At 35.8% G+C, this 144179-nt stretch overlaps 1 protein-coding gene across 1 annotated transcript; it reads right to left on the bottom strand.

Moving 5' to 3' along the window:
• Nucleotides 1–23362: 23362 nt before the first annotated feature.
• On the bottom strand, nt 23363–24289 carry LOC145687269 (zinc finger MYM-type protein 1-like). Its single transcript, XM_081760743.1, has one exon. The coding sequence runs from the start codon at nt 24287–24289 to the stop codon at nt 23363–23365; it is 927 nt and encodes a 308-aa protein (XP_081616869.1).
• Nucleotides 24290–144179: the final 119890 nt, after the last annotated feature.

Below are 144179 nucleotides of genomic sequence, written 5' to 3'. Positions count from 1 at the left end.
TGATGCGTATGAAGTTAGACTGTAGTTTCGTATCGAATGGTATGAAAATGAACGTAATTATTTGAATACGTAGCATACAGAGAAACGTTAAAGGTTTGTTTTGCTGCTAAGGTGAGTTGTTGGAGAACATGCTGTCTATGGAAGGGGTGAATGTTTTTTGTAAGGAATTCCAACAATTTGCCTACTGTCACGGGATCATCAACATGCTGATCTGTGTTTGTTGAGGTTGACTGTGTGCGTAAGGGAGCCACTAATTCAGAATGTGCCTGGTCAGGAAGAGATTTACTTTTACATTTGTAGCTATAAGAAGGATGCTGATCTTTGCAGGTAGAACACTGAGGAGGGAGCTGCATATTCGGACAGAGACGTGTTTGGTGTGGACCGGAGCAATAGCCACAGACAGCAGGGTTTGTACATTGGGCCGTTGAATGGCTGTTGTACGCCTGACATTTCTCACACCTGAGTGGCATAGGTGCAGGTGACCGGGAAGGTTCCACGCGGTGTCTGCGTTTATAGATGTATGCACCTTGGGTAAGAAGGCGGTCAATAGTTTCCTGTGATGGTGTAAGGACACGCACCATGTAGGTGGCCCCGCTGTTGTTACGAATGCGGATGATTTTGTGAATCGTGTGCCCTTCGGATTGTAATTCATCCGTAATTTCCTCATCTGAATAGCTAGGATCGACTCCTCGAATAACAACAGATAACATGGGGGGTCGCTTCGGAGGAGGAGGTTGTTTACGACGGGAAGATGTGAGGTTGGTGAGGATTGATTGTTTACCGAATATTTCAAAGGATGCTTTGTTGCGAACAGTAGTTGCGAAATTTGGATCGGGAGACTTGAAGATATAGCCATTGCGTGTTTTGACTACTTCGTGAAGTGGGAGGCTAGGTAGATATTTTCGTAATTGCAAGATGATGAGTTTTTCGTTGGAGAACTTAGAATCATAGTGTTGGAGTAGGAAAGAGTGCAGAGATGGAGTAGCGTTTCATGAAATGATTTTGTCAGATGATTTGCGTACTGCTGAAGTGCCTTCGGCTTCCATATCTGAAGATTCAGAGGCGGAAATAAAGTTGTGTTTCTTAGCTGGTGGTGAGTGTTTTACCTTGGCAGCGAAACTCGTACGACTCTGAGGTGATCGAGACCTCGTCCGAGTTGAAGTGCCAGAAGCTGCGGAAGCAGTAGAGCATTCAGAGTTTTGGCGATGTCTCTCTTTGCGGTCTTTCCGCTTCTCTACCTTCGCAGAGTGGCCAGCTGGACCAGGGACCACTGGCGGTAAAAAATCGTGACGACATTCTAAGGATTGTCCAGAAACTAAGCCAGGGTCCGCCATCAGAAAAGCCGATCAAGGGGCACAAAGCCGTGCTAGCTAGTAATGCGATGATGTGATGCTATGAGATGAAAAATGTAAGGTGAGACGACCCGTTTGGATAGCCGTCAAGGTTGAGTAGTTTCAGGTGCCGAACTCGTAGCACTCGACGCCCTTGGCTTGATTAGTCTGACGTAGAGTGCTCGAAAGTAAGGCAAGAGAAAAAACCCGGGATGAGGAGCAGGAAGGTAGCAAAAAACAGCCGTTCTGACGTGTGGTACGTCACAGCAGATAGATCCGAGAACTGCATTTTTTTTAATTTTTTTTAGCAAGAGTTTCATTCCCATCCAATGGATGGGCGGGCCGTAGAAGGCAACACCTTCTCTGTGGCCAGAGATTTTTCAACCTTTTGATTTATAGGACATGGAGAATGATTTCAGGCTATATAATAATGTGGATTGAAGTAGGGAACCAATAGCAAAATCAAGTTGACGTGAATGCGTCAGAGTTGGCTATTGTGTTAAAATGTTTCTTGAGCACATGTACGGAGGTTATGGGCAATATATATGTGGGTTTTCGTGGTAGATACGGCGGTCAGGATTATACTGATCTATGGCTTCGGTACTTTCGTATATTGCTAAGAGATGATCCAGTGGTGGGTAGGCATAGCGTGGTACAGCAGGAACTTGGTCTAAGAGCTCATGGACGATGGGATGTGCCAATTGGATTCGTGTCGCTATGTAGCGTTGGCGTAGATGGTGGAGGTGTAGCAAAATGGTTGGAAATTGCGCACGACGATATATTTCAGCAGTGGGAGTATCGAAAGCGAGAGAGTAGGCCAGACGTAAGGCATGTCTTTCGAGAACTTTCAGACGCTCATAGTAAGTTGGTGCTGCTGATAACCGAGAACTGCAAAGACATCACCTTCAAAGTATATAACAAGTAACTAATGATTGTTGGTGAGAATTTTAGTTTTGTAGTTTATTATTTGAAACGAGCAAAGCTTTAGGTAGTATCCTTGACATATTTACCAAATAACAAATAACGCAACATATTCTACTGTAATCGGTCGCGAAAATAATTTTGTAAACCTATGAACTGTCTGACAGTAGTTACATCAGTACAATGCTGCCACCTGTTGATATTGTATCCTAGCTCAGTGGACGTTATGGAGTTTTTACAATCATTCAGCTCTTGTTCGTCAAAAAGTCTCTATAACACCGTCTGGAGGAAAAACGACACCTACCAAAAATGGAGGTTACTTTCTGTTGATGAGAATGAGAGTAAAAAAATGAAAGTAAAAGTATACACTTGCACGGTATTATGGACGTATTATACACACATGCAGTAGCCGTGCAAACACCCATGTGCACACAACGGCTTAAGCACCGGTAATTTAAATGTGCTTCATCCACGCAAATGCACATGTGCACATCCACTGCTCAAGCATGGGTTATGCACATGCGCTGCATCCACGTAAAAGCACATGTGTACATAACAGCTACAGCACGGGTTATATAAATGTGTGCTCCATCCACGCAAATGTACATGCGTACATAACGGCTTAGGCACGGGTTATATAAGTATGTGCTTCATCCATGCAAATGCACATGTGCACATAACGGCTTAAGTACGAGTTCCGTACGTGCGATGCATCCACGCAAATGCACATGTGTACATAACAGCTACAGTACGGGTTATATAAATGTGTGCTTCATCCATGCAAATGCACATGTGCACATAGCGGCTTTAAGCACGGGTTCTGTACTTGTGCTTCATCCACGCAAATGCACATGTGTATGTAACGGCTTAGGCACGGGTTATGTAAATGTGTACTTTATCCATGCAAATGCACATGTGCACATGCACGATTTAATCACTGGTTATGAACGTGTGCATAACCCACGTAAATGCACATGTGCACATACACGGGTTATGTATGTGTGCTTCATCCACGCAAATTCACGTGTACAGCTTATGCACGGGTTATGCATGTGTTCATCATCCACACAAATGCACATGTGCAAATGTACGGCTTATGCATGGATAGTGCACATGTGTCGTACACGTACGAGTTGTCTGTGGTGAAAAATAAAAGTTCAAAAATTTTAATATTGCGAATATTAAAATATTGCACTCGAAAATAAAACTATTCCAATTATTATCTGTATTAAAATACTAGATTTACGCGTAAATGTTTGTCCCCACAGAAAAGTTTATATGTTTGTCTCCAGTCCTTTCGACAATGAGACATGGAACCTACAAGCGCTAGAAACGTGCCGTTTTCATTGGTCGATTCCAAATTTTGTATAAATTGTCCAGTTCTAATTAATATTTAAAAAAATGTGGCCATTAGTTCTTTATTAAATTTTTAGGGGTACACTGGAAGTACTGATTTTTTTTTTAAAGTAAAGTTTCATATCATACGAGTTATATATTCCAACATCACATAGTTGTATATAGGGGTTGTATACATCTCAGGTGTTTGCTTCATGATAATGGCCAAATGATAAGAAAACGAAGGATAAACATTTCTTCAGTCTAAGATGAATCTTTATTGTTTGGAGATTTTTCTAACGAACTCCGTACATAACTGACATAATTAATTGTGTGTGTAATTTATTTACTTATTACATAATGCATGCAAAAAGAAAGAAAACACTGATCATATATGAATTAGAAATTCCAACCACAAGTCGGCTCAAATACTGCAAACGGTGCGAGATATTGAAAAAAATAGTCGAAAAACTTTCCCCTTTATGATAACCCTTGCCGATATTTACGAAGGTGTTCTTTACTTGTATCTGTAAAGGTACATGTACAGATATGAGGAATGACAAGGAGATTCATGCTCATATGTGAATGATGCGCTGTGTAGAGAGCGCAAGTTCAGCTAGTTGAATATTAATAGTCTGCACTTATTTCTGTTATGTCCTTTATTTGTGGGTGTGCATTAGGGTGGTTCTTAATTTTTGATTTCTGAATTTCTTTGCTCCCAACCCCTAAATTGGTTCCATGTCGGACCAAATTCATCTGTGAAAAAAATGGGCTCAATCGAAGAATATTTAACAGACCCCCAAGCGACCTAAAAATCTGAATGCATTTACAATGTATAGTATATGGCAAAAGTTTGTAATAAACTCTTGTAACTTAAAAATGGCTGAGGGAAAGAAATCATATCTTGAATAGAGGTTGTAGAATACATCCATACCTGATATTGAGTAGTGACCGAGATGAGGCATATCTTTAAGTCCACCATCTTGGATTCGGTCACAAAATTTTAAATAGAAACGACCTCGTATGATATATCATTTTGAGATAGCTTTTGACGACAAACAGACGTCTGCTTTTATTTTCCACTTATCTCTGAAAATGTAATAATTATCAACTATGGAAAATAAAAACTTCGAAGTAATAAAACTTAATATTCTGTGAGTTTATATCTCTGTACGGGCTGCAGATTTATAAGATTATTGAATAGTTTCCCTTATTTGAATTAAACCATAAAGAAAGAAATGCACAGGCCCATCTACTTGGAAAGAAGATGTGAACTTTCAACGTGGGTTGAATATACTGAAAAACATTGTGGTGGTGAATGATGTTGCAGAGAGAGGTGTGAAACTGATACAAGAATACGGGAACATCTTAACAAAGGACGAAAAAGAGAAACAATACATATTGCAGATAGTCAGTGAACACAGAAAAAAGTATCCAGATGCTACAAAAATTGGTTTATGATGCAGTAGAATTTGGCTAGTTATCCACAGCCTTCAGCTTTCTTTTATTCTCATTTTAAACATTCATTATATTATTTATGTAATTTCATTTCATATAAATAATTTCAATTTAGGCTGGTGTGTATTTCGACGGGATGTAATTATATAACAACATATATAATTATTTCCTTGTTACATGTATGTAATAGTTTATTAATATTTCAGTAACCTATAAAGAAAGAAACAATATTGAAAGATAATAAACTATTATTTCAAAGCTAAAAAGACTTAAATGACCAGAGATAAGTTGAAAATATAGGAAGTTTTTTTTTTTATATAATGAAAGGTTACCCAAAAACGATGTCACAAAACATCATTTCCATTTGAAATTTTGGGTCCGAAAACAAAATGGCCGCCATCATGCTATTTCTCAGGGTCATACGTGGATTACTTCCAATCCCTGTATCCAAGATTTGGTCCCTTTCCCTTTAGCCGCTTTAAAGTAAGAAGGGTTTATTCCAGACTTTTTCTATATATTAACATATTGGATATGCATTCAAACTTTAGGTCGCTTGGGGTTCGGTTAAATATTCTCCGATTGAGCCCATTTTTTTCATGGATAAATTCGGTCCGATATGGAACCAATTTAGAGGTTGGGAGCAAAGAATTTCGAAAACAAAATCGCCATGTAATTAAGGACCACCCTAGGTGCATTGATTACAGAAGTTACAGTTACAGTTACATACAGTTACATACAGTTACATGCATTAATTACAGTTACATACAAGCCTACCAACATGAAGTGTTCTGTTGCAACAAATAGATCTCTTGAATAAAACTGAGTTCTCAATATGCTCTTTGGTCTGATGAAGATTTGTTAATTTTAAGCAAATTACTTCCTAAGAGAAAGAGCAATAGGCAAATTTCACTAATACTCATGCACTAAAACATATAATTACTATTATTTAATATTTTAATATAGATACTTATATAAACTTTATGCAAAATCCTGTATGTAAACAAATACATGTTTTCTAGTGCGACAGATTATCTATTACAATCAAAATGAAAGTGACTATGTTTCTAACTTAATAACTCTTGAATCATCAGACCGACCTCGTTAAAATTTTCAACCTAGATGAGGTTCGGGATGGTTTTTATTTCACTTTGAAAATGCGACTTGAGGGAAGGGGAGAGGAAAAAAGACAGATATTACTGTCGAATCGATAGTTTTCGGGGTCGCTGAGATGAACAGTGACACTTCCGGCCGTTTAAATCCAAATTCAGTCCCATTAGTACTTTAGGGGGGAATGGTGACATGTAAATATAATTGAAAATTACAGATATTAATGTCGATTTCATAGTTTTGGGGCTCCATAAGTTCATTGGTGATATTTTTAGTGCTCTTGTGTCCAAAATGAAGCGTGTTCTCCCCGTGCGAAAAACGGGTATTCTGCTAGTCTGTAATAATAACGAACGGAAGTTTCACATACTCAATCCTTTAATATATTTCTCGCTGCTCAAATTTACTCACGCGGTATATATGTGTACATGTAAATAAGATCATCTCTCTTTTTGAGTTATTCGAAAAATATACAAAGAATAAAGAGGGATTTTACCAGAAATCAGAAAAATAACAAGTAGAATTAAATCTTGTTGCCTTAAGTATTTTTCAGTTAGCGAAATACATTGTATATACAATAGGACGTCGATAATCCGAACGTCAAAAATCCGAACGTGGTTCCTAGAAGCTTTTTACATTTTGTCTTAATATAACGCTAGCCATAAACAAACAATAGTGTGTCCGTCGACGTTGTGTGAAGTCAGTGTTTTTACAAAAGTTCATCTATACGTAATTGTTTGACATATTTTTTATTTTTTTTTTTTTATTTTCTCTTAGGGCTATAAGTTTTAAGTGTGACTTACAAGATCAGTGTAATTTAGTATACGAGCAAGTTCTTCAGAAACATTAAATGTAAGTAGCTTTTCGTACGGTATTGTAATTACTGTATGTACTGAATAACCACTGTATCGATAGAAGAACATACCCTACAGTATATGTAAGCCTAAATGGCATTTTCTTGGTCTTTTTCGAAAATCAGAACTACTTGTGGTCCAAATTAGTTCGGATTTTTGACTTCCTACTCTATGCTGCAGACATCTTACAGCAAGTAAGATGACTAGCATCAGGCCAAGAAGTAGTTTTTAAACTATATTTTCCTGTTTTTGCCAATATTTCCGGACAAATGATATTTTCTAATGGATTCAAAATTTCCAGAAATTTTACATAGAACAAGGAAGACATCTATAAAATACATGTTTGATTTAACATATTAACTAAAATGATTCTGGCCCTGTTATTTTAACACTTTCCTGCCATCAAGGGGGAACTTAAAAGATTGATCGAGATAATTTTAATGCGTCTATACTAATCAAGTTAACTAGGATTATAGTTTAGTTTCTTTTGTAGCTATACCTCCATTCTATCACGGTGCTAACTTTGAAGTGTTTGGATGAGTTGTGCACAAAATTTCCCTATTCTAATACAAGAAACATAGGTACTCAATTATCTTAACCCTAAACTAGTAAATACTGGAAATATATTTAATTTTGAAAGCATAATATAATAAAATAATCGAAAATTTCAATTTTATCCTTTTCCGTTTTTTTTTCTTCTTTTTTCAAGTTCAGGGAAACCGTATAAAGCTGTTTTTTTACCCAAAATTTCCGTTTTTCCGCAGGCCTTCACAACACTAGTCTGAACACATAGTGCACCGAACACTCCTAACAATGGGCCTCCGCAGCCGACGACCCATTCACGTGCGAATGTTAACACCACGATATCGGCAATTACGACTGTAATGAATACGTGACCATCACCATTGGACCTTGGTATAGTGGCAGAGCGTTGCATTGTCTGATGAATCCCAATAACTTCTTCATCATGACGATGGTAGGGTGCGAATTCGTCGTATTCCAAGGGAACAGCTCCTTGGCATCTGTACTGCGGGACGGAGACAAGCTGGCTGAGGCATAATTATTATCTGGGAAACATTCACGTGAGCAACCATGTGTCTAGTGGAGCTCGAGCAAGGCACCATGACGGCCGAGGCGTATTGCACACTGCTTGCAGACTACGTACACCCCTTCATGACGACCATCTTTCCCAACGGTAATAGCATTTTTCAACAAGATAATGCACGATGTCACAAGGCCAGGAGTGTGATGGGGGGGGGGATTCGAGGAGCGCCGAAGCGAATTCCAAGTGATGTTCTGGCCCCTACTCGCTGGATCTGAACCCAATCGAACACATCTGGGATGTGATTGAACGTGACGTCAGAGCGCATCATTCCCTCCCCGGAATTTACGGGAATTAGGTGAAGTGTGTGTGCATATGTGGTGTCAACTCTCTCCAGCCACCTACCAAGGATCATTGCTTGCATGCCAAGACGTGTTGCCGTTGTTATCCGTGCCAAAGGTCCACATACTGACAATTAGGTAGGTAGACATATTGGTGTGGCTGATGTGCGCGTATATTTTAACTCTTATATTTTGTCTCGACTCGAATTACGAGACGTCTCGACTCGAATTCGAGTCGAGTCGAGACAGAGACTGTCGAGTCGAGACACGAGTCGAGACAGAAAAATATTTTCGAGTCGAGACGACATTTTTTCGAGACGAGTCGAGACAGGCTTAAATCTCGACTCGACTCGACTCGTGCGCATCCCTATCATTCATCGTACTTTTTTGATCACACCTTATGTATATAGATGAACCCCATGAATTTTGTTAGATGGTTAACAAATGTATTTCATTTGTTTTAGTATATTTATTTACTTATTTATGGAACAAAATCCTAGATACGGCACAATTTGTTACAGGGAAATATTAACAAATATGAAAAAATAGAAATAAAGTATCAACAACAATAACAACAGCAATGTCCACAAAGAATGCAAAAGTAATATTAGGCCCCTATTTGGCCAACACGCGTTTAGTTACATTGTCAAACACCGGGCACCTCTAAAAATATATGTTCACATCAGTTCAGGCCGCTATCCACTTCAAAATGTAGGCGGGGAGGCGGTAGAAGTTACGGGGGCCGATCCAAACATATTATAATTTATCAGCATATTATAGTTGATTTGCAAGCCTACCGTGAAAATTTTAGGGAGCCAGTGAAAATTTAGGGGAGAGCCCCTATTAGTTCCCCCTTGGATACGGGCCTGCATCAGTTGTTAGTTGTTCGGTATTCTGTTAAAAAAAGAGAGAGAGAGACATCTGTATAATTGCCAACCTGGGACAGACAAAATGGAATGGTTGGATCAGTATTCCTCGTTTTGCGGGAAGGGACACGTAAGGATAGTTCTTGAAGTAGAATTTCCGATCTTAAGTTCCCATTAAGGGTTATTCCATGTCAAATCACCTAGAGCATTGTGCTTCAATGTCTCAGATTCTCTTCATTTTTTTCATACATAAATACTAATGAAATTATGCTAAATTACATTTTTTTTTTCGATTTTTGGATGAGAAATAGGCCGGGGAGAAATTTTTGAAAAAAGGGAATTTTGCTTCAATTTCACCTTTTGGCACTCAGCATCATGGAACTAAATAACCATAATTTCCTTATTTTTGAAGTTATTGAGCTCATCCAAGTGTCAAATGAAATCTTAATTTTTTCTCTGTCAGCAGATGTTAAGTAACCTTGCAAAAGGTTAAACTGTCAAACATTAAGGGGCACAGAAAGCAAATTATAGGGTTTTTACAAACTGTGCCGTTGCTCAAAAATTACAACTACGAAACTTTTGAAACTTTTTTGTACATTCATCTTAACAAGCACATGATGTGGTTAAAAACTAAAGAGGGTGTTCTTCTGTATTTTTGTAATTATATTTTTTTATGTACAGAAATAAAGAGTTTTAAGTGTTGTTACAAATTGTGTCATTGCTTGCAAGTTACAACTATGAAACTTTTGAAGCTTTTTAACATAATCATCTTAGCCCATACATGATATGGTTAAAATATAAAAAGGGTGCTTTAGGCATTTTTGTAATTATTATTATTATTATTATTATTATTATTATTATTATTATTATTATTATTATTATTATTATTATTATTATTATTTTATTTATTTATTTATTTATTTATTTATTTATTTATTTATTGCTATTTTACATGTACCGAAATATGCAGTTTTAAATTTTGTTACAAATTGTGTCATTGTGCGTAAATTACAATTGTGAAAGTCTTGAAACCTTTTTTATAGGATTATTTTAGCACATGCATGAAATGGTTAAAGTACAAAAAGGGTGCTCTTGGTATTTTGTAATCATTATCTTTGTACGTGAGAGTGCAATTCATGAATCACATTGGGCCTTCTATATTCTACTGGCCAAAAAATGAAGACTTTTGTTGGATACCTTTTGAAAATATCATCTGGGAAGTTCCTGTTCCATTTCTGACAAACCAATAAGCCCGGACTTACGCAACTGAAAGCGAAGTTAAAAGATAATGTCATATCATCAATGAAAAGAATGGGCTGTGAAATATAGGATACAACATGCTGTATGTAAATCTATGTAATTCTAAGAAGTATTACTGGTATGTATGTTTATTGTTTTCATCTATGTGCATTAGTCTAATGTTTCTTATTTATGTCGATAGGATTTGTAATAATCACCAAAAGGTTCATAGTTGTAACTTACGAGCAATGATACAATTTGTAACAACACTGAAAACTGTATATTTCCGTACATAAAAAATAATAAATACAAAACTACAAAAAACACCCTCTTTATTTTTTAACCATACCATGTACGTGTTAAGATGAATGTACAAAACAAGTTTCAAAAGTTTCATAGTTGTAACTTTTGAGCAATGACACAATTTGTAAAAGAAAAAAAAACTAAAATTTGCTTTTATGGTCATTCATGTTTGACAGTGTAACGTTTTGCAATGTTACTTAGAATTTGCTGAAAGATCAAAAACTAAGCTTTCATTTGACATCTGGATGAGCCCAAGAACCTCAGAAACAAGGAAGTTATGGTAATTTTAGTTCCATGATGCTGAGTGCGAGAAAGTGAAATTGAAGCAAAATTTACATTTTTCAAAATTTTCTCCCTGGCCCATTTCTCGTCCAAGAAATCGGAAAAAAAAAATTAATTTAGCATAATTTCATTGGTATTAATATATAAAAAAATGAAGAGAATCTGAGACATTGAAGCACGGTCATGTTTTAAAATTAAGTGATTTGACATGGAATGACCGTTAACTATCTTATGAAGAAATTTCAGGTCAGAGTTATTTCTGCGTACATCCGGGATCTGAATATTAAGATATCGCAAGAGTTCCTCCTTAGGTAATATTCGAATCACGAGAACACGAAAGCGTACTACATCTAAAGTGCTATCAAGTTGAGTTGAGTTGATTTAGTTTAGTGTCCCTTTCAGCAGCGAGGTTATATGAGACGTGGACCTACTGATTAACGTGGAATCCGAACCACATGAGCTCCCGCCGGGAATCAAACCCGGGTCTCCTATGCTAATAAAGTGCTATCGAGTCTGAGAACGAATAATATTAAGTAACTTGAGAAGATATCAAGTTACGTGCAGCATCAAATATTACTTATAACATCACTTTTATAAAGCGAAAAATCTAACCAGGATACTGTTTTTCGCTTCTCCTGCAAAATGCACATAGCAGGTTTTGAATTGCCGACGACGAAATGGTACTATGCGCGTGTGTACATGATGTATAAGAGGAGGGAAATTTAAGGTAAAATTGAGAATTTCTCGTCCAAAAGTCCTTTTTTTCAACTGTAGCACCCTATGGTACGGCCCTGGCTAAAGGTACCCAAGTATAATATATCTTTGAAACTACTGTGGTTTATACGTAATACATGTGCAAAGTTGCATTGCAATATCTACAATAGTTGTGAGGGGGGAAATATTTCTCAGTTTTGTTTGACGATAACAAATTTCATATAGGGAAAAGTGAGATATAAAATAAAGAGAATCCAAACGGTACTATTTATTTGAGTATCATGACTTATACGCCATTCTCTTCAGAATAAAACATACTTTCAAAGAGATGACATGAGAATGTGTTTGTGTGTGATGTACGAGAAAAGGGAAAATTGGGGTAAAATTGGGAATTTTAAATCCAACAATTCATTTTATTTTTTCTAATGTAGTGCGCCCTGGTGCTGCCCCAACTACATGTACGAAAATACAACATTCCTTGAAGCTAAGAATGCGGTGCCAAGTTTCATTGCAATATCTACAATAATTATGCAAGAAAAGTATTTCTCAATCATGCTCGCGCGTTCACCTCTGGTGCTTTGGGTCCCGGGTTCGATCCCAGCCCCCGCCAAGTGAATTTTGTGATGGACAAACACCATGTGCGTGGGTTTCCTCGGGGTTCTTCCGTTTCCTCCCACTTTCTTCATTCCATCCACAATTTGGGAATTAATTACAAATTTAAATTTTCCGACTAAAACCGTGAATGGGTCATTTGATTCAGATTCACCGATAAAGGAAAGATCATTGGATATGTGTTACTATTTTGTTCCAGGGCAGTGTTCGTGAGTTGAGTTGATTTTGAGTTTTAACGTCCCTTTCAGCAGCGAGGCTATATGAGACGGGACCTACTGATCAACGTGAAATCCGAATCATATGAGCTCCCGCTGGGAATCGAATCCGGGTCTCCCACGCCAAAGGCGCGTACGCTAACCGCTTAGCCACGAATGATCTTGTCAGTGTTCATATTTTATGCATTTTGAAAACTTTATAATCACTTTTTCTCGTTCAATATATTTGACAACCCTGGCGCATCTAGTGTGAATGTGTATGATTCTGAACTTACAGGAAAAAGTTAATTACCTGTTACATGTTTCATATCAGAAAGTGAAAGTGATGCAGTGAGAAGTAAGGTAGAACGGACCTTTGCAAAATTGGCAAAACTAATATATACTTCAAAAATTTCACAAATTTGTAAATATCTTGCCTTCCATTGACAATAATTTTGAGGAGTTCATTTATTATAATTTGCATATCAGGATCAGTGTAGCCATATACGAAGCTATCTTTACTGACATTAGGAAACTTATACCAGACTGGTTTGAACATGCTATATCCATGTACATTGCTATATTTCTTTATTATACTTATGGTGCATTATGTCCTATAGCTACAATGTATATTTAAAACAAATTTGTCTTTCAAAAGTAATTGTGCTCTTTTTAATATTTAATAATTAATAAATGGTCTCAGGGTCCTCACGTCACTAACTATGCACTAAAAATTCACTACACCAGTTGAAGGTTAATGTATTCAATAAACAGTATCAGGAAGATGGAATGAAGGAATAGATTGTAAGAACTGAGTCAATATGCAGAGCGTCCTTTTCTGATCGTATCTAGGAACATGAAGTTTGTGAATGAAGCAATCAATTCGGACTCTAGAAAGCAGAAAGTTATTAAGGAACCGAAGAAAAACCACAGATAACAAGGAAGTCAACCCAAATGGAACCAGGAGGACCAGGAACGTGGCAGATAAGCAAGTATAAGGTTGTATCAAGAGACAAGCTTAGAGATTAAAGATGCAAATATAGTTGGAACAAGAGTGAATTTTGAACAAGTTGAAGAAGATAATAAGAATTTTTAAAAAGTGGAAATTGGGGAGGTTGTTAGAAGGTGAATAGATGCAGATAAGTAGTAAATGTTAGTTTGGAAACTAGTGGTGAGTTCATATTTATCTTCGGGGCAGATATGGGGGGGGGGTGAAAGTAGTACTGCGGAAAAAAATACTGATGGCCCACGTTGAGCACGATCAATAATACGCACCAGTGGCAATTTTAAACCATTTCTGGAGGAATATCCCCAACACCACCCCTGAAATATTCACTATTGTGTGCATGTAACATGTTATGATTATAAGTTATGTATTTTCCAGTTTGTTTTTCTAACGTTATAAAAGTGTCAGTGACAAGAATGGTTGGGTAACAAAAAGTTTAATAGACGCTTTAAAACAGGGCGAAACATGTATATTACTTAAGTAGAAGAAATATACGTAGAACCATCGATATGCTACGAATTTAATTCTTGAGTGCGTAAGTTCTAGCTTCAAACTATGTGTTATTTCTAGAGAAGATGCCTATGCAAATTACAAATATATATCAAAATAATAGAAACACCTGAAGAAAATGAAACGTGTCCACTAAATATGAAGTTGTATCACCGTTAGACAGCAGAATATTTCTGATTCATTGTGGAATGGAGATAATTATGGAATCGAGTAGAAACCATGTCAATAGAATGTCCCGTCCGTAAGAATGGAATGGCTGAAATCAACCTGACTGCGAATATTAAATTTATGCAACTCACAGCGGACTGTGAATTTTGCAGTAGGCTGTTCCAGTGCTGATTGAGTTCCGCAATCAATTTTGCTTTATTATCCTTACGTCCTTGTTGACAATCCTCTTCAATAATTGGTGATCTGCAAACTATAAGTGATTCCATTATTTTGATCCATGCATGTATATACTTAATTCTATATTAATGTATATTTAATCTAACTCTGTCAAATTCTAATAATTATGCTATCTGAGCACGTTTACCACTAAAGAAAAATATAAGTTTCGATACAGAAAAGGATATGTTAAAATATGTACACTCATGTCCAAAATTATTGTCGTATATCTATAACTGTCTTCTTATAAGAATATAATTTGATAATAATTTTGCAGTGTACTTTTAATACTGATACTATGTGTATATTCAGGAAGTGTATATTTGTGGAAAATTCATAAGAAAAGAATTATAAATACGAAAATTAGAATGGGTAAAATAAAATGTTACGAAATGGACAAGAAAATTTTATTTTCATTTTATTGTTCTTATTTACTGCTCTTTTTACATGAAATTTTCCACATACATGTCTTTGCCGATTATACACATACTAACATTATAAGAAACACCGGGCAAATTAGTTATCAAATTATATCCCTAGAACAACATATTTATAGACATGCGACAATAATTTTGGACATGAGTGTACATAAAATAATATATTGTATATTCTACTATGAAAGTATTAATATTATAGCAATTTTAGAAATCTAAAACTGGAATACTTTAAAAAATAATGTGCATATCAACAATATTGCTGAAACATATATTCAATCGATTGGAATACTGGGATATTCAACTCTTAAACTAGCAGTTCTACTCTAGTAGTTACTAAACACAGAAGTAGAACACTGGTTGAAAAAAAGAAAAAAAACTGGCAACTGGAATTTGAATTCTCTGAAACATTTAAAAAGTGATTTTAATAACGTCTGGAAGCAATGAAGAAAGTTGTTTGAGCTCAAATAAAATTAAAAGAATGAATTCAAGATTGTTGCCGGATCGGTAAGCGGAAGTGTATTGTGTTACACATACTGTACGTAATAAAATAGTGAATTGCATAGATGTAAAATGTTATGATCTGATCTGTCTTCTACACTGAATCATTAGGGTTTCAGTCTCTAAAGTATTTGTGCTACTCTTCCTTCACTGTGTTTTCACTCTGAAAAGAATATGACACTTTTATGTATGGGAATATTCAATCTCGACTGCTGGATTCTAAGGAACTGTTCGACCGCGTAGTTTACCTTGCAATACTGCGACTCTGCGAGCGTGACTTGTTCACAGTGAATCTAGACAGGTCTGCCCTTGGACACTGATAACACTCTTGTCTCCTCCTCTTCCTCTTGTTAAATTGTTGAGTATTTAAGAAATCAATACAAAGAAAATAAGACAGTGATTAATGGGCAAATAGAAAACAATACCAATGGAAATAATGAAGAAAATGAGAAACACTGAGCCCACTAAAATAGAAACATAGATCACAAATCAGACAAACGCCTTTGCACAAAAAAGAACAAGTCTTTTTCCTTGCATGGTTATTTCTAACGAGACAAAATAAGATCTTAGTAGGCAATAATTTTAACACACTATTGACCTTTCTTTACATTAGCATCAGGTACATAAACAATAAATTGAGGCAAACGAAGTCTTTATTCTTCGAAATCAAAGAACAAAGACCCCATTGTCATTATATTTGTCTAGGATACGTAGTGACTTCAAGCAACTTAATCATATATTTTACTTACTATCAAAAACTACCTATCTAACCTCGTCACCCAATACAAGCTTTTTTTTCTCTATTTTTTTCTTCATATCGTCGCATGAGAACAAGAGAAACGTACCTCCATTTTCGTAGGTTTGCAGGCGAGAGGACAAAAATATTATTTTCTTAGAAAAATGTATTTTTAATAATATAATTAAGCTACATTACAACAGATGATCGAGAAGGAAAACAGATGACGTTATGTTCCATTCACACCAAGTGGGGCTTTCAAAATTATATCCAGACATGAAGGAAACGGAAACAGCATTTTTGGAGTTGCGTTTCTCTGGTTCTCATACGACGATATGACTTTGTATAAAACTCCAAAAATAGTTTGTGTGTTAGGAACTTTTCCAAATTCTTCAGTTTTCCCAGATTTACACAAGAAATCAGTCTACGTTATCTATCGTTGAATGCACAGAAAAGTGTGCAATAAATATCGGAACTTTCAAACCTAATACTCACAATTTATGGTTATCATTGCCCACACATAAATAGTAAATAATTTTTACAATAGATTTATTCGAGATTGTAAAATTGACCAATTAGACGAAATGGAGGATACTTTTACATGTAACCATCCTCTATATAATAGGCTAAATATGAATTTCTGAAAGAAAAAATATGTGTTTGGAACAAAATAAGATAACTTAGGTTTTATACGTGCTATAAAAGATATGTCCCAAATTTGGTTGAAAATCAACAATGTATGTAGAAATTATGCGGTTATTTCCAAACTACAAGACGAAAAATTATAGCCAAGTAATTCAATAGGCTTATTTTCTCTACCCGACTTACGATAATAAAATAAAATTTATCTGGTAGTATTGACTGCCTTTGGTCGATAAGGGATCAGTTTCATAAGAGACAGATGTTGTACTTCTATTATAAAGTAGGAAAAATATAACTTTAAAATTATATACATTACAAAATTAAAATAATTCAAATTGCAGGTAATAGCGCTCATATAACAAATAACTTTTACCACTGTTCTAACATTCTAGTGTCTTTCCAGTTTTGCTATGAGGGTTTTGCTTCTGATAGAAAAAGAAAACTGATTTTCTAGCTACGTCTTAAACAGCATAATTCTACTTTTGTACTGTGTGAATTTGAAAGTTGTACACTAATTCGGAAATTGGAGATGTTACTAGTTCTTGACTTCTGGTTTTTCTTGAATTGTTGGATTATATATAGACAACAGTTTGCTTAACAGAATGTGTAATTTATTTTTTCTAAATTCAGTACGGAGGAATCATAAATATGAGGCACACAGGGACGGGATTACAGTTATTACGCCTTTCTTTCTAAACTGCTGAATGTGCCAGTATCAAATTTTATATTTGGCTTCTTGATACACAGAACAGAATCCTAGATCCTCTTTCTACTTTGTATTTCTATTTCTGTGGGAACCATCTTAATATTGTCTTCCCATCTGCGTTTAGGTTTTCGTCTTGGTATTTTTCCGATTGGGTTTCCGGAATTTTGAAAGCGTTCATATTTTGTCCAATTCTGGCTACATGATCTACTCGTCTGGACCTTCCAGACATAATGACCCTAACAATGTTTGGTAAGTGGCAATTTATCATTATGAAGTTTCTGCCATTCCCCAGCTCCGTCCCTTTTATTCCCAAATATTCGCCTCAGGATTTTATTTTCAAATACTTGCAGACTGTGTTCTTTCCTCAAGGTAAGGCCATGTTTCTTAATCATTTAGCACACTAGACGTTTTATATATTTTAAGGTGCAAATTCTTCGACATAATTAAGTTAAAACAAAGCAACTTAATAATAATACGAATCATAGGCTGGATAATAATACGAATTCTCTGCTTTCAGTTGATATTTAATGTCTTTATAAATATGATTTTTGTCTATTAATATACCTAGGTAGATCCTAGATATTTGAAAGGGTCAACTTTGTCGAAAATATTACTTGATATTTTAACATATTCTTAATTTGCAGTATTATTGTCACGGCGAATGTCCAATTATATAGTTTTCTCTGCATTTACTTCTAAACCCATGTCCCTGTAGGCGTATAACAAAACCTTTTCATTTATTTCTGTTGTCTTCATATCATTGCTATTAGATCAACATTGTCATCACAGGAAAAACTACCCTGTTCACTTGTACGAATTCAACAAATTGCACTCCAAAGTGAAGAAGGAGTATATGTTATTATTATCATGTTTATTTTAACACATTGGATATATATATATATTAAGCGGCAGTAATTTGAAATCTTGAAGATGTTTAGCTCAATCCGAACACAGCGGAATATTTTTAATTCGAACTTGGATAATTCGAATTATTGGATAATTCGAACCAAAGGTTATTCCCTTGAAAACTGTATTAAAAACGATGGTAAAAAGTCGTGGGTAAATCGAACATTTGAACCTCCTATTTGGATGATTCGAAGTATTTACAGTGGAAAAATTTGCAGTGTTCGACAAATTTCAACTGGATTTATTTATCTGTTATCTTATCCAGAAGCGACCATGGGAAAAAGAAATTTTGTTGATACCACCTCAGCTGGTCTCCCTCCCGTTATAGAGAATCCGGTAGAAGATGGTTGGTATACGCATTTCTCCACCTTGTCAATAACCTGGAAGTGTCCATCCCTTCTGTAGAAATGTCAATGATCTTGAACCCTGTCTTCCACTAGCAAATGACTTGCAAGAACGAGATATGTGTGCAATTCTTTTTAACAACTAAAACAGTGACAAAAAGTAAGAAGCTTCGTTTGTGATCTATTGGCGTGCATTATGCACAATGTCGAATCGCGGCGCCTATTCTAATTCCTTACGAAAATGTGATGCTTTATAGGTAAGGTGCATTGCATGTTAATTAGTTTTTCATATGCAGTACAGTTATTTTGTTCCCTTGATTTTACTTTAAAATGAGAGTTTTGTCTGTTGCATAATTCGAATTGTTTCTTGTCCCCTTGGACTTCGAATTAAAGAGACTCCACTGTATATCATTTATATACACACACTCGATGCAATTGTATGTGAGACAGAGGAAAAATTAGAGTCACAAAACATTGACAACGGTAAAACGCACACTGATTAGCTGGTTTTGGACAAGAATTTAGTTGAAATAAGGGAAGGTAGATCTAGTAAGGTGATGTTGAGTTTATGGAAATTAATCTCTGCGCAAAATATGGAAATCTTATATCGGAGATAACGGTTTTACTTAACGATTTGAATTACATACACTGAATCTTCATTGTTCAAAGACGAAAAGCTCAGATTTTCTTTATTTCGGATTATGCGAAAAGTCATTTAGGGATAAAAATGGAAAATTAATTTTGGGTTGGCGATTAATTTTACCTAACAATTTCCTTGCAAATGGGATAACCTTTTATTTTCAGGGTACAAGAATACGACATAATTTAGCATAATTACTAAAGTTATTTAAAACCTTACTGGAGCAACTCATGTCTAGGAGCCTGACCATTTTGCCTAACGGCATAATGTGGATATACCGATTTCGGATGAGAGAAATTGTGTTAATTAGGACTTGAGTTTCATAAATGTTGAGACTTATGAGAGGCTAAAGATTTTGCTTAATAATTTCCATGAAAGAGTGAATTGAGCCAGAGAAAACGATTACGATAAATTTTAGGAAACCTCATTTCCAATTGAGAGTTAATGATTTTGCTGCTTATATGAAATGAAATGACAGTACAGGGTGTCCGAGAAGTCTTTCCCTGATTTCAATTCAATTTCAATTGTAATCAGGAAAGGACTTCTCGGACACCCTGTATATCGTTCACGAGAAAGCTCTTTAATTAATATTCTGCTTTGAAAAAAGTCAATTTTGTGCATATTACAAATTAGTTTGGTTAGCCACTTCCATGAATAGGGACAATTATATTTTATATGAGAAATCGATTTTATTAGGTCATGATTTAGTGAGTCAGTCATTCAGTTGAGAGTTCTCGAAAATTGATTTCAGTGGACTCTAACGACGTGATAATTCGACTGCGTTTGGACATTAGTAAAAGACAAGAAAAAATTAAGACGACTTACTAATATGGTGGTTTGGAAAACGTGTGTGTGTGTGGTGGTAGTGCGTATGTGTGTATCCTCAAGGGATGAGCTGAGTTTACAACAAGAAAATATGCGACATATACATTAGTTAACGACCATTGCGTGTTTCTGAGTGACGTCATTGTCATAAAAAAAACTTAGCTTTCCATTTTGCCTGATTTTCAGTACATCGCAAGTCCACAAACAACTCAAACTTCAATATGGTTCTGTATTTTTTAATATTACATTTAGCTATGTGCAGCTATTGAAGTTTCAATTACGAATGAAAGAATCGTTGTAATTTACAGTATCTTCCAGACCTATTTCAGCTTTGTTTTATGAGATTTCGTTCTTTCTTTTCAGCAACACACAATTTAAGTAGATGTTACTTAAAGTATTTCAAACACATGTAAAAAGTGAGCCTGAAATGAGTATAATTATACAGGGTGGCCCAAAAGTAGCTATGCAGTACCATACTGATCAGCTCATTGCATTTTATATCATTTATTAATATTATTGTTTAGTTTCTTTATAATTTGTTCTTAAAGCCTATTAATTATACTTTAATCTCGGAACAGTCGAAGCAAATAAACCCACAAGCTAGAATGTTAAACTTGATCAATGCGGGGATTTATACCTACTTTTGGGCCACATGGAAATGTTGCGGTATCTTGGTTCGATTCCTGGAGGATTCACAACAGAAGGAAACATTATTATTTTTTCTTTATTTTGATTTATGTAGTCTGAAGCTCGTAGAGCATTTTGTATTACTTTTCTTTTCTCTGTTATTAAACCCAGCATGTAAGGCAAATGTCCTAGAAGTCCCTCACCTCCTCCTCTTCCGCTTATGCAGTCGATTGACAAACAGACGAGTCGCTGAATCTTGTTTTCCTGTGTCTAGCTTCCGCGATCAGCATTGAGGAAGTTTTTCTCCTGAGGTTTGTATCTTCCGTATTTACATCTAGAATCAGAGATTTCTGAATTCCGCTTTGTCTTCAAGTTTTTGCCGGGTTCGACCCTGATGAGTCTGGGCTTGGAGGACATCGCCTTTGATGAGGTTGACCTGAACAACGAACTTCGGAGTGACGTCGAAATGATGAGTTAGACGTGGGTGGCGTCTAGAGAGACGCCTTGACCAAATATGGAAGACCGTATGACAGGAAGGAGGGACCCGGAAAAAAACAAACCAGTATGTCCTAATTAATCAGTTAGCGTTTCTTAGTGTGTTGTTGTGAAATTCCTGCAGTGAACCACAAATATGTGCCATACAAAGTTATACGTTTCCAATATTATAGAAGCATGTACTTTTATGGCTTAACCAAGTGCACACCAGTCTAGAGTTATTTGATTGTTATAAATGTAAAGAAGTACTGAAAGGAATTTTATTAACAGAATACAGGTATCTATTCGAGAGAAATGTATTATTACATCAAGATTTAATTAATTCTCAGCATATATATACATAAAAAAGGACTCAGTAAAATTTACAAGAAGTTGCAGAATATGAAGTAAAGATTGAAAGGAGAACATTAAAGCAAAGAAATATATTCCTCAGAAATTTACCATAGGAGCATCCAAATACGGGAAGACAACTTATCCAATCAGTAAACCACAGATTCTGAATTCTTCAGAAGGAAATATATTATGCCAATTCTACAATTAATAATGAAATAGGCATTGTAAAGTACTGAGAAGATCACTACAACCATTTGCACGAAAATCTCGTAAAAAATGCACAATACCAGTCAAGTAGCCTGAAATTTTATAAGAAAAATGAATTAAACTTTGTTATAGGTTTGTTAATGAAATATTTATTTGTAAAATATAAACATAATAGTTGGTGCTTTTTTTTTTTAAAAAAAAAAAAAAGATTTTCGTTTTTAACCTGAACAAAATAGCCTTTATGTCTGGATATAGATTGAAAATTGATAATATTCACCTGAATAGTTCTATTAAAACTGAAAGTTTAAAATTTGCTCTCGGTATGTTGAATGATGTGGTCTCTAGCTCTTTGCACGTAAAGATGGACAGACGGACGGACCAACACCCAGGAACTTTTTTTTTTTTTTGCGCAGGTCATGTAACGTGTAAATCCGTTGAAACGTGGATTTCTTTTCACGGTCACAGGACTCTTAAGCCACTATTATTGTCAGTCCAAATTAAAAAAAAAGTTCCAAGAAATATTACAAAATTTATCAATGGAATATGCACAAAAATCACTTGTACCATTTCCCTGAAAATTGTCGTGAAACCTCGCCTCTTCTAGTGTGCTATCTCCTCTGAGTGTTTTCAAGAAATATATTTTTACAGTATATCGTAAGACTGTTAACGAAATATTCGATCATGAAAGATAAGCAAAATTGCGAGGGTCATTTTAGGGAAAGTCGCATTTTTTGTATATATATTTTTAATTGTAATAAACTAACATTATTTATCAGGGTAGGAATACCAATTCGAGAGTCTCAAAAAATTTTAGATTAGAATTTGGTCCCGATACATTAAACTGTATACCATTCAGGACTGATCACATATAACGAATGAACAAACGAACGAATATCCAGAAGTCATTTTTAGATTTGTAGGAACATTGCAATGTGTAAATATGAAATGAAATGAAATGTTTGAGTTTTACGTCCCACGGTTATGCCGCTTAGGCTAAAGGAGACGGTGATGAAGAGTAATGAATGAAATGGTGGAATGAAGAAAGTGGGAGGAAACGGGAGAACCCCGAGAAAACCCACGGTGTTTGTCCACCACAAAGTTCACTTGGCGGGAGCAGGGTTTGAACCCAAGAAATGTGTAAATATGTTACAATCACAAGTTCGGTCTTTTCTCATGATCACAAAACTTTATTCTCTCCTATTCCAGCTCGAATAAGTAATACATGCAGATTCGCTGTGCTGCTTTAGTTGTTGAAATCTTTCATTCAGGAACAGATATTGTGTCTAATGTGCAAAAATAGAAGTTACATTTAAACGCACTGTATGGATCATTAATCGGTTCGTCTTCAGATTCATACAAAAATTGTCGTTTGACTTTTCTAGGTCGGAGTTTTGGTTCATTCTCAAATTGTGGTTGAATGTCGAGCTCTTCAGCAATTACTTTGGCATCAACCAAAATATTCTGGAAACCTTAATCACTTCGCATGTTCTCAAGACGACACTTGGTTTTCTTAAGCAGATCAACTGCTTGCTGAATGTCCACTAATTCTTGTTGGAAAACATGGCTAGCCACATTAACACAAGAAAGAACTTCATACCAAAACACCACAACACAAACGAACTTAAAATTCAGGAGCTTCCTAGCTAGGGAACAAGTCTTATTTTTGCCCATAACGTCTATCTTTGAGTCCTTTGATGCTTCGAAAAGAGCATCGTAAATTTCTCCTAACTGGTAGCGAAACGATTTGACAGCATCAATACAACTCTCCCATCTAGTATCACTAAGAGGTTTCAAAGTGAAATTGGATATATGTTTTTGCAGTTTCCAACGATATGTGGAACTAGAAAAATAATTGTATACTTCTTGCAATAAAGCAAAAAAATTTACAGCCTCACTACAGCACATTGCAGAATCATTCACAACCAAATTCAATGAATGGGAGCTACAAGGGACAAAAAGTGCTCGACTATTTAGATATAATATTCTTTTTTGAACGCCTGAGTGCTTTCCTTTCATATTGGCACCGTTATCATACCCTTGGCCACGCATGTTTGAGAGAGGAATTTTCAGTTTTTCTAATTCTTCCAAAATAGTGGTAGTTAGTCCTTCTCCTGAAGAATCATTTATGTACAAAAATCCCAAAAAATGTTCTTCAATGGATGGTTCCTTACCCAGTTCTACCTTCACGAAACGAACAATTAGTGTCATTTGCTCTGTATGACTTACGTCTGGTGTACAATCTAATATTACGGAATAATATGTCGCTTTCATTAGATCAGTCAAAATTTTATCCTTTATTTTTGACCCAAGGAGTTCAATTATTTCATTTTGAATGTCCTTGCTCAAATAATGTACATGTGTCTCTTTACATGTTATTCGTCGCAAATGCTCAGCCATAGTAACATCAAACTGTGCAATACACTCAACTAGTTTGAGAAAATTGCCGTTGTTTCTTGAGTAAATAGTGTCATTTTGGCCACGAAATGCCAAGTTCTGGGAATTATACACAGCAGTCGTTTGAGCACCTCTTTCCAACGCTCAGTTTCATTGCGAATAATTGCTTGGTTTTCAGCGTCAACTGTTTTACCTGACTGTAATCGGTTTGCAAGTTCAAACCACGATTGGAAAGCCTTCATATGAGTCAAAGATCTATCATGATCTGATAACAGTCCGGACATATGCTTCCAATCCGAAAAACCTTCATGAGAAGAGAGTGACATTATAGTACCACCGAAAAGACGGCAACAGAAACAAAATATTGCATCCTTAGTCACTGAATAAATAAGCCAACTACGAGCAACTTCTTTCCATTGTGCAGACGTCTTTTGTAGTTACTTGTAGTAAATCGCCGACCCTCGCTGTTTACTGGGAACTCTCGTTTGGAAAATAATGTTAAATTTATTTTAAACATTGTCTTCTAACAAAGAATAAGTGACTAAAACTTGAATGGAATTTTTAAAATTGTGTTCATAATTTTTAAAGATGGTAGGCTTGCACCGAAGATGGGTGGGGAGGGGGTGGAGGATATTCAAGCAGCTAGATCATCCGGGGATAAACACAAAACTTAGAATGGCGCATGACCAATAAGCCTCCGATAGATGTGAGATATAAATAAACAAAGAGGGGGAGAGGAAAAGTTTAATAATAATTGAAGTAAATAAATAAATAAATAAATAAATAAATATAGGTTTCGTGCGAATATAAGACGTCCACGTCATGTTCTTTTGTATACATAGGAGAATCTGTCCAGGATTTCTGAAGCCCTACCCAGGATTCTCGGTTTCAGTATTGAAGTGCTGTAATGTGGTTAAATGCCTTGACCCTGATTGGCTCCACAAATGCCTCTTACGAAGTTGAATCAGTAATGAACGACCAGATCAACCGGGATACAAACATGTTTGTGGCTGACTTAACCTAAGAAATATGCAACTTTGAAAACATTTCTTTGAACATTATTCTTAGCAAGTTTGTATTTCTTACTATCTGTATTTTCTTTAAAATATGCACATTATTATACACTAATTAAAACTAAACTCTGTTTTTTAAGCTCCGAAACACCACTGACTGTGTCCTTTTTTTTCTTTCTCTTTAAATGTGGTGGGTTGGTATGTGATAAGTTAGTTGACTTGCATCGTAATGTTTTGGGGCTTTCTGGATTAGAGTTTGGTACTTTATATTATTTGAAAAGCTTTCCGATTTCCTTGCGATGCTCAATATAAAAAGCCTTGGGGGATAGAATCCGCTAACTCTTGCATCAAATGTGAGTCTGCTAGTCATTCAACCACTAAGGCAATAAATATTACATATTATTATTTTTTAAAAAAATGTTATCTCATTCAACCACTAAGGCAATAAATATTACATATTATTATTTTAAAAAAAAAAATGTTATCTCATATGTCTTCCGTCAAAGCAACTTGAACGGAATACAGTGATATTATGCACCTAGACACAAGAAATGAATTCCAAAAATTGAGTAAGTGTGACCCTAAAGATGTTTTTGATTGATTGTTTATATATTTGACATGTTATAATTTAATTGGTGTCTCCGCAGAACGACTGGTTAAGCTCATCGCCTTATAACTAAGGAAGCTCGGGTTCGATTCTCGGTGAGGACACAAGTGGTTCGGATCCCGCCCTTAGAACGTCATCATCATCCCATGGAAAGCAATGCAAAGCCACCATGGTTTCACCTTGCTGAGAGACCTTCGGGGTCAAACACATGCCTCCGGGAAGAACACTAATCACCATCATAAATTAATTACTAATAGCAGGCAAATTATGAGCTTTCTTATATTACAGTACAAAAGCATATACAGTTTGAACCTCAGTATTTTCATTTTTCCAACAGATTAAAAAAAAATAATTACAGTAAAATGTATGTAGCCAAACTATAGTCTGTTAAAAGATTTTTTTTTAAAAAATGTCAGTTAGTGAAAAGTCTCTAATCAGTTCTACTGCTTGCTTATTTGTTACAAAAATAATAATTCGATTTATATCCCGAGTTCAGGTCGAAATCACCCATTCATCTACAACACTCGTCAAATTAAACCAAAGAAAATCAATAATATTGTATATGCTTCATGAAAAGTAAGTGAAACATAGTTAATTTAATCCCACTAGCTAACTAAATATATATATATATATATATATATATATATATATATATATATATATATATATATATATATATATATATAGGCCGTCATGAACATATTGGTACAAGATATTTAGAAACAATTGTCGGTCTGTCGAATTTATAATTTATGCTTGTCGAATTGCAATGTACTCTAATAATAAAAGTAATTATGTTTCACTGCATTTCCTCTTATATTTTATACAATGCTGTAATTGCGTGATATTCAACCAATATGCAATTGTATGTTTATTCAAATAGCAAAATGTTTAACTTACGTCTATTACAATTTCCTGTGGAAATGCTGATCCATCTTCGTTTTGTATATCAATTGTTCCAGATTTCAATTGTTCTTCTTCCTCCTGCGAAATGCTCGTAATCGATCGATCCACCTGTGGAAAGGAAAAGAACTAATACGTTACAAATAAAGTTTCTTTTCTTAAAAGAAAAAAAAAATATTTAATTTGTATTCTAAAGGTGAAGAAAATGAATAAATGATAAAATAACAGCGTATAAATATTGAATCTACATATTCCGTGTTCATTGTGAAAATGTACAGTTAGGAAAACAAGAAATCGGGCGATTCTTACAGAATCTAGGTAAGAATGGCCTCATTTTTTCTTTTGCTAACTGTACATAAAAATTAAATTCTCTCCGTATTCATTAACAACTTTGTGTTGTGAAAATCATCAAGAATCAGCGCATTCAAAAATAGATGCGAATGCATTCAAATTAGCTGCCGAAGCCCGAACATTTTTTTTAAAGTCACGTTAATCGTATTGGATAGAAACATAATCTATATAGTCTTACACTGGTACATGTTACTTATTTACAATATGTTTATGAAATAATGGGTCTATTGCAAAATTTGTGATAGCGAAACTCCACGGGGATTTGTTAGCGGTAACAATCATACATTTTAACTCTTCAGAATTCTAGTTAGTAGACGATACTACTACTACTACTACTACAATACTACTACAATACTACTACTACTACTAATAATAATAGTAATAATAATAATAACTGGCACGGCAGACCAATAGATCCTGGGCCTGCTCCAACGCCATCTGATAGCGAGTGGTAAAAATTCATCCACCTGGGTCAGCCGGTCGTGCCACTACCCGCCAACAGGCGTATTAGGAGCTTTGCAGGCCAAGTGACCGTCATATCTTTATTTATGTGACTCCCCAGTTTTCCTGCGGTTGAAAAGCGGAAAGTCCGGGGATTGAACCCAGGAGCACGTAGACATGAGTCCAACGCTTTAACCTCTAGACTATGGAGGCCCTCTACTTAATTAATAAATGATTGCTTGAAATTCAGCTAAAGTTGGTTAATACACATCTAACGAGTAAAAGTCTTATCGCTTTGGTACATGTATCAAGCATCAGTGTTGGTATAGAATGTAATTATTGCTACTTATATCAATGGGGAAAGAACTTTCTTTGAGCCTGAAGTTCGCCACCTATCTGAGAGGCCGCCACCCTACCCACCCCAGCCTGCTAAGACGCTACGTGTGTAAACACCTCTTCTCTATTAAACGTAATAAAACGAAAATACGTTACGTAATGTAGGCCTACTTACCTGTACTGTGTTGTTATCTTCTGGAATATTTGTTGATTTCTTGCTGGTTTCCTCATTCTCTGGTTCTACGTTTTCATTTCCATTATTGTCTGTTTCAGGAGTACGAAAGAATTTCTTTAATGCTGCTGCCTGTTTCTCATTTTCAGCCACTAACTGTGCTCTTCTTTTTCTGTATACATTTCCAGAAGGCTTCTTTTTTCCGACATGTTGATAAAGAACACATTAACGCAACGATTCTTCTACTAAGAGTCGAAATTCAGGAGACAAAAGAAGAACACGCACACCATGAAGCCTGCACTACATGTACATGACTTCTGATTTATAATTTTCTTTCACGAAACATTTGACAGTACTAACAGGACTAATTTCTTTTTTGGTTGCCGATAACTCAATATTGTTTGTGTGTATTGTTAGAGCGGCCGACATAGCTTTGTCGCAAGGAGTGCAATTGTCGGCACCGCGGCGGTTGTAAGTGTCAGAGCGTGTTATTGTTGCTCAAAACTCCCAACTCTCAAAAATAGCCTTTAGCTTTGTCAGCGGAGATCTTTTATAGACAAATGAGGTGAAGGGATGAAGGGATTTCCCTTATAGGAGATTCAAGAAGAAACCGGGGTTGTTATAAATGAGGCCTATGGCATGAGGTAGTAACCAATGTTGCTACACAATTTATGAAAAAGTTAATTTTTAGTTCACCGTTTACAATAATATAAATTTAGCAAGGATTTTGGCGCCCCCCAAACTCCCCTAAAATTTGGCGCCCCGGGCGGTTGCCCGGCTCGCCCGGCCCTTCCGCCGGTACTGGCAATATGTGCTTTACGCCATATTAGTTCTTAAAAATGTGCTCCTTTTATGATTGGACGCACAGTATCTTGTGTTGGAGGCATGCATGATCCATCGACTTGGTTTTTAGTGAAAAACTACTAGCATAATTCTTTCAGGAGTGTTATCTTCGGGATTCTTAAGTATACAAAGCATCAAAAATGCTTCCGGAACTCGGAACGTTTCTTCATTAAAAGCATCTGTTCTCTGCGACGCCAAGGGGTCAAGTATTGTCTCATCAGCGTCCATAAATGTATTAAAGAAACTTCTTTTCGTTTTGCCATGAAATGATCTGGTTGTATCAGTCCCTAAGAGAAAATTCAATCTGATCATAGCACCAGCTCGTCTGTGACCCAACGCTTAAAATACTATACGAACAGAAATATCACGTGTTTTAACTCCTGAGGCAACAAACCAGGTATCCTGTGGATGTTGAGGAAAGAAATTCGTCGCTAGCACTAGGACATTGGTATCAGAAGAAAATGTTTACAGTTCTGCTCCATTTAAACTTCCGAAGAGTGCATGTAATATGATTTTTTTTTTTTATCAGCCTCTTCTTACGTTGTTACTATTGGTTCAACATAAGTCTGGCTAGTTCACCTCAAGATGAAGGAAACAAATATTCAGTCGCAGTGGTTGATGTAATAGCAGAGGTCCACAAACTGAATGTGGGAAAGGAGACGAGAACAATTTCTGATTTGACAAATCAGTTATATATATATATATATATATATATATATATATATATATATATATATATATATAGGGTGTTTCAAAACAACACCGACAACGTTTGGGAGGTGATTCCTGACACCAAGATAAGACAAAAAGTATAATTAACCTGGGTCAAAAATGCCTCTTTTCTGAGTTACAGGCTGCCAAAAACACGAAAATATGAACTTTAAAGGTCCATACCTCCAAAACTATGGGACTTACCGTAGTCGGGTCAAGACTTCATTTAAAAACTCATATGTGCACTATTCAAAAATGCGTGTTTCAGAATCCTAAGGTACTCAAGCAACAATGTGTATAGAGGGAGTTTCGCTACACGCATATAATTGGAAGTACTCAACAATTACCTCTATAAAAATTGTCCTGAAGTGCCGGAGGATTCTGAAATTTGGATATTTGGATAGGGCACATACTTCTTTCAATGAAAAGTCTTGACTTGACTACGGTAGATCCCACAGTTCTGGAGCTATGGACCTTTAAAGTTCATATTTTCATGTTTTCGGCAGCCTGTAACTCAAAAAGGAAGCATTTGTGCACCCAGGTTGGTCTATATTTTTGTCTTATATATATAGACCATATATATATATATATATATATATATATATATATATATATATATATATATATATATATATAATAGTGAGTTTTCTGTTATTCACGTTATGTTTGGCACATACGTACATATTTCTCTTAAATATGCAATAAGAGATAGAAGACAACAAGATAGTGTTCCTGTCATGTAAAAGATAGAACCCAACATAAACATAAAAAGTATTACTTTGAAAAAACTTCTTCCTCATGATAAAAGCGACAGACTAACGGAGGATTTCAGTATTCCTCTAGTGAAAACCAGTTTGGGTAATGGGAATAATATTGTAGTATCATATCGGAATCAGGCTCTTGCTACAGTAAGAACACAAGAAGAGGCTGATACAAAAGTCATATTCCATGCACTTTTCGCAAGTTTGAATAGAGCAGAAGCTGTAAAGATATTTTCTCCTGATACTGATGTCCTGGTGCTAGCGACGAATTTCTTTCCTGAGCTTCCACAGGATACTTGGTTTGTTGTCTCAAGAGCTAAAACATGTGAGATTTCTGTTCGTACAGTATGTCAAGCGTTAAATCACAAACGAGCTGATGTTTTGATTGAATTGCATTCTCTCTCAGGAGCTGATACCACCGGGTAATTTTATAGTCAACGAAAAAAAGTTTTTTTTAAAATACATTTCTGGAAGCTGATGAGTCAGTACTTGATCCTTTGTATACACTGGGAGCAGATATTTTTAATGAAGAAACGTTCCTAGTTCTTGAACCATTTATACGCTCTGTATACTTAAGAGCCCCGAAGATAACATCCCTGAAAGAACTGTGTTGTCGTCCAGGTTTTCTCTAGGTTCTATCGGTGTTATCTAGGTTTTACCAATATATTTAATGAAAAATAATGTTGAACATATTTTAAAGTTATGAGTGATTCTTATGACCGTGTACTGTGGGTTCCTGTCACCACGGAATGGCACGTCCACAGGTTGAGGATCGAGAACAAGACCTCTACATATAGAGATAGCATCTTAAATATATAGAAAGATTTCTTTCACGAATTACTTAACACGCAGCCAAAAACTAATGTGTGTGGAGAAAGGGAAATACGCACCGCAGAACCGTATATACCAGAACGTAACCGAATAAAATCAGAAATCACTATAAAGAAATCAAAGAAACACAAATCTCCGGGTGCAGACGAAATTCCGACTGAGTTAATTTTAGCTGGAGGAGAAAAATTGTGTATTAAAATACAAAAACTCATTCTCCTTACCCGGAACAAGGAAGATTTGCCACAAGAGTGGAAAGAATTAATCATTGTTCCAGTTCACAAGAAAGGCGACAAAACTGACTGTAATAATTATCAAAGAATTTTTCTTCTGTCACCGCCCTATAAAATCCTCTCAAACATTCTATTAGCATGATTGACCAAATAAATAGATGATTTTTTTGACATCACAGTGTAGATTTAGACGAAATCGATCAACTATCGACTAAATATTTACCATTACAAATACTACAAAAGAAGTGGGAATACTGGGGTATTATATTCCCCGGCACACCGGCACATCAACTATTTATTGACTTAAGAAAGGCTTATGACACTGTTAGGAGAGAAGCATTGTACACCATTCTTACAGAATTTGGAATACCAAAAAAGTTAATTAGATTAATTAAGATATGTTTAAGTGAACCTCAAAGTAAGGTCCGGGTAGGGAATTTTTTGTGCACGAGCTTTCACGTCGAGAACGGCCTGAAACAAGGAGATGCGTTGTCGCTATTATTATTCAACTTTGTTCTGGAGTACGCTATAAGAAAACCAAAGATAGCAACCAGGGCCTAGAGTTGAATGCGGTTCACCATGTTATTGCATATGCTGATGGTGTAAATTTAATAGGGAATGATAGGAGAGAAATAGAAAGAAATACAGAGGTCTTATCAAACGCTTGCAGGGACATGAGTCTAGAAGTAAATGGAGAGAAAACTGAATGCATGGAAGTTCGTCGGGATCGTAATAAGGCAAATTATGGACACGTTGAAATATCGAATAATACCTTTGATAAAGTGGATACATTCAAATATCTAGGATCAATTTTAACAGACGTAAACCATATTCACGAATAAATTAAATGTCGACTAAAAGCAGGGAATTCGTATTATTATTCAGTTCAAAATTTCTTGTCGTCGCAAATTCTGTCGAGGAATTTGAAGCTTAAAAGTATAAAACGATAGTTATGCCTGTTGTTCTGTACGGTTGTGGAACATGGTCGCTTACTCGGAAGGAAGAACATAGATTGAAATTATTTGAGAGCAAGATCCTGAGACCAATATTCGGACCCAAGAGAAACGGGAATGGGGGATGGCGGAAGCTTCATAACGTGGAACTACATAATTTATACGGTTTACAAAACATTATTAGGGTCATCAAGTCTAGGAGGCTCAGGTGGGCAGGTCGTGTAGTCACGATGGAAGGAAGTAGGAATGCTTTCAAAATCTTAACTGGAAGACCAACCGGAAAACGACCATTAGAGAGACCTAGGCGCAGATGGGAGGACAATATTAAGATGGATCTCGGAGAACTAGGAGTACAAAGTGGAGACTGGATCCAGTTGGCTAAGGAAAAAAGTCAGTGGAGTGCTTTTGTGAATGCGGCATTGAACCTCCGGGTTCCATAGGCCATAGAGTTAGTTATTTAGTGTTTCTTATATGGCAAGCTTAACCTCAAGCAGTGGAGATGATGGGAAGTCTGAAAGAAAATATGCAAGTGTTTTATGAAAATCGAATATTTATTACTGAAAGTTACGGAGGAAAGATATTGTCTCATCATGTAACATAAATAAGAAATCTTCGTAGTTTGTGAGAATGTCCTCTCTTACTCCCTTATCCTTGTCCGATTTTATCAGTAGCCAATGAAGCTGATTCGGATTCCCTAATAAAAATATTCACAATGTTTCATCAAAATCGGATATTTTTTTTACATAGTTTCTATTGGAAAATTGTTTTGCATGTATGTCCAAATTTGCAACACACGATTGAAATTTACTGCTTTCACCCCTTGTTGCTGATAAATATTAACCCCAAACAATAAAAGTGTTTCTGCTAGTTGAAGGAAAATATGTATCAAATTTAATTAAAATGGGACACGTTTTGCGGAAATTATCGCGGAACGAAACAATGGACAGACAAACGTATGAATGTCAATTGAATTGCTGATTTGAGAAACGTCATAAGTCAACCATATGACGAAAATGAGTTTACATACATCTTTGATTCTTGGAGGATAGCTGCACCGTTGGGCTGTGATATGTCAGAAGTCATGCTAATAGTTCGTGCAATTACGACCTGCAACACGTATCCCTGAGTTAAGAAACGTCACAAATCATTTACTTACAGCATTATTGATATTATTGACTTACGACGTTTCTCAAATCAGCGATTCAGTTAGGAAGGGTTCCTCGTTCGATCCCAGACTACGTGAGCTTGTGGTGAACAACATCCCACAAGTGAGTTTTCTCGAGATTCTTCTGTCTTCTCCCAAGTTATCATTCCACAGTCACTTTCTAATCAATTTTACTAATCATTCGTCTTTGTTTAACCTCCAGGGCATAAACTTAGGACGAAAAGCTGAAGTGTCATTTCATTTCAAATTCCAGTTAAGTGATATGCTAGAAGCTCGCTTAGCTTGCTTCAATAAAACAAAAATAAATGGCTTGGCACAGGATCGGACCCAATGGCAAGGTTTTTGATGAACACTCACGCTTCTTAAATCAAGCAGTTCGTTAGTTACAGTTAAACAAAGAATAAAGAAGAAAAGGAAAGCATTGAAATATAGTATATTAAACAAGTCAAAAGGCGATGCAGGACGTTCGACCTCCACTTTACTTACCAGACAGGCACCAACTAGCTCTCTGGGCGCTCACGGCTTAAACATAATTCAGATTAAGTCTCCGTTCCTCCTTAGTGACTATATTTCATGAACGACATATCTGGAAAGAAGTCCGAATTCCGTGCTGGATTTGCACATAGTTCTCTTAACTATATTATAATTACAGATTTTTTCTTGATAATTTGCAATTAAGCTCTGATAATATTTTCTATCAATGATAAATAAATAAGTAAAATAAAATTGATTTTATTTTTTAAAGCAAATATGATTTATTTAAAAAAATATATACAAAATAAAACAAATCGTATTAAAAAGGAAAAGAGAAAATATGTTTATATTTCCCCCAAAAATGTTTACTAAAATGTTATATTTATGCGTGAATTAATGTAAAGCATGCGGAGCGCTCTCATTCACAATCAACTTATAAATTTTTGTCACATAAATCAAGTACGCATGTACGAAATTTCGTCGACTTTTGAAATTTACTTCCTGGTGCTTATAATTTTTGTCAGACAATTATTATTATTATTATTATTATTATTATTATTATTATTATTATTATTATTATTATTATTATTATTTGTAGTAGTAGTAGTAGTAGTAGTAGCAGTAGTAGTAGTAGTAGTAATTGATAATTAAGAATGCAATGCTGCATCTGAAATCGCAGAAAGTGTCAAACAAAACGCACACTGACTAACGAGCTGGAAGAAGGAGGCATGAAACATATAAGGCATGCTAAAGGGGGCAGGTAAAGAAGCTTGGGAACCACTAGTCAAGGCGTTGATCAGTCAGTCACTCAGTCAATAAGAACTGCTTTATTTATATAGGAAGATTTAACTATAACACTGTTATTTAATTAGAAAAATGAAATGAAATCTTTCGGCGTAAAATCCGTCGAGTTTTACGTTCGACGCTTATGCCGGCTAGGCTAAAGGAGACGGTGATGATGAGAAATGAATTAAATGGTGGAATTAAGAAAGTGGGAGGAAACGAAAGAAACAAGGAACCACACGCATACGGTGTTTGTCCACCACAAAGTTCATTTGTCAGGGGCTGGGATATAGAATAAATCAGTAACATTTCTTAATAAAATATAGTATTTCATTTGTTTCTTGTTATACGTGTTTCAATGGCAAAATCATAACTTATGTGTAAATTATTAAAAATTTATATTAGGAATAATACAAGCACTAACGTATATGATACCAATTTCTTGTAATAAGGCCTACCTTAAATAAAACCTCGAGTACTGTTTTCAATTACGCTTTGAAGTAAGTCGCCTTTTGTATAAACATAGCACTGGAAAGAAACGTTAAACTGCAATTAGTTAGTCAATTTACAAACCTAACATATTCTCAAATACCGAACAGCAAGTTGCAGAAAAGTAATAGTAAAATAAAAATATACCTAAGTTAGGATTCGCTAATATTATTATTATTCAACGTTTTATTCGCTTGATTTTCGTAATTAAAATCTCACAAATGTATGTTGGACAAATGCATTTTCGCACATACATCATCATTCATTCTGCATAACCACTGAATCAATTCGACTAGGACATTTTCACAGTTCAACTAATGAAAATTGGAATGTTATTAATATATTCATCATTACTCGACACCGGATAGAGTAGTAGGTCAGATTGGGGTTAACTTGATAGCTGCAATGAAAAGAGCCCCTCATGAGCTGTGAAACGAGTGCCAAAATAAAAACTCCAAATAACCAGACCACAAGAATTGATGCTAACAAAGTTCAAGTATTTTTTTTCTTTTTGCTCAAAACTCGATGGTTGTTCAAATTTCGGAGAAATCTAATATTGAAAAACGAAAATTCTTGCATATATTCCCAGCGTTCCTGGAAAGAAACAGAGAAAAAAATGTCACGGCTTATTATCTGTCAAGAGTCCACTGGGAACTTTATGCCCATCGTTCGACAAAATATGTTGGAAATACCGAATGTATTTTTCCACCTTACAAAGTCGAGCATAATGAACGAAATCAAAAGATCTTTGCTGAAGCAGCAAACACGGATCATGAGGATATCTTGCTATTTGATGAGTGAGTCCAATCACAGACAAGACTGGTAAATGCGAGGCGCTTGGAGCTGATAAAACAGTCGTTGAGAATATGGCGACAAGTACGACCAAATTAATGCAACTGTGGGATGTTCCTAGGTTTGTACCGCGGAAGAATTATGATACATGAGGAGTCTCCAGTACTTTCAGAAACTGACAACGAAAGATTTCCGCTTATTCCGAAAGACAGCGAAGTTGACTTTAGTATCAATTTAGGTCTTCCCGATGTAGCGGCTTGTTTCAGTACACTAACTGAAAAGCTCGATATTGAACACGTAACGAGTATATCCATTCGAAAATCTTGTGAAGTTTGCTTTCCAGATTGGTGTCGTGTACTGTGCTTCATGTACGTCGCCTGCTCCTACATTGTTCTCGTTGCGAAAATACCTATTGTTTGAAGGACTTTGTCGCCGAAAGGGACTTAACTAACTATGGTATGCATCTTTGTTATTTTTTTTAAATTAATAGTTTATTGGTATCGGTTCAATAAATTCATAGTTTGTTATCATCATTCAAATGCGAAATAACAGTTCTCTCAAGTTACAGCTTCTTAGCTTATACGTGATCGTTTCCGGGCAGTACGTATTCCATGTTGATTAAAATCAATGAAATTACACGTAGAGATTTGCTCTGCTTAGTGTAGGTGTTATTTTTCCCTTCTCGTAAAATTTGTAATAAAAGTTCTCGCCGTAAAATGAGGCTTACCTGCCTGATTGATGTTTTTATTTCGGCCTCAGTCAAAAGTTCATTCGACTCTAATTATCAAATTAACCCCATTCTGACTTACTTCTTTGTCCAATCTAGGATTAGTGAAATCCTGAGGGCTATTTCTGGCATGCAAAAACATATTGTTTCGCCCAAGTCTAACGAAATAAAAAGATAAACGACACACGTTCAACTCTATGTTCAAAGCTGTTGTTTACACTGTGACGTTTTACTTTCAGACAATTGAGTAGAGGTTATCGCTTATCTGCATCGTTAACACAGAAAACGGAATATCACACTTAATTTACGAAGAGAGCAAACTACATGAAACGTTTAGGGCGTTTAGCGTTTGTAAATCCAAACAATATTTTGGAATATATATTACGAAACTTCCAAACTATGTTATGCATTATTATCGGAAGTCTTATATAACGACTACGTCCGTTCGACAGCCCGTCTGAAAACCGATAGGATATATTGAGAAGGATTCTCATTTTGAATCGATTAAGCTTTCCAAGATACGTTTTATTTCCTCAAATAATACTCCACTCAAACCTGAGATTGATGAAATCAATCGTTTTCGGTTTCAACGTTGATTTCCATAGGACAAAAACGGTAACAGATAGCCAAAAGCAGTTTTGGAACCGATTGAGCCTTTTAAAACATGAAACTTTTTCCAGCCTTAACTCTCAACTGAAGCCGGAACTGGTAGAAATTAACTAGTGCTTCCGGTTTTAATATTGATCAGCAAAGAACAAAACCAGTAATAGCGACAGGTGTTCTTACGCAAGCGACCCAGCGTCTTAAGGAAGAATGACGTCTCCAGACGCAACATCCTACTAAAACCGGAAGCTGTAGGAACTGACTAGTATTTCCGGTTTCAGTGTTGATTTTCATACAGAAAAAAAATTAAAAAATATATCAAGAAGCACTTTACTGGAATCGATTCAGCTCCTCAAGAATAGGTTGTCTCAACTGTTGACCCCCTCCTCAAACCAGAAGCGGTAGAAATGAACTGTATTCAGTTTCAACGTTGATAGAACAATAACAATATTAGATAGCGACAAATAGATTTCTGGAATCGAGTCAGTGTCTCAAATAAAAGCATTTCTACCTGTATTGTTTTACTAATAGCGAAAATCATAAAAATTTACTAGTATTTCCCCTTCAGAATTAATCGGTATAGAGTAAAACCGGCGGGTTACGGTAATCAATTCAGTGCTTCAGGAAAAGATATCCATCTTCAATCGTAACACTCATCTGTAGGTAAGCCAAATTAAATTACATGTCATTCTTGTGCAGGGGACGATTTTAGCAAAAAATGTACCGTTACAGTCCTCTCAAATTTTTATATTGACAACTCGGAGAAAAAAGAATCTTGATAAAGACAGGTAGTATTTTCTCCCCTCATTTGATATTTTCCTCAATAGTCAAGGACGCTACATCGCACGAGTTCAGGCGAAGTTATCCGATCAAGATTAAATTCGGCATAGTGGTAGAACTTGACCTACTATGTAATGTATGAACTATGTTGTGCAGGCTTACAGTTCGGGAATTAGGGATGGTCAAATTTTGCGGCATATTATCAAAAAAAACTTGCACACCGAACTTTCCGATCGGAATAAAACTATACATGATGGTGAAATTTGAATGACTTTATTACGTGTGAAGTAGGCTTTTGGTTTCCAAGATAAGCCGGAAAAATTTTGCATCATTTGTTCGAAAATGATAACCCATATATATATACAAATTATAAAATCAATTTCATACTTAGAATGCTGATACAATTTTTCTTGCAACATAAGTGTGCAAAGTATAATGTTATGTAGGTCACGATTTATGAGAGGTCACATTTTATGCTATACATTCCAAAGAAAGTCATACCCCGAATTCGTCTGATTGAAATCAAACTTGGATTTAAAATATTAAAACAATTTAGATAATTTTAATCAACAAACGATATCTAATAATGAATTCAGCCAAAAAGTTAGTAATGTTATATAATTTGCACAGTTGTCAACATTCCTGTATACGTGGGTTCAGATTTTAATTCACTTTCTCCGTTAGTGACGCCTCCTGGATACATGGATTTACGACTTTGCATTATCTACCATTTCAGTATTCAGGAGAGCTTTCCACCAGACAATATTTACGAGATTACTCGAAACATCGGTCAGACTTCATGTTGCTCAATCTGAAAAGAGGTATTATTACATAAATGAGGCACTCACCTAGCGGCTAGAAGAATCCGAGTACAAGATGAAATCCTTTTATGAGATAAATACACTTTTAATCAATACTGAATCATATTTGACATATTTTACTACTTTCTTCATACAGAGCTTTTAATATAAATTTTCACTACAGCGATTGAAAATTTTTAGTAATTTTTAAAAAATATTGAAGTTTGTCCGCACTGAAAGTTTCACTTTCTATCTTCTTTCTTGAAGTGTCCCCAAGTTAAATCTTCTACTAATCATTCACAAATCATTTAGTGCCACAGTTCTGTTTCCCTTTCTGACGATAGAACGATGATCTTCTTGATAGAACGATGATCGTTCTCACACTTCGTCTGCTTTTAGAGTTGGGCGAGAGGAGGTCTGACAGTGCATCTAGCAACGTGTCTTGAAGCTGAATCTATTGCAATCTAAATAGTACTATTTTGGAAAGAACTAACAAAAAGATACCACGATAGGAAATAATGTTTTATTTCAGAACGGAAATTCCAAGAGCATTAGTTTAAGTTTTAGTTTACACTTATTCATAAGTTTTCTTTTTTCACTTCATTAGTTAAAATCCAAAAGAGAACAGCCAAGAAGCAATAACGAGCCTCAACCAGTGAGGATGGGAGAATTCGATGGTCAACAGAAAATGTCACATAAATTACCTCCAAGAGAACGGTGAATTAGAACCACAGGGTAGGGGACAGACCCTTGGCTTCAGACACTGTGGTTGACTGCTTTTCTTTTCATTTTTAGTCCCTCAAAATATACACAAAAATAAACTTTTAGGATAATTATTTTTAAAAGTTCCTTTACTCCCTTTCTGTAGGCTGTCCTTAGATACCTAAGAAAATTATTTAATGAAGATTTAATGAAGTTTTACAAATTAAAATTGGTGTGAATAAGTTTTGTATATTACGTGTACCCATAATAGTGTGCTGAATAATAATAATACATATAAATCAAGTACAGATATTAATATTCAATTTATTATTTATATAAATGATTAAATATGCATATTAATAGACAAATTAAGCTTGGGGAACGTGTGCCTTTCACAATCCCCCTTTGAAATTCTATAATGTTATGAATATAATATTATAGAATTTCATTATTTCTAAAGTTAAAGTATTATAGATCATGATATAATTAGTTTTTGAAGACCTTATACATTCTTATAATATACAGTCTGTCGTGAGTCTCATATTGAACAGAAATAAATAAAATATTATATTTAATTATGTAAAGAAAGCACTAATATTGGATTATAATAATAGTTACTTTACTGATTATTACAAAATGAAAAGCTGCTTATTGATATATGCAAAACAATTAACGAGCTATAGAAACTAAATATATAAATGAATATGTCAACCATTGAATTGGTTATATCTATATAATTCTTAAATTATTTTACCACTTAATTTACATATATGGAACAATAATACATAGACAATAATAAAAGTTCCTTCTTGCATTTTACTATCCTTCAATTTTCCTTTATTTTTCAGTTTTCTTCTGTTTTCAATTGTACACCTCGTTCATTGTTCTTCTTCAACAGGTATGCATTTCTTTTGATAGTTTCCTGTTCATTATTAGGATTCATTAAAGTATACACATTCGTATCTGTTCTGCTGACTACTTTCCAAGGGCCTCAATATTACAACATTAATTTTTGGACACTCCTGCAAGATCATCTGATTTAGGAAAGACATGGGCCAAAACCAGTTGTCCTTTATTATATTGGATAGTTTTATGATATTTATCTTAATATTCTTTCCTGGCTGCAGCTTTATTTTTTAAATTACGTAGTATTGAGCGTCAGCTGTTCTTTCTACTTTAGGAACGTCGAATAGTTTTGCTACCTCACTTGTCTGATATACTCTCAAGTGGACTTGAAACGGCGTCAGGTTAGTACTTGGATGCTTTGCTAAGTTCAAGCATCGTTCAACTTTACTCAGGTAATTAGACCATGTCTTTTGTGCATTCTGAATGCATTTTCGAAGCAGTCTAACTGTGCTTTTCACTGCCGTTTCCGCCATTTTCTCGTGTCTAAAATAAACAGTACTCATTATATGCTTTAAGCCTAGTGACCCCTTTTATTTTTGCCATCTATTGGAGGTGTATTGTGATCCTCTATCGGTCAGTAGAATTTCTGCTTTGGGGCACAATTTGGGAAATTCCCTTAGTTTCTGGATGGTTATCTCTGTGGTGGCCAGCTTACATGCGTAAAGCCCCACTGATTTCGAAAAGGCATCCAAAAACACTAAGATGTATTATACTTTTCCAGTTCCTAGTACTAAAGGCCCCCAGAAGTCTGCGCAGATGAAGGTGCGTGGTTTCTTTGCTTTTATTGGGTTTAATGGTCCACTTAAATAACATGTAGGAGGACTCGCCTTTTGACAGATATTACAAGATCCACAATACTTTGTTATAGACTGCCGCATCCTCGGCCAGGTATAGCATACTGAAAATTGTGGTAGTAGTTTGCTGGCCGAAAGGTGACCACTCTGGTCGTGATAGAAATTCAACAGTGGTGTTAATACAACTTCAATGATACATATACGCATACCACTACTGCCTCGTTTACATAAACGTCCATTCAGAATTTCATATCTGTGGCTCTTTCCTGAAATTTTCATTGAAGATTCATTGCTCTCAACTTTTCTTTTAAGTGGTCCATAAAAATTATCTGACGTTTGCAGCTCAGGCAACATTGCAATGAGACTCCGTAACTCGCACGGGACTTCATTTAGGATCCCCATCAGAGATTAATTAAGTACCGGTTTAGCGTCTATTTCAAAATTGATATTTTCGTTCGGAGAATAGCGTGAATGAAAATCCGCCATATTAGCGTTGGAGCGAATATGTTCAAATTCGGAATCTAAATTAGCTAACGCAAGGACCCAACGTATTATTCGCTTGTTGGTAAGCCTACATAGTAGAATAAATTTTAGGTCTTGATGGTCTGATCTTATTTTGAAGAGTCTTCCTACTAAATAGTGGTTAAATTTTGGCACGTCCTCTATAATTGCTGCAAATTCTTTTTCAGTGGTAGTATAATTTCTCTGAGGGCCGGTGAGGAATTGAGACGTATTCCCATAATACGTTTATCTCCGTTGTCATGCATTTGATATACGTAACTCGAACATGTCCTATCAGATGCATCCACCTCTAAGGTTATCTCTTTATCCGGAAGTGCCTTCTGTAGAACAATTCCTTCTTGAAAAATAAGTTTTATTTTCCCAAGCGCGGCTTGGTGTTCATATGTCCATTTGTACTTAATACCTTTCATTAACAAATTAAAAAGCGGATACAAAACGTCAGAGTACTTCGTACTAAAACATCTGTAGTATTGTAAGTACCCAATTAGGCTACGCAAGTCTTTAATGTTACGTCGGGTACGGAACTCAATAACTTTCTTCACTTTTCTTTGTCTTTTCAGATACAATGCTGTGAAAGCTCATATCCAAGAATCTTTATTTTAGGCTTTGCAAATTCGCATTTTCTCAATCTGAGTGTTACTCCTCCTTGTTTAATAATGTTAATACCTTGTCAAAATGTATAAGATATTCTGCAATGCTGAGTGATACCACAACGGTGTCGTCTACATACGTATTACAAAAAGGCTTTACTTCGTCTCCAAATATCTGTTCAAGTGCCCTTATGCAGGATGATAAGCTCGTCTTCGTCCCAAATGGCAACTTCATGAAACAATAGGAAATGCCGTCGTGGGCAAAACCTAGATACTTTTGGTCTTTCTCTCTCACCTTTTCGTGAATGAAAAATTCAACCACAAGTTTTGTATAGAAACACTTATTACTCAGTGTTTGCAAAACGTCTAATGATGCTACAGGTTGATCCGTCTCACCACAGGTTACTTGTAACAATTTTCTTCCATCAATACAGAGTTTAATTTTGCCTTAGGTTTTGGGACAACTATGAGCGGGTTGCTGTACTCTGAAAAGCATTTCTTAATGACCCCACACCCCAACCAGCGGTTTTTTATTCTTCACTTGATTTTGGTATTTCATTGGAAATTTATATATTTTTGATTTAATAGGGGTGATGTCAGTTAACTCAATCTTATGTTCGTAATTCACAATAGTTTCTGGCTTTTCATCGAAGATATCTCTGTGTTTTATTAGAAGATACGTTAATTCGGCCTTTTGTGTATCACTTAATTCTTGATAAGTGTTTACATGCTCTTTTATATCTTCAACCGTAGCCTTCGTCTCAACCAGAAGCCAGTCGGACTGTGACAACTCTATTTTCTCTAATTCAGTGGGAGTTGGGAATTTTCTGACGTAAAACCTATGTGCAAGCATGCTTTCCTTTAGCTTATCCCCTAAGTTGCACGAAACCACTTGACTAGAAATAGTATTTAAATCAGGCATATACATTCACTCAAAATGACTCGCTTCTTTCAAGTCGCCACAGTTAAGTAATTCTTTTCTTCGTAAAACTAAATCTTCATTATCTATCTCTAAGTCAGAAAAGTTTATTTCAACATTGTGGCCTCTAAAGAATTAAAAGTCATTTCGAATAGTCCAGTTTCGCGCCAGCTTCTGAAAAGAACTGGGAACCTATGATGAGATCTCTGTTCAATCCACTAACAATTATGCCCACTGTATTAAAGATTTTCCCACTGATACAAATATCCAACATTGTCTGTCCCTTGATCACTGCTACTTTCTTACAGAAAGCTAATATTACCCTCATATTATTTGCTCTTAAAAATGCAGGTGGGTGTTGGCAGTTCTGAACTGAGTCCCATAAATTCTCGCTAATGGCAGATACTGTAGATCCTGAATCAAGTAATGCATTTACTGTTTGAGCAAAAATGACTATGTTTACTTCTGGCAATGAGACAATATTATTCCTAGCTACCGGTTCATCCTTAGTGTCTAACAAGTATTCAAAAATAGCATTAGCCTGCTGAAAAGTAGACTTATTCGAAGGCACTCTTCTGCCGTTTCTTAAAACTAATACGAATGAATTTACATCCGGGCTAGAAGTGATGATATAAAATGTTTTTATGCACTATTTGTTCACAAACATCACACTTGCTTGATTCTTTATGCAACCTGTACTTTATTACTTTTACTCCTGTTTCTCTATCATTACCGCAATCATGATTACCTTTATAACTATTGTAATTACAATTTAGCACACACTGGGTAGCATTCACCGCTTGAAAATTTTGAGCAGTACTTTTTACGTCTGTATCCTTCAATCCCGCGGTGCGTGCTAGAATTCCTCATTCATTGTTTAACGAAGAGTCTCTAGCACTCGTATTGTTCTGCGCTTGATTTCGGCTATTTTCACCCTGAGAATCATATGCCTCGAGGATTTGTATCTGTTCTTTGTCACTGCGATTTCCCCTTTGACTCCCCCTTGACCCTCTCTGAGAACTTCTATTGTTATATAGGTTGTGGTTTTAGTTATTCGAATTTCTATTTCCTGTTCTCCCACGGTTCTTCAAGCTACTTCCATTAGTTTGGGCATTTTGGTCTGCTCTTTCTAATTTACTCCTATTATTACGCGTATATGGATCCTGAGTATGTCCGTTCCTTCTATTTGCTTGACGTGGTCGAATAGTTGATTGTGTGTCACGTGACACTTGCATCATATTGATGCTCCTTCTGTGTGGAAAATTGTCTCGTTCCCTATGTTCCCTACTGCTTGTTTGGATCTCCTGAACAATAGTAAGTACTTCACTGATAGTTTTCGGTTTGGCTGCTATGACAATTCGGAACATCCATTGTGGAAATTGTCTAGGAAGTGCTTTTAAATTGTCTTGATCCATGGGACGGTCAAGTACAAAATTCTGGTTTAACAATGTTAATAAATATTCAGACGGGGTTTTGTTACTCTTTGTATCATAGTGGCTTGTCAGAATATTTCCCCTCAGGGTGGCCAGCATCTCATTATTCAAGTATGTAGATTTGAATTGTTTGATAAACTCTTCATGTGTGGCTATTTTTGTTTTTCATTACCTTAAACCAACACAATGCTGAGCCTTTGAGAGTTCTTGGTATGAAAGACAACCGTAACTCTGGAGCTACACCCGTTAACTCAAAATAATTATCCAAATCAATGATAAACCCATAAGTTTGAGCTTCATCTTCCATGCCTTTGTATACAGGTAAACTTAAGTCATAGTGCATAAATGAGGACATTACTGATGTAAATTGGGTTAAATTGTTGTTTCTCCGTGTGAGCGGTGATGCTGGTGGAGGACTTACAAATGGAGGAAATACATTTTCAGGTACACCTAGTACATTTTCAGGTTCAGTAGTTCTAGAGCTTGATTGAACTGACTCATTTCTTGGCGTCGCTGACGTCACAGGTTGTGACACGGAACTGCACGTACTCGGACCAAGATTTTTTGCAATTAAAAGTTCCGTTTCCCTACGAATTGTTTCCTGAAATTTTGACATAGTATTATCGACATTGCTATATAGTACATCTTTCGAGTCTTGCGTCTTTGAAGCAACATCTCCTATTCTATGATTCACACTTTCTTCCAAATCATTTATCTTTTCCCCTAATCGTTCAGATGCGGCTACCTGGGCAGTTTAAATTTCATTCCTGAGCTCATCGCGTAACCCTTCCTGACCAATGGTGAGCTGGTCTACTCGGTGGTCAAATTCGATTCGTGAACGCTCTGGCCTGGTCTGCAAATCGGTTGTCCGCCCTTCAAGATTGCCTACCTTAGTATTAATTTCTGATCTAATTTCTGTAATCGAATTTTCCAATGAGGTATTTAACTCGCAATTGGATAACTCTAATCTCTCAAGCACGACATTCAATGAATTCCTAAGCTCATCCTGTAATTGTCGGGTAGTACTCTCTAAGGATTCCTGTAATTTATTTTCCAAATTTTTGTTGGAATCACACAATTACTCTCTATATCTCTACTAGTCGTTTGCAACTGATTCTGCAATTCTTTATTAGAGCTTTCCATCTTACCTTCTATTTTACCAATGAATTTTTCATTTGGAGCAATAGGCCTAATATATGATTCATGCTGGCGGTATTCGAACCTTCCGATCTTGACTCTATGTTTCTCGTTCCCTTTTCTTTATTTCCCGCTATGTTATCATTGCTAAACGTACTTTCAGCATTAGATGGGTTTTCTAAATCTTCTCCCACTTCGGGACTGATATGCTGCGCGTCGTCTAGATTTGCTACTTTTCCCTCCATTTTCTTCAACTCTAACCTAGTTGTTACCATACGAACAGATCTAAGCTAGCTAGCTAAATTCAAATACTCTAAAAAAAACTTTTTCTAACATGTACTTCTAATGATTTTTTCTCCCCTTAAACTCTACTTGACTTCATCTTTTACACGTAACATACGTGCAACAATTTCCAATTAACAAAAGCATGAAAATACACAACAACAATTTCCAGTAAACGCAAACATCAAAACATACTAGAACAATTTCATATACTCTTGGAATTGAATTTGGAATGATATTCATAATCCCGAAAACTTAGGCCAAAACAATGTGTGATGGATTTTTTAGCTTCACGCTTAGGGTGCCATATTTTTGTAAGTGCAGGCAACTGTGGGTATTATAGATTACGAATCGCTAGTCCTGCACCATGGAATATTGTCACCTGTTTCTAATTACATTTAAAATATTAAAACAATTTAGATAATTTTAATCAACAAACGATATCTAATAATGAATTCAGCCAAAAAGGTAGTAATGCTATATAATTTGCACAGTTGTCAACATTTCTATATACGAGGGTTCAGATTTTAATTCACTTTCCCCGTTAGTGACGCCTCCTGGATACATGGATTTACGACTTTGTATTAACTACTATTTCAGAATTCAGGAGAGCTTTCCACCAGACAATTTTTGGGGGATTACTCGAAACATCGGTTAGACATCATGTTGCTCAATCTGAAAAGAGGTATTATTAAAGAAATGAGGCACTCACCTAGCGGCTAGAAGAATCTGAGTACAAGATGAAATCATTTTATGAAATACATACACTTTTAATCAATACTGAATCATATTTGACATATTTTACTACTTTCTTCATACAGAGCTTTTAATATAAATTTTCACTGCAGCGATTGAAGATTTATTAATTTTTTTAAAAAAAAAAAATTAGTTTGTGCGCACTTAAAGTTTCACTTTCTATCTTCTTTCTTGAAGTGTCCCCAAGTTAAATCTTCTACTAATCATTCACAAATCATTTAGTGCCACAGTTCTGTTTCCCTTTCTGACGATAGAACGATGATCTTCTTGATAGAACGATGATCTTTCTCACACTTCGTCTGCTTTTAGAGTTGGGCAAGAGGAGGTCTGACAGTGCATCTAGCAACGTATCTTGAAGCTGAATCTATTGCAATCTAAATAGTACTATTTTGGAAAGAACTAACAAAAAGGTAGCACGATAGGAAATAATGTTTTATTCCAGAACGGAAATTCCAAGAGCATTAGTTTAAGTTTTAGTTTACACTTATTCATAAGTTTTCTTTTTTCACTTCATTAGTTAAAATCCAAAAGAGAACAGCCAAGAAGCAATAACGAGCCTCAACCAGCGAGGATGGGAGAATTCGATGGTCAACACAAAATGTCACATAAATTACCTCCAAGAGAACGGTGAATTAGAACCACAGGGTAGGGGACAGACCCTTGGCTTCAGACACTGCGGTTGACTGCTTTTCTTTTCATTTTTAGTCCCTCAAAATATACACAAAAATAAACTTTTAGAGTAATTATTTTTAAAAGTTTCTTTCCTCCCTTTCTGTAGGCTGTCCTTAGATACCTGAAAATTATATAATGAAGTTTTACAAATTAAAATTGATGTGAATAAATTACGTATATTACTTGTACCCATAATAGTGTGCTGAATAATAATAATGCATATAAATCAAGTACAGATATTAATATTCTATTTATTATTTATATAAATGATTAAATATGCATATTAATAGGCAAATTGAGCTTGGAGAAGGTGTGCCCTTCATAGACCTCAAGCAGCAGGAGTGAACGCTCTACCACTGAACCACCACGGCCCTCAAATTACTCATGGAGGTGCACCTGGACCTGCTATATAAGCGTGTGAAATAATGTGTTGTGGAGACGTTCGGTTCCCGAGCCGTGTACGGTCAAATTGTACATTATAGTTTCGAAAGCAAAAACTCATATACCGAATCCATCCAATTAGGATTAAACATGACGTGCTAGTAGAACTTTATCTACTATATAAACGTGTGAATCCTTATGTAGCCATCTTTCGGTTTCAAAGTTATGGGCCCTCCGTGGCTAAGCGGTTAGCGTACGCGCTTTTGGCGTGGGAGACCCGGGTTCGATTCCCGGCGGGAGCTCATGTGGTTCGGATTCCACGTTAATCAGTACGTTCACGTCTCATATAGCCTCGCTGCTGAAAGGGACGCTAAACTAAAGTTAACTCAACTCAAAGTTATGGGCTGTCAAATTTTTGGTCATATTTTCGAAAGCAAAAACCCTCTGACTTTTAGAGTAGAGCTAAAAGATGGTACGCGGGAGTTTGTACTTTCCCACCACGTTTTTATTTTAAAAGTTTCCTCTTATATACAATAACAATAATTATTACAGATAAAATAAAAGTTCCTCTAAATAACTTGGTGATTTGCTGATGAATTAGTAGGAGCCTAATGACCATGCGTCTTAGGGGGTAGGAACTAAGGCACTTGTGGTCAAGGTGTAAGTAGGTGTCTCTCAATGACCAGGCGTCTTAGAAAGAGGGAATAAGATGCTGTCAATGAGCATGCGTCTTAGAGAGTATAAGATACATGCCTCTCAATGGCCACGCGTTTTAGAGAGGGGATAAGATACTCTCAATGACGAGGGCCTTAGAGAGTGATGAATGTCCAATCGGTGGAGATTGATGTCTTCTGCAGTGTTCAATCTACTTTATTCAGAAATGTTGCTTGAATTTACGTCACTTGACGATTGTTGGAAATGGTTAATGACATCTTCTTCGTAGTTGTCGTCTGAAGTGTGTTTACAGCCAGCACGTGATGTTGGAAGCACGTGAAACCTTGCAATATGTAAATCACCTTATCTATAGTGAGACGTCTTGCAGGACATCCAGATGCACCAAGGACCATCCAGCAGTTGCTAATAGTGCAGATGGATAAATGAAACTCCACGTTACAATAGCTCATTATCAACTTGGTGAGAAGAATGGGAGTATGTTGCAGTGGCGGATCCAGGGGGGCGATCGGGGCAACCCCCCCCCCCCCCCCGAGAAGAGAAAACTTTCTTATTTTATAGGCCTATATATAAGTAAAGCCCATCTCAGAGTTCGGAGCTTTTAAAAGAAGCTCTATGTAGCAATATTGCATCCCACTGCCCCCCACAAAAGTCCGTCCTGCATCCGCCCCTGGTAGGTTGGAAAGCATGGATTTCTGTTCCTTGTGACCACATACTCTTTTAAGTATCATTTCACTTCTTCTGTAATATCAGAGGGAACATCGTGAATCACAATGCTTTTCTTGTACTTTATTACCTCAGTATAAAAGTGCCAACCTTGTTTTTCTCATTAGGTGTTTCTTTTGTTTCCTATATCATACTGCAGCACTACTTTCTATGTATGGTTCATGTTTCACTAATCCATGCAACTTGAGAATGAACAGCATGAGAAACTTATTTTCGTTCTTAAGTTTTGCACACTAGTGTATATAAATGAATATAACGATGTTTGTTCGCGATCTCCCCCTAGACCGATGCCACGATTCTGATTTGTTTCTCGCGCATGAGTGGGCCATGACCTAACTTACGTTTTTATCGTATTACTTTTATTAAAATGTATATCCTAAGGGGGAACGGATGACAATATTTGCGAAAAATTTAGAATCTTACGAGGCAGCCAAGTTAGAAAGATAAAACTCGGTATATAAAATTCAAATTAAAAATAGGATGAAATACGTGCTAGCGCTTTTGAAAATTGCCATTTTAAAGGAAACAGAGGAGCCATTTTCTATAATATATATCTAAATATATAGAAATGAATGTAACAATGTTCGCGATTAATGTAAACAGCTAATTACGATTTCATTGCGCAGGTAATCACTGTTATACGTCAAATAATAATTATCCGTTAAAAAATATCTGATATAGTCAAAAACCCATAATAGAGTAGTTAGTATGACAGAAAAATTTAAATTTTGCTGATGACGGGAAAATCCCTTCTACAACAACCAACAGCTACGTCATTTACAAGATGCATTCCCGTACCAGCAAGAACGAAAACAGGAAACCAACTCAAACGCGCAACTGTTGCCATCTATCGGAACTGCATATAACTAGAGCATCTAGTAGTCTGTCACAAGAACAGAAAACAGTTATCCAGACCTCCATTACGTCATATTCTCTTCTCGCTTCATTCTCTGAAATTGGTTTATTTGTTGTTGTTCTTGTTGTTGTTGTTGTTGTCATTACTGTCATTTTAAATTAACTCTTCTTAATATGTGAATGATGAGCTATGATATCAGAAAAGTTATCACTGAGTATTATGAGTCTATTTTATATCTAACGTAAGAATCCAGAATTTTACATACATATAAATTAGAACGAAAAATTTCCTTGTAAAAAATACGAGATAAACTATTATATATATATATATATATATATATATATATATATATATATATATATATATATATATAAAGTTTATCTTAAGATGGCGCATCATTTGCATAGAAACACATTTGACTAGAGCAGCGTTTCCCAACCTTTTTCAACTTGCGGCACACTACGGGTGTTACTTGCACTTTCGCGGCACACTTATAGATATTTGTAAATATAAAACACAGTGGTATTTTTTCTGTGATTATTGATCTCCTTCTCACAAGAAGAAAGCTCGAACACTGTTTTTTTTTTTTTTTTCCGTGGTAAATCATTATGCTTATTTTTCATTCTAATTTAAAAATGGAAAACAATTGCAATGAAATATTGGACTCAAGTTTTTAAAAATACGCTTTCTTTTTAAAAACTATATCCAACCTTTTACTAAGAAGGAAGACCACTAAATAACGAACGAAGAAACAAATCTCATTTACTTTTAAAACACAAATGTAGGTACTTTGTCGAAAGGATTGAATGATATTTTAAATTTTCAAGTTACGAAATAGTCTGCAACAATAAAGAAGCAATAATGGTCATAACAATGACAACATATACTTTCTTCAACATTAGAAATATAGGTACAGAACGGTAACACTGTATGAAACTTAAAATTATAGATTCATATAATGTGAATTACAAGTATATATTTTCCCATACGTTTTACAATTTGATTCCTCTAAAATTAATAATTTTGTTTCGATTACTCGCGGCACACCAGCGGCCCATTCACGGCACACCAGTGTGCCGCGGCACACCGGTTGGGAAACGCTGGACTAGAGGGTTAAGAGAAGAGAAAAAAAAACACTCTCGGGACGCTGAATCGATTGCAAAATGTCACTTCTCGATATTCCTTACTGTTTTTGCACTGATACATGTCAACAGAGGGACGAACTAACGTGTAAAACTGTAGACTTCCAGTTCCAAGCATAGTTTGGAAGTCTAAAAACAGTAAAGAGAAATTTACGAGTAAATACAGTAAACAACTTTCTGAAATATCAATAGTCTTTCTGCTTTTACACTTCCAAACTATGCTATGCTTAAATGTTGAAAGTTCTGTAGAATGGATAGCTCCATTGTGGCTAAGCGGTTAGAGTATTCACCTTTGTCGTGACAGACCCGGGTTCGATGTCCAGCGGGAGCTCATGTGGTATGAATTCCAGGTTTAGTTGTAAGTCCACGCCTCATATAGCTGCTGAAAGGGACGATAAACTGAAAATCACGTCAAGTCAAATCTTTAAAACGACTTTTCCTTCCGTCAGTCTGTCTGTCAAAAGTATCAGGGCAAAAACGATAAGAGACATCGAGAAGCTGTTTCTTGCAATTCATTTAGCATTCAAAGAATAAGTTCCTTTTCGCATACTATTAGAATATATAATAGTTTACCTCGTATTTTTTACAAGCATTTTTTCGTTCTAATTTATATGTATATAAAATTTATTTATTGTACCTTTATTTATTTATTTCATATAAATTGTTATAGAATAGAAGTAAATACAATTCATCTAATTAATATAATAGATTTGGTAATCTGCTGACTTCTTCTTAAATTAATGATTGATTGTTTTTCATTTTCATTTATTTTTATTGTCTCGTTGTTTGCATTTTACCTTTTGAATTATTTAGGTATCGACAAACATGAGTAATTCATCTGCGTCAAAGGGACACTAAATTTAAAACTTTTTTTTTTTTAAATAAATACTTCACTTACTATAGATCAGGCATGACACCAATCTAACCCGGAATGAACTTGAACCTGAACCTACAAAGTGGGTGTGATGTGTATATTTCCTGAAAGCTTGGATCAAGGCAAGATTAAAACTGGTTACCTAAATTGGGAAGGTCTCAAGCATTCCGCTTGAGGGCAGCACGTTACACATTTTTATTAAAATCTTTAAACTTGTGCATAAAGTCCGTTGCAACCCCGAAATATTATGAAACGGTGAGGTAAATATGAAAACACAAAAGCATGTGTTTCATCATTTCAAAAGTACAACGTATCAAAGTAAAATAAATTTTCCCAGGGTCCCCCGCAGGCTCCCAGACGGGGTCCAACTCAAAATTTTTAATTGGAAAGGGGGGGTCAACTTGCGTATCATATGAAAGTTGGTGTTAAATAAAAGAAGATAAATCAAGTCGCGTCTCTCTATGATAAGCCTGTGGAAAATAGCGGTGGTTCAAAATATCCATACAATCTTCATTGCAAAGTCTATGGCCACTCGTATGAATCTGAAACGGTGTGATACGTGTAGAAACAAAAACACAGATATGTCATTTTTAATATATATATATATATATATATATATATATATATATATATATATATATATATATATATATATATATATATGATTCAAAGTAAAAAAGAATGTTCCAGGGTCCCAGACGTGGTCCGACTCCAAATGTTGAAATAGAAATGGGTTCAATTTCAGTATCTTATGAAAACTTATGTTAAGTGAAAGAAGATGAAACAAGTGTCGATTCTTGATGGTAAGTCTGTGCAAAATGATGATGGGTCAGCACAAGCGTCATTGAAAAGTCTATGGCCACTCCTATTAATCTGAAATGGTGAGACAGGTGTAAAAGCAAACAAACAAAAACTAGAATGTATCAAAGGAAATGACCCGCTGCCATTTTGCAATGCTTACCGACTGCCGAGACTATCCAATGTCCAACTCTGTATCATTTAACACGAGCTTTCACATGATGTGCTAATTTACCCCTATTGGCATTTGAAACTTTAAAGTTGGACCCCGTCTGGTATCCTGCGGTTGAAACTGGGATATTTCTTTTTTCCTTTGATACATTCAAGTTTTTTTCTAACACCTGTCTCACCGTTTCAGATTAATAGGAGTGGCCGTAGACTTTTCAATGGGACTTGTATTGACATTTTAACCAACCGCCATAGACTGCAATGAAGATTCTGTTGATATTTTGACCCACCGCTATTTTGCACAGGCTTATCGTAGAGAGTCGTGACTTGATTTATCTTCTTTCATTTGACACCAACTTTCATATGATATACAAGTTGACGCCCCTTTCCATTTAAAAATTTTGAGTTGGACTCCGTTTGGGACAATGTGGGGGACCCTGGGAAAATTTATTTTACTTTGATACGCTGTACTTTTGAAATGATGAAACACATGCTTTTCTGTTTTCATATCTGCCTCACCGTTTCAGACTTTTCGGGGTTGCAACGGGCTTTATGCACACGCTTAAAAATTTTAATAAAAATGTGTAACGTGCTGCGTTGCGGAATTCTTGAAACCTCCCCAATTTTGGTAACCGGTTTTGATCCTACCTTGACCCAAGCTTTCAGGAAATATATACATCACCCCCACTTTGTGGGTTCAGGTTCAAGTACATCCCTAGTAAGTAGTATTCACTCTTACTGGGACATCTCAAGATTACTTTTATTACATCACTTGTTTTGTGAATAAATTTCCTGTTTTGAACGTTCTCCCGCAAAATGTCCCTTCTCTTCACTTAAAGGGTTATGTTCAATTACGAGTACCTCCCCAACATATTGCCAATATACGACAGGCAAGAAAAGGGTCACACAACAACAGTACTAACAAGTAACTGTCAATGGTACAGCACCATGGACAGTGGCGGCGTTGTTCAACGACAACTGCGTATATGCACACAAACACACACACACACACACCGATTAACGAAAGCATTTTTAAAATAGCATTTTTAAAGCAGAGGAATTTTAAACAAAACCTGGGGCTTTTTCACAATCGTTGTTCGTTCATTTTTTTTTTATGTTAACGTCCTTCACATACATAAAGATAAACTAATTTTCATGTCATTCACTTTCCTAGATACTAAATATCTTATATTTGTCGACATAAAAGCTATTGTCGAAACTTATGATTTCAGGGGGGAGGGGGAATGAAAGGCACAGACATGAAGTTGACGAAAACCTTTTTGTTATGACCATAAAATATGTAAAGTAAAATAATCATTATCTCATTTCACACGGAATTAAGTAAACATGTCACAGAGTTGGGGGCGTAGTGGCTTAGTGGTAGATGTTCGCCTCTTGTGCGTGGATCTGCATGCGTGTCTATATTGTTCATTCCAAGGGGGAGGGGGCATTTTTTGTTGCTACTCTATTTATATAAATCAAGCATATATATATATATATATATATATATATATATATATATGTGTGTGTGTGTGTGTGTGTGTGTGTGTAGGATATCGGCAAAATTCGCCACCTCCCATTGGAATCATATATATTACTACATTACCGTGAAGAAAACTTTGGGAGGTGATTTCTTATACGAAATGAAAGAAAACAGTTCTAATAAACATGGACCGAAAAACGTCTCCTTTCAGAGTTATGATCCATTGAAAATTCGATAAATCACTTTTCAAAACTCCCTAAGTTAGAAATTATAGGACCTACCCCAAGCTGTTTAAAGATTTACACAGGAACTAGTAACCTATGCGTGCTATCTAAATATCCATGTTTTACCATCCAGCGTTATCGGTGAAAGGAATTGTAAGAAGGAAGTTGAAGTATAGGGATACTCCCTTAAGCCATAATGGTGCGTTCGTTTCGCTGGTACCGGTGAATTCTGAAACATGGATATTTAGATAGAGTGTATACCAGTTCCTGTGTAATTCCTTACACCGCTTGGGATAGGCCCTATAGTTTCTAGGCCAGGGCGTTTTGAAACGTGATATTTCGAATTTCCGGTAGTTCATAACTCTGAAAGGAGACGTTTCTCGACCCATGTTTATTAGAACCTTTTTCTTTCATCTCGTGTAAGGAACCGCCTCCCAAAGTTTTTCGGTGGAGTTATCTACCACCCTGCATATTTTTCAGACATCGAATACATAAAGAAACACCTTAATATTGAATTATTTCGTTGAAAAATTTCAACCTGTTATTAAATAAGTACACTGAAACTCTTCGCTATAACATACAGAATGACATATGAAAGGCAAATAAAAAATAAATATAAAGACGTACGTTGTAATTGGCTTCGTATTTTTGTTTTGTTTCTCACACACTGAGATAGAGACACTATATTAATGCAGATTTTACAGAGAAATAGGATATTAAAAAAGTAAGTAGCCTGGTTACTTTTGTACGATCAATACTTTTTTATTGATTTTCTTAAAGCAAAATGTTTCGAAGTGTCAAAGAAGGGCGAACTTCCCTCTTTTTTTTCATATGGACGCCCATGGACCTTTACAAAGCCAAAATTGTTATGTAATTATTCGTTCTTGTGGTGGAATACTAGTACCTCACTTATGATGCCAAGAGATCCAATCAACATAGCTATGTATACCTCCACTCGGATGTAGAGATTACCGCGAAGAAAGCAAAATCATGTCAATGCAACCTTCATAACTTCTAATTAATGATTTTGTCCCCCGTCTTTTATGCCAAGTAATATGACCTTGCCGATAGCAGTTGGTGTTTGGAAGACAAAAATAAGTCTGCTGCACGCCAAAGTTGAACCTCAACAGCAGTTTCCAAACATTTGAAAGGAATGGCGATTAAATTCAAAATTCGATCACTTGAGCGTTAGCCTTCAATGTTTTTGCACCGTTAAATTCTTCCTAGTCATGATGGATGATTGTTTAACTTGTTCCACTAGACAAAAAAAGAGATTAAAAAAGAAGGAAAACGGTTGCTCGGTGATGTAACCTTCCTCAAACACGAACAAGTTACTTCGTTTCACTGGAAGACACGAAAACCTCGTGCAAATATAATGATTCACTCGCTAGTTTCGTTTAGTATCTCTGCTTTAGTTTGTAAATGAGAGTGACTATTTGATCCAATGAGCAAACACCAAGCTCATTATCCCATATTACAATCTTCCACATGTTTGTCATTGCTTCAAAAATTTCCGGTGGTATTATCACAGACACACGCATCATCTTTTGATCTTTGTTTATTCTGTTGAAAGGAGAATATATCTTTTTTAAGGACATTGAAATCAAGATCATGGCTTTCACGTGCCTTGTAAAATAAAAAATCAGCATACACACATTTCTAAATACCTAATCGAAAAGACCAACTAGGATTATTATTATTATTATTATTATTATTATTATTATTATTATTATTATTATTATTATTATTTTGAAATTGAGGTCGATGACGTAATTCAGCTCTCTTAGAAGCGATATAATGTGGTGGGGAAGGACAGAGTTGATTATGCACGATGGCCTATGCGCCGCTAACTGCGCTAAATTCAAACCCCGGTCATGATTCAATCCCAATGTGAATAGCAACTACTATCCTTTATAACCTCCGCTTTGCACAAGGATTCAAAATACTGAAACGTCTGTATTAGGTACATACTTAAATTTTTGTTCAGGCGTATTATTCAAACAATTCGGCAAAGAATAAGCATACCAAGTTCAAGCTTGCACAACCAAGGTCAAGGAATCAAACCAAGCCACCATCAATGTTTAGATTGTTTTTTCGTTTGTCTAGTATGCCCCAAATTTATATACTTAATATCCCATAAGAGATGTCTTGGAAATGAAACCAGAGAGTAATACTGAATGTTATCTAATTATACGAACTAGTTCACGATATTTTAATTAAACGCTGTTATTTATTTATTTACTTATTTATTTATTTGATCAGTATACCCCACATTTCGTTCGATCCTCTGTATCTATAGAGTGCCCTATGTAAGGTGATTGTGAGAAACTTCATACCTTATATATATGATACTTATAGTATCCGTGTCAAAACAAACAACTTACCTCCCTAGTGAATAAGTGGTTAGCCTGCGCGCTTTTGGCATGGAAGACCCGGGTTCGATTCCCGGCAGGAACTTAGACTATATGGTTCGGATCCCATATTAAGCTGTATGTCCAGGTCCGATATAGCCTCGCTGCTGAAAGGGATGATAAACCTGAAAACCAAATCACAGCTACATTGAATCATAACATGTTATTTGTTAAGAACAGGCCCAGCCCAAGACTATTTTCCACCCCATCCAATAGCATCACTTGCTACCCTCCTTCTCTGGTACGAATACATCTTAATACCCATGATTTTAGGTACGTTACCTCATCATAATTTTAGTCGATTAGTGAAAATGTAGAGTTGAGCTGATTTTGAGTTTAACAGCCGCTTCAACAGCGAGGCTATATGAGACGGGGCCTATTGATTAACGTGAAATTCGAACCACATGAGCTCCCGCCGAAAATCGAACCCGGGTCTCCCAGGCCAAAGGCGCGTACGCAGTGAAAATGTAGAAGTCGCATAATAATAATAATAATAATAATAATAATAATAATAATAATAATAATAATAATAATAATAATAATAATAATAATAATAATAAGAAGAAGAAGAAGAAGAAGAAGAAGAAGAAGAAGAAGAAGAAGAAGAAGAAGAAGAAGAATTGTAGCTTTCGGTGAGGACGTATAAAGTTACCTATATTTATCAGGAATTGAGTTACAATTACGAATACATATACAGCATTACTGGACTTTTTCTTTAAGAATATAAGCCTAAATATTTCATTCATTCATTCAACACCAAGTAAAACAACAAAAAGCTTATGACAATGTTTACGCTACGTCAAACGTATCGCATCAAGTACTTCTCGATGATGCGGATTAAAAATAAACGACATGACCTTACTTGCAGCCTCATACTGATTTCTCATATTGTGTAATGAAGAACCATGAAAGCACATATAATTAATTACGCTATCATTGTTAAAGTGTATCATGCCATTTTGTTTTTTAAAAATGAAATGTTCTTGCTTTAATACTAACAAAAGTGGAACACGGTGGCTTAGTGTTATGGAGCTTACCTCTGGTGCGTGGAGTTAGGGATGCGCACGAGACAAGATTTGAGGCTGTCTCGTCTCGAAAATGTGCTGCAGAAATGATGTCTCGACTCGAAGAATGTATTCTTCTCTATTGGAAGGGCTGTGTCTCGGCTCGAATTTTGTCAGGAAAATTCTGTCTCGACTCGTCTCGTGCGCATCTCTACGTGGAGTTTTTAGTTCGATCCACGGCCAAGTAAGTTTATGATGGACAGCATCGTGTCTGTGAATTTTCTCGGAATATTCCTTCCACAATCTCATTCAACTAATTATTCCCATTATCATTCACTTGGCTGAATAATCCGTCTCCCTTAGCCTAAAGGGTATGATCGTGGGATATTATAATGAAAAATTTCATTTTGTAACTTTGATTGTTGAAGTGTTTAACATTGAAACCGGAAATTTGAAATTTCTACCCCTTTTGGTTTCAATAGAGAGCTAACGGTGGAGATGGAATATTTTCTTCGGACACTGATTCAAATCCTATTTCTTTTGCTATATTAAATTTTATATTTTACCGTTTTTGCTTTATGGGGATCAGCATTAAACAGGAAATAGTTAATTTAAACTACTTTCGGTTTGACAGTAGTTTCAACGGAGTAGATGGTGTCTATTCTGGAGACACTGAATTGATTTAGAAAAATCGCATCTCTCTATTCTTACTGTTTTTTTCTATGAAGATCCATGTTGAAACCGGAAGTTGTAAATTCCATTCACTTTGAATTTCAGTAGACGAATGTTTGTGAACACTGTATATTTTCTTGAGACTCTGAATTATTTTTTTAAAAAAACTACTTATCGCTATCCGTTAAAGTTTTATTTTGTTGTTGTTGTTTTACGAGAATCGACGTTGAACTGCACCCCCAAGGGAAGCTCTCCGCCGTTCGACGGAACCCCCTTTAGAACAAAATTTTCCTATTTCGTATACGATACGAAATGAAATTATAAATGAAGCATCAAACAGATTCACTACATTACATAAACAAAAAGCAACACAAATGGTAAATAAAACAAAAATGAATTGTGGGCCCGATTCAGCAAAATATGTATTTTATTAGGGGCCCTAGAAATAATATTTATTCGTATGGCTTTGAGATTTGCCAGTGTTGTACCCTCAATTAATTTGTCATGTATGGAAAAAGCCCAGGGGTGTAACTAATGGCTCTGCAGATCTTGTCGTGTGAGAGGGCGCACAGGCTCCTGGGGGCCCATAAAAAATAAGAGAAAGAAGGAAGAAGAGGCTTCAAGAATTAGGAAAACAACTTTTTCTAGTGGACCCAAATACGCGTATTAATGCTTCCCCCACAGAAAAAATCTAAGTTAGGGCGCTGAGAAAGACTATTTATATTTCAGAAAGTTATTTAGCGTATTTACTCGTGAATTTCTCTTTACCGTTTTTAGACTTCCAAACTGTGCTTTGTATAAGTGTCGGAAATCTTAAAGGACAGTTTTGTACGTTCGTTTGTGCGTCTGTTGACATGTATCAGTGCGAAAACGGTAACAAATATCGAGAAGTGGCATTTTGCAATCGATTCAGCATCCCGAGAGAGTTTTTTTCCCCTCTCTTAACTCTCTATTCAAATGCGTTTCTATGCAAATGATTCACCGTCTTAAGATAACATACTGGGTAACATTAATAAGTCCTAAACGGCACAAGACCTAAATGGCATAAGTCCTAAAAATATAAGGACTAGTCCTAAATTTTAGGTTTTGTGCCTTTTAAAACTAGTGCCGTTTAGATATTGTGCCGCGAAATGATTTTTAGGTCTTGTGCCGTTTTCATTCGCTTGCTTTAGTTCTGAAATTCGCCACCACCACACGAAATTGCGAACTAAAATTATTATTATCTGTTCTGTAGTTACACATGAATTACATTATATAAAATAGGAATTAATTATATATATGGTTAAGAAATTCAGTTCTTTCAAATGGAGATACAAGAATCCCATAACAAATTTCCAAACAAGAATTTAATAAAAATGTCTAAACAGCATATTTTACCAGACTTTTCTGAAACCAAGGAAGCATTCAGAATTGCAATACATATATTCTCCGGAGTGAATTTTATTAAGAGTAGGACAAAAACCCACCAAAGTTTGCTTAATTAGGCCAAAAGTCCACTAGATACTTCACAAGTGAACATTAAATACCGACTATATACACTGAGAACGCAGACAGTTAATACCGGTATATTTCGCAGTGTGTTTTGATAGAGTTGATATGTATAAGCAAGAAAAAATCAACAAATAACGCTAAATACTAATGTAATACGCAACACAATACGTTTGAAGAAATCAATACATAGTCATTTAGGGATGTAGCCTGCAAACTTTTCCAGGGAAGCAGGCTTTTACATATTAAAAGTAAATCAAAAGTATATTTCCAAATTACGAAAGCTTCAATAAGACAATAAATATACACATATAACACAATTACATAAATACATTTATTATTATTATTATTATTATTATTATTATTATTATTATTATTATTATTATTATTATTATTATTATTATTATTATTATTATTTCAGTTTGTTACCTTTTTGAAACCTGGGCCTTGACAGTGCGTGAATTTAAAACTACAGCCTGTGGGAAATGTACGAATAAGAAATCAGAAACTGTTCATGAAAGTCCATTTGTTTGACTGTCTTCATCATCTCTGCTCTTACATAAAAGAGTTAAGATAAACGATTTTCTGGATATACTACTACAAGTAGAGTCATGAAATTATAAGAAAAATCATTTTTTCTACGAAAGCAGGATATAAGAAAGAATTTTTGGAAATTCTTATCATAAAAAGGTTGGGGTTAAGATCTTTAAAAAAAAACAGAGTAGCGTATCTCGCAAATCTCTGAAGCTAGTAAAATGAAACTTGACATATTTATAGACTTTGCACTGTAAAACAAAAAATAGAATACCTGAAAATTCGACACATAAAAGAGAAAAACAAAGGGTGCACTTTTTTTAATGTTCGAATTCCCCATTACTTATTCAGAAAGTAATTATAAAGTAAAGAACGATTTGCTTAAGCTGGATGTGTGAAACTCGGTATTTCAACTTTTAACTAAAAGTAATAAAATATATGTTTTAGCGTCTTGAGAATTAAAAATTTTAAGAGGGAAGGAGGTTCAATTTCTAAAATATTAAATTTTCCCACTGCTTATGAGATTTGGGAAGAAAACTCTTGTCCTTTAGGTCTGAGTTCGTCCAGCTAAACAAATGAGAGTACAAAGTGGATGATTAATTAGGTTCTTTTAATTAACATGTTGACGTAGTTTATTTTTTTAAGTGTTTCTTTCACATTCTATTATAAACATTATTAACTTGCTGTAATTATTAAACACAGACTAACCCTCACTTGGGGGGCCAAGAGTTTGATTTGGGTGTTAAGCCATCATTTGCAGTCCGTGACATAACCTTTTTTAACTTCACGAACAATCAAGGCTCAGGTCTTAAAAATGTAGCATATTTGAAATATAGTATTATTATTATTATTATTATTATTATTATTATTATTATTATTATTATTATTATTATTATTATTATTATTATTACTGATGACAACAACAATAATAGTTAATTTCAACGGTAACAGCTATGCTAGTAATACTGAAACTATTGTTAATAATGGTAACAAGTAAAGAGTAGTTAGTTACGAATATAACAACTATTTGCTACGGAAAGAGTTGAATATGATAAAACTAACTAACTAACTCTATGGCCTATGGAACCCGGAGGTTCAGTACCGCGTTCACAAAAGCTCTCCACTGACTTCTATTCTTAGCTAATTGGATCCAGTTTCTACTTTGTATTCCTATCTCTGCGAGATCCATCTTAATATTATCCTCCCATCTGCGCCTAGGTCTTCCTAATGGTCGTTTTCCTATGGGTCTACCAGTCAAGACTTTGAAATCGTTTCTACTTTCTTCCATTCTAGCTACATGACCTGCCCACCTAAGCCTCCTAGACTTGACGACCCTAACAATGTTGGGTAAACCGTATAAACTATGTAGTTCCTCGTTATGAAGCTCCGCCATTCCCCATTCTCGTTCCTCTTGGGTCCGAATATTCTTCTCAGGATCCTGTTCTCAAATACTTTCAGTCTATTTTCTTCCCTCATAGTAAGCGACCATGTTTCGCAACCATACAGAACAACAGGCATGATTATCGTTTTATATATTTTAAGCTTCGAATTCCTCGACAGAATTCGCGACTACAAGAGATTTTGAACCGAATAGTAACACGAATTTCCTGCTTTTAGTCGACATTTAATTTCTTCGTGAATATGATTTTTGTCTGTTAATATTGATCCTAAATATTTGAAAGTATCCACTTTATCAAAAGTATTATTTAATATTTTAACGCCTCCACAATTTGCCGTATTACGGTCCCGACGCACTTCCATGTATTTAGTTTTCTCGTGAATATGATAAATATATATGTAAAAGTAATTTACTTCAAATCAACACAAAGGAAGCAAAATTTCTGACTATATAACTAAAACCCAACATTATGTTACTAATACAATGTCAATGGTGTGAAAATAGAAAAAAAACTGACATTATGAAAGATCTGGGAATCACATTTGATAGGTAGTTAATATTTTGTCAGCACACAAACGCTATCATGCAAACAGCAAGGAAAACAATATTCTTTATTTATTTCTTTTTTATATTTCAGAACGATAGAATATGTATTTATACAAATTACTTGTAAGAACTAGAATCTGGTTCTGTAATATGAAACAGTATATCTAACACTTTGACTAACAGATTGACAGTATTCTTGGCACGTTCGCGATGGTAGCGCCACAAGAGATTTTTAGGTCCAGTGTCGTTTAGGTCTTGTGCCGCTTAGGACTAGTGCCGTTTAGGACTTGTGCCGCGAAATTATTTTTAGGATTTGTGTCGTTTAGGACTTGTGCCGCGAAATGATTTTTAGGTCTTGTGCCATTTAGACTTGTGCCGTTTAGGACTAGTGCCGTGTCCCCAACATACCATGACAATCCGCAACACCGTATCAAAACCAGAAGTGGTTGAAATTTATTATTACTTCTGGTTTCAATACTGATTTCCGTAGAGCAAGAACAGTAATAGATTTCTTTTTTTTTTTTTTTTTCTTATCAATTGATTCAGCTTCCCAATAGTAGGTTGTATCTCTTCCCTTAACCAAGATGACCAGAACTTTTACTTTCAAAAACGGGACGCATACGAATCGGCGACGGGGGGGACTTCCACATTACATGTGGACTCAGCAGTGTTTTCAATTTACAAAATACACAAGTAAGAATGATAACACAGCGTTTCTAACTTAAGTACTACCCAACAATACTTTTAGCTACTTCAATACTCAGAATTCCCACTCAATTCCCACTTGAACCACAGAACACTCACTTCTCATTTGAATATTCAGAAGTTCAAGGCACGGCTGAACCTTCCCAATGTGTGTTGGTACGGAAGAGTGTAGAATTAGCATTGACCATTTATATTTTGGATAATAATTACGGAACACCTGGGTCATGTTTGCTTCGGCGACGGGAGGGGGGGGAACTTCCACATTACATGTGGACTTAGCAGTGTTTTCAATTTGCAAAATACACAAGTAAGAATGATAACACAGCGTTTCTAACTTAAGTACTACCCAACAATACTTTTAACTACTTCAATACTCAGAATTCCCACTCAATTCCCACTTGAACCACAGAACACTCACTTCTTATTTGAATATTCAGAAGTTCAAGGCACGGCTGAACCTTCCCAATGTGTGTTGGTACGGAAGAGTGTAGAATTAGGATTGACCATTTATATTTTGGATAATAATTACGGAACACCTGGGTCATGTTTGCTTCGGCGACGGGAGGGGGGGGGGAACTTCCACATTACATGTGGACTTAGCAGTGTTTTCAATTTGCAAAATACACAAATAAGAATGATAACACAGCGTTTCTAACTTAAGTACTACCCAACAATACTTTTAACTACTTCAATACTCAGAATTCCCACTCAATTCCCACTTGAACCACAGAACACTCACTTCTCATTTGAATATTCAGAAGTTCAAAGCACGGCTGAACCTTCCCAATGCGTGTTGGTACGGAAAAGTGTAGAATTAGGATTGACCATTTATATTTTGGATAATAATTACGGGACACCTGGGTCATGTTTGCTTAAAAACGGGACCTTTAGGCGTCCCGTTTGAGAATCAGAAAAAAACGGGACAATGGTTTAAAATAAGGGACTGTCTCGGCTAAAACGGGACGTCTGGTCACCTTGCCCTTAATCCTTTATTCAATCCGCGAATGGTTCAAATTAACGATTTTCTTTTTCACCCTTTTTCGCTGAAGAACAGAAAAAGTAAGGGATAACGAGTAATTGCCTTTTGATGTAGATTCAGTGTCCAAGGAGCAAGGCTCTATCTTTGATCTTATTAATCTATTGTAATCAGTAGTTGTAGATCCACTACTTCAAATTTGAGTGTTGAATTCTCATAGTTTGGAAGTCTATTGTAGTTTCACTCTATGAAACGAAACTCACTTGCTTTCTTCTAATTTTACCAAGCGAAAATTGAGAAGAGAAAATTATGCGGAAATTATGTTTCAGAAGGAAAAAGACTCGTATATAACTTGCTAAAAGAAAAAAAGAAAAAAAAACAAGGGGAAAATTATCGAGTAGCGAAATACGCGAGTAAAAATAATAGTTGTTTGCGTACATATTTTAATTGGTCACTCATTAAAAAAAAAAATGCTAGCAGAAACTGCATCAGAATGAACACTGTTTTGACTTCGTTGTACTTTTGTTTAAATAGTCTGAAAAAATTTTTTCCTGTAACATTATTTCTGAGTGAAAAGGTATTCTCCACAGGATAAAACTAATTGCAGAATACTTTATCTGATTTTGACCTAAAAGTAAATGACAACATTGATGAATAAACACTAAAATACAATTAAAACTGGAATTGCTCAGGAATCCATTGTTGTTCAGTGTTGTACTTATAAAGATAGATTATTTAGCTGCCACAAGCTGATCCATTGTTAGTAGTCACGAAGAAAAATAGTAGAATATAACGAATAAAATAAAATAATCATAAACAGAATGTTCACAATGACTTTCTAGTTATAAACACAAGTAGGACTAGTCACTATTTGCGGTCATGCATATTAAGAAAATATTGCAATTTCCCTCTTTTTTTTTTTTTTACAAGTATTAAATTGAAATTAGGAGAACATACTACTTTTGTCACTAAGGTAAGGGATATGGAAGGATCCTTGAAAATACCCATTCCAAAAGGGGTAAAGTGGGATTCGATATTTCCTCCAAGAATAATGTACCTCACAAAACCCTGATATTAGAGATATTAAACTCTGCATATATACCATTCATGAAAAATAGGGAAATTGTGCTTCGGCATTTTCGAAAATATCTCTCCAAAAGGGGAAAGAGTGATATTTGTATTATACTCAAATTCCCTTTTGTTTAATTAGAAAGAGTACCGTATTAGAATTCGCTTAGGATTTGCTTAAGTTGGTGGAGATATGAAAGTCTGTATATATAGACTCTTAGTCAAAAATAAGGAAACATGCATTTCAGTGTCTCTGAAAATTCTGCTCCTAAGGGAAACAGAGGACAACTTCAATCATATTAAAAATTTTCCTTATTTATTCACAAAGTACGAAACGTGGGGATTTGCTTAAGTTGGAGATATAAAATCCGGTATATAAACTCTTGAATAAAAATAAAGGAATGTGTATCAGCGTTTTCGAAAACTGGGTTTCTGAGGAAGAATTTCTGTAATATTTTACTTTCCCATCCTTTATTGAGAAAGTTCCTAATGTAAGGATTCATTTAAGTTGAAGATATTAAATATAGTATGTAAACTCTTAAGTAAAAAAAAATAGAGAATATGTGGTTCAGCCTTTTCGAAACTTTCGCTCCTAAGGAGGGAAGGGGACAATTTCTTTAATATTTAAATTTCTCTTGAATTAATCAAATGATGCGGAATATAGACATTGACGAAGTTCAAGATCTGAAAACAATTTATAAACTCTTCATTAAGAATAAGGGAATGTGTGTTTTCAAGGGCCAATTTCTATAGTATTTAAATTTCCCTTTATTTGTCTACAGTTCCACTCCTAAAAGGGAAAGGGGGGCTATTCCTATTATAGACTCTATTCAAATGTTCCTTCATTTATTTACAGAGTACCATGTGGGGGTTTTACTTAAGTTAGAGGCGTGAAATTCGTGAAGTTTAGGGAGAGGGAACTCTCTATATAAACTTTTCATTAAAAATAAGAGGACATAATTGTGTCCCAACGTTTAAAGGAATTCCCGTTCTTATAGGAAAAATGCATTTTCTATTACCGGTATTTGTTTCCTCCACATTGAAAGCTATGTTGTCTCTTGTTTGTAATATCACAACTGTAAAATGGTTGAAAACTTTGAAATTCATTTTGAAACATACTTAGTATTTCCCTACAGCAAGGTTTCAATTACCACTTTGAGTAAAAAGCGTATGATCATAAAGGAGTATACGGTTCAAAATTGGTGCTAAAAATGGAGTGTCTCATGAACTTCTCAAGTTAGGAAGATGAGAATCTGTATATAAACTCCTCATTACAAATAAGAAGACATTTGAACCAGCATTTTCAAACATTTTTGTTTTAAGGGAGGAGGGGTACGATGCAATTTCTATATTGTTTTTCGTAACATTGGAATATACGTTGTCTATTGTTTTTGATCGTACCACTGAAAACAGCTCACTCATTTGAAGTAAATCATGGAAAAAAGTTCCTACCTAAAGATTTGTATCATGTTATATTGATTACGGGACATACCCTCAGTGGGTAGGGGATTCAAAATTTATGCCAAAATAGTGTGTCTTATTTAAGAAAATAATAAGACTTTCATTGAAATGTGTATCATGAGGGGGAGGTAGTTCAAATATTTTTCATAAACGTATTATTTCCGTGCGAAGAACGAGTATTTTAGCTAATATTCTATAAAATGATATTGCTATGGCAGTTATCAAAACTTTTCCGTTATATGCCACGAAACCAGTAAAATGTAGACATAAATTCAAAGCTATGAATATATATATATATATATATATATATATATATATATATATATATATATATATATATATATATATATATATATATATATATGTATATATATATATATATATTGATTTAAGAAAATTTTATAAATATAATATTATTATAGATTGAGGCAACTTTAAAAAAATGGGTCAGTGAATGTAGCTTCTTCTTCTGAGATCATAATATGATAGATCAATGACCGACTTCAATTCCACCAACAATGGAGAAGTCTGAAGATTAATTTTGGCCTTGATCTAAGACGCGGTGCTGATCCACAAGTCACGAAAAAAGGAAACGTGACCACCATAGGTTATATGCTTTACTGTGCAGATGGAAGTGGAAAAGAATCTTTACTAACAACTTATAACCTTCGGCAAATTCCAATTTTCCTCCAAGCTTTTGTTTTGGTTCTGTAAAGGATAAATGAAAGTAGGAAGTGAAAAAAAAAGTACGTTGGCTAATGCCGTTTTCTCAAAACGCATTTTAAAGTAAAAACATAATTACTGATGTCACGATTTTGTTTGAATACGTAATTGCTCATCCCATCATTTTAATTGCATTTTTTCTTCAAGAAAGAAATGTGTATTAGAGGTGAAACTTTTTGTTTAATTAGAGAAAAAGAGAAATTGCACTATTTTGCTGAACTAATTCAGTTTAACAACATAGGAGAAAGTAGTACTCCAGTTTGGAGCATACAATGTAGTTTTCACTATGATGTTCTAAAACGAAATATTGATTGTACACTCATTTTCACGTATTAATTCCAGTATTTTCATATAAATATGCATAGTCGCAGGTGAAAATAGTTTTAAACAAATATTTATGTACAGGGAGGCTTGGTAGTTCAGTGGTAGAGAGCACACCTCTGGCGCTTAGGGTCTGTGGTTTAATCCCCCAACTCTAGCCAAGTAGGCTTTGTGATAGACAAACGCCGTGTGCGTGGGTTTTCTCGCGGTTTACCCGTTTCCTCTACTTTCGTTATTCCACCATTATCGTCGAACTTGTCATCACTATCCCCCATATCCTCGGTGCATAATTGTGAAATGATAAATTCCAAAACCTAATTGCTAGTAACTTCCACCATAAAATAAATATTTTGCCAGCAAATAATGTAAAACCTTCATTAGGACTGTAGAACTTTATATATCGTGTGTGCATATTCATCCAGGGCATGTTCTTGCCGGAATTTCGTCTTAACAAAGCTTCTTTACTGGTTCGGTTCCAGAAACGACCGAACGACCAGAACGCCCGAATTTCAGCACGGCCAAATGGCCCAAAAATCGGACACAACACCAATAAAAACTGTCAGAATTCCCAAAAGCAGAAAGACAGTTCGACAAACATCCAGGCATACTTGACGGAATGAGTGACGTCACCTGGTGAGCATAACCGCATACAGCGAAGCGGATTCATGCAAATCCTTTGAGTCTATGTTTAACTGCATGCATTAAGACACACACACATACAGTATATATATATATATATATATATATATATATATATATATATCTTGCGTGCTGCTAATAAATTATTTAAAAAATTGGCACGTAAATTGAATACCGACACTGTAAGAACATAAGCACTACTACAAGATTGTAATGAATTATTAAAGAAAGGAATTAAAGCCCATGACTTAGTATACTATTTCAACTAGTTGACATACATGTCACACAAAAGCAATGTGTGGTTGTGGAATCGCAATTAAAACGATCCATGAACAAGTGTAGGACTTCTCCAATAAGCTGTTGGGACAATTTCGACACCAACATTACAACCTTTACGTGTTGTGATAGTCTCACTAATAATTGCACAAGATACATTACTGTTCGTAAAGTAGTTCATGTGCTTTATACAGATACGGAAATATATAAGCTAAGAAATGTAGTATGCCTTTATTCACAGCTACAGAAAACCAGAGCCGTGACAAAACTCCTCGGGGCCCGGGTGCAAGAGAATATTTGGGGGCCCCACAAGCAAACGTATTTTTCAATATGATAGTAAATGCAGCAAACACAATATTAACACACACACACACACACATACATACATACATACATACATACATACATACATACATACATACATACATACATACATACATACATACATAGAAATACTTCATTTCAAAGTAAGCTTCAATAATGGAATAACCTAAGATAGAAAGGGTAATATATTAATACATACCACAGCATTTCGCAATTCAGGATAATTTTATAGCGATTTTAAAAAGGACATTACCATATCCATCGTCTTTTCAATATTAGTTAAAATGAAAAAAGATATTAGTCACATACATTTTTTAAGAGAAAACAATATATATATATATATATATATATATATATATATATGAAATTATGTTATTCATAGTGTATCATAGTTACACACATGTTATTTACACAACACAAATTCATAACACAACAAAACTTTAATGTCGTTTCAAAAAAAAACTTATTTGCCTAACTTTAGCATCAGCAAAATATGAAATAATCTTGTCTATGTTCAGTTTTCAAGCTTGTTTTCGTTCTACGTTTAATATTAGGGATGGCCATGAGTCGCGCCAAAACGCGACTTGACTCGAATTCGAGTCGACCTTCGAGCCTAGTCGAAACGATAATGTTCTCGAATCGAGTTTGATAAATGGCTCGCTAGTTCAGCTCGTTTTAACTCGTTTTGAAATCATGGTCTGATTATAGTGAAAATCGAAAGCCATGAGAAATGTAAGCACTAATGTGGAATACTTTTAGTATTGCTCACGAGAGGGGACACTACTCACATCTCGTCTCTTCTTAACAACGAAACGACAATAGAATTTTATAACGAGACAGCCTCATATGTCGTGAGAAGCAATATAAGTATATACCATAGTTCTTACCATCAAGGCTGAGACTTGCACGGTTGATTTTTTTTTAGCCCAAACAGAATACCAACTCGAGTAGTGATGTCAGCCGGCTCGGCTCTTTTCAACTGAGCAAACAGCTCGAGCCGGCTCGGCTGGAGTGAGCCATCAGTTCGGTTCGACTCAAATGAGCCATCGGATCAATTGGGTGAGCTGTTAGTTCGGCTCACTTCTCGGTTCGGCTCGATAATGAATGAGCAGGAGCCGGACCGTTGACAACCCTAAACCTGAGCCGAGCAGTTTTGAACATATTTGGCAGGTGCCCTATAACCTTTAACAATTTTTGGCTCGAGGCCGAATACTTGCTCCTCTGGAAAGCAAATTCAGAACCAGAATCTTGTGTACGATTTGCTTGCCTCCTGAAGATTTCTCAACTACCGAGACCGACAGACAACTAGTTTTTATAGTGCTCGGCAAGAGATGTTTATAGTGCTCGGCATCATACTTATCTAATGCATAAAATCGTACGAAACTTTCTTTAATTTCTAATGTCGCTTCTTCATAGCTCACAACAACGTAGCGAAGAATGACACTAACCTGATCAGTTTTTGTTATGTCCAATGTTGTATCCACGATTATTGGGGGATGGGGGGTGGAATTAGATTTTCGGACATATTCAAAAATAACTTCATGATTACTTCTTCCACATAAGAAATAAATAACAAAATATAAGTATTCAGCGCCGAGTAATAAAGGGGTTTAGCGGGGCCCCCTGGGCTAGGAAGCTTCAAAAACGAAAAAAAAAAAGTTACGAAAGTAACTAGTAATCCAGAATTTCATCACAATGATTATTTCTCATATCTAAGAAATGACCCTATAGGCTTGGGGGCTCCCCCAAAAAATGTTACTAAAATTGCCGGATAAGTATTCAGTACTGAGTAATAAACGGGTTCAGCGAGGCCTCTAGGCTCTTTGGGGGGCCCACAAACAGAATATATATATATATATATATATATATATATATATATATATATATATATATATATATATATATATATATATATATATAAAATTGCTGACAATTTTAAAATTGACAATGATTTTCTTTCCTACATAAGAAATTAATAATAAAATATAAGTATTCAGTAGCATATTGAGCAATTAATGGGTTCGACGGGGACTTGCACCGCCCATTGTTACGGCACTGCAGAAAACATTAAAAATGTCACTGAGTTGCAAATGAGAGAAAATATAATCACAAAATGTATTCAGCTATAAGCAATATATGAAACAAGAATTTCTTTTTAAAAAAAATAATATTATGCTAAATGTGACCTAGTGCACAGAGCACAAAAATTTTGCACATCAATAGAAAGTATTTGTTCATTGATGTTAATGATAAGTTATCAAAAGTATGGTTACAGATTTTAATATTACTGTTAGCTTCATGTTCAGGGAAGAGTAAAGATTATATTCATATTTGTCTGAGATTTCAAATTGTTAACAGAAAGAAGCGGACGTCTGAATGAAGAATACAGTCCTTGTGAAACCACTGAAAACATTTTGTGCATTGCACTCAATCATCGGAACTACTTCTGCCGTAAAACCAACCTCGGCAGATAGCTCACTAATTTTCTTTCTTTAAGTTTTCTCATTATTTTACTGTGTTTTTTTAAGTATCTCTATATTCCTCTGTGAGTTACTTCCTTTTTTATTTTCCTATTTTGCTGTGATTTGTGTGCAGATGTTAACAGTTCGGCACTATCGTCCTTTGCCTTACATTACCACATTTTATTTTCTTTGGTGAACTCATGCACGTCTAATATAATTAACTTTTCTTCTAATGAGTGCTCGTCTTCAGAGAACGTTGTATGTCCACCATGTTTCTTGCAGTTAACTTTGAATAACTTATTATATAATCCGAGGGACTTTAAAGGTTCTTGCAGCAGTAACAAGTAGCATTTCATACTTTATGGCCTCTATGTCTACTGACATTTTGTTCAAACTACAGAAGCATCATCTCATGCTTTTCTGTGTGTAATTTCGAACCATGATGCAACGGGAAAAAGATGCAATCATACTGTTACATTAGAATTTTTTATATATGCTATATTAAAACTACAACTTAAGAGGAAATGAATCATTCGTCAAACATGCCCCAAACGTGAGTGTCGAAAGTACCCCAAATGTGTATGTTGCACTTAACTATATTTAATGCAAGTTAGAAAAACTGCACACCGATGAATTAAGTAGCTATGGTTGCATAACTTTCAGCTGCATGCTGTCCATCATGAATACTGAACAGTTCAACTTTTACTTCTAAACAAGAGCTTAAAAAACATACTCAAATTTTACAATGATCCTTGGCTTCTCACATATCTCCCACAACATACACCTTTCTCTTCAAATTATTGTACTTATTTTCAAACTTTCGCAAATACATATCCCACACACACACACCAATTTCATCCACTATTGACTATGCTAACACTTTCACTTCCAGGTAGAATTGACAGTGTTGTAAGCTTAGAAGTGTCAATATTCCCCAACTGCCGGTCTTTCACTGAAGGGCCATATTCTTAAAAGGAGAAAATCTCATTGGCTACTTATTGTTTCATTGATATATCTATTGAAGATTAACTTTATAGTACCTTAAGTTATGACATAACACAACCAGTGTCGTCCTTCACGACTGAATTTATGAATCTTATAGAGCATATAGGAAGTTTGCAGTATTTCAAAATGCTATCTCTGAAATGACTCATAGTTCATATCGTACATACCGGATAAAACGCCCAGATAATCACGAAGAAAAGTAATTTGAATTGAATTAACTTCCTCTTTCTGAAGTGCTGTTGTATTATCCAGACTCTTTCAAAAAGAATATCGAGCTAAATAAAAACAGGTGAATTAATAAGAACATACATAGAACCATAAACTGTGCACCAGAAGTATAAAACAGATAGTAGGAAAAGATACAGAAACGTTTAAAATATTCAAAATAATTCTCATTACGGAAATGTAAAACTCTTTGATTTAAAAAATGAAAATAAATAAATAAAGCATAACTGATATATTAAAGTACCAACATTTTACCTTGGTACTTAAATTTACAGTTGTGAAACAAAGTGCAACTTGCTTCTTAAATATTCAGTATAATGATGTCATTATGTTATGTGCTTACACAATTTGAAGTGTTGAAATTATTTGTGACCATAATCTTATTGATATAAATAATATGGTATCAATAATAACCAACCTGACATTGAAGCAAGGTTGAATAATATTTTCCCTAATTCGGAGTTCAAATTATCGAAGGACATGAAATAGTATACCAGCGCATAAAAATATATCTCTGTACGTTAGAAATAATTTTCCAGTCATTGCCTTCATTACAAATTTTGCTAAGAATACTTTCTATAAATACAGAAAATAATTTAGTCAATAGCATGCTTTGGTTATCTTTATCACAAAGATTTCTCCTGATACCCATTTTGTATAGATTTCGTGAACTATTGGGCTGTATAGGAACAAAAGCGGTCCGAGAAAGTAATTTCCAGAAGCACTGAAGTCGTGTCCAGTCATTCCAATTGGTAAGTAAACACCTCACTAAATACACCACCGCGATTCTTTACCATAGTTAAAACAGTGTTAGTGTAATTTCAGATTTTGCTTCGTAATGGGGCAAGGCTCTCTGATATAAGTAAAATACGGGAAATTCAATCCCGAAGGTGTGAAGAATTTATTCAGTATAGCGGACGCAAGGAAAATATATTTATTTACCATTGGACGTGGCAGACCCGGTTTCGATTCCCGGAGGGAGCTCATGTGATTCGGATTCCACGTTAATCAGTAGGTCCCGTATAGTTGTCGTTTGTTTATTTGCACAAATTTAGAAAAATCCTACCACTAAAGGGATCCGAAAAGGAGGGAATTTAAGCATTACTTATGTGTATTTTGAAGCGTTGGCATCAAATCACAAAATTTGTTATATGGAAGTTTTTCTTGTAACTAAAATGTATACACATCATTCACTTGCATAAATGTAGTAAATTCTGCCCCAAGAGAATGAGGAAAGAGTGATAGAAGATGAGAACCTTTCTATTGCAAGCTTCTGTTAACTATTTGACTTAAAATCACGAAACTCGCTAAACGGATTTTTACTATTTCATTTCAGTTACATCAATTTACTAAAATTATTCCTAAAGAGGAGAGTAAATTGTGAGGAATTCGATGTGTGAAGCAAACTGAAAGGGTTTTTTCCCCAGTATATTGAGACTTAACTTTAGGAGAGAAATGTTCAAAGCTTCAATGAGTATGGTTTCCATTTACCAAGGTTTAAGAATCAAAAACCAGGATTTAAATTTTTTTCCATTAATATTTCCTCTTGACGGAGAAGAACGCACCCATTAAATACTCTAATAATAAAATATTGTACTTTTAAAATTAATATATTTCAATTTCTTTTACTCCTCACAAAGAAATGATTTGAATCTTAAATGTAGCGATCAAATATAATATGGGATTTAGTATAAAGAATTGAACTAAGTGATACAATATAAATTGAGAATGAAGGAAATTCGAACAAGAGATTAAGTCTGAAAGCACTCGTTGACATTGTGTTAACTTACTTTAAACCTTCAAAAGAAATTGTGTATTGACGTTCACTTACTATTACCACGTGTTTTTTTTTTTTTTTTTTTTTTTTTTTTTTTTTTTTTTAACTGAATGTGTCCTTTAGCTCCGATTAACATACGTGTATTGAACTGTATGTCAAGGGCTGTGGTGGCACAATGACGTAGTGAAAAGATTTTCTCTCTAAGACGAGAGAAAGCTGCCACTTCAAGTTGTCACTCTGCATCTAGCAACATATACGTTCAACCCATATTTGAAGCTCTATCAAGTCCTTTTAATGTTCCAGGTGAAGTGGAAAATTCCTCGCATGACATTCAGTATCACCACTGTTCTTAATAACATTACATAGGTGTTTATCTCAACATGACGCAACATACATGACCAAATATTTCCTTAAAGTATTTAGTTGCATATCAAATAAATCCGCCACCACGGAATTTCAAGAGCACAAACTAATACTTTCAAACACTAAGGACTAAATACATACCAAATTCAAGACGCGTGTGTTTTCTAGACAATACAGCATTTATAAATAAACCATCGATTTCCGGGATGGTATTTAATGTATGAAACACAGTAACGTAGGTAAGATTTGTTATAGTTTGTTTTAATAAAATAAACTTACTCGAGCAAAAAAATCCTAATACTACGACTTCTGTGTTATTTTTGGTATTAAATTTGAATAAATATGTATATGAATAAATTTATTTTTTAAAACAAGATATGTGTGAAGTACAAATTCAAATGCCAAAATCTTACTGTTACCCTTACGAAAATTTAGACCAAACAATCACAAACTTTCTTTAACATTCCTGTATCTCCATTCAAAGCTTCAAATAGAGCAGCGTTTCCCAACCGGTGTGCCGCGGCACACTGGTGTGCCGTGAATGGGCCGCTGGTGTGCCGCGAGGAATTGAAACAAAATTATTAATTTTATAATCAAATTGCAAAACGTAGGGGAAAATGTATATTTGTATTGCACATTACTATGAATCTGTGTTACTTTTCTATACACTTGTGATGTTGAAAAAGTATTTGTTATTGTTATGACCATTATTGCTTCTTTATTGTTGCAGACTATTTCGTAACTTGAAAATTTAAAATATCATTCAATCCTTTCGACAAATTACCTACATTTGTGTTTTAAAAGTAAAGGAGATCTGTTTGTTCGTTCGTTATTTAGTGATCTTCCTTCGTAGTAAAATGTTGGATACAGTTTTCGAAAAAGAAAGCTTATTTTTAAAAACCTAAATCCAATATTTCATTGCATTTGTTTTTTGTTATTAAATTAAAATGAAAAATAAGCATAGTGATTTACCACGGGGGAAAACCAGTGATCGAGCTTTCTTCTCTGTGCGAAGGAGATCAGTAATCAAAGAAAAAAATACCACTGTCTTTTATATTTACAAATAATAATATCTATAAGTGTGCCGCGAGAATCCAAGTTACATCCGTAGTGTGCCGCAAGTTGAAAAAGGTTAGGAATCGCTGAAATAGAGTGTACGGTTGTCAATTAAAAGCCTTTACACTAGAGATATGTTGCCAAGATTTAACTACGTTTCTATAATATGTTGATTAGAGCCACTAAAGTTAAATTCCTAATACTGAATTTTTCTTTCTTTTACTTTCGAATAAAACAAAAGGAAAAATTAAAGTCAGATAAACATAGTGTTCTAGAACTTGATATGTGGTGTTAAATAAACAAAGAAAAAATGAATGCAAAATTATATTTATTCACTCAGCAATTGTATAAAGGTAACCAAGAAAGTACTGTCTCTTTTTCACCTATCACCTTCAAACATCGATATGACACCTAAGGCATACCTTAAAGATCAAAAATAGTCCTCATCAGCATTGACGATCTTTTGCCAACGTCGTGGAATGACACGGATTCCATCGCGGTAGAACTTGGTGGGCCGTGAAGCAAAGGTATCAAGTGCGTTTTGAACTCCTTCTAGGGATTTGAACTGGCGTCCTCCAAGACAATTGTCCGAGGAATGGAACAGGTGATAATCGGACAGTACAATGTCCGGGGAGTATGGTGGGTGCAATAGTGTTTCCCATCTAAGGCGTAGAACGGTGTCCCGGATCATCCTATCCACGTGGGGTTTAGCGCTGACAGAACACAGTTGCATCGATGCTCTGACAGCTGGTAGCACTTACCAATGCACGATTCTGTAAGCAGTCTATCAAACACAGGAGGACCTTCTTCTGGTGCAGTGCTGGTTTCGACTGTTTTGCAACCGGTTCATGGGATACTAACCAACGATGACGGACCCGTGGAGCTTCGTACAGGACCCACTTCTCATCGCATGCCAAAATGCTGTCCAGAAATGGCTCCTTCCTTAGACGAGACAGCAAAGAAACACATCTGCTCGCGTTGCCTCCTGGCCCGGTGTTAAATCATGTGGAAACCATCGACCCGATAAGCATCGACTTATAGTGCTTCCCAAGTTGATGGAGGTGCTGCCGAATGATTTCTCCACTCGTACTGAACTGTAGCCCCAGTTCCTCACATGTCTGGCCACTGTTCACCTAAATTGCTGTCTGAAGATCATTTTTATATATGTTGGTCTTCCGGCACGTGGTGTGTTTTTGAGTGTTTCGTCACCATCCTTAAACTTGATAAACGACCGCTGTACTTTCCGCGTAATCACTACACCCTCACCAAAGGCCTGACATATCTTCTGCCTCGCTGCAGCGGCGTTTGACCCCAGTTTGAACTCGTACAGCATATACGCCCTTATGACGCTCTGTGGAGGTTCCAGGTTCACTCTGTCCTTACGCAAGTTCACGGTTTGTAGTGCTTCCCAAGTTGATGGAGGTGCTGCCGAATGGTGTCTTCACTCATACTGAATTGTAGCCCCAGTTCCTCACATGTCTGGCCACTGTTCGCATTAATTGCTGCCTGAAGATCATATTGTACGTAAATATATGTTGGTCTTCCGGCACGTAGTGTGTTTTTGAGTGTTTCGTCACCATCCTTAAACTTGATAAACGACCGCTGCACCTTCCGCGTAATCACGACATCCTCACCAAAGGCCTGGCATATCTTCCACCTCGCTGCAGCGGCGATTGTTCCCAGTTTCAACTCGTACAGCATACACGCCCTTATGACACTCTGTGGAGGTCCCAGGTTCACTCTGTACTTACGCAAGTTTATAGTGTAATTCAGCGTTTCCCAACCGGTGTGCCGCGGCACACTGGTGTGCCGTGAATGAGCCGCTGGTGTGCCGCGAGGAAATCGAAATAAAATTATTAATTCAATAGCAATCAAATTGCATGACATAGGGAAAATGAGGACCTCTACTACGAATCTACAATTTCAAGTTTCAGACCTTGTTGCTTTTCTGTACATTTTTAATGTTGAAAAAAGTATTTGTTATCATTTTATGATCATTATTGCTTCTTTATTGTTGCAGTCTATTTTGTAACTTTGAAATTTTAAAATATCATTCAATCTTTTCGACAAACCAAACATACACATAAATTACCTACATTAGTCTTTTAAAAGATCAAGAGATTTGTTTGTTCGTTCGTTATTTAGTGATCTTCCATCTTAGTGAAACGTTGGTTACAGTTTTCGAAAAAGAAAGTGTATGTTTATAAACCTGAGTCCAACATTACATTGCAATTGTTTTCTATTTTTAAATTACAATAAAAAAAATAAGCATAATGATTTACCACGGGGGGAAACCAGTGATCGAGCTTTTTGTCTGTGAGAAGGAGATCAGTAATCACAGAAAAAAATACCACGGTATTTTATAATTACAAATACATAATAATATCTATGAGTGAGTGTGCCGCGAGAATTAAAGTTATACACGTAGTGTGCCGCAAGTTGAAAAAGGTTGGGAAACACTGGTGTAATTGAACTGCCGCAACCAGACACTATGTTGAATATACCCATACCAACAACTGACCTTCGCCTTACCTCCATTCGCGTTCAACTCACGGTCTGAAGGCTAATTGAACACAGACCTCCACAAAAAGCGACATAACTTTGTTTGCTACTTTTATAAAAGGAAATAAAGTAAATGCACTTCCTTTTCGTTCACATCCTTCCACGGAAGATGTCCTTTGAATCGCACTCTTTCTGTATACTGGTAACCTACGATTAAAACCATTTTACTTTTGAATTATATTTAAAAATTGAAAATGAAGTCTTTCAGCTTTAGGTCCCATGATTATGCCGGCTAGGCTAAAAGAGATGGTAGTGATGAGAAATGAAATCAATGGCGGAATGAATAAAGTGGAAGGAAACAAAAAACGAGGAAACCCACGCACATGATGTTTGTCCAACATAAAGTCCGCTTGGCGCAATCTGGGAGCGAACCAGGGACTTCACACACCAGAGGTGAATGCTCTACCATTGAGCCACTGCGGTATATTTAAGAAGTGATAGGGAGTTCTTCGTTTTTTCAAGGGGTATCATTTTCAATGCATCACCATAAATGAATGATAGTTTAGTTTTAATTTGAATACACTCTGAAAACGTTGATATATATATATATATATATATAGTGTCAACGAGTGTTTGACAAGTGTTTAAAATTGGACTTCGGTTTTCACATGTATCACGTTTACTAGTGCTATTTTCCATAGTGTTCGAGTGATTACTCTGATGGATTCACATAAAGAAACTTAAAATATTAAGTGTTAAATAAAATATTACAAACTTTCACTTTTTTTTAAATGGCCATTATTCTCATAGAACCTAACTCCAAAGATTTACTAATTTCCTTTCCCGTACATCAGATGTTTGTTGAATGCACTGCTAGATTCAAATTATATAAAAAAAATACGAAAACACCTATATAGTTACACCTGGGCGAATGAATTGAAAGCAATCTTTAATCGTTCCCAATTAAGAAATATATCTTGAAAGTAAAGTTTTTAAAACGAAAGTTTCTGTAATTAGGTCTGCATTAGCAAAAACACTTTTTTTTATATTAGCGAATTGTTTTCTTACCTCAGATTTTCTCATGTTTACAATTCAATATGCATAGGAGTATAAATTAGCAAAGAAAAACGTGGTGCACCACACATATAAAGAATAAAGAACTCTTAAGTACAAAGTGCACATATTTATAGCTTTGTGAACTGGGATAATAAGACGTTTGTAGTTACCTATTGCACAACTAAATACCCATAATTGCAGTGCTTATGTACAAAATGTACTCTATAGTTCAGTTACGAGCAGACAGCATTCAGTAACCTGTTTCCCAATGTGTTAATCAGTGCACTAGAATTTTTACAAATTAATCCACGTGTTAGCAACGTTCTGTGGCTACCAACAAAGACTACAAGCACTATTCCAGCTTTTTTTTTCATGCATTTATTAATTTATTATTCATGTGCATAATGATGATCTAAAACCAGCAAACTTTCACAGGAAAATATACGTTAAAATAATTAATATTTCAGATTTCTGATTCTTATAGTTAATCTTTACATATTTAGAACATCAATATCAAAAGTAAAACTATAAGAATTGAGAATAATAAATGTTGATGTGTTCATATATACTTTCAGATATTTAAATAACACTTCAGACAAATGCTAATTTAAACATCACATTGTACTTTCGTCTTTTATAGCGGTTCTAGTTAAAAACGTCCAATAAATCAGCAGTATTGTCCTATAGTATTAGCATCATTGTGTTCTATTTCCAAGTATACGTATCTTGATTAATATTTTATTAAATTAATGAACTAATGTCAATTTAATTAACAAGGCAAATTAGAGAATTAATTCGATTGATGATCCAAGTTCATGCATCAGACACGATCGCTATTGGTGCACCTACTATCTGAAATCTATAGATAAAATATTTCTGGCTTTCATTCAAATTTGTCGCAATGTAGATAAATAAGTCGTTGTGTAGGACTATTTGTCTATTTTCATTGTGAAATTCGTATTTCTGCACTGTGATGGGCTCTATTCTAGTTGAAACAAAATGTCCCATCTATTTCACTTGTAACAAAGTGGAGTAGGTATATATATATCTTCTTAAATGTCTAAAAGAGTAACTGGATATTTCTTTCTGAAACTAATTTTGTGAAGTTAAAAAGTTCTTCACTTTTTTCATGAATAGTTTCTCTTTTGCTTTTAAATAGTCTGTTTCTAAATAGCTTTTAAATAGTGATAACTTTGCATATACGATCATATTAATTGTTATTTCTTTTTGTACGTCATAATTCATTTGCCTTAAATAACGAACAAATGTACAGTCATGTTCATAAATAGTGCATACATGCTTGTCTTTAATGAGTTCACCCCTCCTGCTAGCATGATCTGATAAATACTCCATAAACACCTAACCGCCGAACTGTTTATAAAATGCTACGATGGCATGGTGATAATAAAAGAACTAGTCACAAGAGGGTGACCAAAGGGGAGTTAATAGGTATCGGTATTTCGGCGAGACACAGGCAACCAGTCTCGAACGCTTAAAGGCTACGAGGGAAGGCCATTTGGTATAAATCGAGTTGTTGCAATCATGAAAGAAGACTGCCCTACGCCATATACATGACATCTTCGAGTAGTTGAAAATGTACATGCATTCTAAGTATACATTTGTTTAATCATGCTTATCATTTACTTACTACAGCTAAGTAAGTCAAAGTTTAGCTTGATCCTTGTAGACTACTTAGAGCTTAAGTTCTACTTTCGCTATTATTTAGATACAGGAAAAAATTAAAAGTTTTTGCACCTATTTTTCTCGAGCGTGTAATATATTATAATACAAAATCGATATATGCGATCGATGCGGTAGGCTTTTCCTGGAACATCCTTAGTAAAACTTCCAATTTATTTCATTAAGTTTCATATAAATTTAAGAAGAAAATCGGGGCGTAATTTATGTATGTAAAATTCAAAACGAGATTTTAAAAAAATCCTAGACGATTCGAGAATTCGACAAAAATTTACGAAATGAAAGAAGGAAACAATATTTATCGTACCACCTTGTCTCGCGGACAACATTGCGATACGAGAAATGTAATGAAGGAAGAGCTATAATAAAACAATCGTAAATTAAATTTTGAACAATGGAAAGAAGTGCTGTGAAATCACAATGACAGCCGTTCATTGGCTAGCTCGCGAGTAAAAGAGAAATTACTGCAGGGGTACAGATAATAATGCTTGCGACGGTGGATGAGGACAAGGCATAAGGCTAGACTTACATTGACTACAGGAAAGCAGACCTGAGCTGACGTATCGTCATCCGCAAAAAAAAAGTTCGCATATACTGTAACTTCCACATTTTCATTAATAATTCAGTTTTCTTAATATAATATCGCTTCTTTGTGCTTTCCTTAACAAAGCAGTGTAGTAATGAATAATTATTTATGATTTTTGTGAAAAAATAAAGCAAAATAAGAAAATTATAAGCAAAAAACTGTGATTGTTATGAAACTTTAGTCTGTCAGATAATTACGCGAAGAATATCCCGAGGGAAATTCACTCCATACAGTGCACAGGTATTAGGAGCACTCACAAATACGTAAAATTGAAGGAACAGAAAATAATGTATTTTTGAGATGAACATACAATTCACACTTCACGTGAAGTTCCAATATGGGAAATCAATCAATATCTTCAGTTGAAATTACTGAAAAAAAAAAAAAAAACAGAAAATGGCTATTTAAAACTCCAAGTGTAAACCTGCGCTTGGAGCGAGTGTATTTCCAATATCAGAACTCGTTATTTCGTAACATGCCTGCGTGGCCAAGCGGGTTTAGCAATGCTGTTGAAATTCTAGAACCGAAGGGTGGCAGTTCGAGCCTGAGTGCGGAACGCTCTTTTTTTTTTTCAATATAGTGAAATATTTTTTAAAATATAAATGTCTAGTTTGAAGTGCTTAAAAACACAAGACCAGATGAACAATCACTTTTCAAAGCTCAGTCACATTTATTCACTATGTTCATCAATTAGGCTATATACGAAGACACTAAAATGTGGAACGTTAACGATCCTTATTAACGTTAATACCACATCCGTTATAATGAGAACAGATTTGTGATCTGAATACCAACCTTAAACCATACGTCCAAAATGAAAATTATTCATGTTCTTGATACCTATTGCAACACTCAGTTGTAATATAGAGAGTGAGAGTACGAAAGAGAGAGATAAAATACTGTATACAGGGTGCGGAAAAATTCCCGGAACGGTCCAATATCTCGCGAAGTATAAATATCACCAAAACAAAAATAACACATGTTAAATAGTTTTAAAGAAGCTATCCAATGATAGAAAACACAATCACCTATCCCTACCTCCTTGGGAACTACGGGGGATAACTTTAAAATTTTAAATGGGAACCCCTATTTCTTATTTCATATGTGGATACTCCAGAAAAAGTGATAGTGATTTGATCAAAAATTGAAAACAGTGTGTGCGAAGATGAAGTTGCATGGAATACAATATCGATAATTGTTTTGCAAAGAAGCTTTATGAAGTAGTTCTTAGTAGTAGGGTTATTTACAACAAAAATAAGCCATTTTTGTCACCATTTGTATTTTCTTGCAAATTAATGAATATGGACAAATGCATTATTTTATGGAAGTTAAAATGTATGAATTCGTTATGTGGGTAAAAAAAATCACATGAAAATTTTACTCTGCGTGGAAATCGAACTCATGACCTTTCATGCCGCAGTCCCGTACGCTAACCGCATGGCCCAGAGCTCGACACTGAGAGGCCACATTTTCATAAAGATTTGCCGCCTCCATTTTTTATGTGTCGATTCAAGTGCTATCCGTGAAGGCACTGTTTTCAATTTTGGGTCAAATCACTGTTACTTATTCTGAAGAATCCAAATGTGCAACAAAATATGGGGATTTCCATGTAAAATTTTAAAGTTACCCCCCGTGTGGGAATGGAGGGTTGCGTTTGGTATCATTGGATAGATTTTTCAAAACTGTTTAACACGTGTTATTTTTATTTTGCTGATCTGTATATTTCGCGAGATATTGGACTGTTCCGGGACTTTCCCCGCACCCTGTATAAGCTTGTATTTTTAATTAAAATAGTTAGTGTAAATCATAATCTGGATTTTTATAAAGTAAATGAAACAATCATATAGAAAATGTATACAGTTTAAAATTGAATTAAATTGCAATTCCAGAATCTGTAACATTATACATTTCTTATTTATTTACATCGAATGTTAACTTATTGTATAGTTTATAGCACGAGTATCAGCTGATATGTAACACAAAATTATCTATAAATTGAATTTAAATAGGAAATGATATAGTTGCTATAAGAACAAGTTTATGAAAATGAACTCTATAATAATGGTTGTATTTGAAACAGAGTTTGCGTAATGAAGTAAATATTTACACCGCCAGATTTGCAATACTGTGCGGTTTAAATTGTCAATCTCATCAATTTTACTTATTTCGCTTGAATGTTTATGGAATTTAGTATAGCATTATGAAACATTCAACAACTGATCTAGTAGTGAAACATATTTAATAAGATTACCGCACATTACGGTAGATTCCGAGATCGCTCCCAGCTTTGCGAGCACTTGATAATATCTTATTATTATTTCAGATAAAATATTATGTGGAAGAGCTAAATTAAATTAGAAAATGAAATGAAATATTTAACATCCCACTATTACGCCCTTTAGGCGGTAAGGTTCTAGATTGCTGGTCCTCACATAGAGGAGAATTTGGATTAGTAACCAGTTTGGTTCTTTTCTTTATCAAATCTCAATACACAATTCATATAGTAATGTCGAGCAAGCGATAGCGAGTGAAGGCAGGTTAACCAGGTTGATTGCTTTCTTCATCACCACTCATGTGGTATACGGACCAGTGTTCTAGAATCCTGCTATTTTAGGCTAAGGGAGAAGATAATTAAAGTAAGAAAATGATTTAAGAATTGGTGGAATGAGAAAGTGGAAGGAAAAGGAAATACTTTGAGAAAAGTCACGGACATAATGTTGTCCACCACAAGCTTACTTGAACGGAATAAAACCAGAGACCGCATGCACCAAAGGTAAGCGCTCTACCAGTGAACCATCGCGGCCCATAAATTAAATAAGAAAGATAAGTAGTAGGCATTTTATAATTGAATATTGTATGTAAGAAACTTATTGTCCATAAAGATTATTTCTCTTCAAGCTTTTTTAATTGATGTTGCAAATTGTCCGATGCTTTGCAATGCGGGTCAAAGGAATAAATGCAATTTTTCGGGATAGTATCGTCTGCCCCTTGCTGCTATTGATGGTATAAAAGTAGTGTTGAGTTGATTTTTAGTTTCTTGTTCCTTTTGTTATGTGAATATAGACTAGACCAAAATTTTTTACTGGTGTTCATTTCAGGATCACTCGGTAGCATGTTTTTAGTGGAGGAATGTTACGTGAATATATATTACACCAAGCCACAAATATTTTGGCAAAGATATACATTTTTATTACACAAATAGTTTCTGCTTTTCCTTTTACTGCAAATGTTTGTTTCTAATAGTGATTTTTATTCTTATTATATCCGTTAATACACATTCAAGACTTTTTTAAAAAATAAGTTGTTTAATAAGGCACTGAAAAGTGTTGGATTTTGTAACACTCTAACACTTAAAAACATAATACTGAGTGATCCTGAAATGGACACCAATAATTAATTTTGGTCTAGTCTATATTCACGTAACACTTTCAACAGCGAGGCTATATGAAACGTGGGCTTACTAATTAACGTGGAATAAAAATAAAAAAGTCTAGTGGCTAGCGCGAGTGTTTTTGGTTCTTGTAGTCTCGGGTTCGATTCCCGGTAAGGGTCGATTCAGGTTAAATTTTCAGGGGAGTTTATGGGAAAAACGTTAAAAAATATAATTGCAAAAGTCTGATGCCAGTGTTTTGTAAGCTATTGACAAAATAATAGAAAGACAGGAAAGAAATTCTCTTGAGAACTGAAAGTGAACAATGTTTTCGCATTTATGCTTAATTTGCTACTAGCGTGACACAGTAAATTGAATATAATATAAATATTAGACACAAAATTCGCTACTTCACGGTTGATAACATGGTAAATGCTAGGTTTTGTTAAACATTAAACGTAACACCTCAATTTTATATCAATAAATAACTTAAATAAATAAATAACAAGACAGAACAATACTATTAACCTATATTTGCATAGTATATAAATTAAAAACACGTTGTTTATCATAACGAAAAATGGCTGAACCGTTTGAAATGAATTTTATTAACATAGTTAACACCTACCTCGGACTGGGTTGTTGTCACGCCGTTTTTATTGAAATGCGTATCCAAACAGAAGAGAGGGGGTTAAAATGTATGCCAAAAATAGAATCTCTCACGTTTGTGAGATGAAATATGATACATAAATTCCTTATTTAAAACGAGTGTGCACGTGTCCGACCGTGTTTAGAAATTTCGGCACTAAATGGAGAAGAGGGGCAATTTGTATCGTTTTTGCTCAATATTTAAGAATGATGACATCGAGATTGTGTCTTGTCTTCACAGCAAAACGGATGAAGCACTTGAAATTATCTTTTAAATATACGGTATTTAGCATTTGGTCCAGTCGGATTCATTAACACATATGTCGTAAGAGGAACAGATGCATATAAACACCATATTTTAAAATATGTGAGCCCATCTTCCGTTGTCCTTAAAAATCCACTTTTGAGGGGGAAATGGGGCAAGTTCCAAATAAGGCGGTCAATATGTAAAAGTGACGTCGTGTTTGTCTGTCCGATCATCACGGGAAATCAAATCAGCCGTTTGAAATAAATATTTGAATACATTTAGTACATGGAAGAAAATGGTTAGCTGACGTTCACTAGAAACTTGACAAAACTTCGATACAAATTAGAGGATAGTCAGCTATAACTAAATCTAATATTGTAGGTGGAAGTGAAAACGACGAACGAAGTAACAGCGGATTAAAATTTAGCATTAGAAGTCATTGAAAAACAGAATGTGATGCGCGAAAACGAGAAAAAAAGAAAAGGAAAAACGTAACGTTGCCGACGACAACACACTGGATGGTGCTTATTGAAGGACCCATAAACGCTATTCATTAGCTCATTCTTCACGGTTTGGATTGCAAGAAATAAAACTATTTCTTCGTGCTAATACGCCTCTCAAAACGAAATGTTATATTTCTGCAAAATTTGTTTTTCTCACATGACTGGATATTTTTTTAAAAAATTCTATTGTGCTGAAGAAAACAAAACCATATGACAAGCTGTATTTGATCTGAAGACCCCATGATCTTTACTACATGTTGTTATTCATTACATCAGCGAGACGTTGTTTGCAATGACACTGGTACATTGAGTGGTTTGTTCGAGAAAGTTGCTTGTCTCGATTTTGTTTACTCTTTAGGTTTTTCGTAGAATACATGAAAAAGAAATACATTTTTCGCTTAGATATCCAGGAATCCTGTTTTAACTGATCAGAAAACAGCAATCTAATGGTGAAATGATATGGGGTAATGTGTAGCATTTTGTTTTCACGCCATCGATAGCAGCAAGGGGCACATGAATTACATAAAAAGGGAGTGTGTTGTTATGAACTACTAATATCTTTTTCAAAAAAATCTACGTGTTACTTCGTAGCTCAGGGGATAAGTGAGAGATTACAATACACAAGTTCGCACAAGATCGAGTCTTGTCCACTGCTATTATGTTTTTTTTTTATTTTCATTGTTTAACGGTGAAAGTGACGTAGATATATTTTCATTGGCATTCAAAAAATAAAAGAATGGAAGGGAATACGTAGCCCTGAAAAGGGCTGTTTATATATAAGTGTCTAATAGGAGGTCCAATGACCTTCTACATCGATGACTGCCTGGAGCCTTCTGGGCATGCTTTCGGAAAGTCTGCGGAGAAAGCGTTCACTACGGGAGACTTCCTCCCAGCTGTTTTCAACGATTTCCCATAGTTGATTTTTTGTGGATGGAGGCGGGTTAGGCCAGTTCTCCTTCATCACCCTTTTGACCTCTGCCCATACTGTCTCAATTATATTCATATCGGCTCCACGCGGTGGCCAATCTAGGACCTCTAAATCAGCCTGCTGCGAGAGCCAATTCTGAACTAATTGACACATATGAACCGGAGACCTGTCGTGCTGAAACTGGATTACTCCATCGGGGTAGATAAAACGCACAGATGGCAACATAACATCCCGAAGGATATGTAAATATTGCTCACCTGTAAGACGCCCCTCTACCCTATGGAGTACTCCAAGACACTGTGATGTCATGAAACCCCAAGCAGATACAGATACGCGTCCACAGTGACGTTTGTGGGAAACGTATCTGGGATCATGCCTGGAGCCTCTCGGACGATACACGACTACTTGGCCATTATTTGAGGAAGAAAATGTGCATTCGTCTGTGAAGACAACATGTCTCCAATCACGGTTCACATTTTCTTCCGCAAACTGAAGCCGTCGTCTTATATGCTCTTCCGAGAGGAATTCTTTCACCGCAGCACGACGGGCGTGAAGATTAGCTTCCCTAAGACGCCGTACAGCAGTATCTCGAGAGCCTGGAAAAGCTGATGCGTGCCGAAGTTGTCTGGCGGTCATGTTGGGATTAAGTCGCGCAGTAGCAACAAGCTGGGCATCCTGCTCAGGTGTTGTCACACGACGCCTACCACTACCTCGGCGCCGCATAGTTTCTCCAGTCTCTCGAAAACGCTTTATCCACTTCTGTGCTGTTCTTGGTAAAACTCCACACCTTTCAGCGGCTTGTGCAGCGCAATAGCCTTCTTGCACTAAAGCAAGAACACGCTCTTTTCTATTCTCAGCCATTTCTGACTTCTACCCTTTTCACGAGTTGCACGTTGAATGAGCACCCCTTTTAGTTGAAGCTATTAAACGACATGCGCAGTTGGTTACTCCAAGAGCTAGTAAGATCGTAGTTTTTATTTACTAAGAGGCAGAAAACACGTTATTTCGATATATGTTGTTTGACTACAAGGGAGCACTTCACAACTGATTACTGAGTGATAAGATCTGTGGTATTCTGTTCAACTTTCCTTTAGGCAATTTTAAACGTAATAGACAATATTTGTCTGACCTTGTCAGTGCCTGAGGCAGAAGACAAAATCAATGAAAATGTTTTCAACATAACATTTTCGATTTATGTTTATCTCCTATCCGTTTTTGTTACGATTGCCTCCTTTAGAAATATCAGCTCTCTTTTTTTGGCCCCTGTAAGGAAATGCTATTGCGGTTTTCCAACGTTCAATATTTTTGGCAAAATTAACACTTTCAAATAAAGCTAAACAAGCATATGTTTCACAGACAAAACAATATATAAAGTTCTACTTTCCAGTTAGGCAATATTCCTTCAAAAAATTGCAACTATAGTTTGCATCTCAAGTAATAGGGTAAATGTGCCAGTAGTCGACCATTTAAGGAGATTTTCAACTTTTTTAAAGTATAAAAAAAATTATTTTTCACTAATAACTTTTACTGCATATGTAATTAGAAAGAACAGTGTTTAAATTTTACGTTTGTGTAGCTCGCATAGGAAATCTTTTATACATAATTACACAGGAAAAAGAAAATACCAGAAACCCTGAAAAAAACAGTAGTCGGCCTATGAAAACCAAAGGTCAGCCATTACTTTAACCAGTACTCAGCCACACTATAGAATTGACTTTTTTAATGGAATTTTAGAGATCAATTCTCAGTAGCAAATTAAGGGACAAATATATTGCACTCAGAGTTCCTACAAAGAAAAACTACGTGGAAAACAGGCCCGCAACTAGAGGGAGATAGGGGGCCTGGCCCTCCTAAACTTTTCGTGGCCCCTCCAGACCTCAACACAAAAAACACAATTTAGATATGTGTAAGAGATTTTTAATGACTTGCCCCCCCCCCCTAACATATCTATGTCCCCCCAAACCTCTGTGGCTAGAAGCAGGCCTGGTGGAAAATATATTGCGATACAGGAAAAAAGACTTCTTGTATGATATTTACCATAAACTAAGAAAAATGTGCCTCGGCCTAGACTAGCCTATTTAAAACTAATATATAGGCCTATTTATATTTACATTTATATTTACATTGATATTTATATTTAGCTATGACATTAACCCTTTAATATGAAGTTCATTAAGCACATTCAGGACACATAAGCACTTGTTTAGCAGGTTCCTCGTACGATAATACACTGAGGCACGTGCATTTTAAGTGGTACCAGTGATCACAAAAGTGACACCCAATATATTTAAGTGTATCGTTCTCAATATCACTTATGAATTCTTCTTCAGGCCTTAGACGGCATTTCAACAACTTCTTGCGTCTCGTCTTTTTAACTACTAGTGCTACTTGGCTTGACAGTCCTTTTCTTTTTGTTTGACTTAAAATTTTTCCTTTCTTTTGTATTCTCTCCCTTTTTCATTTTAGACATTCCTCTTCTAGTTTTCTTTTCTTTTCATTCTTTACCATCTGATAATTTCTCCATGCTTGGGAGGATACTGCACTTTGAACTTTTTCTCTGGGCACATGTTTGGTAGTTTTGTTTTTGATTGGAGCTAGCCAGAAAAGATGCTAATCAAAGCCAGATGATATGGAAGTATTTTACGAAGGTTTTCTTTGAATTTCTCCTGAGATCATATGGAGTTATTTCTGGCTCTACTGACTGTAGAAACAGAAGCAGACCTTTCACCTTGCGTCGCTTCAGTACAAGATGCCATAACGGATATGTTGTTTTCCTGGTTTGAGTCAGATGTAACGTCTATTTCTGATATCGAAGATATATTTGTAGGCTCTAGACGGCCAATTGCTAAAATTTGGTATGTTCCAGGACTAAGATATCAAGCATTTCACTAGCAAGTATCTACTGATAGCAGATCGATCCTCTTCGGACAGAACAATAGCCTTATATGTGTTCATTAGTGTAGAATAAGAAGACTCTTTGGATAGAGTATCCTCAACTCACCTGATTGCAAAAACATCTGACACTGAGTCTATTCCAGTAGATGTCTTTGGACTGGTTGAAAGAAACGCTAAATCACACGTTCTTAAACTGTTAGACATATTTTCCTCACGCTCATAGTGAGTTAGAATGTAAATATTTATGATTATTCTGTATTGTTTCGGCAATCAGGCAACTCTAGGAACAGAGCAGATAAGAACAGATAATAATAATAATAATAATAATAATAATAATAATAATAATAATAATAATAATAATAATAATAATAATAATAATAATAATAATAATAATAATAGTTGAAGAGGAATTGCAGCCTTGGAATTAAAAACGTGCAGAAACGCGACATTGTGCGGAGTAAATCAATTAGATATGGATAACCATTACTTTCTCATAGCTACCTTAGATTAAAAGACTAAGCTATGATCAGGGTCAAGGGCGTCGATCCTGCTAGGGCCGGGGGGCCCGGGCCCCCAAAGCTTATGTAGGGCGTATGCTTAGGGTAAAATAAATACTCATTACCTGTCCTTTTTAAATTTTAGAGAAATAATTCAGACCAGCCATAAATCCTTAACCTTTTTTCCCTCAGTTCTAGAAAAATACAAGAATTGAAATGGTTACAATACCAGACTGATATTAAAGTACGGGACAAAAATAAACGACCAACATCGTCATAAGTTTTAATGGCATTTTCGATCGTTTAATTTTGTCCCGTACTTTATAACTGTATTATACTTGTATGATGCAATTAGTGACATCATAACAGTTACTTTTTCATTAAATCGTTAGAAAAGTCTTCTACGTATTAGTTAAGTGTCTTAGTTGTATGTCATGTGTCATTTAAATTGAATGAATGATAAGTGGATGACTACTGGAGTATATGTGGGATGACTACTGGATTATGGTCCGCTGAAAGTAATGGGGGGCTGGCCATTGGAAATTGAAGTGAAGAGTCATTTCCAGTAGTCGGCCCCTAATGGCTGACTACCGGAAAACGTTATCAAAAATGCAACTTGTAGTCAGCCCCCCTTATTTCTACGCAATATCTTGTTTTGTATCATAAACCACGAATTTTTGATAAGCTACGATACATTCATGCATAGAAGAAAGCAATAACTCGTACTATTTTACAATAATATAATTTTAACTTAACTTTGAAGTAAAGCTTCTTCCTTATTTTTTTATTAACAAAATGCGCACTTTGCTCACTTGCATCAGCAGACCTCAAATGATAATTTTTCTTTCCTGCCACGAGGAGTCACACCAGGCCAGAACAAATGAGGTTGAATACTGGAGCTCTGATTTAAGTTGTAGTTGATTATTTGTTTGATAACAAGCTACTGTATGTTTATTTAATATGCTTTTTACTGAAAAATGGCTGACTACTGGAGACGGCTGACTTTAGGCACACTTACCCTCCTAACTAACTAACTAATTCTATGGCCTATGGAACCCGGAGGTTCAATGCCGCATTCACAAAAGCTCTCCACTGACTTCTATCCTTAGCTAACTGGATCCAGTTTCTACTTTGTATTCCTATTTCTGCGAGATCCATCTTAATATTGTCCTCCCATCTGCGCCTAGGTCTTCCTAATTATAAGCTCAAGTAATATGTAACATAATAATAACAATAATAATAATAATAATATCTTAGTATCAAACTTTAAGCGATTTTTATATGATGCATATATTCATGAAAATAGTCACTACTTGTTATGTACTCATTTGGTGTTCCCCTAGGGTTACTAGGAATTGAAATCAGGATCTCTGACTGTGCAGTCCAGTATGCTAACTGTATGACCACAGAGCACGGATCTGACAAAAAACATTTTCATAACGTTTTGCTACCCCTCCTTTTCCGGTATCGATTAAAGTGCCATCCGTGAAGGAATTGTTTTCAATTCTGGGTGAAATGAGTCACTTTTTTCTGGAGAATCGAAATGTCCAATAAGAAATGGGGGTCCCACTTTAAAATTTTAAAGTTATCCCTACCGCCAAAGGGAATGGGGATAGCGGATTTTGTTTGGTATAATTGAACTATACATATAAAGCAGAAACATATATTCTCATTTTGGGCGTGTGTTTTCAATTTGATATTAACTTAGAAATCTATTTGAACTTTGGTAGTGCTAGCATTTCCATAGCGTCATCTTCGTATACAAACAGATGATGAATAAAAGTGACAGAGGTTTGAAAGCTGACAGTTTATCTGATTTTGTTTTTATAACCAATTCAAAGGTTAAAAATGTAACGTTGTATTTAGAAAAAATAAAATATCCTTATATTGAAAGAAAACCGGACTGGGAACCGAACCGTCAATCATGACTGTAATTTCAAGCGCCTCGCTAAACCCACTTATTTTCTTCTTAATTTGCGTCGCGAAAGGCGGCCCCGAAGTTCACTTACCAAAGTCTACTTTCCCCTTATCAGTACTTTCTATATATTTCCTACTCGGTTATACACGTTTTACAGTAACCTTGAATGATAGGGACACAAACACAGACACGTCGAGAACATTAAAAATTCCAAAATTCTCCCACCGGGCATCAAACCCGGTACCCCGTACACCACAGACACACATGCTAGCCACTAGACCACACAGCCAAGTTATAAAGCCAGCACGTTTTAATAATTCTACTGGAAATGCACGAGATATGCACTTGTAATACATTGAGTGATTTATTCGAGAGAGGCAAAGCACTTTACTTTGAATTCATTTCTTGGTTTCCTTTCTACTGTGTTTATTCTTTGTATTTTCGTACACTACTTGAAAAAGCAAATACATTTTTCGCTACGGTGTCCAGAAATACTATTTTAACTGATCATAAAACAGAAATCTTTCGGTGAAATAATATGGGGTAATGTGTGCTATTTTAGTTTCATACCGAGTTCCTTCGTAGCTAAGCGGTTAGCATACGCACCTTTGACGTAAGAGACCCGGTTCGATTCCCGGTGTGAGCTCATGTGGTTCGGATTTCACGCTAATCAGTAGGTAAACGTCTCATATAGCCTCGATGCTGAAAGGGATGTTAAAATCAACTCAACATTATTTTATACCATCAATTGAAGCAAAAGGTAGACGATAGTATCCTGCTAAAAACATGCATTTATTTCTTTGGCACATATTACAAAGCATCGGACTATTTGCGACACTTCAAGAAAAAGATGCTTTATGAATATTAAGTCGCTTCAAGCGTTCAAATCGCTTTGTAAAAATCCAGATTATGAATTGCAATAACTTTTTACGTTGTAATTAAAATTACAGCATATATTGTTTTCTATTTCTCTCACATACTTTCTCTCTCTCTCTTTCTTTCTCTATATATACACACCTGTATATTACAATAGGTATCAGAACATGAATAATTTTCATTTTGGACGTGTGATTTAAGGTTGGTATTCAAATCAGCAAGTTGTTCCCATTATAACAATGTTAACGTTCCTCATTTTAGCGTCTTCGTATATAAATGATGACAGGGTGAACAAATGTAACAGGCTTTGAAACGTGATAGTTCATCTGATTTTTTTTTCAAGCACTTCAAAGCAGAACTTTATATTTAAAGAAATGTTTCCATATGTTGAAAAAAATCAAAACCGCCGGAAGGCAGATTCGAACTGCCACCCTCCGATGCTAGACTTTCAAGAACACTACTAAACACGCTTGACCACCGAGACAATTCATGAAAGAATATGCTGTAATAATGCTCATATATCGCTCCAAGCGCACGTTCACACCTGAAGTTTTAAATAGTCATTTTCTCCCTATATCAGTAATTTCAACTGAAGATATTGACTGATTTTGCATATTGGAACTGTGCATGAAGTGTGAATTGCATATTAAACGCAGAAATACGTAGTTGACTCTTCAGCTCATGTTTCTGTTCAATAGCTTCACATGTTAGTGAGTGTTTCCTAATACCTGTGTCATTTTCCCTCTTTTTTCCCACGGGATATTCTTCGTGTAATTATTTGACACACTAATGTTTCATAAGATTAAAGGTTTTTTGCTTATAATTTTCTTATTTTGCTTTATTTTTTCTCTAAAATAATAAATAATTATGCATTATTACACTGCTTTGTTAAGGAAAGCACAAAGAAGCGATAATATAGTCAGAAAAGCAAGTTATTAATGAAAATGTGGAAGTTACAGTATATGCGAACTTTTTTTTGCGGATGAGGATACATTACCGTGAGGCTCAATGTAATAAAGCCTTGTACCACATATCTATTCACTCCAGCAAGTGCTATACAAAGACCTCTCCAACATTGTGATTGACGGTCAATGCAGTCAGCTCTCATTCCTCATCCTCTCCTGCTCTCCTCTACCTCGGTTGGGCTGGACTTCATCTCATTAATATATGGCCGGCCTAATTTAGAGCCTGAGCCAGCTGCGGTATCTACCATCCGTACAATCATACATAGTAGTCGGGAGAAACGTTAGAACAAAATCGACATATTCATGGGGTAGATTCCTTAAAAGGTTTCAAAGCAATGAATGTCATTTGTTTGTTATAACGCTACCTCGAGATAAGCGTACAAAACTCGTTTAACATAGGTGGCTGTATAAATTTCTTCAACATGACTGAACTCACTAATACATTATAATAATGATTTTATTTTAATTATAAGTAATATACAGAGAACTTGCAAATAAAATGCAGTGAGAAAAGGTCACGAAGTAAATATGAACCACAATATATTAGGTATAATTTGCAAAGGAACACGTAACTGCATATTGGGAAGAAATAGCGAAAAAGGAACTTACAAAATTTCAGCACTAATAATGCAATTGAAAAAGTGACCAGGGAAAGATCTACGAATATAAGGGTTTAAAGCATGGCTTCGAGTAAACGATTAAATATTCCGTGAGGAAGTAACAAAGCTGTTACTCATAATATATGCCGAGTATTCAATTGGTCACGGTTCACACATTTTTTCTAAGTAAACAACTGATATTTGTAAAACTTGCTGAATATCTATCCCATTAATTTTAGACACTAATATTTTGAGTTTAGAATTTCGATCAGGAATGGGGCATATTTTTAAAAAATGTAATGAAGTCCTAGCAATACTAAAATTTTGGTGCTACTACTTCTCTATATACTATGTATCCAAGATGGCAGACAAGTGTAGGCCTATTTTGGAAATTAACTTACAATTAAGAATGAACCTATTTTTGTATTTTTTAAATATTGTACGAATAAAATAGGAACAACACACAAGTCCTCGTTTAATTTAGGAAGATTAAATTTTGAGCTAAAGTAATCAATGAAGAGCGTTGCCAAAGGCTTAGAAGGGGACAAGCAACCTTTCAAGCAATTTAATGTTTGAAAGAGGTCATCATTACAATCTAAAGATCCTCTTACTTCTGAGGAAGATGTTCCCTGTGCATGAAAAGTTTCTGGAATTTTCTATGACGTTGACAGTGTTCACAGAAGACCATGGGGAAAGATAGAACATTTCACTTTTTCTCATAAGTTTACGTATGTAAGAGATAATTGGGTCAGACATCAGTAGTAAGCAGTAGTCACAGGAACACGTCTTCGTTGATTGTGGTTCTTGATGCTTTTTATGATCACCGCTTAATAATAGAGTAACATTTCTAGTTTTACATCCCACGGTTGTGGCGGGTAGTATAGAAACAGATGATTGGTGAAAGTGAGTGATTATAAAGTAAGCAATGGAATGAGAATGCGAGAAATTGAGAGAATCTCAAGCAAACTCACGGACACGATATTGTTCTCCACAAGAACAAATCGAACCAGAGACCTCCCGTACCAGGGGTACCACTGAGGCTGAGTGGTTCTACTTCGTAATCACAAAATTGTGTTCACGAAATCCTTTATTATTGGGTCGATGCATAAGTTCGTGAGATTTGTATATGTTATTTTTATTCTGCTGTTCTGTTGATCCAAATCCAAATCTATATATATAAAAGAGAACGTACAAATCCTTTGTCCGCTCATCACGCTAATACGGCTGAACCAATTTCTTTTATTTTTGGGGGGTTATTAGGATTTGGACCCTAGATGGTTTTTATCATATCACTTTAATTTTCAATTACCAGTGTCTTGAGATAATTGACCATTCAGGTGTCCATTACGTACAAATCCTTTGTTAGTTCATCATAGGTATAAAAATAAACGTATGTATATGCAACCCGCATGACCGTGTCACTCGGCGGGTTAACATAAATGACAGGCGTTATAATGGTTTTTATCATATCACTTGAAAGCGAAAAAGTAAAAATTATCTAAGTAACAAAGTTTATTGCGTTCGGGAATGACCGCAGCGAAGCGGGGCGGGTTAACATAAATGACAGGCGATATAATGTTAACATTTACTGCAATCTTCTATGGTTTTTATCATATCACTTGAAAGCGAAAAAGTAAAAATTATCTAAGTAACAAAGTTTATTGCGTTCCGGGGTGACCGCAGCGAAGCGGGGTGAACGCTGCTAGTACAACATAGAAACAATATTAACATATTCTACGAGTGTAACAATACATTGCATACATTTTACTGTAACTCACATTGCATACATTTCATGAAGCAACTCATTCAAGAGATTTTCGTCAAAATCTGAAAGTCTTCCAGAACGTGGATTATCACACAGGTCAAAGAATCCTACTCGAAAGCGAGAAAACCATTTCTGTGCTGTTCTTTCAGCAATTACTTCATTCCCATACACTGCACAAATTATTCTCGCAGCTTCTGCTGCACTGGATCCTCGGTTAAATTCGAAGAGTAAAATGTGACGGAAATGATCATTTTTCTCAACTTGACATTCCATATTACTTTGTCTGAAATAAATACAATAATAGGTTCACAATTTAAAAAAAAGCTTGTGTTTCACAACACACAAACTCCAAACTACAGTAAAACAACGGAACAACGATAAGCAATCGCTTCACGCCACATTGTTGCCAATCCAAAAGAAAACCGCACGAACGTTTGCAGAGACCCAATGTTTAGTACAAAAATGTTTAATATTAACGCTGATGTGTTTGTTTACGTTTGTAACAATTCTGGTTTCAAGAGAAGAAAAGCGACCACGAGAAATGCGGCTGGAGGTTGGATGAAGATATGTCGCTTAAGCCGTCGTCCGTCAAGTTCCGTAGAAGCATATTTTGTCAACCTGTTTTACATTTTTATCTAGCATATTTTCATGCAAAATTCAGCGACTAAATAAAGATTTATTAACATTTCTGTGTTATTAATATTTTAAAAAGAATATATGCCGCGCACTTCGGTTACTGCTATTTCTATGTTTTCCAGAGATCAGTCTTATCTACCATAGCTATACGTCAGCGTTTCCCAACCTTTCTCAACTTGCGGCACACTATGAGTGTAACTTGAATTCTCGCGGCACACTCATAGATTTTATTATTTTTAAATATGAAATACCATGGTATCTTTTTCTATGATTACTGATCTCCTCACAGAGAAGAAAGCTCGATCACTGATTTTCCCCCATGGTAAATCATTATGCTTATTTTTAATTTTAATTTAAAAATAGAAAACAATTGCAATGAAATATTGGACTTAGGTTTTTTAAAATACGTTTTTTTCCGAAAACTGCATCCAAACTTTCACTAACAAGGAAGATCACTAAATAACGAACGAGCAAACTAAATCGAAATCTCTTTTACTTTTAAAACAACATTCGTATGCATGTTTGTTTTGTCGAAAGGATTGCATATTTTAAAATTTAAAGTTACGAAATAGTCTGCAACAATAAAGAAGCAATAATGGTCATAACGTCATAACAATAACAAATACCTTTTTCAATATTAAAAGTGTACAGAAAAGTGACGCGGTATGAAACTTAAAACTGTAGATTCATATTAGAGCTTCATAGTAATGTGAAATACAAATATACATTTTTCCCTATGTCCTGCAACTTAATTGCTATGAAATTAATAATTTTGTTTCGATTTACTCGCGGCACACCAGCAGCCCATTCACGGCACACCAGTGTGCCGCGGCGCACCGGTTGGGAAACGCTGATATACGTAGCAAGTACAGTGATATTCTAAATGTTTCTCAAATAGTGTTGTTGAATTTAACGTTGCGAGAGCAACCTTATGTGTAAATGAGGGCTCACATTGTAAGGGAAAGCCGCAAAAAGCTTTATCAGTTACATATTTTGTAGCATCAAAACATAATTTTCAGTTAAATTTAACTAATTATAAGAACACATGCACTGACCACCCAGAGCATTATGACCATATACCTAATGTCTAGTATGCCCATCTTTGCCTTGCAAGATAGCAGTGATGCTGTTTAGTATAGATGCAATGAGACCTTGGTAGGTGGGTAGAAGCATGGCGCACCGCATGTGCACACACAAGTAAATTAATTCATTTAATTTCGCGGAAGAGGGCGATGTGCACCGTGCATCTGACGTCACTCGGCTTCGTTCAAAATGTAACTGTTGGTTGTTGTGTTTTGGTTTGTCAATGTATATTTAACAGCAAAAGTGGTACTTTCTTTTGTTCTGATCACAAAAAAAAAAAAAAAATGTGATAAACGTTCTCATCATGCGTGTAGGTAGAATTCTTTTTTTTTTTAAGCAATGAATAACCACTTTTGAAATGAAATGAAATCTTTGAGTTTAACGTCCCACGTTTATGCCTATTAGGCTAAGGGAGACACGATGATTAAGGAATATGAATGATTAGGGAAGAGTTAGTGGAATGAAAAGTGGGAGGAAACGGAAGTAGTCCGAGCAAACCCACGGATACGATGTTGTCCACCACAAACTTACTTGGCTGGGGATCGAAACAGGGACTCCATGCGCCAGAGGTAAGCGCTCTACCAGTGAGCCGCAGTGCCCCCAAATAATCACTTTTTTGCATAGACCCTACACCCTATCTCCAGACGATTACGTAGTGCCTTTGCAATAATCATAAAATATGGAATGAAATTATTATTTTGAGCGGAAGATGACAATAGATAAATTCGAGTCAATGATGATTGTACAGTTTGTGGGAAGATATTGAAATGATCAGAAACAGAATAAACCCATGGACAAAACTTTGTCTACCACAAAATCACAAGGCCCGAGATCGAACCAAAACCTCGCTCCGCTATTTAGTCACCATACACCCTGGAGGAACTTAAATGGCAAACATATTTGAATACGATTGTTAATGGAAATTATGTTGTAACAACCTAACTGTATTTATTTATTATAACACACGCCTGCAAGTTTCCCTTTTAGATTGCGTCATCCAGTAGCCTAATATGCAAACAAGGATACAGCAACTTTAGAAGAGATGTTATTGAAGAAGAAACAATTGAAGTACTGCTCATAATTACACCTTACCTTGCTTTAAACACAGTTGTGATGTAGCACGAATAGCTAAGGTAGAAATATAGCGACAGCAACATGTGAGATTCGGTTTTCAGTTGCAGTAAGTCTAGCAGCAACTGTCAGATGTGTTGCAAACAAAAAAGTTAGCAATCATATTTCGAAATGGTCGTTCTTTAAAAGTACAGAACAAGTCTGTACGAAACATCAATTTACAAGATCACTTATGAATTATAACATTGTATTCTCACGGTTACAATTTGGTGGCTACAGATATTTATGGGATGTGCTCGAATGAATTATTTTAGTTAACAATGTGATATAAAACATGAGCTTGCGCAACACTCAGTTTCAGTGAATGTTGTATAAATTACAAGTTTTATGGCGTGTAGGATGGAAGAAACTTAGTAAAACATACAATGTGTGGACATTAATTGTCTTGCGGTATTGTTATACATTGTTATGCAAAGAACTGAGATTAAATCCATACCCAGGCGCTACAAAATTCTTTATCGATTAAGGCTTGAATATTCCGTGCTAATTCTCACAATATTTTTTTTTAATTCTGTTTTACAATTAGCATGTATAACCAACCAACAAACATTCATTTTGTAATTCTTCATCGCTATATATGGTTAGCATAAACGTCATCAACACGTTAGAGCCCGAATTTGTTTCCCGGAAGTTCGTGCGGTTCTGATCCCATGTTAAGCTATAGATCAACGTCTCATATAGCCTTGATGCTGAAACGGACGATACACTCTGACCCAACAAACCTTCCAATCTTATCATAATCAATGCTTTCATGCCAGCTATATGCAGAATGAACTGCTTACATAACTTATGGCAGAGGAAAAGTTATGAATAGACATACACGAAGCAACTACTACGAGAACATCAACTCCAAAAATGTGGGTTATCTATCCAGATATACATTTATTTTCCTCTAAGAATACATACATATATATATTTTTTTAATTATGTCGTCACCCATCGTTGTCAACATAGACCCCTATTGTTGGACGAAGGTGTGTCCACTCTTTTTCATATACAACTATTTTGGGTATTCTTATTCATGTTGATTTGCAATGATTTTTTATTTCGTTATAGTTTCTTGCGTGGGAAGTTTCCCAGATTGTGTCTTCTCTTTTGGTATCTGATCAAGGATTGCTTTGGCCCACTGAGCATAGTTTCCACTTACAACATGACACATTATTGCCTTTTCAGTACCCTATTTTCGTATTCATATTTGCCACTTTTGCTATCTCGTGATCCATGTAACTATTTTCCAGGTTATTCCTAGCATGCTTCTCTCCACATTTCAATGCATATTCCGCAGACGGTAAATGGCTGCTTGGAGGGGAGGCACGGTTGTTCAGTGGTAATGTGCTTATCTGTGGTGCGTGAAGAGCCTGGTTCGATCTCCGGCCACGCAATTTTGTGGTGGACAAAATCGTTTCCCTGGGTTTTCTCGAGGTATTTCGTTTCCTCCCACTTTATCATTCCACCAATTCTTCCATCTTCATTCACTTGGCTTAATTATCCCTCTCCCTTAGTCAAAAAAATTTATACTCGGGGGACGTTAAACTAAAATATTTCATTTAAATGGCTGCTTAGCACAATAATTTTTTGATTTCTTTTCTAACCACTTTTTTTCTTTACTTTAGTGAATAACTTAAGAACAATAAAGATTGTTTTTAATGGGAAATGACCCAAAGTTTACCTACAAAATATTACTGAGTGAAATTATTAATTTCTTCCAGGTATTAGAAATTCAAGTGTGCAGTTTATGATTTCATAATTGTTGAACATATGACCTAAATTTCTGTACTATACAAAAGGTCTTCGAAGCAATAATTAGTATAATAGCATATTATACTAAGAATTCACCAGTCTACTTACCAAAATTAACGTATTATTTGTTGTTATTGAATTACTTCAAAAAATGAAAAAGTAAAAATAAAATAGGAAAACGCTAGTGTTTAAATCGCCGCTTGACTGTACAGATGGAACTGTATTTAGATTGTGCACCCTTAACTCATATTTCCAAAACGCCCTGTTTAAAGCAGCTTGCACACGGTCAAAGACAGTGGCGGATATAGACCGCGGTCTGGGGAGCTTAGGTTCCCAGTTTTTTGAGTGACAAAAACAATTGAAGCTATTTATACATTTTTGGAAGTTTATGATATATTTCATATGATATAGCATAAACTCATGATATACAGGGCTGTAGTCGAGGGTACACGGCGATACACGCCGTATACCCTCTGCTTAATCTTAGTCATTAGAGTGTACCCTCTGCTTCAAAGCGTATAGTACTTTCTACTTTTGTTTCGTTTATATTTATTTATTTATCCAGAACCATGATTTCAATGAAAAGTGATTATATCACCAGACAAAAACACAAAATTGTTAGTTTTAATATGAGAGAACAGATGGATGCGGAAAAAGAGGCGTATTTTTGTTCTGAGAGGATATCCTAGCGTTTAGAAGGTAGATGGTTGTGATTGCTTAAAATCGATTTCAGTCGATTTCAATTGCTTAAAACCTTGTTCTCTGCTGAAGAGAACCAAACTTGTTCGATATTTTAAAACTAAGGTATGAATATTTTCAATGTCATGCTAACGTTAATATGCAACTTTGAGAAATACAGAAACTATTCATTGAAAAAAAAATCATGTCTTAATGATTCTATAGAGTTAAATTTGAGCACAATTTTCTTGCTTCTGGCACATCGGGCGTGATTTTTCTGTTCCTTCTCGGAGTGAGTTGGCTCTTTCTCCATCCCTACATCTATTTACGTTATTAATGGTGTGGTTTAGGTAAGGAGTGTCATCAAAAAATAGCAAGAAATGCTTTTAGACTATTATACAGTAATGTATTCTTTATATGTTAATTCAATTAATTAGTATATGCATTGTATATACATTGTTCATTAAAATGTCTTCTATGTCTTTTATGACAATAATAGATGATCAAAAATAGCGTGTACCTTCTGAAAATTTTAGGACTACAGCACTGATGATATACTATCATAGTCTGGGTTCTGGCTGCACCCCGCCCCAGTTTTTAACTTCTAGATCCACCACTGGTCAAATAAAACTCGAACAAGACTCTTGTTCAAAACCATTCAAGACTATTTAATGAATATTATGTTAGCATTGATCGTTTTTGTCTTACACTTAACAGTTTTGTTCAAGAGATTTCGTTTCAGTCTTGTTCTAATCTAGACAATCCAATTGAAGATCTTTCAATAGCCAACCAGCACTCGAGTTCATTGCATAAAAATACAAAACAACTTGCAGCCCGGGACAGAGCAGCAGTTGTTAAAATTAAATACTTTTATGAAATTTTTCCATGTTTATATGGTGTTCAAAGTTTGCATTATCATAATAAACAAACAAAAAAAAAATAAATAAATATCCACACGCTTTCTGTACTTGAGGTGCTTGTATACCAATAGTTATTTTTAAAACTATGAAGGCAATGATAAGTGTAAATATTAACTTAAGAATTTATTGTAGAGGAATATAGACTAGATTTGTAAGAAAGCCTGGTGCAAATGAAGAATTGTCCATCAAATTAAAAAGCATTTTGCTTTGACTTCTCTTGTTTTAAATGATTTCCTGAGACTTTTCAGATTGTTATTACCCTAACGTATGCTCAAATAATTGCATACTCATTGGTAATAAGAATGCGTGCAAACTAATGTGCCTCGGACATAACTGCGTTCTATCCTATTACCTGCCATCCTACTATATTGTATGATTATTTCATCACGAAATCTCCTCGTAATGGTTGGCAAATCGTAACATGTTGAGGAATAGGGGAGCAAGTATGGACGGTAGATCCAATAGGTAGAACAAATTAATATTGGCATTGCTATCATGTTCTTCGTTTGGTTTCATGCATTTTCACAGTTTTCTTTTATTTCGATTATCAATGCCGGGTTAAAATTTACTTAAGGGCGGAAGAGAAATAATATATTTTTTAAAATAAAGTATTCGATGTTATAGCAAAAGTATATAACATTAAAAGGCTTTTATTACCTTGTTATATTGATCGACACTTTTTGGAAGTAGTTCAATATTTTTTTCTACGGTGTCACTCGGTTATCCGTACGCCATATGAAGAATAAAATTTTAAAAATCGCAGTACAAAGGACAATGTTATACCTAAGTGACACTATATTCTTCTTAACAAAAGCTACCTACATTCTTCCTCCTTCGATGTGCAGGGGCCAAAATACTTAAAGAAAATTTGATGGCGTACCTACAAGATCAACTGGTATGTTTTCTAAAGTGTTTAACGCAATCTATTAAATTCAAAATGTTGCAGAAAGTTTGGAAAGAATCGCTAATATTGTAGTTATTAAATAACCCGAATGTCTTCTAATAATTAACGAACTAAATCAATATGCAGTTTAACTTTCATATGTTTTCATATTTTCGATCACTTGTTTTGAGCTGCTACCTACCAACAAAAATATAAAACAAATTCAATACTTCTTTGATCGTGTACACCGGTTTTGAAACTCATTGAAGACTCTTGTTCAGGTGCCTTGAATAATGTTCCCTTCAACGTGTAAGTTTGAAGTATTGAATGGACTTGTTCAAGCTTCCTTTGATCGTGTACAAGCCGGTTTAGACGAAGAAACTCCGATCTAAATATGTTAAATAAATTAGAAGTTATACCATTTAAAACATTGAACTGCAAAGATCACTACGAAGTAGTAGTGTCGGGAGCACGTGAATAAGAGAATGTCACTACCACGTAGGTCGGTCGGAAGCGTGTGGAGAAGGGAAAGTTATTACCACGTAAAGATAAGTTGACACTGAGAATTCATGAAAATCTTCTGTTCCAGATAGACGTAAGTTTTCATTTCTTCTGATACTATGTTTTAAACTTGGATTTGTGCTCCCTTATGAAGACGTTAAACATCACTTTCTACTTTTAGACCTACATATTCGTTTTCAATTGGACTTTCTTACTCTTCAAATAAAGCTCATCTTGATATCAGTGGGTTGTTTGCGAAGTATCATCACCGAACAAAAGTGGTTAGATACCTCATTCATATATCACAACAACATTTTGAAACATCACGAGCGTAATAATGAAATAGAATGATATAACATAAAGCTAGAAATATACAGCGGTTGCTCGTTCATTGTCAGCAAGAAATAAAGACAATAAATCAAATATTGTAATAGTTTTTGTGTCTGAAGGTAGGTCTTTGGTACCTTTTGCACTGTGTGTGGCTTTTCTTGCCAATATGGAATTTCCTAGCACTTTGTGACATTTTGTGGTAGATGCATTCAAATATTCTTCTTTGGGAAGGTAGCATTTTACCTAGACACCGTGAATTATGTCTTAATGTATTATTGGACATTGTGGACATTAACCATCAGCTATACTGGTGTGGTGCAAACACATTAGGTATTGTTCTTAGAATTTGGTGTTTAGTTAATAACAGTGAAACAATAATATTATGTATGTGGTTTTGCTTTTTCTATGACAATGCTCCCACAAGCACCGTATACATCGATTAAATATCAGAAACTTTCATATTGTTTGTGAGTTACAAGCATGGGCACCATTCTTGTGGCGTAGAGGAGTACATCCCATTCCCGAAGTTTTCTTGAGCACCTCAGGATCCTGATATATTTGCTTGGATCATTGCTTGGATATCTAACAACGAAACGTACTGAACGCCCGCGCTCTCAACACCACCACTACCAAAGTTATGCATAAATCGGCGCCAGTGAGTATGAGATATGTATTATTGATTCATTCAAAATACTGATTTGTTTAACTGACTCCTCAATTGGAATGCAACGTCTCTTTCCAATACCTAGGAATATAAGACAGGACGTAACAGTTCAAAGTCGTATCCAGACCATTAATTAGGTTTGTACCTTAACCTCTACAGACCTGAATTTTTTCTACTGCACCAAAAAATTATTTCTGAACATTTTCTAGTTAAATACATGTATTTCGATGTATTAAAAGAAATTTCTTATTAAAAAGTGCAACAGGGGCACAGGGAGGGCATGTGCTTATTTGAGTACTTTTGGGGCGTACTACATGTATTAATTCTAAATATAAAAATAAATAAAGGATGTTTTTGCTAGGAATGAGGCAAATATTAGCAGCTATTTATCAATAAAAATTTATTTGCTTTCGTTTTCAAGCAAATTTCTTTCTTTTAACATCTTTTAAGATCCATTCAGTATGAGTATAATTACTCCTGAGAATTTGGTTGAATTCACTCCATACCATAAACGACTTTTTGCAAATGTTAAATGAAAAATCGAATGTTAATGACAAAAATATTGTTGTAGTGTTTACAAGAAAGTAGGCTATATTGTTGTGATGTATCCTAACAAAATAAGAAACAAAGAAAAATGTATTAATTGTATATTTACCTTCAGTACCTTATAAGATAAGCTGCTATTATAATCATGTACCGTCAATGTTTCATTAGAACAATCATACATTTTACATCACGAGAATAACTTTAAGGAGAACACACTTATTGTCCTTAACTATCACATTGATCTAACTCATACATGCTGTGTTCCCATATCATGTCTCTTTTTGGTGCTTCATTTGGAAAACAAGAAATGGAATCTAACTCTATCTTAGTCTGCTGAGCATCATACTCTGATACAGTACCGGTGCTGGTTTCATTCAATGTGAAGTCACTATTGCTGGCCTCATTGTCGTCTGATATTGAAATATCGCTAGGACATTACATAAATTTGTAGAATGTGATCAGGATTATGCAGTACTTTTCTTCTATAAGATCCTGAAATAAATTAAGAACAATTCCTTAGAATTTAAGTAGATACTGCTGAACGTTACTTCATAAAAGAAAGTTACTTGGATTTAGTCGCAAGGAAAGAAAAACTGGTAAAATTAAAACAAAGAAAGAGCGCAATTTAATATGGAAATGTTTAGAAATTATAGTAGCGATCACCTCTCATGATATTCCAGCAGTTAAAACTTTCATTAACACTACTTAATCGGAAAATAAGTTAAAATCATAAACAAAGAAAGGTTAAAATCGATGTTATGGTCAGTAACGGCAATTACGGCTTACGCCAGTAGCATAAATAGATGTGAAACTGTTATAAAGAGAGTATTACCATACAAGCCTATTTTATTACATTATTTATATCTCAACTGCTTTTAACACATCTTAATCCAGCATCTAGTGCATATTTATTTCTAAATGCAACTAAAACGAAACAAAACTTAAAATAGCTTTTGAGAGAGAAAAAATATCTAGCTATATGAAAAGTACTCAAATGAGTACAGGCGAATAATATGTATACGTAAGTACCAAACTACTCATTTGAGTACATGCTAGTTTTTACTCAGTTCTGAAATATACTGAACGTCCCTGCTACAAATAATACCTTTATATCAATAAGTTGATATTAAATTACAAGAAAATAATTTTTTAAACTATGCCGAAGGTAAATAAAATAATATACTGACGTTGTTTGTCAGGACTTTTAATCCTTTCCTCTCCTGCTGCAGCCATTCTTCTGAATCTCACACTGTGTGCTCAATGCTGCCATCCAATAAACTCAGAGTGCACTAAATGTGTCCTCGAATAAGTACTTGAGCAGCAAAACGTGTAAGGATGCGATTGAAATGAAACAAAATATATTTAAGTAGTATTAAAATGAATGTACTCAAATGAGCACTAGGGGACCGTAGAGGTTACTGACGCAAGCAGTCCCCGACGCCTTAGTGGCTAACGCGTGCACCTTTGATGCACGTGATTTCGGATTCGATTCTTGGTGGGAGACCAATACGGTGGTTCGCATTTCAGCTTAAATTGTAACTCCACATCTCATATAGCCTCGGCGGTAGATGGTCGCACAATTTCAACAACAACAAAAACTAACAAAATCAATAAAACAATCCCACTGAACATCCAATTCACGTCTACAAAAAAGAACATGTGGTAGCCATTTGGCCACAAAAACGCACAACTATTTTTTTTTCTTTTTTGTCAGTATAATGTTGATTATTTAAGCTTCATCAAGTTGTACTTTCAACCCTCCGTTGATAACAGAGGAGACGCGCAGCCCCATCCCTAACAGCACAATTACATAGCAGGCATATGCCTATGATGTTCCGTCAGGTACATGAGAATGTGTCCAGTATGTGCCTTATGTACCTCTGAGAGGGAAACAACATGGATAGCAAGTGATAGTCACAGTCTGATTTCGCCCCTAGGCACATGCCTGACATGTACCTGGGGAAGGTGCCTAGTATGTTCTAGGTATGTTCCCCATACCATAAGCGTCAATGAACCACAAAATTACTCCCCAAAAATATGTTAAATCGCCTATATGCTTAATGTGTTTACATTAAAGTGTATCTAGAAAACACTTCAAACAAGTAATCAAAATGTACACCAGGCTGGGTGCGAACCATCAAACTTTGGATTACTGGCTGCGTGCTCTTCCGACTTAGCCACGGAGACGATGAAGAGAATGTCGCTTGTAGAGGGATAAATTGTTGAATTCTTTTTTTTTTAATTTGGCTAATCAGAATGCTCCTTTAACCGCGTATATTCGACTATAACCGCTTGGGATCAGATAAAATCTATTCTCCATGTAATTTTATAACAAAATGACGAGTGTCTATTCACTTTATTTCATGGTTCTTCCATATTCACTTTCAAATGATCGACGACAGTTGCCATCTAATAAAGTTCATGAGTTTGTTGCTTCTATTACACAATCGCTTAGAAAAAAGCAACAAATGCATCAAATGTGTGGGATGAATTTAGAACATATAAATGGCGCATGCCTAGCACATCTTGTGCTGTTAGGGTATCTGAAACAGTGTGTACTTAAAGGACGTACCTAGAACATGACAGATATATGTCCCAAGGGACGACAAAAACAAATGACTGTTAGAGTACGAAACTGACCCAGGTATATAAATGCTATATTTGTGGTACATAGTAGTAAACACCAATTAGGTTTAAAAGGTATTATCTGTCAGGAAAGTAAATGTACACCTATTTTTCGAGTCTGGCATTCCTGCGCTCCATCCGTGGAGAGTATGAAAATTAAATCAATCAAATGTTTACTGAGGGGCAAAAAGAAAAGTTTAATCTGAATAAGACATTGTAGAGGAGCACAAGCTGTGAATACGAATAGTGCATAGTGTAAATAAAGGATGACACCGAAAGAGAAAGCCAGAAACAGCTGCTAAACTTAGAAAAAAGAGTAAAAATTGTCGAAGTGGGAACATAAAACTCAAATACAACAAATACGCCGACAACTAAACGTCCACCACGCCATGATCTTGGTGTAGTGGTTAAGGTGCGGGCTTACAAATGAAAAGAACGCGAGTTTGAATCCCCATCAAGGACGTTTTTTAAAAATTTTGGTAATAATACATACAGCTCATGAGAGATGGTAAAAGAGGTTGTATTTAGTCTTTCGTAGCAATTATTATTGGTAATGTTTAGTACTGATAATACTTTTTGTCTTTGCGTATTGCTTTTATTCTCTTCTTAATTTTGAAAGAGAAGAATATCCGAACAAATGCCACCAAAATTCCTCATATTTTGAATGTAAACGCCATTTGCAATTAGTAAAGAATAAAAATTGAACGTTCCGATGTAGCTGCAAAAAGTAAAAAGAAAAACATGGAAGTGGAGTGTTCGAATCCATACTCATGGTTATTAAAAAATACAATTTCTACATGCTTATCACCTCCCGACCACGTTTCTACGTTAGCAATTAAGAGGTTTCTGTTTAGGTTAGGCTTGTCAATACGTTTTGCAAAGGGGCCCGGTTTAGCTCTGACGCACCACAAGTGCGAGCAGGGAGCAAAACACATTTTCTCTCTCCCTCTGTGTGTCTATTTATCTATCTATCTGTATATATATATAAAGCTATTTGTGAATGCCATAACCACCCTAATTTTCAGCGGATTGAGACGAAACTTGGCACAAACTATAATTGTTGAAATATCTTGATGAGTTCGTTAACCAGAATAATCAGATGAAAATGTTCAAAATGGCGGCCCTTCAAACTCTTAAAGACTTCCAAGGGAACCAAATTTCGCCCATAAATAGGTATTCAGAAAGTTTGAATAACTTTTCCTCTTTTACTGAGATATTTGTGTGCAGGGACTTATTGAAATATTGGACCCGATTAATCGCATAAAGAAGGTTCACGCTCTTTCGCTACGGTCAGGCATTTTTTTTTTTTTTTTTGCAGGAGGGAGTTATTTTCGTATCGGAACAACATGATTGTTAGTGATGATATGAAATTACACATTGAAAGTGAAGTAACTTGTGAAACGTGTTATTTGAAAGAATAAATAATAAATGTGCTTTCCCCTAACACAGAGAACTGTAAATCATGTATTTCGAGTTGGGGAGAGTGAATGGCGAGGAGTGTTATTTGATTTGCTTTTTAGTGACACATTGCATTGCAAATAAAGGTAAGCAACATTAGTGGTAAGTAAAATATTATTATTATTATTATTATTATTATTATTATTATTATTATTATTATTATTATTATTATTATTATTATTATTATTATTATTAATAATAATATGTGTTGTTTGTGGCAAGACAATATCTTCCTCAATTCTTCTTCAAACGTAATAATTGTAACGCCATATCTCCCTTACAAACAAAATATTAGCAATTTATATCGAGACAACGGGAAATTGTAGAGTGATGGGAGCAACGTTGGACAGTATGCACTCATAGTAAATCAGAAAAATAAGCGATTTCAATGCAAAATGAACGAAGAGTCATTGTCATGGGTAGTCATGGAGCCACGGCAGAGCCCTCTTTAGGCAAAATGTCCATAACTTATATCGAGAGAACAGGAGGTGATAGTGAGATGGGACCAACGTTGGACACTGTGGACCCATAAGGCGCATCAAAAAAAATAGTGGGGGGCCAGCCAGCCTTACTTATTTCCACATAATAATATAAAATTATATTGTCGAAACACACACACGAGTTAGCTAGTAATATTTGACACTATATTATTATTATTATTATTATTATTATCGACAGCGTCTTTTCATTACGTTTGCATGTTTGACATGAAGCCAAAGAGAAAATCCATCATTCGTACAAAGAATAAGAATAGTCAGTTACTTTAACTGTGAACGAAAGCGAAAAATACTGAAAGAGTGATTAGCTGTAGCGAAAAGAAACAATACTTTCTCTCAAATGGATAAAAAACCAAGCCGAGATAGATTCGAACTCGCATGGACGGCGTGAAAAGTCAGTGCTTTGTCCACTTTTTTTTAACTGACTCACCGAACGTGTTTCAGTAACTTACTTACTGCTAATTTTACTTGCTTCACTCATTTAACTTGCTTTTTGTAATAATTTATAACGACAGAGACACGAACACAGAAACATAAGGAACAGTTAAAAATCATAGATGCTCTCCCGCCGGGAACCGAACCCGGGACACCAGACACCAAAGTCGCACGCGCTAGCCACTAGACCAGAGGGGAGGGCACTGCTCACTCTCTGTGTCCTTAGGGATAACTACCACTGTATTGCCAGTTATCACTTTTATGGGTTGTATACTATGATCACATGTTTCTTCTTTGCTGGAAGAGTTAAACCTACATTCTATGTAATACATGAGGTATTTAGACCTACATGCTCTTCATATAATGTAATAAAAGGGTCATGCTGGGAATAAGAAAAAGAACATTCCTTGGACAAAACGGAAACTATTGGCATCAGAAATATTTATCAATGAGGCATGTGCAGAAACATAATTCAGAATAGTTACTGTTTAGTTCAGTAAGGGAAGAAAGGGGTATAAAAAAGCAAATATGTCGCATCAACGAGATCGACCGGAGTTGACAGAGGCGGAATCAGATGTGTAGTAATACAACAACTTGGTTAAATTGATAATTGGTTCTTTATTCTGAAGTAGATCGTATCACAACTTTACGGGAGAGCAGAGAAAGACTTACTAGCGCTGTCATATAGTAAGCTTTAGTAACACGATCATATAGACACAAATGGATGTAACTGTGAGTACTACAACTTGGATTTAACGAAAGCCGTTTAGATATTCAGTGGTTTGCAGAGTTGTATAAGACACAAAAAGATAAGACACAATACAATTCTTCATACCTCAGCTTCCAGTAACTAGATACATGCAATTTCTGGTTAGATACTGAAACTGCTGTCGGATTTTAATACATGACGTATTGCAGGATACAAAATGCTTTGCATTACTTGTTTGTTTGTAGACAGCTACAAGCTTCGTGTTTTGAAAGGTTGTGTATAAACTACGGATAGCCAATTCCGGAATTATTACTTTCCGGACTCCCGAAGGTAAAACCGGACAAATTCCGGAATTCGGAAAATTCCCATTTTGGAATAATTCCGGAATTCGGAAAAATCCGGAATTTAGAAATTTCTGATTTCGTTAACATTCCGGAATTCGGGGCATCCCGGATTTCTTCGAAATCCGGAGTTTTTCTCAATTCCGGAATTTTCTAAATTCCGGATTCTTCCCGAGTTCCGGAATTTTTCTGAATTAGGGAGCTTAACTGAATTCCATAATTTTCCAAAATCCGGAAAGTGAAAGTTCCGCTTCCAAAAAATGAATTTACTTTGGTTAATATGAATCGTGGCGGAAATAAGTCTTTGAGCATGTAATGGCGACTGCTTTGAAAGAAATGGGGTGTATGAGAATTCAATCTGTCATATTTGTAGTTTCGTGTGGAGAAAAAACAAACTTGTGAACCAACGGTTTAAGAAAAACTGAAGTTATTAATGTAAACTTTGCCGACATCATAAAAGAAATACGAAAGACATTTTGAATCGAAGAAATATAACATACAAGTTTGCAAGCGGAGACAAAGAAACCTAACGTAACCAGACTAAATATGAATCGTTTACCGCGTAGCGATCAAGGTCAAGCTGTTTTCGAGGGCAAGTTTCGAGCTGAGTCAAGTTTGATAATGGCTCGCTCGCGCGTTCAGTTCGTTTTAACTCGTTTTGAAATAATGGCCTCATTAGACTGGAATTGCGAAAGCCATGAGAAATGTAAGCAGTAACGTGGAATACTTTTAGTGTTGCTGACGACAGGGGTGCGTCTCGTCTCGTAATTTTTGTGCATCTCGTAGGGCAATTTTAGTGTATCTCGTCTCGTCTAGATAACGAGAAGACAAGAGTTTTTTTTTACGAGACAGCCTCAAAAGTCGTAATCACCAATATAAGTATATACTGTAGTTCTTAAAATCAAGACTGAGACCTGCACTGTCGAATTCTTGAGCCCAAGCAGAAGACCAACTCGGGTAGTGATATCAACCGGCTCGGCTCGTATCAACTGAGCGAACAGCTCGAGTCGGCTCGGTTGGGATGAGCCGCTGACCCGAGCCGGCTCAGTTAGAACGACATTTGAGCTGAGTCGATGGCTCGAGCTTTCTCGGTTGGGATGGGTCCCCTACTCGGCTCATGTGAACCGGTTCAAGCCAGCTAAGTTAAAACTAGTCCATCGGCACATTTCGATTCAGCTGAACTAAGCCGATGGCTCAAATCTTTGTTGGGTGAGCTGTTGGCTCGGCTCACTTCTCGGTTCGGTTCGATAGTGAATGAGCTATAAGCTGAGCCGCTTGAGCCGTTGAGAAGCCTAAACCCGGTCCCAGCTGTTTTGAACATGTTTGGCTAAAGCCTATAACTTTTAGTGTTGCCACAAGACGAGACATTTCTCGTGTCGAGACACGAGACGAGACAGAACCCTTTTACACGAGACACGAGACGAGACAGACTACTTGTCCCGTCTCGAAAATGAAAACGTTGGCTGGAATGGCCAAGATTGAAATTGCCAATGGTCATATAGATTGCAAAAGGAAAATCCTCTTTGTGAGAAAACATGTTGAAAAGCCTTCATAGAAAAGTGTCCTCTGTCTATTAAATGAAACAATCGTGATACACGAGCCTCCAAGAATATCATCCTTAATGTCTTGTCCCCAATTCCTCTTGCTGTAAACTGAGGAATTCTATTTTTTTTTCATTTCTGGCTGGAATGATGCCAAACAAAATCAAAGACAGGGAAGATTTTACAAGGTCAAGAAACCGAACTACCACCACCATCTATTCAATTTGGGTAAGGTCTACTGGGTAAGGTCTACATTCATTACAGGCTGTAGTTGAAAGTTCTGGCTGAGATGGCGGAAGAGAACAGAACAGACTACACTTGTCTTTATTCTCTGGTGGCGGTATTCTTTTTGCTATATGAACCGAAAACTTCAATTCAAGTATGTTATCTTGCAACTAAAATTTTGTCTTCTCTCTCTCTGTTTCTCTCTCTCTTTCTTTCTCTCTCACACATATATACACATAAAAACACACTTTTACCATTTTACCAATCGTTCGCTTATTATACAGCAGTCATGTTGTAAAATTCACCTCTTAGTTTGGAAGCCGAGCGAAGGACAAAGAAAGCAAAAATATTGTCGACGAACCCTTCAAATTGTTTGCTTTTAGCAAATTTATGGTACTAACAATACCACTGGAGTTGAAGAGGTTTTACAGGGGGCCTTCCTTTTGTTACGCGGAAACGTTTGATCCGACCAAAGTGCGAAATTGCTCTCTGCTTCCATGTTCCCTATCCTAGTAAATAATATTCATTAGAACCTGAATTATCTTCAAAAATGGTTTCTTTCAGGCGCATAAAATTCTTTCGAACTTGATAAATGTAAAGAACATTTGGTATAATATTCATGAAACTCCGTTGAAAGCAGAAAATATCATGAGAATGATCAGAAAATATCATGAGAATGAGAATTCGAACATTGAAGAACATAATTAACAGAAAAGAAATAGGATACCCAAACCATATTTTTAAACCTGCTATAAAATGTATATCCTATATTTTTACTAATTCCTTACTCCCATGAAAGTATCCTGGGGAGGATATTCTCTACAATTTTTTTCAGACTGAAATCCTTTTATTTCGTACGATTTTCCCCCCTCACACAATACGAAAAAACAAATGCTGTTAAAATCCATACAGATGACCCTTCCGGAACTAACTCGGGGCCTTCAAGCCGATGGTCTATCGCCGCAGACCGCTCGGCTTGGTATGAAGATGTACGTTATATGATTGCGAATAGATCACGACAATATAAGAAACTTTAATCCAAAATGGCCACCCAAAAATCAACATTTTTAAACCACTAGCTAATCTGGGTGTACTGTCATGAGTTCGTTACACAAACGGGGCAATCACCACATAGTATCACACACCCCGCGGTTATGGGAACAGATTTGAACCATGGAGGTGAAGACTGGCCGCAAGCATTCTTTCGTCCGATGTGTCATTCAGCTCCCATTACTATGAAACTTTAAGTAGAGCTTACTGTGCAGTAACATAAAATTTCAATCAAATACTTTCCATTACTCAATAAAATTATTATGTTCCGAGCTTTTTTTGTATTATAATAATAATAATAATAATAATAATAATAATAATAATAATAATAATAATAATAATAATAATAATAATAATTGCAACAAATCTAAACATGCTAAAGTGGAAAGTAATTTTTAATTGGTATGGGTTAACACTGTGAAACCTAAAGGCTGGAATATATGAAATCAAAGTGTACACACATATCTCTCTCTATTTATCTATATATCTTTCCATCTCTCTTTCTCTCTCTCTCTCTCTCTCTCTCTCTCTCTCTCATATATACAGACACTATAAAGCAAGTGGGTTGATAGTATACGGTAATGTTGGGGATGGTGACACCTTTACATCGAACTTTGCTTGTCGTGTAAACATTATTTGACATTAGTGGCTTCATCTTCGACGTACCTATGAGCAATTTACTGTATATTCGTGTATTACAACTCGTGAAACAAATTTCAATGTTTCAGAATGTAAAAAAAAAAAAAAAAAAAAAAAGCCAGGGCCGAGAAGCCTCAGACAACTAACAGCAGAGATATATTATTTTGTAAACTATTTGTTCTTGCCTTGTGAGCTTATTTGAATTTATTTTTAAGACCGTTAGGCAACTTTGGCCGAATGGATGATGATGGGGAAATTAGTGGAATGAAGAAAGTAGTAGGATACTAGACAACTTCGAGAAAACACACACATTCGAAAAATGAAATGAAATTAAATGAAATCTTTGAGTTTTCCGTCCCACGGTTAGGCTAAAGGAGACAGTGATGATGAGTAATGAATGAAATGGTGGAATGAAGAAAGTGGGAGGAAACGGGAAAACCCCTAGAAAACCCACGCACACGGTGTTTGTCCACCACAAAGTTCACTTTGCGGGGCTGGGATCGAACCCGAGACCCCAACCACCAGAGGTGAACGCTCTACCACTGAGCCACCGCGGTCCCCACACACATTCCATGTTTGTCCACCACAAAGCTCACATGGCACTAACCGAGATCGAACCGACTACCACATACACCAGAGGTGAAGGCTTCAGAGTGTAGCTAACGTGACATTTCTTGTCTTGTGTGTTCTGGGCAATACTTGTAACTTCGTTGTATCTTGATTAGCATGGTGCAACCTGCTACATTTTACTTTCGTTCCCATGGTATGCTGCTATATTTTTACGAGACAAAACGAGACAAACGAGACGAGACGAGACGGACAGAACCTCTCGAGACGAGACACGAGACGGGACGAGCTCATTTTTTGAGACGCGACATGCTTTGCACGAGACGAGATGAGACAGCGTGAAGTCTCGTCTCGTCTCGTCTCGTGGCAATACTAAAAACTTTTAACAATTTTTGGCTCGAGCCCGAATACTTGCCCCTTCGGAACTCAAACCCAGAACGTGACCGATGTCCTTCCCTCCTGAACACTTCTCGACGACCGAGATCGACAGTCAATTGGCTTTTACTATTCAGATACAAACCGTATATCTTTTAAAGATTATACACGGTGTTGATATAATAATAATAATAATAATAATAATAATAATAATAATAATAATAATAATAATAATAATAATAATAATAATAATAAAAAGTTTAAACTTGCCATTGAAATTTGGCAAAACTTACTTAAAAGTAGAGATTTCGGGGAAAGGGTTCCGTGCCTTCAAGACACCTCTGCAACTACCAACATTTTAAACTACAACGTTCCGTTGAAGTTTTATGTAGAAAGTATTCTACTGTATGTTTTAAGGAAAATAACTGTAATAAATATAACTGAATATCACGCAACAGTAAGGCATATAATAAACTAATTTTTAGGATAGGCAGAGTTAAATATAAAAGCTTTGCTACAAAATACCTACACAGAGCATAATTCAATGAGATCTGAAATATAATGTAACGAAATAGTCTATGAGATTCAGTCTACAGAGCAATTGTTACACAAAGAATGGATATACATTATTTCGAGAATCGAGACAAGACGGGAAATGTTTACCATACTTTTCGTCTCGTCTCGATTTTCATCTCCAAAAAGAGACGAAAATTTTCAGTTAGCCTTGACCCGTCTCGAATGTAAAATGTTAATTCTCATGTTATTTTATTTGTTTTAGAAACGAGATGAGAAACTACAACATTAAACCAAACCTAAATTTTCTTTCCAAATGTCACGTTTCTGCTTGTAATAGTATGACCTGAGCGATAATTAGCTCCTAGCTTTTAATCTTCAACGAGATAATAATTATTATTATTAGTTTATTATTATTACTATTATTATTCCTGAAGATTTGATAGTTCAAGTATTGAAACATCCGAGTATTCAAATATCTGAATATAATAAAACGTATGTTATCGCCGATCAATCGCCATCAAAAATCCTAAAGTAAAAAAAAGTGCATTCGCACAAGCACCTTGACCACTGAACCGCGATCGCTACGCGGTAAAAGATTCGTTTTTAGTCTGGTTACAATAGGTTTCTTTGTATCCGCTTGCAAACTTGTATGTTATATTTCTTCGATTCATAATGCCTTTCGTATTTCTTTTATGAAGTCGGAAAGTTTACATTAATAACTTGAGTTGTTCTTAAACCGCTGGTTCACAAGTTTGTTTTTTCTCCACACGAAACTACAAATATGACAGATTGAATTCTCATACACCCCATTTCTTTCAAAGCAGTCGCCATTACATGCTCAAAGACTTATTTCCGCCACGATTCATATTAACCAAAATAAATTCATTTTTTGGAAGTGGGACTTTCACTTTCCGGATTTCGGAAAATTATGGAATTCAGTTAAACTCCCTAATTCAGAAAAATTCCGGAACTCGGGAAGAATCCGGAATTTAGAAAATTCCGGAATTGAGAAAAACTCCGGATTTCGAAGAAATCCGGGATGCCCCGAATTCCGGAATGTTAACGAAATCAGAAATTTCTAAATTCCGGATTTTTCCGAATTCCGGAATTATTCCAAAATGGGAATTTTCCGAATTCCGGAATTTGTCCGGTTTTACCTTCGGGAGTCCGGAAAGTAATAATTCCGGAATTGGCTATCCGTAGTTTATACACAACCTTTCAAAACACGAAGCTTGTAGCTGTCTACAAACAAACAAGTAATGCAAAGCATTTTGTATCCTGCAATACGTCATGTATTAAAATCCGACAGCAGTTTCAGTATCTAACCAGAAATTGCATGTATCTAGTTACTGGAAGCTGAGGTATGAAGAATTGTATTGTGTCTTATCTTTTTGTGTCTTATACAACCCTGGAAACCACTGAATATCTAAACGGCTTTCGTTAAATCCAAGTTGTAGTACTCAAGTGTTATATCCATTTATGTCTATATGATCGTGTTACTAAAGCTTACTATACGACAGCGCTAGTAAGTCTTTCTCTGCTCTTCCGTAAAGTTGTGATACGATCTACAACAATTTAACCAAGTTGTTGTATTACTACACATCTGTTTCCGCCTCTGTCAACTCCGGTCGATCTCGTTGACGCGACATATTTGCTTTTTTATACCCCTTTCTTCCCTTACTGAACTAAACAGTAACTATTCTGAATTATGTTTCTGCGCATGCCTCATTGATAAATATTTCTGATGCCAATAGTTTCCGTTTTGTCCAAGGAATGTTCTCTTTCTTATTCCCAGCATGACCCTTTTATTACATTATATGCAGAGCATGTAGGTCTAAATACCTCATGTATTACATAGAATGTAGGTTTAACTCTTCCAGCAAAGAAGAAACATGTGATCATAGTATACAACCCACAGAAGTGGTAGCTGGCAATACAGTGGTCCTAATGCCTAACGACGCAGAGAGTGAGCAGTGCCCTCCCCTCTGGTCTAGTGGCTAGCACGTGCGACTTTGATGTCTGGTGTCCCGGATTCGATTTCCGGCGGGAGAGCATCTATGATTTTTAACTGTTCCTTATGTTTCTGTGTTCGTGTCTCTGTCGTTATAAGTTATTACAAAAAGCAAGTTAAATGAGTGAAGCAAGTAAAATTAGCAATAAGTTAGTTACTGAAACACGTTCGGTGAGTCAGTTAAAAAAAAGTGGACAAAGCACTGACTTTTCACGCCGTCCATGCGAGTTCGAATCTATCTCAGCTTGGTTTTTTATCCATTTGGGAGAAAGTATTGTTTCTTTTCGCTACAGCTAATCACTCTTTTCGTATTTTTCGCTGTCGATCACAGTTAAAGTAACTGACTATTCTTATTCTTTGTACGAATGATGGATTTTCTCTTTGGCTTCATGTCAAACATGCAAACGTAATGAAAAGACGCTGTCGATAATAATAATAATAATAATAATAATAATAATAATAATAATAATAATAATAATAATAATAATAATAATAATGTCAAATATTACTTGCTAACTCGTGTGTGTGTTTCGACAATATAATTTTATATTATTATGTGGAAATAAGTAAGGCTGCCTGGCGCCCCCCACTAATTTTTTTCGATGCGCCTTATGGGTCCACAGTGTCCAACGCTGCCGTGTTGTGAAAAAATGCTGTAACTTTGGCGGAGCAGTTTTGCGAAAAAGAGCCGTAAAGTTTTCATCTGAAAATGTGATCTGTATCGTGTAGAACAAGTGTATCTTGACTTTGGAAACACGTGATTACATTAATGTTACGTAAATGCATGTTGTGTGATTAAATTTGGTGAAAATTAATTGGTTGACCATTATTGCCCAGTTACACTTGTTCTACACGATACAGATCACATTTTCGGATGAAAACTTTACGGCTCATTTTCGCAAAACTGCTCCGCCAAAGTTACAGCGTTTTGTCATGGCCCGGCAGAACGTTGGTCCCATCTCACTATTACCTACTGTTCTCTCGATATAACCCCGCCGTGGCCGGTCCCAAGCCCGTGCTGAGAAAGGGGGAGGGACCTCCTGTGTATGTTCCGGGTCACATGCCTTGTGGTGGCTCGGTTCTCGGCAGGGGGAGATAGGTTGGCAGTGGTGCCCGGACTCACTACCGGTACTTTGACTGCCATATGGTAGTGGGTTAGCACGCGGTGTCAACAACCTACCGGCAGAGGTGAGCCGTTCGGGGGGCATCCTCTGAAATGGGCGACTAACTCGTGCCATTGGATCTGGGAGAGTACGTGTGACCCCATCACGTCCTCAGTGGGGTAGGTAGCTTGCTGCCGCACCTACCGGCGGGGGTGAGCCCTTGGGTATCCCCCGAAATGGGCAACTAAGCCGTGCCCTTGGGTCCGGGAGATAAGGCTGCGTGGTACCCCAACACGCTAAAAAGAGTGGGTAGTTGGTGTGCCCTGAGTGGGCGGATCCAACGCCCTACCGGGAGGATGATGTAGGTACTGCCCTCAAAGAGAATGTAATGCGTTTTCTTGGGTCCGGGATGGGATACTCTGTATCCTAACGCATACTCGTACCTCAGGAGCGCTGAGGAAGTGGGTCCCTCTTTCGTCCCAGTAGTGTGAGCTGGGTGCAGGAGCCACGACCCTCCCAGGGGAGCCGCCGATCCCAAATGGCCATTGTCTTTAAAGGTAGACAGTCTACATCAGCCATTGGGTCTGGTAATGTACGGTTCACCTCTCCCGTAAGAAGAGGTAGTTCCGGATTGTTTGAACAACCCTACCGAAGGAAGGGTGTGGGTGTCCCTTCTAATGGTGGCTTACACGTACCATTGGGATTCGGACAGGTAGCTTTGCTACAACGTGTACGTGGTACCTAAACACGTTAAAGATAGGTAGCCCCGTATTGTATGGGCGGGCCTACCAGGGGAGACACGGCTCCCTCGGGAGACACGGCTCCCAAATGACAATGTCTGCCTTGAGCAAACGGTCTACATCAGTCATTGGCTCTGGTAATGTACGGTGTACCTCTACCGTAACTAGAGGAAGTCCCGTATTGTTCGGACGACCCTACCGGGGGGGAAGTGTCGGATTCCAGCCTGCAGTGGGACCAAACGGAGGTGGAGGAGGGGCCAATCCCAGGAATCTGGGTAACGGTTCTGATCCTGCCAAAAGGAGGAATGACTGTGGGATATGGGCTGGCACCAAACTCAAATGGTGACTTAACACGTACCATTGGGTCCGGGATGAGATGCGGGAGTATCCAGACGTGTGCGTGGTACCTCTACACGACAAGGCGGTTGCCAGTTGAACGATAGAGGTAGGCAGGGCCGGGATTGAACAAGCCCCCTCGGGCTTTGCCTGGGGCCCCGGATTGGGTTGGACTCTGCCGGGCTGTGGTCATACCGTGGGATTCGGTAGCTTGTGGGAGCCAATCCCAGGAATCTGGGTAACGGTGAACACGGGCGGGAGGTGAGCTTGCCTTATAACGCTCGGGCGCCATGCCTGCAGAGCATGGTAGGACTGATTCGCTAGCAGTCTGCCTCAACCAGTAGGTCTACTGGTAGGAACTCAGGACTTCGGTCTGGCCGCGCAGTGGGCGTATCCCACTCCCTCAGTGAATGGGGTGACACACCTAGGTGTCAAGATTAGGGGACAAATCTTGACGGTGCACTTCGTGCACGAGCAATAGCGTATATTGTGCAACTACGGGCGGGGTGCATTGTAGGCGGAACCCGTCCATTAAATAGACCGAACGGTCGCGGGCATGCTCCCCATGCATGCAATTAAGCGTGGCATAGTAGACCACTAGCTCACACAACGTTCTCTCGATATAAGTTATGGACATTTTGCCTAAAGAGGGCTCTGCCGTGGCTCCATGACTACCCATGACAATGACTCTTCGTTCATTTTGCATTGAAATCGCTTATTTTTCTGATTACTATGAGTGCATACTGTCCAACGTTGCTCCCATCACTCTACAATTTCCCGTTCTCTCGATATAAATTGCTAATATTTTGTTTGTAAGGGAGATATGGCGTTACAATTATTACGTTTGAAGAAGAATTGAGGAAGATATTGTCTTGCCACAAACAACACATATTATTATTATTATTAATAATAATAATAATAATAATAATAATAATAATAATAATAATAATAATAATAATATTTTACTTACCACTAATGTTGCCTACCTTTATTTGCAATCCAATGTATTACTAAAAAGCAAATCAAATAACACTCCTCGCCATTCACGCTCCCGAACTCGAAATGCATGATTTACAGTCCTCTGTGTTAGGGGAAAGCACATTTATTATATTATTCTTTCAAATAACACGTTTCACAAGTTACTTCACTTTCAATGTGTGATTTCATATCATCACTAACAATCATTTTGTTCCGATACGAAAATAACTCCCTCCTGCAAAAAAAAAAATGCCTGACCGTAGCGAAAGAGCGTGAACCTTCTTTATGCGATTAATCGGGTCCAATATTTCAATAAGTCCCTGCACACAAATATCTCAGTAAAAGAGGAAAAGTTATTCAAACTTTCTGAATACCTATTTATGGGCGAAATTTGATTCCCTTGGAAGTTTTTAAGAGTTTGAAGGGCCGCCATTTTGAACATTTTCATCTGATTATTCTGGTTAACGAACTCATCAAGATATTTCAACAATTAATGTTTGTGCCAAGTTTCGTCTCAATCCGCTGAAAATTAGGGTGGTTATGGCATTCACAAATAGCTTTATATATATATACAGATAGATAGATAAATAGACACACAGAGGGAGAGAGAAAAGGTGTTTTGCTCCCTGCTCGCACTTGTGGTGCGTCAGAGCTAAACCGGGCCCCTTTGCAAAACGTATTGACAAGCCTAACCTAAACAGAAACCTCTTAATTGCTAACGTAGAAACGTGGTCGGGAGGTGATAAGCATGTAGAAATTGTATTTTTTAATAACCATGAGTATGGATTCGAACACTCCACTTCCATGTTTTTCTTTTTACTTTTTGCAGCTACATCGGAACGTTCAATTTTTATTCTTTACTAATTGCAAATGGCGTTTACATTCAAAATATGAGGAATTTTGGTGGCATTTGTTCGGATATTCTTCTCTTTCAAAATTAAGAAGAGAATAAAAGCAATACGCAAAGACAAAAAGTATTATCAGTACTAAACATTACCAATAATAATTGCTATGAAAGACTAAATAGACCTCTTTTACCATCTCTCATGAGCTGTATGTATTATTACCAAAATTTTTAAAAAACGTCCTTGATGGGGATTCAAACTCGCGTTCTTTTCATTTGTAAGCCCGCACCTTAACCACTACACCAAGATCATGGCGTGGTGGACGTTTAGTTGTCGGCGTATTTGTTGTATTTAAGTTTTATGTTCCCACTTCGACATTTTTTACTCTTTTTTCTAAGTTTAACAGCTGTTTCTGGCTTTCTCTTTCGGTGTCATCCTTTATTTACACTATGCACTATTCGTATTCACAGCTTGTGCTCCTCTACAATGTCTTATTCAGATTAAACTTTTCTTTTTGCCCCTCAGTAAACATTTGATTGATTTGATTCTCATACTCTCCACGGATGGAGCGCAGGAATGCCAGATTCGAAAAATAGGTGTACATTTACTTTCCTGACAGATAATACCTAAAACTGTAGGTAGCTGAAGTATATACTTCGCACATGAATTTCATATGTGCCAAGTGTCGGGTACCTAAAAGTAGTTGGGACACCAAAATGGCACATCTTGTGCTGTTAGAGATCTTGGACCGTGGGCGCCCGATGAAAATTTTCTAGGCGGGGTCAAATCCCTGGTTGGTATATTACGTTTGGTATTTTTTATTTGTATTAAGAAAATCCTAGGAAATTTTATACATTTTCGTGAGCCAGGGTGGGGCCACCCTGCCCTCCTTTCGGGCGACCATGCCTTGGATTATTTTGTTGTTTAATAGTGGAAATATTTCTCTCAGATTTTCGTACCTTTATGTAAACTTTGGAAACAACCGTATTTATGAGCGTGTATGTCTTCTTTGTTCACATCAGCTTCCTTTAATGAATTGTGGGAGTGTTACAGTGACTGGCCACCCCTGTAACCATTCGCGTTCGTACATTTATTTAATATAATCATTAGACACTTTTACTAATAATTGCAATTAGCAGCAAATCTGATCTTAACTTTGATAAATATCTTTATTTGATTGGAAGAAGATTCTGAGTGCAGTACTGGTGGTGCTCCTAGTAATGAACGGGACAATGCTAAGGTATAGGCGAATCAGTTTGGAAACAAATATTGGATTAAGAGGCCGAAGTAAGTGATCGTTCAGACATGTATTCCAAGAAATGTATTCCAAGCTGAGATCAAAAACTAAATTGTTCAGTCTACTTGATTCTAAATTATTTTTGTGCTGTAACTTTCGCCTGTCACGTATTCGTAATGTCTACTAAGTGAGACACAATGTATCACTATTAAAGCAAGGGTCATTGGTTCGCTACTAGGGAATACGAGATTTTGGTGGACAATAATGTGTTCATGAGCATTACTTTTCTTTCTTCTTTTAAAGATTGAGCTCCTTCGTGGCTAAGCGGTTAGCGTACGCGCTTTTGGCGTCGGCTACCCGGGTTCGATTGCCGGCGGGAGCTCTTGTGGTTCGGATTCCACGTTAATCAGTAGTTCCCGTCTCATATAGCTTAGCTGCTGAAATGGACTTTAAACCCCAAATCAACTAAACTTTTTTAAGGATTATTTTAACTTGCTCATTTCCCCAAATTTTCCACCACTCATTTATAATTTCATTATCATTTGTCTAGATTAGTCTCCAGAACATAATTCTGGGACTTAAATTAAAGATTTCATCTTATTGTTCTATAAAACTTGTAAAACATACAAAGATATAGAGACTGTTGATGGTATTGTTCGGTATTGTGTAGCCCAACCTACCTTTGAAACTTAGCGTGTACTTCAACAAAAGCACCAGGGGAAGAAACACTTCAAAATAAAAAGAAGAAGAAGAAGAAGAAATAAAGAAAAGAATCATTAGTGTCGGTGCTCAAATAAGGTGACAATAATTTTCCCTGCCAACGCCAATATTTATCCTGCTGGGGTATGATGTGTCACTATTCTAGGGAGTCGGCCGAAATTGAGACTATATCAGATTATTTAAAGCATGAAACAGCTCCGCGCCATCAGTCGTTATCATCGTACAAAGTGTGTAGACAGGTTACATACATATTACGTTGTTGACATTTCTTGTTTCTTCACTATATTTTGTTCCTTCAACAGTATGCATTGTCTCCTCAGAGACAGTGTGAAATAGTGTGACCACACCTTCTCAGCTGAACTGGAATATTTACTGTCCATGTGTGATCATAAACCTTGTACTTCCATTTTTTCTACTCCTCCCGGGAAGCCTACACATGTACAGTGTGTGTTAACTATCTGGTAAATTCATCTTAATGTATTATTTAAGGTTGTGTTCTACGGGGGAAGTGACATTGGAACACAGTTCTGTCAAAAGATCTTATAGAAGTTGTCATCTTTTCCCATGTTCTACCATAACTACTAAATATATACATCTGCATATACTGTACTTGAGATAGATACACTTATTTAATTTCCTGATAATGAATAACAATTAGTCGCATGACACTTTCTTTTAAGTGAATTATTGTTATGAATTTTCAGAAAAATCTTGAAATTTTATTTTGAAGAAGGTAGTTCATTTTAAATGTAATTTGTTTGCAGTAACAAGGGTGTTCGAGATACAGCGTGGGTTCTGATCAACATATACTTCCACCAGTGATCGAACCTGAGTTCTCCGCTCGAAAACCGAGAACACTAGCCATATATGTAAGTACATGGAAGTGCATCATGTTATTTATTTTACACTTTACCATAGAACACATGCAAAGATCTGTGAGTAGCCTTATTGCAAAATTATTAACTGCGTCGGAGACGAACTCCAGAAATGAGGAACCTATTAATGCAGCCACGTCACAAACAAACTTTTTTTTTGTTTTAATAGTTTAAAAATTATATTCAATCTATTTGAAGTTTAGAAATTTAAAATTTTATTAATTTTATAATATTAATAAAATTTTCACTTTCAATTTTATAATATAGACTAGCTGTAAGCACTTCCTGTTGTCGAGGTTTAATTCAGAACCTGGATGAAAAAAGAGGAAGAATGATCTTAAAGAAATGTACTTACAACCATTCCATTGCCAAGGTATTTATCCTATGTTGTTATGTAAGCCAGTGTAACAAATACGTAACGTTGGTTGTTTACAGGCGTGGCGTTCTTAGAGACAATCAGAAATTGTCAAAAAATTTAATCCCCCCAAAATTTAATCTCCCTGAGCTGAAAAATAGAAAAAATCAGCTTCGTACGCGATTAGGTATGGTAAAGATCCATTGTGTACAAACGTTAGTAGTTTTAGGTGGCTTCTTTCTATACGAAAAGCTGATGACACACACACACACACACATAATGTATTGTTATTAAAGACAATATAGAGTTATTTTTTGGTTGTTCCACCACATAACACCACATAACGTTTATTACTTTTTTTTCTTTGGTCCAGTGTGCCTCGTTTTGAATCATGTTTGTACTTGAAGAATATAGGCAATCCGTTCTTAATATTCTATTAAATTCTCAATGATCAAAAAGAATTTATGTGATAGGAATGGATATAAATATTAGTATTTCTGACACATTACAACACACTCCATGTTAAGATAATGTATCCGATTGTTTTCAGTGGCGTGACATAGGGTAGGCAGGGTAGGCATTGCCTATGGACGCAGGGCTTTTCAGTATATTAATGAGTGCCATGGGTGTTTAATAAAAAAGAAGCAAATTATATAAATGGAGCCCCAAGTTTTGGTAGTCTTCATTTCCGAACATGGCAAGAATAAAAATTCCTGCTCAATTACTTTGCAGTTTATTACATTTGAGTATCAAATTATTGACATTGCTGTAAACTAGTCGAGGTTACAGCACTATATGATTAAGAAATTAATCCTCCTATATTAGTAGGATATCAATCCTATATTACATATACTGAGCTTACTAACTTTAAATAAAATTCCCCTGCACAACAGGCTTCCAACAATAATGACAAATTCTATGACCTATAAGATCTAGATTAAAACGGGTTAAAAAGTGTTATCATTATTATGAGACACAGCACAATTTCCACGTACCGAGGCTACAAGAACCAAGCACAACCACCAAGGGTCAAGCAAACCGGGCGACTGCCCGGGGATTCATTCGCCGATAATACACATAAAGGAAATAAAGAGTACCCTCACGTGGTTTATTTTTGAACCGCCAACGTCAGGGGAGCCCAAACGAGAACTCCAAAATAAATTTTCAACCTATTTTCTAGTATCACTGTAATAAAATGTAAATATAGGCTAGGACTAGGTGCCGGGGACCAAAAAGACACTTTGGCCGGGTGAAAATTTTGCCCTCGTCTGCTCCTGATACTAAGATAGCATAATGTTAAATGTATAAAAAGAATACTGACCTATTTTAGAAAAGACTTCTAAGAAGCATTAATGTTGTGTCAAAAAACGTTGCAGAACCCTAGTATGTGCTTGTCAGAGTGTCAATGAGAACTGAAAAGGTGCTGTACAATGGTGCAAAATCTTAGAAAGAATGTGTCTCAAGTATTTGAGAAAGCTAGTGCTTGTGCGCGCAAATTTGATGTATCACATAAGTTAGAAGAAAGAAAGAAACCAGTGCCGGAAATATTCTTTGATGAACTGGCACAAAATACGCGATTTACTGATCCTGACAAAGAATTCGAGATCAAAGTGCTATTGTCTATCCTCGACTCCGTAATAGTAAACATAAAAGTACTCTTCGAAGGAGTGAGGGAACTTTGTGAAAGATTTTCGTTCTTATGTCCATCAATATTACCAACCACTCCTGAAGAAGAGGTCACTAAACAGTCTTATGACTTTGCGCTTCTGTATTCAGACGATTTATCCAGTAACTTTCTACGAGAAGTGTTTACATTTAAATCTTTCAACCCACAAAGAGATTCTTCATTTTATTACCGAACCTGACTTCAGATTAGCATTTCCAAATCTGGTGACTGCGCTGTGTTTATATGTAACTCTTCCTGTTACAGTTGCAACTTCTGAGTGATCATTCTCTAAGTGAAAATTATCTCAAGACATAATTATCTCAAAAACAGTATGACCCAAGAACACCTTTGGAGTGTGTCCATGCTGTGTGTTGAGCGAAAAAGAACTCATGAATTGGACATCTTTCATTTGATCAAAGAATTTGCAGAAGCAAAAGTGAGAAAGAAACATTTCTGATTTGCATAGAATTTGTCGATTTAAAAAAAAAAAAAATGAAAATAGAAAAATATAATTATAAGCTGTTATACAAGTTTTATTATTTATTTTATAATTGTGTAAAAATGAAACATATATTCATTTAAAATCCTTTTGTTAATATTGGTTGATACACTACTGTTTATTTACACTACCACTGCAAAAAAAAAAAAAAAGTTCGAATTTTATATGAGTATATTTTTAATGAATAGGGCAGTTTACATTTAAAATACACGCCACAACGATATAGACTTTAAAAAAAGGTAAATACCCTCCCACTAATAATCTTCAGTTTATGCCCGTTTCTACGCATAAGTTATATATGGTCATGCATTAGACCTAATCGATGGGTGAGGGGGCGCCGCTAGGGATTTTGCCTAAGAGCGCCAAAGGCCATTGTTACGCCACTGATTGCTTTGTTTTGACTTTCATATAGGAATGCATCATACTTTGACAAATCCGGAATGTAATTGTAGTGAAAGCATTAAAAAGGATACTGAAGCACAACACGACAATTAGAAGCAATTATCTGAAAACTATCTTACAGTTGGAGGCAAGAAACGTGAAAGCATTCCTTGTACTTGGGTGCCAGAATACGATTATTCTACAGATAATACTACAGCCTAATATATATATATATATATATATTTATATATATATATATATATATATATATATATATATATATATATATATATATATATATATATATATATATATATATATATATATATAAGAAAAGAAAAGAAAAGGATGGACATATTTAATATTGTTCGATAGTGCCTTTCGGAATTGCACCTCCTTCAATTGCTGCGCCATTCACTTTGACGTAGGGAGTGAACAAAGGATTTAGAGAACTTTCAAGATAGAAGCAACTAACATCAAAAAAACTTTCATTCTGACCTTTAGTTTTGCATGATGCTATTTTGTTGTGGCAACGTATGAAAATGTCAGATCATGAGGTAAAGGATAGAAAGTTGCACAGCATTTAATACTGTCTGTAGGTACGTTCTTAGGAGAATATGACGGGTACAAACAACACAGACTCATCAGAAAGGGTGTCACCAAAGCATCTGCTAACATATAAAATTTTATACTATATTTCTTTAAGCACACTATTCTTCCTCTATGATACCATCCTAATACTTGATGGTTTTGATGCAAATATACAAATATATATATATATATATATATATATATATATATATATATATATATATATACAGGGTGCGAATTACCGGGGGGGATGAGGGGGATTTTCCCCCTCAATCACATTTTGTTCCCCCCCAAAGAAGTCAGTTGAAGTATCCCCACCGGGGATGATCGCTTTCCCCCTCAAACTATGCTTAGTATAACTCCAAATTTCACTGATTTTTGTTATTTCTTGTAAATTTAATCTTCTAGCTGTATTTCGAAATGATCGATGTAAACTGTTCAGTTTTGGTCATTTCTACTTACCACCTAATTACCCGCTATTTTCAACGTTGTTTAGTAGAACTATATTATTATGACTACGGTTGTTACTTGCAACTGTACCTTCGTATCCTTCAGTTCGTCATCGTTTGTGAATTTGAATGTACCGGTACTAATTGCGTATAACAAAGCCACATATAGATTTATAAATGTTCTCAGCGGTTGGCCAAGAAGAAGTAAACAAATAGCTTCTTCTACCATACTTGGCGAAGTTCGGATATGTCATATTCATCCTCTATATTTGTATCGATTATCATCTTATTTTAATTTTTGTTATAACATGTTATTTCATTTTCCAGTGTACTCTTTGTTAGCACATGGTCTTCATTCCCTAGTAGTTTGTGTGTATGCAACTCAAAAGTTGCATTTAATTTGTGATAATTAGCATAGTAATCACTGACTTTTACAGTTTACAGAAATGAACTTTTGAACATGTACTCAAAATATGAGATATAGGTATTCTCTCGTAAGTATGTGTTAACGTACACGCTGGGGGATACGCTCCTAGTGAGCAGACATGTTAATGAAGATTATTTTTAGGTGAATAAGCGAATAATTCAAGATTTGCTTCAGCATTTGTTAATACGACTGGTTCTCCGTGTCATTGTTCGTGTCTGTATAAGCATTTCAACTGGAGCGGGTTTTTTTAAAGTTAACTCTTCATTTTTCCATCTTTTCGCTGTACAGTTTGCTGTCCACGCAATTAATGTTGTCTGAAAAACTTCAGTGTAATGTTTTACTTTATTTGAATAACGTAGCCCATAGTGAATCAACTCATCTTCAACCTAACAGTAAAGTAATTTTTAAGTGTTGACTTTCTGTGCCCATCACGGAATCGATATTTGGAGAAAAAAAGTCGTGATGAGCACAGCTTTAGCGGGAAGTAGAAGCACAAGCTCGAAATTTGAATTGAAATATTTTAAATATTTGGCCTTCGATTTGACCTTGATGTGAGAAATCGGGACCAGCAACAATCCATTTCTTATTTGATAGGCTAATATCTAGATTTTCTTCAAATAATAATAATAATAATAATAATAATAATAATAATAATAATAATAATAAAATGTCCGGTTTAACTGATAATTTTAGTGGTTTTCACAAGACTGAAGTAGATTTCTTTTCGCAACCTGTATGTATTAATGCAAAGTGGAAGCTTTCAATATGAGTGGAAAAATTAACATATGCTTGTGATCATGGCTATCGCTCGAGCCGAATTATTAACTAAATAAACCTTAGAGAGCTACGGGGACAAGAGTGAGTACAACATTAAAACACGTTCAGAAAGGTTTAGTGGGATATGTGTATGTCAGACAATATATATGTGCATAGTTATTGTCGGTAGATTTATTAAATTAATAAATCTCTTATTTATTACAGATGTCACACACACACACACACACATATATATATATATATATATATATATATATATATATATATATATATATATATATATAACCTTCAGACTATGTCCTTTGGCCTAATTTTAATCCCCCCCAATATAGATTATCTAATTCGCACACTGTATATATATATATATATATATAGGGGAAGGTAGTCGAATTCTGCGCGGTGGATAATTCTGCGCACACGTGTTTCTTCAACTTAGAGATTCTTTACGACACATTGGTTGCTGCTGCCATGAAGCGACCGTTACTAGTAACTAACATTAAAGGAGGGAAGCCAATATGTCAAATGTTTAGGCTGTAAGTGGCAGTTGAATTATTTCTTCCCTGTTGATGTTAAATTGTCTTCAAGAGAATTAAGAGGTACGTTCTATATTTTATATATTTCTAGATCGTTACTTTTTATATTCCATTTATATTGTAAATGGACATTATAATTACGGCAATTCGTAGTTCTAATCAAATTTTAATGGCTCGTAGTTTTGTGTTTTTTGTTAAATGGCGGAGTGGGGTTATTCTGCGCAAAATCGATGGGATATTCTGCGCAGTGCGCAGAATTGCACCTCAAGAAGTTTTATGTTAATAACAAGCATACGTAATAGATCTGCAAAATATCGTCACTCTCTGATTAAAGATACAGGGAAGAATAGAAAGAGCAACTACGAGAGGTAGTTATGCAGAGGAACAACTAAGAGAAGCTATCAGTGCTGTTAAAAGTGAGTGTGCGATTCGAGGAGTTGGAAGATTGTACGGAATAGCAGAATCTACTATTCGTCTACGGATGAAAACTAGAAATATGGAACATGCTACTCTCGGAAGTGTTCTCGCGAGAACAAAACACGAATTGGTGGACTATGTGATAAGCGTTGCAAGCGTTTGGTATCACACCTATAGACCATCGGCGTTTGGCATACGAATTTGCTGAAGCAAGTCGAATTGCGCATAATTTTGATGGAACTACCTAACTTGCTGGAAAGGACTTGTTGAGACTATTTCTTTAAAGAAATCCAAGAATAAGCCCAAGGAAACCTGAAGAAGTAAGTTTGAATAGAATAAATTGATTCAATGAAGAAGCGGTAACACTATTCTTCAATAACTTGGAAACAGTGATGAAAAAGCACCATTTTCCCCTAAATAGAACTTTCAACGTGGACGAAACGGGTATTTCGAACGCACAAAAACTTGTGAGAATTTTAGCACCTAAAGGTCAGAAACAGGTAGGAAGTGCTATGGTGTGCGAGCGTGGAAAGACAGTCACTGTTGTGTATGCTTGTAGTGCATTTGGAATCTTCGTCCCTCCCATGTTTATATTCTCACGGCGTCGCATGTACGATCTCGCCAGTATTTTCGATGAAGCATACGTCAAAGTTCCAACTATGGACAAAGCCATAGCTGGATTTAGGGCTGTGGGAATAATACCATTAAACCCTGACAAATTTTCAAAATCAGACTTTCACGATGTCACTATGGAGGAACCTAACATAGTCATTACTGCTGGAGATGATGAGGACAGGTTGATATAAAACGTTGAGGAAACTAGTCGTGATTGTGGAATTCATACTTCAACAGAACATAGTTTTAGTGTTACATCTCAGAATGACATTGTTCTCCGTTATCATAGCACGCTTATGATTTCAATACACTCAAAAATATGTAATATTTTGTTGTATAAAACAAGTAGAGAATAAAGTATATAGTAAAACCTGTAGCCCACCTTGTCGTTCTTTTTCTGAACCCATGCCATCTACATATCTAAGTATGTTATATGTTATGAAAATGTTTCCTTGCTTTAAACATATATATTTGCTTTGCGCAGAATTACCCTATATTACGCGCAGAATTACCCAACTAGTTGGGTAATTCTGCGCAAATGTATAGTTCAGATTTTTTGTCTATTGTCGAGTACTGGTATGAGCTTTTACTCAAACTACATCTTTAGCTTGTCTACTACACAGCAAACAATGGCTGTGCAAAGTTATGTCGTGATACTTACAAAAACAGCGGAGAAATAACGATTTTTCCTTAAGTGCGCAGAATTCGACCACTTTCCCCTATATATATATATATATATATATATATATATATATATATATATAGGGTGTTTCAGATAAAACGTCCAGTGCTTATAAATCCGAAACGGCTGAGAATAAAAAGATGAAACAAAAACTGAGATAGGAAAATGTCATAGAGCGCATCACATGGTGTTGTTGTGGTGACCTGCAGGGCCATCCTTCAAGGGAGCCCAGGGGCCAACTTCAAATTTTCAAATGGGAACATGTATTGAATCATACCTCATTCAATAGTCCATGAAAAACGAAACAACTTTTGTAGGAAACAATTTTCGATTTGGGCCACCGTTTTCAAAATGGCCGCAAAAAGTGGGTCCTGTATCAGATAAAAAGTCCAGTGCTTATAAATCCGAAACGGCTGAGAATAAGAAGATGAAACAAAAATTGAGATATGAAAAGGTCATAGGGCACATCACATGGTGTTGTTGTGGTGACCCCCAGGGCCCTCCTTCAAGGGGGCCCAGGGGCCAACTTCAAATTTTCAAATGGGAACATGTATTAAACCATACATCATTCAATAGTCCTTGAAAAACGAAACAACTTTTGTAGGAAACAATTTTCGATTTGGGTCACCGTTTTCAAGATGGCCGCAAAAAGTCCTGTATCAGTTTGAGGTTGGCACCTGAGCCCGATTCACAGAGTTCCCTGAGGGTCACCACAACAACACCATTTGATATGCTTTATCATCGTTCCCTATCTGAGTTTTTGTTTAATCTCTTTATTCTCAGCCGTTTCTGATTTAGGCCTATAAGCACTGGACGTTTTATCTGATACAAGACCCACTTATTGCGGCCCTTTTGAAAACGGTGGCCCAAATCGAAAATTATTTCCTACAAAAGTTGTTTCATTTTTCAAGGACTATTGAATGAGGTATGATTCAATACATGTTCCCATTTGAAAATTTGAAGTTGGCCCCTGGGCCCCCTTGAAGGAGGGCCCTGAGGGTCACCACAACAACACCATGTGATGTGCCCTATGACATTTTGATATCTCAGGTTTTGTTTCATCTTCTTATTCTCAGCCGTTTCGGATTTATAAAGATTGGACGTTTTATCTGATACAGGACCCACTTTTTGCGGCCATTTTGAAAACGGTGGCGCAAATCGAAAATTGTTTCCCACAAAAGTTGTTTCGTTTTTCATGGACTATTGAATGAGGTATGATTCAATACATGTTCCCATTTGAAAATTTGAAGTTGGCCCCTGGGCCCCCTTGAAGGAGAGCCCTGGGGGTCACCACAACAATACCATGTGATGTGCCCTATGGCATTTCCCTATCTCAGTTTTTGTTTCACCTTTTTATTCTCAGCCGTTTCGGATTTATAAGCACTGGACGTTTTATCTGAAACACCCTCATAGACCTGTGAATCAGAAATAAATTTCAAAGAACTGTTTCTTTATATACAGAGTGTTTCAAAAGAACACCGACAACGTTTCATAGGTGATTCCTTACATCAAGATAAGACAAAAAGTATAGACCAATTTGGGTGCACAAATGCTTCCTTTCGGAGTTATAAGCTGCCGAAATCATGAAAAAGTGAATTTTAAAGGTCCAGAGCTCCAAAACTATGGGACCTACCGTAGTCGGGTCAAGATTTCAATTAGGAACTAGTATATGTCCTATCTAAAAATCCATGTTTCAGAGTCCTTCGGTACCTCCGTAATTTTTTTTTTATAGAAGTAGTTGGTGAGTACTTCAAATTATATGCCCGTATCGAAACTCCCTCTATTAAAACTGTTGCGAAGTAGTGCAGGATTTTGAGACATGGATTTTTAGGTAGCGCACATATTAGTTCCTAAGTGAAGTCTTGACCCGACTTCGGTAGGTCCCATAGTTTTGGAGCTATGGACCTTTCAAGTTCAATTTTTCATTATCTCTGCAGCTTATAACTCCAAAAGGAAGCATTTGTGCACCCAAGTTGGTCTATACTTTTTGTCTTATTTTGGTGCCAGGAATCACCTCCCAAACGTTGTCAGTTGTTGTTTTGAAACACTCTGTATATTAGGGGGATTTTCATTTATTTCAAAAATTTTCAACTTTAGATTTTGTTAGGCCTTACCCCTCAGTTTGTTGCCATGTATACTTTAGCAATGTATGCAAAATATTAGCTAAATTGGTTTACATTGAATGGTCGCGCATGCACACGCAATTCTAAAGTAAAATCCTACGAATTTTAACTAACATTCATGTTTCAGAATATGTTCTCTTTCAATTTCCATGTTATAATTGTGGCACTTTTCTTTAATCGAGGAATCTAAACTTGAAAATGAATGAAAATAATAAACATCATTTTACATAAGTTTACAACACAACGTTTTTTTCTAAAACTGTTTTATGATACTGCTTATACTAGCATTCGGATATTTTTCCGTTGATCCTGAACCACCTGTAGAAAACACTGTATCTTTGTATTTGGCAATTGACTTGGAGTAGTTCTCGATAAAAGCGACATACGGTTCTTGACAAGACGCAGTTTTTGGACAACCCGCAAATCATATTAATAACTCTTCTGCAAGTGCAAAGTTTCGAGGCCAGTTTTGATGAATTCGCTATCTATTCTCAACATGACGAAGAAATATATTGGTGTTGTTCTGCACGAAGTCAGATATGTTAAACTTAGGAACAGCCGTGTCCGTCATTTTTATACCATTCCAAAGTGTACCCGCTTCAGAGGATTTCCCTGCCACTTTGGATTTCGAGAGTCCTCGCCATCTTTCCCTTTTCCTCAAAAGAAACAACGGAGCAGTTACTCTCTCGTTCAGATACCAAAGATAACCAACAAAATTCTTAAATACCACCATTGATATGGGTTAATTGTTGTTTTTGAAAGTGAGTTGTTGTGGAAATTCCAAGTCATTTCTTGGGCTTGAAGCACAAAGTTAACTTGGACCATACTTTAAGGTATTCCGTAACGAGAGTGCAGGCATGTCCAACTTCCATTTCCCGATAAGTTAATCTAAACAAGCCACGGAACCACCTAAAGGGCATAAACGCGGACGTTAAACTAAAATTGTATTTCATTTTTTATTTTGTTTTTTCTCATAAATAGTTTCAATTGTATATACCCAAATAAATCTTTGAAGCTAGTCACATCGAAACGATTTCAGTACCAAATAGGAGAATCAATACTATGCGAGCTGAAGATATAGCTAAGAGAATAATCTATCCCATCGCATACCAGACTATATATTATCTGGTAACAACAATTTTTTAAATGACTTTTCGTTCACTTGATATTAAAAATTAAAAAAAAAAACTATATTTGGTAACACATTTCAGAAAGTCTTTGCATTAGGGCTATGCTGAATTTTCTGGAAGGATGTGAGGATGATATATTTGATCTGGTAAAATCCCTGATTTCATTGATTCCTTTACATTGTTAATTTCTGGTCACAATAATACTGCATTAAACATTGTATCTAACGACGCTATTCTGTCAGTCAATAGAAGAAGATTGTTGAAGATAGTTGTTTCTTTCAACAGTGTATCACTAGTTTATGGTTTATTCTTCATTATATCAACACCTGTATTTTTCCCATTTTCAATTGTACTTTCCGATTCCATGCTTCATTTACTTCCTATTAAGCGTTATTTCATTATACTGTTTTGTTTATTGGCGCTAAAAAATTAAGAATATATATTTGACTTTTGTGAAAGTCTCTGTGTGGGAATCACAATGATTACATGAATAAAATGATTCCTTTACTCTACGTTTTCAAATGAATACATTTTTAATAATTAAAATCAAACAAATGGTTTTATTCGTTTGGATATCCTTAACTTTATCTAACAAATTACGATGCATGATGATCTCTATGGTTAGAAAGAAATTATTTATTTTATCTTTGTTCATTACGTTATTATTGTGGGACTGGTAATGACCCCAATGAACCCAAGGTGTGTCACTTCTTTTCGGTGTAATTTGAATTGCGTCTTACTCATATACAAAACAGAAGAATGTCCTATTACAGTATGAAACATCTGACATTGTGTTTAAAAGAACTTTTTATTTTTTGTATAATGCGAAATTTTCCTTAGATAATGCCCATTATCTCAGTCACCTCGAATTATTTTTCTAAAGGAAAATGATCTTTAAAAATAGTTGAAGACTAATATTTTAAATAACAAATAAAATAGCGCCGCTTTTTCTTTCCTGACAGCGATGAACATCAACATAAGATAACACCATCACACAGAAAAGCCATACAGTAGTTAGGAAAACTAAAAAAAAAATATAGAAAAGAGAAAGAGAAAATATTACAAATTATAGGCAATATACGTAGCTGAAGAAAATAGAAGGAAACTAGATTAGAACGAATCGAGAATGATAAATTGTGTGGACTGTGGAGGAGCCAGCGTTATTGACAATGCAATAACGATGATGACTTGCAAATTGCATGCTATAAAAAGGTAAAAGCAATCTCATAATGCTTGTGGCCGTTTAGACAGATACATTGACTAATATGGTGGTTACTCCATTTACACTGCTGATGACACATTCGGTTAAACACTTCTTCACAGTTTGGTCCCAAATCAAGAATACAGGCAAACATTTAAGCGAAATATAGAGAGTTCGCTGTAATGAATGTAGGCGAATTGGTTGTTCATAGCTGAAACTATTATTGATAACTAGGTGTTATATCATCCAACTGGTTGTTCATTATTACTGCAGTTATATTTCCTTTCTTTCTTTCGTGTGCTCTTCAATAGTTTTTGCTCCAATGGCGTTCGTGACCTAAAGAGGGGGAGAAAAAAACGTGAAGAAGAAATAGTAACTGAACGTGCGTCAGCCACACGACCTGCCCGCCCCTTCACGTGATCAAATCTCATAATCTAGGTCACAGAGTAGTAAGAATAGCTTCAAAAACAAAAGCGGAGAAATTGTTATCAGTAACAACAACAGGAAACAGATGAAAAGATAAAAAAAGAAAAAGCTAGCTGCAAGTTTAGAGAAATATATTTTCACAGGCAGGCAGAAAGATAACATTCAAGAAATATATAGTATTCATTTCAATTTCGATGTGAATATATAAACTAAGAATTTGCTTGATTGCGACAGAAAAATCTGTTACAAGAGTCAGTCACGCGCCGAGTATTATAACGAAAGTGACAATTTCCTGTATCTTTTCAAATGTGCAGATCACTCGATATGGCTGAGCTTGTGAACCTGAAATTTTTTTCTTAGTGGGTGTCAGTTCCGCCTTTAGTCTTCAGTGTAAATCTCGAACAAGTAAAAGTACTTTTCTTCTCAAGAAAGCATTTCCTATCAGCTTATCAATATACAAAGGACACACTTGTTTTCTCCTTCATCGATTTCATTACTACAGACTAAAAGATTTGTAGGTAAATATTTTGAAAGTAGCCAGATTTATTTACGTCATGTGTGACTGGGTTCTTGTAAGACTTTATAAAGTACCCTATCAAGATAAATATTACATCTAACATGGGATTTTATATAGCAGTATATGTCTGAATGTTCTATGTAAAGATTACTGCCTAATTTTCCTGTAGACCGGTGATCATGGGTGGCCTAGGGACACATCAAAAGGAAATTTTCTCTTTTCGAAATCTGGAAGATTATTCACAAAAAAAAAAAAAAAAAAAAAAAACTTATGTGGTGTACGTAAAAACGTAGGTTACATGTTTAAATCCTGTAGTTTTAGACTTAACGTACAGCAAACATATAACTGAAAAAAATATATTTTATACGTAATTTTTTTATAAGTGTTCCGAATAAACGTACTTTCCGTGCCAACGAAAAAACTGTATATAGGCGGTCACGATGTCACATACAGATGGACGTATATAACATATAGCTGACGTATGTAATATACGGGGAAAATGTTAGATATCGGACATCTTGCAACAGCATGATGTAACATCTAAGTGGAAAACAGGGTAGTACGTATGTAGTATATTGATAACGTATGTTTCGTGCTGATTTCTGTACAAGGATTCCGGAATCCGCTGTTCGAATAGTGGATTTTCTCAGTGTTGAAGCAAAAGTAGCGAGCTCTACCATTTGGCTTGATCAGCATTTGTATGTCTGTCCGTCGGCCTTACTATCAGACTGTCCATTCAGGGGTGCCCAGAGCCGGTTTCAGGGTGAAGGTGCGCTCATGAAAATATTTTAAGGGTCAGTAAAGTTTTCCACTCAAAGTGCCACGATCACACTGGAGAACTGTAAATTTGGGGGTTAAAATGGTAAATTTGGAAGGATAACGGTAAATTTAAAGTATTGCGCCCAAGCCCTTGGGGAGAAAGGCGCCTCTGCGCCCCAATATCTATTCCACGGTAAAGTGAAACTAACCCGATTTTCAGGAAACTTGGTATGTGCCTTAGTGTAACCTTCTGAAATAATCCTGTAGTTTGATGTTAAAATCCATCAAGAATAAGAGGATAAAGAGAGTAAAATCTACCCTATATTTCAAGTTTGCACGTAAGGGAGAAGGCCCTATGATAGCCACCCTAATGTGAATGAATACAATGTGTGTAAAAGTAAAAAGATGGTTACAGACGTGTTCAAATTATTAGACTCAACATTCAGTTTCTTAATATATTACTGTTCTTACAATATTAAGTCAGAAAACGCGTTTGAACTTAGTCCAAATTACTGTTCTGTAATTCTGTTTTAATTTCTTGTGGTCATGGCGCTTGCTTTTCAATATCAGTTAAACAAATGAGTTCGTGACATTTAAATATAAATACTATACAGTGTGTGTATCTAAATTGGAAACAAAAAATGAAATGGAATACTTACAAGAAAATTATCTCTCACACAAAGATTACTATTTCGTATGAAATCCGTTATCCTTTATCCAGTATTTTAACCTTTGTGGCATGCTATATACGAGTTTCGCACATTTTGACTTCAATTCAACATCACGATACCACAAATTGTTCATCTCCTCGATCAATTGATGTTTGGTTGTAATATCTTCTTCTTTAGCTTTTCCTTCATGATGCACCAAGGGTTTTCAATCGGGTTGATATCAGGACTATTGCCGGCTACGGGAGAACACTAATTTCGTTGTTCTCGAAGAATTTTGTCACAGTTTTGCCCCGGTGCCATAGGGATCCATCATGCATAAAGATGAAGTGTGCGCCACCAAACCAGATTGCAGTCTGGGGAAGCAGATCTTCTTGAAGAACTTGTAGATATTGGTGGTGCTTCATTGTCCCCTCTATTATATGCAGTTTCCCAGGCCTGAAGATAAACATCACACCCCAGACCATGACTGAAGTAGGATTCTTCACTGTTTGAGGCATTCCAACTTGAATTCCTCCCCAGGTCTACGTCGCACTTATTGTGAACATTCATCAGATACGAAAACACATGATTCATCACTGAAACATCTATTTTCCAATCATCAGCAGTCCAATGTTCTTTGCCTCGTGCCCATTCGAGGCGCTTCTTTGCCATGATTGGAGTAATTTTTGCTTTCTTTCTTGGCCTGAGTAATTTTATTCCCTCAGCACAAAGAATCCTTCGAACATTTTCAGAAGAAATGTCTACACTATACTCAGCCATTTTATGTTTAAATCTCTAGAAGTTGCGTTTTTGTTTCCCAGAGCTTTATATATATATATACATATATATATATATATATCTATATATATATATATATATATATATATATATATATATATATATATATATATATATATATATCAGCGGTAGCTTTGGATGTCGCCCACACTTTCCAAGCCAATTTTGCTGATACGTTTGCTTCTTGCTAATCGCAACGAATATTTTACTCACAGATTTTTGCCCTACTGCAACTGTAATAGCAATTTGTCGTTGAATATATCTTTCTCCCGCCAAAATTATTATTATTATTATTATTATTTATTTATTTATTTATTTATTTATTTTTATTATTATTTTGCCAACTTCCACTTTACTTCCACTCTGGCTTTTCAAATTCTGCCACGATTACAGGACTTCATAGAATAAAAGATTAATGCACAAAAGTCGTCAAGATCACTTTAAACTGGCGCATTCGAACTGTTGAAAGCTTTGAATGTCGTAACTGGCTACGCCTGCAACCACAATACTTCAAGTTATAACTTGTTGTTAGAAACCACAATAGCTGTCTACAACTGAAATACCACTTTCAGAACTCCCTCCCTTCTACTAATACTAGAGATGCAAGGGCTCGGAAAAAACGGCTTTTTTGAAAAAAACTCGTTTTTTTTTTTTTTTTTTTTTTTTGCTTTGCTTTTTTGCTTCGGAAATTTTGGGCTTTTTTCAAAATACTGCTTTAAATTGATAAAACAGACTTTGTATCGCTTCTCTATAACACAAAAAATCATTTAATTAGTGGTTGATGCTGATAATAATATAAAACATCGAAAATAAACTATGAATTTCGAAAAAAATATTTCAAACAATTTTTCTTCAACATATTTACATTATGAATTACACAGGATTAACCCATGTATATAATAAGAATTTTTTAACCTCCTATATACAAAAGTAAGCAGAGTTGGCAAGAACCGTGGTTGTTTTTGAAAATGCCAAAACCCCGTTTTTGGGGGGATGTTTAAACCAGGCTTTTTTGGTTTAAACCAGGCTTTTTTGACTTAGATTTTTTGCTTCATGTATTTATATTACATATTCACAGAAATAGCCTAAGTTTGTTTCGCCTTGATGTTATTATGCAACAGCGGGGATATGCCGGAAGAACTCCCATAAGCTTAAAGAAGTGCGGTCAGTAAATTTCTTAAGTTGAGAATCTCCCGCCCTAGCCATTGGGAAAATCCCGTCATTACTTGAAATGTAAGACAATAACGGGAAAATCCTGTTATTGCTTTGCATGTAAAATTTAAAGGTCAACGTACCATAATCAGTACGCGAAAACTGAGGTATTAAATTACAAATTTAGTACCGGTACGTAGATATCATTGAAAGTCCAATCCAAGCTAATGTTGGAGGCTACGTAGGCAATCGATAAATTTTGCCAATTTCTATCAATATATTTAAGCAATATTGGCTTCTTTATAAAACAACACGCATTTAGGCATGTAGAAATATACAATTTGGTTTGTTTCGTATATTTAGGCTTAACATCCTTACGAAATACCGAGGTTATCAAGGAGAAGACTTTCGCTTAAACTGACATCCGAACCGCTACTTGGGTTACGCATGAAAGAAGGATTGTGGTTCGACCGAGAATTGAACATGGGACACCTTGATTAAAAGGTGAAAGGGAAATAAAACTATTGCAGGTAGTTTGATATCTGGAAACGTTACCATGAAGTTCACACGATTCGCATTTTTCATTCTTTTTATTTTTGTGGTTTAAACCAGTTATTAAAAAAAAAAGTTGGTGTAAATAAGCCAACCCTAAAGTAAACACTTCTTTTTAAAGAATACACAAATAACTACCAAAATAGTATGTAGTATTTTTACTTCAAAATATTCCATACCCTCTTTTTGAAACAAAATAAAATTAAAATAAAACATAAGAGAAATACTTAGATATATGATACACTTAAAGGCTGCACATCTAGAGCTTTTGGTTCTGTATATTCTTGAAATTCTACAGTTAAGTTTTATAGAACCACCATCACAGTTTACCCAATCCTCAAGTTTTCTGAATTTTTAACAAGAGGGATTCAACATATCATTACGGAGCTCCCCCCCCCCAAAAAAAAAGACTACGGAATATATTTAAGTTAAGATAAATACAACTGCACAACAAACATGACTGAGTGATTAGCTTTTGCGCTTCTATCGGGAAGTCCGGGATTCAACCAGCATTCGACCATTCTGACAAAGCTTTTCTTCATTCCATCTGTGAATGTAGAAATAGTGCGTGTACTATGAGTTGGGCGACTTCCTTTTTTATTGTTTTTAAATCGTTATTATTACTAATTACCAGCAGTGACGGTTTTGCGAAGGTTAGGGGGGCGGTCTTTCGGACTGAAGCCCGTTCCCCAAAGTTACGGAATGTCTGCAACAAACGAAATATTTATTATTTATGCCTTTACTCATAAACTTTAAGCTCCCGTCAAATAAAAATTACGAATGTTTAAAAAAACTAAACATTAGTAAGAAACCCTTCCCAAAATACTTTTCTAAATCCGCCACTGATTCTCAGTATAAAATTATTTTTAAAGTTGTATCCGGAAGATTATTGCTAAACATATAAACGAAACGAAATATTAGTTATGCCTGTACTCATAAACTTCAAGCACTTCCCAAATAAAATTAGG

This window comes from Thermobia domestica, chromosome 6 (genome assembly GCF_964235325.1).
Source record: "Thermobia domestica chromosome 6, izTheDome1.hap1.1, whole genome shotgun sequence".
In the NCBI taxonomy this organism is placed as follows: Eukaryota; Metazoa; Arthropoda; class Insecta; order Zygentoma; family Lepismatidae; genus Thermobia; species Thermobia domestica.
This window is presented reverse-complemented; position numbering and strand designations above follow the sequence as displayed.

Coding starts and splice junctions, on each gene's coding strand:
- LOC145687269 (XM_081760743.1), bottom strand. CDS start 24,289: ATGGCTGAGCATTTGCGACGAATAACATGTAAAGAGACACATGTACAT.